This window comes from Indicator indicator, chromosome 22 (assembly GCF_027791375.1).
Source record: "Indicator indicator isolate 239-I01 chromosome 22, UM_Iind_1.1, whole genome shotgun sequence".
NCBI classification, from domain to species: Eukaryota; Metazoa; Chordata; class Aves; order Piciformes; family Indicatoridae; genus Indicator; species Indicator indicator.
This window is the reverse complement of record NC_072031.1, coordinates 11,151,186-11,291,379: the sequence shown is the minus strand read 5'-3', so window position 1 is coordinate 11,291,379 and position 140,194 is coordinate 11,151,186. Positions and strand designations below refer to the sequence as shown.

Below are 140,194 nucleotides of genomic sequence, written 5' to 3'. Positions count from 1 at the left end.
TCTGTGTGGTATCTTGGTTGGTTGAGGATCTTGCCTCTGGCTCTGGGATGGGTGCAAAAATGGTGGTGGTGGAGCAAGAGCTGTTTGGGCAGGGTGGAGGGTGGTGTAGAGGGAGCAGGGGCTGTTTTGGGAAGATGAAGCAGGGAGATGATGGGGGAGCAGAAGCTGCTTTGGGAAGGTGAAGGTGGGGGGAGCAGGAGCTTCTTTGGGACAATAGGGAACTATAGCTATTATAATTAACTAAAGTAAATAATAAATTATAGCATAACATAAATATGATGTAATAGAATAGTATTAATATAGTGCAATACATAGTAGTTTTGCTATTACAGTTTCATAGATACATATACTTAACTATATAAAACTCTACTATATGCTGTACCCAAAGCTTTCCTACGGAAGACTGAAGACCGTTTATAAGGACCCACATGGATGAGAAGTGGATGGATCTGGAAACGTACTTAACCTCCAGTTTCTGCTACAAATGCTCTCTGATACAGACTCTCTCAAAGTCTAGATGCCTCATTTGATAGTACCCTCTCAATGTCCATTTTGTTGATTCTAATTAAGGCAGTCAACAAATAATTAGAAGATTCTATATCCATGCAGATGAATGCAGGTACTTACCAAAAGCTTTGTTTTGCTGAGAATCCAAGTCCCAGGATCCTTCACAACAGGTCTTTTAGCTCACATGAACGAAGACAGCAGCACATCTGTTCGTCACAGGAAGGGCAGGGCTAAAGCCTGCTTATCTAAAGGGTCTGAAAGGGTCTGAAAGTTCAAGATAAGCATTTTGTCCAAAAAAATTGCCCTTGCTCAAAAGTTACATAATGAATATGATCCTAGTAACATTATGCAATGAGCACTAATAAAACTTAGCTGATCTACACTTGTGTTCTGACACATTAAAAGGTTGAAGCTGAGAAAGCTGAGTCTCAAAGAAAGTAACTGTAAACTCCAGACTCTTCATACAGGGATTTGAGAAATTTGGGTTGAAGTATGGTAAACTACAAGGAGGGTCAGCATATTGCTGAAGTCCTATGTCCAGAAGAGTTTCTAATGAAGGACAAAGCAGTGGACATCTAGCTTGTCACACATGGATACACAAGGTTGGGTTGCTGTTAAATGTCTCTAGAAGGACTATTAGGATATTAAATTTCAAAAGCTTTCCTGGCTCTGAAGAAAAAAGCTGGTTTGTTGGGTGATACGGAGATTTTTTTTTTTTTAGGGGGGGCATCCCACAATAGACTGCTCTGAAAGATAACAAAGTGTTCAACATACGCATTAAAAAAAAAAAAAAAAAACCCAAACATGCCAGCCTGCTGAAGATAGGAAGCTTAATGAATACCTCACTCTTACTATTTGTGTACCAGCTTTAGAATGTTTTGAAAACCTCTGACCAGATTTCACTTCACCTAAGATGGTTGTCTTCTCTAATCACACATTTGAAGCTGGGTTTTCAGCTATGTCTTCTTTAGATCACAAAAGCACCTGTACAATATTTGTACTGCAGCTATTGTAAGGCCCCAGCCAGTGTTAAAGAATCTGAATTTTGCCAGCATAGGAAGCTAAAAAAATGGTGCCAGTAGTAACACCATTAAGTAGGACTTATTTGACATACTTTTAAGAGAACTTTACAATAAGAACTGGGTTCTTGTTGCTGGAGGGAAACTTTACATTGCATTGGAAGAACATGCTGTTTTGCAGTGCTTTGAAGCATTTTTTTATTTTGAGAACAGAGTATGGAATTAAAACTTTAAGAGCTCTGGTAGAATAATTATGTAGTCTGTTTCCAGTCTAATTAAATTCCCTTTTAAATCACTGATTACACTAAGGAAGCAATATCACTGAATCACGTTATAGTTGAGGCTGGCAAAAAGGCCTCTGGAGGTCACGTAGTCCAAAATCCCTGCCCAAGAAGAATCAGGTAGAACAGGTTTCCCAGGACTGTTTGAATATCTTCAAGACTGGAGATTCCACAACCTCTTTACTCCATTTAATGTCTTCTAGAGATTTTTTTTTTCTTAATCTGACTCACATGGAGCCTTCCAAGATTTTCAGCTGACCCTTCAGTTAAATAGTTAATAGTATTTTGTGAACTCAAATACTACTTTATAGAGAAATAGTTATATTTTGGCTTTTCATAAAAAATCAAGTTCAAAGACAGTAGGTATGATCTAAAATGAGTATCCTGTTCTACAGGGATGCAAAGCAGCCTTTGGATATTTAAGAAATTACTCAGTTATTCTGTTATTGCTAATAGGACTATTCTCTTTTGGTAAAATTTTCAAAACAACCTGGTATTTTGTGGAGGAGTGGCCATGAGTTTGCATGAGTTTTTAAGCTAAGAATAAGGCTTGTCTTGCAGGTCTCATCTCTCTCAAATGGCTCTTTGAGAATGCAAGTAGATATTGCCATAAACAGATCACGATTTGGTGAACAATTGTGTCACAAGTCTGAAAAGAGCAAAGTTATCTCAGAAAGATAAACAGGAGGACTTCCTACAACATAAGGAGTATTACCAAATCTGTCTTTAGACTTAATACAAAGCCAAGACTTGGGAGGTAAAAGCCAAAGAAAGCCAAAAAAACTTTTTGTCTGCAATACAATTAATTTAAAAAAACAAAACAAAACACCAAGATCCTGATTTTTCCATGATTCCTGTGTGCAATAAGCAGCCCACTACCCACAATGATGTAGATAAGAATCTAGGAGCCCACTTACTTTATTACATAGCTGAGAATTTAGGACAACACTAAAACACTGCAAAGGTCTTTTAGAAAAATAAATCAAGTTTTAAACTAATGTTGCAGGATTTCACTTGAACGTACTACACAAACAAACACAGCTTGCTTGCCAAGGCACAGTGGTGTAAACACAAACTCCACGTGTGTTATATTTCATACAAAAATATCAATGCTGTTAATCTAAATGACAAAACAGCACATATCCTCCTGTATATAATAAACCTTAATTTTAAAAAAGCTTTATTCTCACTCATGAAATGTGATACAATGACAATAAGAACTGTTCCCTAGTGACACCTACTCAGAATGTGTCCCTATTATTGCAGCGTAATAATTCTAGGTACTCAAAACATTATAAAACTTTTGCTGCATTATGCAAGACAAGTTTGGCTGATTTTTTTTTGTCTAGTAACTGACTCTGCAAAGTGTGAATATTATCCAGAGTTTGAAATGCTCCTTGAAAGACCAAGTTCTTAGTGAATTACATTAATAACTCTGACATTAGACTATTACTTTGTTAAATAAGTTACCTTTATCGACGATAAACGTTGTCCAATTCCTAAAAAAACATTCCTCCTTTAAACCCTGTATTGGAAAAACCTCCAAAGCAAAGGGAATTAAAACATTGTTTTATTGCTAGCAAATACAAAGAACTGTTCAAACAGCAAAGAACACAGAATTGTACAAATTTGACTTTTAAATGAACTAACAGTCAACAGACAAAGGAAAAAAAAAGTCTATTTATTGCTCAGTATTTCTTAAGCAAATGAAAATACGAAAGTAAACCTTATCTTACAGATTTCCCTTACAGTTCACTACGAAGAACTTCAGTATTGATTCATAAAGCTGATTCTCTGGCTGACTGAATGTGATGTAGCAGCTGATTACAATAGGCTGGCGTTCGATGCTTATGTACAACCCCTTCAATTTCTCTCACAAGCAGTTCTGGATACAAACCACTTCCTTCTTTCAAAACTTCTGTAAAAAAAAACATGGTTTATAAATCATTAGCTCTTCTGCATTTCTCTATGTATGTTTCCTCAAAGTAGACCAAATCTAACCTGTTGCTCAGTCATGACAACCTGATTCCCCTCTTGTTTGCTGAGATCCACTACACTAATAATTTCCAAAGAGTCCATCAAGCAATCTAAGATACAGTCACATCCTGCAACTGTTTGTGTCTGTGCTCCATCTATGAAGTCTTCTGCTCCACCAGGTACACTGACATTCCTCCTCTGGTGAACGCTAGATAAAATATTTCATTCTGCATACAGAAGGTCTGACCTCATACTCACTGAAACCCAAAGGAAAGCTTCTGGCCTGACTGAAAGCCTTACCTAGGACTGCATTTTGGGTATTTTGATCTGGGTCATCAAGATGTATCAACAGTTCTTGGTACAGAAACTCAACATGATTTTCCATTGCAGACTTCACATCGCTGTCCTTTAAGGATTTAAACCAATTAGTTAATGTGTGAGCAGCTGCCAGTCGCACATCACACGAAGCATCATCCAGACGCTTTAGAACTTCTGCAAAGGAGCATACACATAACCATAGAGCAGGGTTATCTTTTGCATTTGAAAATACAAAATGTATTTTGTCATCTCTGAAATTATTGTTGTATGTATGACACGCTTCTGTCTTCTGAACATTGTGAATACATGTAGAACATTTTTCCTAAAAGCATACAGTGCATTGTAACTGGGTTGTTACATTGTCAAAGACATTAACAGAAATGTATGAAATTGTTTACACAGGATCATAGGATGTTAGGGGTTGGAAGAGACCTCTGGAGATCTTCAGGTCCAACCCCCCTGCCAGAGCAGGACCATAGAATCTAGTGGAGGTTGCACAGTAATGCATCCAGACAGATCTTGAAAGTCTCCAGAGAAGGAGACTCCACAACAGGGGAGCCTGTTCCAGTGCTCTGTGACCCTTACAGTAAAGAAGTTCCTCCTCATGTTGAGGAGGAACTTAGATTGGTTGAACATTCTCTATCACTCTAACATGGTACTATGAATGTCTATTAATTAGACTAGGAACTTATTGTTAATATTTTATTATTAATTAAATTAGGAACTTAGATGAGTTGATCATTCTCTATCACTCTAACAAGGTACTTTGAATGTCTATTAAAGCGTTGCAGAATTACAAAGTTTAGCTATTTCTGTGCTCTATAAAGCACAGCATTTCTACCAAACATTATTGCAGTGCAGACTGTGAATATGCAAGATGCAAAAATATACTTTGACAATTGTCTGATCATGTACTTCTCTAAAATAAAATGTTTGTTGCTAGATTTCTACTGTGCTATGTAAGAAAAACTATCAGTCATTAAGATGCTGAGTGAGGGCAAGTCTGATTTATTTATCTCCCTGAGAACACAAATCCTGCTACAAAGCATAGACTGTACTTGTCCAGATTCATTATTCAGCATTTAAACGCCACCCTAAGAAGCACTACAGCACTCTTAGGCTAGGGTTTTCTTCTTCCCCCTTCATTTTTTTTAACTGAAAACCAAATCCTCTACCTATTCAGGTCTATTTATGGTACAATGAAATGGTTTGCTCTTGGCACTCTGAAACACAGCAAGGAGAACAATGTGACTTCCATTTATATAACGCATTACTGTTCTGCTTTCACTATAGTTAGAACAGTATTTCACATGGTCTAAACTAGGAAAGCAGTGCAGATGAAATACTGGCAAGCCTTGCCCAGACTCGTAGTATTGAGTAAAGTTCCATCTAGTGGTCTAAGGCGTAACAACGTTGGGAATACTGCTCAGTTCTGCTGGGACACTTCCAAAGGTCATTGACTTGCCTGAAATACGACACTCCAATGACATGAAATAACGCAGTTAAAAGGCTACTACAGAAAGGCCCGGCAAGAAGCAAAGTGCTGTTGGAATCACACTCAACAACACCTACTCAAGTGTTTAACATCTTGATTTTCTAAAATGTGTATGTGTACTTTATACACTTTAAGCACTCTCACCCATTTAAGACCATGTTTTAGTTTTCGCTGGATGAAGGCATTACATTGCCTCTTACACACAAAAATGCTGCTAATGGCATGACTTTGTGCAGCACTTTACTTTCTCCAATTGCTCTGGGAGAGAACTACCCACATAGTTAAAATATCAGATAAGAGAACACAGAAGTAGCATTACGAGTATGGGAGTGAAATAAGAATGGCCAAGAAATTGAGTCTACATAAAATCTGCCCCTATTTGCACCTCAGACTTCTTAAAGGCTTTTTGCTCCTTACATGGGATTAAAGCCAGATGCCATAGTGACATACAGCAGTTTCTGTCATTAACTAGTCCATATTAGTGCTTCCACTGCTACCAACTGCAGTCAAATTGCAGGTGAAGTGGACAACCTCCAGAGAGAATCCTAAAGCTACAGAGTGAATCTGACTACTGCTCCAGCACGATGCTTTGCATGCTTAAAAGCTAAACCAACTACGATACTTCAGGCAAAACCAGCAACTGCAATTCTTCAACATGGAGATCTTGATTTAACAAACAAAACCAAACAAACAAAAAGAGGAGAAAGCACAAACAAACAAATTAAACTTTTACAGTTACCTGTGTAAGTGTTGGTAAATTTATCTTCATCAAACTGCCTCCCACAGACTTTAAAAACCACACCAACAATCCGACAAGCCATCAGGCGAGTAAGTTTAGAGTCTTCATCTAAGGCAGCAATAATTTGGGGCATTAGCCCATCTTTGATTTTTAAGATCTACAATTAAGAGGAAAAACATAGAAGAACAAAAGTTTTTTCAGTCAGTCTAAACCAATATGCTCATTGGTTACATCAGTTACCATTTGGTCTGATCAATGCTGGTTTGCTTAATTTAAAAAGTCAACTATACAAGTTAACCTGAAAATCTAGGGAAGTTACAAAGCTCTATTTCTGCCTCTAAGCAAGCCTGGGAAATGAAAACCCAGCTCAGTGTATATGCAGATGAGTTTTATGTAACTTGTAAAAGCTTTAAACTTAGTTACCTTGTTATTTTTAAAAAACTGTTGGCAAGTCTTTTAAGTAAATGGAGATGAGAATTGTTTGTAGGTACCAGTAGATGGTGCTCTTATTCTAAAAGGAAGCTTTTAAGTAAACACTGTTGTAATACAGTTCCATAATTTGACTTTCCTATGTACATTTTGAATACATTAAAGCAAAAAAAAAAAAAAAAGGCATTAAGGCACTGATTCAGCAGAACTGTTTAACTAGAACAATAGTCACTGATAGAAGTGTTTTCGTATATGTGAATTCAACCAGTTCCATGTGTTGAAGCACTTTGCTCAATTAAGGTCTGTTATAAAGACTATGAACATTTAATAGCAATTTAATTACTTTAATTTTTAAAACATGCCTCTACATTTAACGTATTTCCAGTGCATCATTTCCAAAAGCTATTTTTGATAGTAAAGAAGCTTCAAAGAACTCCTGAGATTCAATTAATCCTTACTCATTTCTTGGGTAGCATTTCTTGAAGTGTACTATTTGTTAGCTCTCTTCAAGTAGATCTACTTCAAGTAGATACCCTTGAAGTTCCATCTCAAGTCTTCCTGCCCTTTCCAGGAATCATTTAGACTTTTTTTCTTTTCCTAAATGGACCCATGGGCTGCAAGGCAACCAGATAACTTTGCACACCCTGGTGAGTTCCAGGGCTGCTGCACAGGCACTGGCTAGGGATCTAATCATGCCCAGCACCCAAGTTGTTGTGCTAATGGTGGTTAGCATTTTGTGCTACAGAAGTGACCTTATGCTAGAACGAAGTTCTACAAGATCCAGTGATGGTGAGTATCCCAGCTCACCATACTGCTGGCTTTAAGTCTATCAGGATATCATTGTCTACTGATTGCTTCAAACATTAATACTCAGTTACAATTAATGAATTTTATTATGAAAATTGTATGTCCATCTGAAAGTACTACTTAGCATAAGGACTGATTCTTTTTTCCCCCTTGCATTTATTTTGTCTTTCTGCCTACGATTTCAAAGTACATTTGACAAGAAAGAGAATTTACCTCTTCTGGTGAAAGCATTTCACAGTGAATAAGAGCCCAAAGGCATGATACAGCTGTAGTGCGGATGGCAGCTGCTGTTCTTCCAGCATGCCACTGCAGATTAGGAGCCAGAATGTCTTTTATCACAGTCTCAAGGTAGCTAGGGAACAGCCTGAAGCCAAAAATAAGAAAGCAAAATAAAGGTTCATGAGAAAGTGATAAAGAGATTGACAGGACATAAAGGAGAATTTTACGTTATAGAAATATAGGCAGAAAAGGGGGAAAAAAAGACTCTGTAAGAAAATAAATAAAATCTTACAAGCCAATCTGATTATAATGTATGTGATAAGCTTTTCATAACTTAATTTTTCTAGATAATCTTTAAACAAATACCTAGCATTCATGGAAAGGGGAGGCTAGACTTTCTCCCACTTCAGACGATGCCCATGACTCACTGTGTTATCTTGGTAAACTACTTACCTTCTCTCTGTCTCATGTTCTCCGTCTGTGAAGTGGAGATAACACCCCAAATGAATGCTGTGAGGATTCATTAATATTTGTAAAGCCCTTTGAGACTGTCCAGTGAAAAGTATTTATAATGCGAAAAGTATGAACGCTATTGATGAGACCTGAGCTCCTGATACTGCCGCAGTCTACACAGGATACTTCAGGTTTCCCTTGGCTCATAAACTCACCTCCCTCAGAGATGAGAGGTCTGTAGGATTTTCTGATGGTGCCAGTCCCAGTACTAATGTGTTTTCATTACAAATACACAAATCTGTGATATTTTTGCTGATGCTTCCTCCTCCTTCTCTACTGAACAGGATACAATAATGCTTAAAGTAGGCACTATTCCCTCACGCCCATTTAATTCCAGCTCAAACAATTTTCAGTGAAGAGAAAAAGACACAGGTTAAGACTTTGCTGCAAAGAGACCTGGGTGCCTAGCTGTGACTAGATAATTAAGGCTCAGTTATTCTCTGTGCCTCTTAAAGAGCAGCTGGCAGCATGCAAAACAGACTGACAAATAACAGGCTCAGTCTACCTTGACTTGTGATCCACTCTATTTAAACTTCCCACAGACCTGGACTCTGGCCACCTGAGTGCAAAACAGCACATCACCACCCTGGTGCTTGCCAGAAAGGAAAGAAGCTGTTGCTGACTCTTCCAAGAGTCCCACATTTCCCAGATGAATAAATTGCTGCTACAGAGATTGTGCCAAGCCACAGGAGGAATGGGTAGATGTTAAAAACAAACAACCATCACTAAGTACTTTCTAAAAATCCCCACAACAGCAAAACAGAATCATCCAGCAATAAAAAATTCCATAATAATATTGTATCAGTGTAATCAGAAATGTGACTGTGTCTACTTCTTTCCTGTAACTACCCACTGCAGTTAGATCCTTCTATCAAGGTGTAATTTGACTGCAGTACAACCAGCCAGCCTGCCTGGCCTTAATTATCTACTGCACACAGAGAGAACTGAAAATCTCTATCCCCAACATGATGAAAAAGATACACCTGGCTGCTGCTGCTTAGCTAACTCTTAGCTAAGGGAGCACTCAAGTGTCTGAGAAAGTCAGAGATCCATCCTTGCTGCATGTCCAGCAGATGGCACTTAAGATTCAATAACAACGAGAAAGCTGACTTCCCATTAGACACATCTACATTTTTCCAAACCCTTTAGACTTATTATTTCAAACACATTTTTGAGAATTAATAGTTTTCTATTCAAAAGGTTGTCAGAAAAAAAATATAACTAATGATCACCATCATTCAAAATTTCCTTTCAGCTCCAAAGCTAAAAAAAGCTTTGTGCTGCTATCTGTGCTACTGTGCTGTCTGATCAGTAGCTGCTTGGTTTTAATAAAGCCTTCTGTTAAACCACAAAGAAAAAACAATCTGTCAAAGCATGAAGGTAAATTCCATCAGCATTATGTTAACCATAATGCTATGCTATTTGTGAGAATATTTGTTCTAGTGCCTTGAAATAGAATCAGTAAAGCAGTATCTGGCAATTATCTGACTCAATCATGTCAGACTCAATATTAGATGACCACAGACTCCATTTAGCATAATAACTGAAAAGCCTTCCTATCTAAACTGTTAGAATGTGTTTAAAGAGCTAAACAAATTACTGTCAGCAGTGAAAGCAATGGTGTAACCAGAACTTATGACTACTTCACTATACTATCTCTCATTACAATTAAGATGTATTTTTTCCTTGTACTGATGCAATTAAATTCTCCCTCTTTCCATTTGCAGACTTTACTGTCGTAAATCTTTGTAACTTTATTCTAAAACTAATTTCCATGAAATAACACACCCTGTGTGTGCTAGTTTTATTTACAGAGGTGAAACTTTATGCTAAAATGGGATCTGTGCATGCAATAATACCCAGATCTTATCAAAATATAAAAAGCAGAGCTTGGCTTTACACCAAAATTGCTTACCCCTGCTTTATGGACTTACATTCTTGAACTTTCATTCCATGTTAATTACTTTTTATACATTTTTGTTCTGGATTGGCTTCTTTTCTGCTTTTATGGAACTGCTGCACTTGGCTTTATGTTTGTGAATTGTTGTGGTTTGTGTTATGTTTCTATTTTTGTTGGGTTTTTTGTTGGGTTTTGTTTTCCAAACGTAACTTCCTAATTCCAGGTAATTTGAAAGCAAATGGGATCTGCTTTTACAAATCAAAACCTCCAAAAATGTTTTGTAAACAACTCTTGAAACACAAAACCCTCATGTGTTACTTCCTACATTAAAACATTTGCTGTGATGGTGATAAGTAGGATCAAGACTTCAAAGGGTCATTTAGCCTCCTCTACTGCTTTTTACTTTTTGAAGATGGACCTGCTGGTAAAATTCATTGCATTGCTCTTGTTCTCAGGCCAGACAGCCTCACTATGAGTTAGTCTGGGCCACCCTTACCCAGGAGTCATTCTTCATGCAAACAGGTCTGTTAAGCTCATTGGATGTGTATCTAAGCATCCACTCATATTGCCTTGAACGAAACAACTTCCATCACTGATGTCTGTGGAGTCCTGGTGTGTGTGGCTATTGCCACTGAGGGTATTACTTTGAAACATTCTCTTTTTTTTGTTTTTTTTCCATACTGATAATTCATCGAAAGTACTTTCAATTTGATGCAAAAGTACTTTTAGGAAGAATGCTTCCTATGACTTTGTTTCTTTTTTTCCGAAGAGCCAAAAAGGAAAAAATATGGCTCAGAATATGTTTACATACTAAATGCAGCAGACACTGGCAAAAGCAGAGCAGGTATGGTTTATGTATTCAGGACAACTTTGCAGAAGTGTTTGCACTATTAGGAAAGCTAAATTAATGACAAAAAAAAAAAATCCTCACTGTTTGCATTGTTATAAATGGAGGAGTTTTATAAGCACTGTAAGTTATAGTCAGGTTGTACTTGCAATGCATAAATAGTGCCAAGCAACAGGAGAACTCTATCTTCAGTCACTGAGAGTAATAATTCCTTATCAAACATTTATTTTAATGCTTTCTAAACACCATGCAATTTTAAATGCCCATTTTTTGAGGTGTTTTATTGTTTTCTTACAATGACTACAGGCAGCGTTTCAGGATTTAGGAGCTGTGTGGGACAAAAAGAAAAACAAACAAAGAAACCAACAAACCCCAACTAGCCTTCCCATCATATTTCTTTCCTAAGAATCCCCGTTTCAGCTTTCAAACATGCATCTTCTTTATATTTTGCAAAGAGACCAGGTCTGCATGACATCCATTTTAATTCTCCACAGTGGCAGAGATAGGAAGGCTACAGTGGAGGAAGAACGGACTTCAGTTTATTTGTATTTTTTTTAATTACTGCACTCCACCCTTCTAAGCACTGTTAGAAAAAAAAATACAGCAAGAAAAACACACTGCAGAGGATGGTGGGAAAGTCTCTCTTCTTCCAGGCATGCTAACATGGACACAATTATAGGGGTTAAATAACTATCATGGTCATTACTTTTTAATGCCACTGTAGTGCTCAAACAGCTGTGTGAAATTAGAACTCTACTTACCCCTGAGAATTGACAGTTTCACTTGCTTTCTGGAGCAACTGGGATAAAACAGTAAAAAGTTTTAACCGCAGCTGGGGATCTTTGTTGGGTTGAAGACACGTCTTAAGAACGAGAATGAAGCTATTCAGAGCTTCACCTATGACAGGACCTAGGAAATAAACATGCAAGACAGTACTAAGAGTTCTATTTAGATGTTTAATGGGAGTCCAATAAAATTTGTAATATGCCTGGTATTAAAATAGTACTGAACTTTCCACTCTTGCATGGCAGCTGTTGGTGTATCCATGCTACATCGTATTAGGCGGTACACGAATACCCAAGCTAAACCTCCAAGGGCTGAAGCTCCCACAGCCCTAGCCATGGCAGCATGGTGCTCCCTGAAGATGGTTTACCCCACATCTCCTTTAACCAGCTTGATATTGCTGTACTACACTGCATTATACAGTGTGGACCTATCAATGACATCTGCTAGTGCTGGGACTGTACACTGGTGGGTGGACTAATGCATTTGAGGGGGGGGGATTAATGATGTTGACTTTACATAGCTCTGAAAGCTGGAAGCCATGAACAAAGTTCTGGTTTTACTGAACTTAATGAAAAATCCTACTGAATCTGGTGTGACCCTGACACCACTCCAAACAGCAGCTTTAACTGTGCTTTTTGTTTCTTTCAAGTTTTTCCACATGCAGCATTCAAGGAAAGATGTTTATGACTCCCAGAGGCATGCTTGAAAGGGTCAGCCTCAAAATGTGGATAATATAATTACTGCAGCAATATTCTTTCTCTATGTTTAAATAATGCTTATTTGGATTTTACAAGACAATTGAAAATATTAATTTTAGAAGCTATTTGAAATACAAATATTTTGCAAATTCATTCTCTAATATAACATTTTCACATACTGTGATGAATTCCGTTTTTACCACTCATACTGTGATGAATTTAGTTTTTACAACTAAACAATTAAAAAAAAACAAAATAAAAAGCCCTTGCAGCTGTTATCCCAACATCTGAAGAAATTATTTTCCCACTCCAAAAGGAAGTTTATGCCTTTTTCCTTGATAATGATTATCATCTTCGTGGTTTTAGAGAAAAAGAATACACACAGATTATAAACATGTTTTATACTGCAAGCTTCTTGCTGTAACTGCTCTTTCTGCTTGCAATAAACTACTTCTCTCCAGCATCTTCTTCAGTTTTGCATCCTTGTGATGCACATTCTATTCAACTCCAGTCACTCAGAAAATCCTCCCAGGAGGAGACACAACAATGACATTTCTGGTGACAAGAATATGCTTCATCCATGGAATAGACAGATTGTAGTACTCCAATATTTGGAAATTGAATGTTTAAAATAACAATAAACCCCCTCCAAACCTTCACTGTCTAGACTGAAGCAACAGAGGGTGTTGAACTGCAGTTTGTTACATTTCTGTGCCAACAAATAGGTCTTTATTTTCACAGCATTTCAGCATTTATTCAAAACACACTGCACCACGTGAGTTCTGAGACATTTAAAAGATACTACTGTTGTATCAAACTGATAACAGCAAATTCAACAGATAGAAAATAAACAATTTAAACTGATAACAGCAAATTCAACAGACAGAAAAAAACCCAACCTATTCCATCTTAAGCACGCATTCCTGAAAAACAGTAAGAACTGAGAACTTTGAAATGAGTAAACCCAATTATGTTGATTAAAAACAACATTATGTGTGGGAATGAAAAGAAAGAAAGAGAAAAAAAAAAAAAAGGAAAAAATAGCTCTAGGAGCTGCTGTGTCAGACAGAAAACACAGACAATAGCATATTACCAGTGTTGGGTGCAAGCCAAAAAGTTTGCCCAGACATTTGATGATTTATTTAGCATTAAGGAAAACAGAGACAACTGTCTAGAAGTCCCTCAGTCATGGAAATGGGAGCACAAATATACAGAAAAGTTGGCCTCTCAGATCTTGCACTGAAAAAACTTTTTGTTTCTTTCCACAGATGAAAATTAGAAAGTAAAAAAAAGTACATATCCTGGTTGCTGCACAACCCAGCAAGTGGTTGCTTCACCAAGGTTTGCTGAGGCTTTTTTGTGAGATTTGATATTAACTGTGGAAGATACAATCCCTTAAAACACACCTGTCCACATTTAACTAGCTGCTGTTGCAATAATAATAATACCTCACCTGAAGTAGTTGTCTATGCCCCCTTTTTAATTAACAGAAAGTAAAAACTAAATCACAGAATGTTAAGGGTTGAAAGGGACCTTGAAAGATCTAACCCCCTTACCAGAGCAGGATCACCTAGAGCAGGTCACACAGGAACGCACCCAGGCAGGTTTTGAATATCTCCAGAGAAGGAGACTCCACAACCTCTCTGGGCAGCCTGTTCCAGGGCTCTCTTGCCCTCACAATGAAAAAGTTTTTCCTTATGTTTATGCTGAACCTCCTCTGCACCAGCTTGCACAGATTGCCCCTTGTCTTGTCACCGGACATCACTAAGAGCCTGGCTCCAGTAATTTCCATTTTAATCATCTTAAAATGGGTGTTTAGGTGAACTATCTGGCCATTACTACACCCCTTGCCTGTAGATACAATCTGGAGAGCTGTGTCAGAGGAACATTCGCCATGCAGATCCAAAGCTAAGTGAAATGTTATGTCAAAGCATTTCATGAATCTGTATGCAGCATGTGTAGAAGAGAGGAAACATTTGCACAAAACTATAGTGTATTTTACAAGACCAGTGAATAGATGGAAAAAATAGATCTATTTTTGGACACAGAAGTTCTATCATTTTATTTCTCCATGATCCTGGTATGTTTCACTCACCTGAAAGCATACTTTTAGGCAAGTGCTTTTAGAATGCCAGTGAATCTTTTGGAATTGAAGATGCTTCAACGTTTTTGGTTTTGGTTTCTATCATTATCTTGTGAAGTTTCTACATATTACACTATTCATTGTAAAATTGGGGGTTGGACTAGATGACCTTTGGAGGTCCCTTCCAACCTAGACCATCCTCTGTGATTCTGTGTGAAACACAATGCATCTGCAACCTATGGAGAGAATAATTTTATTTCTTTTAGAACTACTAAATAAGTTGTACCTGAATGGGTTGCAATGACATCAAACTGTAATACTTCTGGAGAGTAGCATGTCCACCCATCACATGACACTGAAACCCACTCCATTAGCTGAACCATATGCTGCTTGTAGAGATAAAGAAAACTATCCAATTGCTGCACTTCAGCTAATGAAGACATTGTTTCCTCTACCTGTTAAAGAAGAGAAAGGATGCTTTATCTTAATTGAAACAATGTTAAAAGAAAAAAGGAAAAAAAAAACTTTCAAAACTCATCATTGTAACAGAAGGGACAGAAGATTTCCATAATTTCTACCTGGACAATCAAGGTTGGTATTTAACACCTGCCTATACTACAGCCATTACCTTTTATTTAAAGAGAAACACTTGCCCTGATTTTAAAATGAAATTGTAAGGAACATGGCAACATAACAGCAAAATGAAAGAATCTTTACTCCATGTGAAAATCTATGTGACTTTTCTCCTCAATTTCAGAAGGCTTTGAAACTTTAATGTAGAGAGAATTTCTCACAATCCCATTTGGCAGGTTATGGCATCTTCTAAAAGCTATTGCTGTTGCAGCTCAGAGAGAAAACATGGTGTTTTCCTTCTCCCTCTTAATTTTTTTTCTTTCCCCTCCAATTTTAATTATGCAAGGTGCTCTCTCTTTACAGTAGCTGGGCAGGTTCATTTAAAATTCTCAACTCCTCTTGCTTAGAAGCACCAAAATTCACTGTTATATTTGAGATGCAGTCTTCATAGTTACATTTAGACTATTCCATGAGACAGGCAAATAAAACATGTACAAATAAAACATGTAAAAAGAACTACTAAATGAATTCCAGACATGATCATGTTTGGCAATGGAGCACATGAATTTTCTTCATCACTTGTAGCAGATGTATTTCAGAGCAAAGGAAAATTTGCTTTTACAGTTCCTGAAGACTCCTACCAGAGGCATAAAACTTCTACAAGGAAGAGATTAAAGGCATGCTGGAAGCAGTATCTACAGTCTTGATCATTTCAGTGGACAGTGAATCAAAAATAGGGAGCAAGACACTGCTAGAAACCCCACTGAGAAATAACATGTGTCGACAGCATGGCCAGTTCTTGACTGGAAAGATGCAGTGCAGCCCTATGAGTGACATCATTTGACTCTAAGTGGTTCAGTAGAACTACAAATTGTAGTCATATTTTTAAGCTGAACTCAACCACACAAGTTAGCTGAAACATGTCTAGGACCTTTAGAATTTTATAGACTAATCACTTGCCAGACAAAGATGTTATTATGGAAGTACCAGATGTGGAGAAAATAAATGAGAATTCTAGGAAAAAAAAAAAAGAAATAAATCAGGATTTGCTAAGGACAAAGGTTACTCTTAAAGCAGGTTTGCTTGCCTCAAGCAGAAGAGATTTCTCTTTTCTTGAAGCATTCTGCCAGCCAGCCAAAACAACTCAGAATAACTTATATGTAAAATATTCATTTGTCTGTAGATTAATTGGAACATTTTACATGACAGAATGTTAAAGACAGAAACTACTTTTCATTATTAATCCCATCACAGTCTGCAAGATGTTTTTTTTTCCACTGAACAAACGAAATACAAAATAATACATCATTCACAGGTGACTTTAAATGATCTGTTTAAGTAGTTTCAAGAGTGTAATTAAAAAACAAAGAGAAAATAACAAATATGCCAACAGACTGATGCATATCTTCTCATCAGGAAGTGCCTCACAGTCGAAAAAAGTCAGAAAATAGCAAGGGTGATTTTCTTCCCTATATTTGAAAGTTAAGAAGTTTAATGATACATTATTTTCATGCTAATAGTCAAGGTGTGCTAAAAAAGAGCTAAGATATCACAGGCCACTGGTACTGAAATAAAATCTTATCTTCAGGTCACCAGTTAAATCACTGACAAGCTCAATACGTGCTTAACAGGCTCTAACAACTGATATGGCTTCAGTCTATTTGGAGCTGTAAACTACACTCCTCATCATGATACTGAAGTGCTCAGCTGGTGGTCTGGATCTTTTTTTCTTAGCCCTAAGCAACCAGAAACACTGATGAACACAAAGAAAAGGGGCTAAAAATCTAGGATGACTGTGAGTGTCCACAATCAGATCTTGTCAGTTGTGCTCTCCACTAACTTTGAGCTCTTCTGTCCCCTTTAGAGTAAAGCCTGAGCTGAAGTTCTACAATGCAAATTTGTGAATATTTTATGTTTGTACTCACAATCTTCTGATCCTGAATACAGATTTCTTTTCAAACAACAAAGTTTAACTTGTAAAGTGAGATGCAGTACATTTGTTCTGTATGGTCTGAAGCTATTTTAACAGGGACTTTTGCCTTCTGCAAGCTATACAGCTCACTTTGAAGTCTGAGAATAGTCAGTGGGGAAAAAAATTAAGAAATTCAATCCATATTTCTATTTGTGACAAACATTGCAATTATGTAATCTCATTGCCAGATTTTCTGTCTAGCTGAAAGAAAGGCTAATGAGAAAAAGGATTCTCATCCAAAGTACTGTCAACTTTACAAATAATCTGTAACTGCAGGAACATCATAAACCTTTAATAATCTTGGGAGAATAACTTTTCCGTGTATGAAGATCAGGATTTCTCTCCATAAAACTTTTTTCTTATGTAGGAGTATGAATACTCCTTTTTAATGGACATTGCTGACTTTATAGACCACTGCAGGGCTAAACAGAGAAGATACTGCAAAACATACCAGATCCATCTGTTCAAGGTTCACTTGGACAGATTGTTTGTTTTTCAAAAAACCCACAAAACCAAAACAAACTTCCCCAAAATCCCACCCTCGTGCTGGCTCCCCAAGAGACAGAGCTTCGTGCTCTACCTCTTCAACCTGCAGATTCTTTTCAATACTTGTTTCAAGCTTTGTTCTATTTTACTTCTTTCAGAAAAGTTCTCTAAGCCTATGCCTTCTTGCAGGCAAGCCTGTCAGCTGTGGGGCCATAAATACTGATGCTATGCAGGCCTTTGGAATACCATGCCTGGAAGCAAGAGAAAAGGGAGTAAAATAGCCATCGCGTTTAAGGTGCACGTTTGAAAAGAGACAACTTGGATAGGTCACAATTGTACTCCATGAGGATGGCTTCTTGATTTATTTGATGCTTTAGCTTGGGGAAGAAAGAGAGAAATAAGGGGGTGAGACAATGTTTAGCAAAAAAGGCTCATCTATTATCAGGGCATCTACAGATGTCTTTGATTTTAAAGCATTCCTGCAAGATTTAAACTTTTGGTTCTGGTGGGAAGGTAAAAAGGTCAACTACTGTAAAATCAGGCTGATCTTTGTCTAAAGATTAAATAACTGATTTTGAAACTATGATCCTATCACTTTTTCAAGGCTCGTAGTGCTCTCAATCCATAGGTGAATTGTTCTTCAACAGAAAATTTTAGAGTAATTTTCTGGCCACTTGTGTATAGCCTAACATTAACAATAACTCAGTGACTTACGTCCAGCTAAAAAGTAAGCACCAACAGTTCAACCAGCACCAGCAGCATGCCCAGATCTTTGCAGAATCTAGCAACAAGGATAAGCTCTTGAACACTTCCTGTCCCCAAACTTTACCAAACCCATGTTCCAGTGACTATTATCCACTCACGTAAAGTGGCTCAATGGCAGTCCTCATCCCATTATGAGCTTCCCATGCTCCAGTAATGTACTTCAAGCCATCTATTCTGAAACCTAATCTAAACACACTTCAAAAATAAATAAATCTAGTTTTAACTATAGCTTACAGTCCTATACTGGGTGTTATTTGCTACAAAATAAAACTGAATTCTAGGACTAGAACCTTCACATACTCTAAACTCAATGAGACTTCAACCAAAGTTATGAAACAATGTAATTTTCCAGGCTCTGCTGTCTCAAATTGTAAACCCAATTTCAAACTTAATTCTGGTATTAATCATGTATGGACAGTGAGATGCACAACCTTGGACTAGCCATGAGACATTACTCCCTGCTGGTACACCCCACAGCCAGTGAACAAGCCTTACCAGATGGAGCAATAAGGCCAACTCGTAAGTTTCTCTAAAATAAAAACAAAACAAGGAGGCTGTTACTGCTGCAGACTGTAGATTGTGATGGGTTAAGTGTCAGGAGGACAGAGCCAGACTCTTCTCAGTGATTTCCAATGACAGGACCAAGTGGAAATGGAAACAAGCTGGAATGCAGGAGGTTCCATGTAAACACAAGGAATACAATCTTAATTTTGAGGGTGGCAGAGCCCTGGAACAGGCTGCCCAGAGAGGTTGTGGAGTCTCCATCACTGGAGGCATTCAAAACCTGCCTGAATGTGTTCCTGGGTGATTTACTCTGGGTGATCCTACTCTAGTACGGTGGTTGGACTAGATGATCTTCAGAGGTTCTTTCCAACCCCTACCATTCTGTAGGGTTCAAAATATTAACTAACCACCAGAACAGTGCCATAAGGATCTTTGCAGAACAGTTTTATGACTAGAAACAGAATCCAAGAATTTCATCATGCTTCTTTCATACTAACAGAGTGAATCTGATGATACTGAAGTTAAATGACTATCTAAATGTTTAACAGTTCTGTTTCTATACAATTTTGAAATATTGCTATACACACACACATACAGATGAAAAATAAGCAACACTCCCCCCCAAAAAAGTGGTATTATACAAGTTCTCATTTTAATGATTTTTTTTTCTTCTGGAGAAGTTGCCTGTATGTGTTTTAAACAGATTAAACCCAAAGTAATTTCAGCTATGGGAAAAGATGAGGAGACAGAGGGTACAGTCAAGGTCATGCAACACTAACTCATTTCAAACTCTACCAATCTTTGTGGATGAGCTCTTAGTTAAGGATTTCTGTGGCTTAAATGTAATGTCAAGAGAAAAAATTGTAGCTCTGTTTAGACAACATATCTTAACAATGGTAAAAATCAGAAACAGACTGAAATATTAAACCAGCTCACAGCTTACCTTTTCTTTGAGGTGTTGAGAATTTGGTGTTGCCATTATTGTCACCAAAACTTTCATTAGCTGAAAACTAATTTCTTTGCAGTATTCCTGGCACACTTCTATCAATGCTCGTACACAGTAAAGCAACTGTTCCATATAAAACACCTATTTTTTAAGAAAAGAAGAAATGTATTAGGTTATGGTAGAAGATATAACATTATTTTTAAGGGACAGAGATGGGAAATGGCAATAATAAACTCTGAGCACTGTCTAATTCCCTAAGTGGTAACATGTCAATAATCTCATACTAGTTCTTTTGATTACCTACATTTTATAGAACACAACATAATCCTCCTCCCACACTGTTTGCTCATATTTACCTTGTCCTGTTAACAAAATAAATGACTCTGCTTTTAAACACACAATTGCTTCCCTGTGAATGGAAGCATCAAAGCATTTTGGAATGCTTACTGATGGTATTTTCTCACTCAGAAGCACAATTTGTTAATTAATAACGTATTTGTTACAACTCTTTCCAATACTATTTCATGCTTGGCTATTTTGAATGGAACAATACTGGTTAAATACATAATCCAAGGAAACCTGAGCATCTGCTTTTATCTCAGCCAATTTACCTCATTTGATGCAATATAATGCACTTTATCTTGGTTCAGCTGATACTAATTGAAGTCAATATCATTGTCAGTTAGCTTGCAATAACTGCTATGATAAAATGCATCAGATATTCCCTGAAGCTGTCAAACTACATTCAACAAACAGAAAGGGCCATTGTTACAGATTTACCTCAAAAAATAAATCAAGTCTAGGAATAGTTTAGCTATAAATGTTATTAATCTCATGGACACGGTCAATCCTTAGCTAAACAGTGTCATGCAGCATTTGCTGTTAAAATAAAGACTGTTTGCCAAGACCAAAGGCTAGAACAATTCCACCAAACTCTTCAGCTGCAGATGAATGTGTCTACAGTATCTAATGCCAATTGGAAGTGGAAAGCTTAAGACCTCACAGCAATTTTGCAGGTGTACCTCAGGGAATTGTTATTTGAACAAACAGGTTATAGACCTTCCAGTTATAGCAGTTCCTAATCATCACAGGCTTCATGGAGATTAAGGTTAATTCCTGCATCACAGGTACATATTCCAGTAGGGAAGAAGCATAATGAGGGAAAAACTTCAAACATGTATCTTACACTGGATGAAAAAACAATTACACTAGATTTGGTTGACACACATGAGTAAGTGTCGTAAAGGGAAGCCTGCATCTGACATGAAGTCAGACTTTTCTGAAGGCACAGCAGAGGCCATTTTTTTGGTCATCTTAAGAGAAGAGGCCTTACAAACTTTTGGTGGATTGAAAGCTGGGATTTCCTTTGTTGGGAAAATTGTAGGGATTCTTCCTGTGCATGTTTGACATATTGTGAACACAGGTCACTTCAAAACATGGGTTAAATTCTGTCTCTGGGTCAGCCAAGATAGTCCTCTGTTACTGCAGTACATACTAAACAGCTTCTTTCCCTTTCATGCCTTTTCACTTTCCTCCTGCTATCTGAAAGCAGTTCTCAAATTTGAATCCACATCTGCTGAGAGGATGGACTTCTAGCAAGGTTTGGGGAATAGCAGATTTGAACAGGAGACCACACTATGGCCCAGGGAAGACAGGGAAGCTCCTGTTTTGTCTGGGACACACAACCACAACTATATTCTGATATAGGGTGGGGCAGATGTGCAAGGGAGGAACAGGAATGGGAGCATTTAGGGAGAAGGAGGAAAGAAACAAGTTGAGGGAACTACCCAGCTAAAACTTTGGTCTGTTGTGTGTTTTCCACAAAGTCTTACCTCTTCAGATCGTTGACAAACCTCAGCTTGTGACAGTGTGTTGCCAAGATCAGTCAAATGAGGCTGTAAGATTTCTTTTGGGCTACCTCGAATCACTGCAGTTAGAACCATGATACAAGATGGCTTAGGTGTCTTCTCAAGGGCTGCTGTGATTAATTTCAGCCACACCTTAGGGCTTACAAAAGTTCCAATCAATTCTGCTGCTTTCACACACTGAAAAAAGAACAGGAATAACTTCAGGATTTTCCTGAAAACACAAAGATCTAAGCAGCATATGATGGGCTTTCTCTTTTTGTGATTCCAGCTTTTAAAATGCTTCAGCAGTTGCCTTGTAGGCCTTTTTCACTCACACAGTAATGATTACATGCATGAAGAAGGTTTCTTGATGTGTTCAGTAAGCACATAATAAGGCATGCAGCACTTCTCAGCAGCAGATAAACTTCTATGAGAAAGAAATGCAAAGAAATGCAGCATGTAACTTTCAGCATAATGAAGTCTCTAGTTCAATAACCAGATGTTGCAGATTTAGTGGAAGGGATGGAATAGCAAGAAGGAGACAACAGAGTAAGAACTGGAAGAATAGGAAGAACGGTTCAGGAAAAATTGTCTCTCTCTCAGACAAGTACTAAGAAAGACTAAAGACAAGAAGAAATTGCAGAAAAAATTAAAAAAGGTAATTTCAGTAATGGATTTCACAGTCTATACAGCTTAACTCATAGCAGGAACCTAAAGAAAGACCTGATTTAGAAAACTAGCTTTTCTGACATTTGTTGGACTACTTGCACACACAAAGACACGAATCTATTTATTTTAATATAGTAAGCATATTGTTCACATTTTTTAACTTCCATAAAAGCCTGAGCCTGATCCCTCAGTGATGGGCAACTTCCAGTAACCTAAAGTAAGGCTTACCCTCAGCAGTAGACTCAGAACTATAAAGAACAGGGTCTTTATTCAGTGTACAACAGATGCTTTAACAGATAAAACTCACGTTTTTAACCACTTCTCTTTCTTCATCCAAGCATGCTTGGTACAAAGTTCTAAGCAGTAGCTCCATGTGTTGTGTTATGTGATCCTCTGCATGTAGCAGCAGCGTATGCAGAAGCTGGGATGCTTTTACTCTTGTGCTTTCAACCCAGTCTGTTATATCATGACTGAGACCTGGAAGAATTTTGGAGAGGTTTCTTGACACAAGTTCCCGACAACCTAGTCCTGGTCGAGTCACTAGAAGAAAATGAACAAATACAAAAGAAAAAGAAACATCAAAGGAAAAGGCAAAGCATACTAATCATTAGAAAGGTTTAAAGCCTCCAAAGTAAGAGCTATGGGAGTCTGCTTCAGCTTGTAACAAAACATTCCAAATACTGCTGAGGAATTTATCAGCACAAGCTGCCTTTCTTTAATATACCTTACAAAATTGAAACTCCACACACCTCTCTAAAAATGTTGGTATGTATTACTGAAAGATGATTTAGATTATGTGTTTTAAAATGTTTACAGGAATGGAAAAGATAATTTAAATTTTATGGGGCATTATCCACTTTGGAAAACAACAAGCTTGATCATTCCTTTTATAATTTTAATTGCATTGTCATTAAAAAAAAAAACTGAAACACAAAGAGACAAAACAGAACACTTCTGCACTGAACATGCCTGTACAAACAAAATTTGAGTTGTTGTTGTCTGAGAACAGCCATTTCATAATTGCCACTCACAATGTTCACATGCTGTTTTAAGAAAGAAATGTTATTCATTATGAGGTGTCAAAAAAGAACTGAATGTGAGAGTGCATTTCTTATTTCTGGTACAGAGTTCTCAATGACTGACTTGTCTCAGGGTATTTTCTTACTTTGCCCTTTTTAACTACAAAAGCTAAAATGAAAATAGACTAAAATAAGTCGTCTAAAGAACACAAAAGGCTTATAGAAATGCCTATAAAACAGGAATAAAATTCAAGCATCAAGCTGCTTTTTTTTTTTTGTCAATGGAGGATAACATTTTGGATTATGAAAATTGACAATGAATAGCAAAAGGTCAAACAAAAAAATCAGCTTGAGACAGCAAATACAGGCTGGCATCCTATTCGACCTGAGGCAGAATTTTGTTTCAAGAATTTGGACAATTCTTTATCAGCAGTTCCTTCATTTCAGATGTTCAAATGCAGGCATTTATCCCTGTAGCTATTCCTGTCAAAGACTTCCCTGCTATAAACTGTCTGCACCTGTATCCTAAGGCAATGACTGCTTTTGCTCAACGGAAAGCTGGTTGGATGACACCAGGTATGAGGGCTAACTCTATTCTTCCTCTGACCTGCAATATCTGTCATCATGAGATCAAAGCACAGTGGGGGCTCATATGTCAGGTCCATTAGCTTGAAAGTTTGATAAAGACAGTTAAATAAAACTCACTATAAAGTCACAGTTGTAAAAAGATATTCCAGTACATGAAATATGTCAGAAGAAATGGCAACAAAGTGTTAAAATACACCATTATATTAAACAAAAACTAAGAAATGTTGGTGGAGGGGAGACAGAGGGGAAGGACACATAATAAGAACTCATCCATATGTAGTCTGTGGTAGGACACCACAAACTATTACTTGAAAATAAGGTATACAAGTATCTCTGATACAAAGTTCCATATCTGTAAGATTATGTAGCAAATAATTCTTTCATTTTCCTTCTCTTTTGTCACATAAACCTTGATTGTTAACAAGACATATAATCTGGAAGTAAAGATAAGCAGCAGGAAATTCTATTGTAAAGTCATCATTAACTCAGGATTCAAGCCTAAAACTAGTTAGTGTGTATGCATGTGTTTGTACATATGTCATATTTAAGCCTTAACTGCATCATTCTACCAAGCCAGATGCATGAAAAGAAAATAAACGCAGGGCTGGAACGCTGCCCAAATTCCTCAGGCATGCAATTTAATTGTGAAGTAACTGATATATGTCCCTTTCTAACAGTGAGAAAACAAACACTGGACACCCACACACAATTCCCAACACAAACCTAGAGTTAAATGAACAAGGTAACCCTATTAGCAACATAAATGGTAAAAATTATTTCAAAGATTGGCATATGAAGCCTTTTATGACCTTCACTGTATCATGGCCACAGCAAAGTAAGTGACTGGAGCTTAGACTCTCAGCTTCAATCAGTTTATATACGTTAAAAAATTCTCTGACTGCCAAGAAAAAGAAATATGCTTCTGCCATCACCAGTGGGAGTAAAAGCATTCTTTACCATTTACAAAGCCCTGAGGCAACATATATAAAATAAGGAAGGGAAAAAAAAAAAAAAAGGAAAGGATAACAGATCAACTTGCCTGTCTTCAAAGCTAAACAGTTCTGTCAAACCAGTCACCATTATGAAGTGTTTCCCCTTTCATTCAAGCATTATTGAGTAAAACAACTTTGAAGGGGGGAAAAAAAAAAGTGTAATTTCAAAGAAGAAAGGACTCCGGAACCCACTGTCAGGGAAAGGATTTTGCTGCTGGGTATTCTATGATATGATTGTCATGTAGGCACAAGCCAAGCATGAACCTGTTCTTTCACACCAAAAAAGTTTTTGTTCAGTTAAATATGAGTATAGAAATCAATAAATGACCCATTTAAACCCTCTCTCTCATCAACATCCATAGACATATTTTTAAACATTAACTTTATGAACCTGAGACAGGAAACAAGCTTCAAGCTACTACAAACATAGCGTTTTAAAGCTATCTATAAATCATGTGGTGTTAAGAAGTAATCTACCCATGCTGCATTTTTTTTTTGAGTGTGTAAAACAAAGGAATTTATTGTTTGTTCCCATGTTCTTCATGCACGCTGGCAAGTTTTAGTTACCATCCCAGTGTCTCACAAAGGAGTCGGAAATCATTTCTCTGCAAATTTTTCTTCCATGCCAATTCAGTGGATCATTAACGCTGTGCTTGTTCTCATTATTTGAGGACTCAGCTCACACATTTCTCCATTCTGCCTTCCCTTCTGGCCACCTCTATATCCATTCCCCACCTGGGTGTTGGCTAACATATAACTTTCTGCTGCTCTGCATCACTGCTTTACCTCTTTTTCAGCACAGGTATTTTCATTTAGTCTTTCTAAAAATGCATTTCGGGATTAGTGGAAAAATTTAATGTAGCTACTGAACAAATATTTATTACATTTTAAATTTAACATAATTAATTTTATACACATATGTGAGATATCTATCTATCTATCTACCTACTTATCTATATCTGTACTAGCCCTGTATGTTAAGTAATATTACATTTGGTAATGAATATTATACATCCTGCTCTGCTGTCATTACTGTAATGCAGTTCTTGGTGATTATTCAGGAAGTTAAACTCAATTTCATTGCAACTTACCTCCTTTGGGATAATGCAAAGGTGACACACTAAAATCCATTTTATCTTTCAGATCTTCTTCATTCTCTTTCTCCCACTGCAAGCCTATCTTTTCCCAATAAGTCCAAGCCAGTTTTCTAGGCATAAAATAAGAATTTTATACCATTATGCCCCCAAAAGAAAAAAAGTCAGTCATTTCAAACTAAGACTTCTGGAATCTTTGACTTCTAAAATTCAGCTAGAAGCAAGGGAAGCATTCCTGCCATTTAACTTAGGCATATTAACATGAGAGTTGATTCTTCTTTTGCACTCAGTGGACAGATGTCACTTCTTCCAAAGACAGTTTTATCTATTTCTACTTCTGTCTTCATCTCTCTCATACTTACTTGAACATAGCATAAAAGAACAATATCATAAAAGCTACTGAAGACAGTGCTGTCATTTTGGGCTTAAAAACCCAAACCAAACCCAACAACAACAAAACCCCAACCCAACCCAAAATTTTTGCTACAAGCAATAATCTGTGAACAAGGAAACATTTTCATGTAAAACAGCTACACAGGGGGAAAGAAAAGAAAGAAGAAGAAAAAGCATTCTGCTTACACATTTTCAGGAATTTCATCAGAAAAGCTGCCAAGTAACAAAGCGATCAGCTTGTGAAAATATGAGTATCTATCTCGTAGGTGCAACAACCATTCTCCAATGACAGTTGTTACAGCGTGCCGAACCTACATGGATATGAAAAGACTACTTTAAGTATGTCAGGTAAACAAAAGAAAAAAATAAAAGAATAATATTTGCTTTCCCTACATCAGATTTGGTCAAGGGCATCGATAGTCTCAAAAGAAATGACAAGAACCCAAGATCTCCTCACTCGCACCAAGCATCTTAAGGAACATGCAAGGTGTGGTGATGCTCCCTCTTGTGTTCTTGCTGTGGCTTAGTTAGTCTTGACTGGAGCACAAAAGCATGCTTTTGAGGGGAAAGACAAGAGACAGACCTAACTCAGAAAACTCATGGTTAAAGCCTCTCTGAGAATGGAAGAAATGTACATTTCTCTGAAATATGAAGCTTTTCAGGTGCATCTCCAGAAGACAATTTTCTTTGTTTGTTATAAAGGAAGCCCAAGCTAAATAATGTCACTACACTCACTCAAAAATTAAAATGTTTTAGCTAAGATTAAGTTGCACAAACTGCTGCCTCAAATGCATCACGTGAACAGACTCTAAGTGTTTGTCTTGCATCTGAAAAGACCACAGAAGTCCTGGAGAGATCTGACAGAAGAATTTAAGACAGAATTGAAGCCACCCATTAACAGAAAAAGGTGCTTACAAACTTCAACAGCCTGCAGAATCAGACAGCAGCTGAACAGGTCAACAACCTTTGTTTTAAATATCTTAGAACTGACAAACATGTATGTGACATATCAGTGTATCTGAAATGAATGAATGAAAACTGAAGATTGAGAGGTAGCAAGTAGCAAGAGAGGAACAACAAAAAACCCCACCTGAAACAGACCTGAAATATGGCTAGGTTAAAAAAAAAAAAAAAAAAAAAAGAGGAAGAAAGGAGGAAAGGCACACCTTGGGAATCTCATCAAATAATCTCTGGGCCAGATGGGACAGAACATCATCCACAGACTTTCCATTTCCAAACTGTATCACTGTTCCAGTAGCTTGGATTACATCAACACGAACTCTGTAGTGCTGGTGTGAAATTGTTTGCATCAGGGGTTTTATCAGAGATTCTGACTGCATATGGAAGTGCTCTGTTAGGGCAGAAAGAGAGAAATGTCAAACACGCCTTTCTGTATGTGGGTGACAGATCTCGAGCAACATGATTTCTGCAACACTACCAAAAGCAGCCTGATTAACCTCACTGCATTTAAGTAGCATGCAGATTTGATTTCATATTAGATCTGAACACTAGCTCACATGCACTCCCCTAAACTTCTCCTCCCTACATGCAATGGCTCAGCATCCATCTCTGTTATAGTTCTTCTCCAACAGATTCTGAGGATCTGACATGCAAAGTGAACCTCTGAAGGTGTGTGCAGCTTTTTAACTCTTTCTCTCTTCTGGCTGCATCCCTGTAACCTTCTATCAGTCCCTACCTCAACCCCTGTCCCCTCAAGGAGAGCAAGCTCACATCAGTCCAATGCTTCCATCCTTTGCCCATCCCTGGGCCCCACCTGGCATGGCCTGGGCGCAGGCCATGGCGCACCGGCAACTTTCGCGCCTGACCTCGGCATAGTGGTCAAGGAGGGTGGCCTGGAGGATGTGGATAATCTCGGTGAGATAGGGGACCATGGCGACCCCGCAGCGCTGCAGCAGGAGGCTCAGGAGCTGGACGAGGCCGAGGCGCAGCTCCTCGCTGGGTTCAAAACCCTGCGGTGGACAGAGGCGCTGGACCAGAGCCGGCAGAACGACGGGCAGAGCCTCGCCGGGCCGGTCTCCGTGGCTAAGCCCATGGCAGAGGAGCTGAAGAGAGAGCTCCCGGCACCGCTCTGCCGTGTCTCCCACCAGGCAGCGTGCCAGCGGCCGCACCAGCTGCGTCCCAAAAACCTCCTGCACCACGGCGTCCGAGAACGGCCTCTCCTGCACCTCGGCCCGGATGGCCTCCAGCGCTCGCAGCCGTGCCGTCCGGCTGCAATCGGACTCCTGCAGGCAGCTCAGGGGCCGGTTCAAGGCCTGCGCCAGCTCGGCCGCACCGGGCGCCGCCATACTCCGCTGTCGCCACGGAAGTGCGGCAGCGTTGCTAAGGACGCGCGTGGCGTTTACGATGGCGGCCGGGCGCTTTACGGCGGCAGCGGAGCACTTTACGTGATGTGGAGGCATGCTGTGTGCGGGGGGCGCTGACAGCGCGGGAGGCGGCAGCTTCGCTTTCGCTGTGTCCTCCGCACTGAAGGCAAACCCCGAGCTTCACAGCAGAGCACCGAGGAGGCAGGGTGGTAGTTTCAGCAGGTACAATAGCGACCAGCAGGAGAGGGACCCGTTTTTCCTATCAGGCGGGAAAGAAGAGATTGAAACCTGAGAGAAACCCGCGGGTGATGGAAGGGCTAAGGGGATAGGCGAAGCGCCGCAGCCGGAGCCGCCGAACTGGACCACTTGAGCACAGCTCACCTGTTGCGAACTTTCACATGTAACGTTGTTTGCATCACTTTTCCCTTGTGTTTTTTTTCTAAAAGGATCAATACAGCAGTGGCAGTCAGTTGCTGGTTTCAGTAGCAGCATTGTGTAGTTTTTATGTTTCATTCATTTTAGTTAATGTGTACTTACATTATGTTCATATTGTACTTACATGTGCTCTACACAGTAAAACATTTTGTGTGCTATTCTGGTGACTGCAATCAACAAATCAAACTAAAAGGGTTGTCAGCATCTTTTTCTGGACTAATATGTAATTTAAAGAGCAGTAAGATACAGAGCTAATTCAAGTTATCCTTTTAAAATACCCTTGTATTTATCAGCAAGGAGTTTATTCCTGGCTTGCTCCTGGCTTGACTCTGAACCTTTGAGATCCTTATTCATCCTTTATTCTGTAAGAACCCTGAGTGTGAATTCCCTGGGAATAGAACTATTAACGTATGTTGGAGTATTCCTCACAGTGCTTGCTGGTGCCTGGCCAGTAATCTGGCCAAGGTCCAGCTGTGACCACTCCTCAGGGGCCTTGCATAGAGCTGTCTCTGGATGCAATGGCTTTGAGTACTTAAGCAACTGAGCTGGTGAGCTGCTGTTCCCAGTCCTGTCAGAGATCTGGGGTATAACAGGCCTGGTGGCTCATGTGTCAAAGAGGGTGCTGGGTTTGGCCATGCTCTTGCCACAACTCAGCAACCCATCTTTTGTGTCCAGCCTGCCCTTCATGGCCAGGCCATCATCCTTCATGGTCAGGCCATGTTTCATGACCAGATTGTCCTTCATGGCCAGGCTATTGTCCTTCATGGCCAGCCCATCCTTCATGGCCAGCCCATCCTTCATGCCCATGCCTATTCCCAGCCTTCACAGGCCACCTTCCATGGCCAGCACATCCTTTGGGACCAGGCTATTGTATGTCATGGCCAAGCCACCTTTCATAGCCGTGCCCATCCTTCATGGTCATACAATCGTCCTTCGTGGCCAGCCCATCCTTTGTGACCAGGCCTGTCCTTCGTGGACAACCGGTCCCCAGCGTGGCGGCGTGGAGCAACCTGGCCGTGCTGTGCTGTGCCGTGCGGTGCGGGTCGCGCCCGTGCTGCCTCTCCCGCGGAGGCGGCGGTAAGGCCGCGCCCGCCGGTGACTGACGGCGCCGGGACTTCCTGCGGGCGAGCGGCGGCGGGGCCGGAGCCTTTGTGCGGGAGCGGCGGGGTGCGGGGAGGGGGGTCCCCGCGGCGCCCCCCGGCCCTGGGCAGGCGGCAGCGAGGGGAGGAAGCGGCGGCGGCTGTACTGCGGCTTCCGGCAGGGGAGCCCCTTCCTCTGCTTCCACCGCTGGGGAAAGAGAGAGGAGCTGCTGCTATTCATCCGGCTGCAGCCACCCAGGTATTTACCGGCCCTCCCCGGCAGCCCCGCGCTCCCTCCTGCGCTGCCCAGCAGCGCTGGCCGAGCCCAGCCGGGAGCGGGGCGGGGGGGGACAGGAAAGGGCCTATCCGCCAGCCGGGGCACGGGGGATGCGCTGCCTCGGTCGCCGGGGGACGCCCGGCCGGGCCAGGGGCCATGTCTTCGGTACTCCGCCTCCCCGGGCCTGTCCCGGGACCCGCTCGCCGCCGCCCCGCTCGGCTTCGACCAGCCCCGGGGTTCCAGCGCCTCCCGGGCAGGGAGGCCGGCGTGAAAGCTGCCCTCCCGGTTTTCCGTGTGTGCAGGATCGGCCAGATGCTCGCTGGGGGAAATAAAGCGGCGTTCGGGGTTGGTTTTCCCCCACTTGCCAAACTTCCTTTTGGGTAGCTCTGCCCCCTCCTCTTGGTCTCCCCCGAGACCGGGAAGGGTCGCTGGCTGTGAAAGGGGGTGATGTGAAAATTCAGCAAAAATCCTTCTGTTGCGGGAAGCTGGGTTTCTGGTGAGTCCCCGGGGGAATAGAAAAGAGAGGCTTTACGCCGTCATTTAATAGCTGTCTTTGAAACTTGCATGATTAATTGCACCGTTACTCCCGAAGGTTGACTACCGTCCTGGAGTTAAAATGCTGGTTTTGTATTTACTGGTGGGTTGATTGTACAAAGATGACACAGTTCAGCATTTCCATGTACAACCCTAGAACGTTAAAATATTCAGAATGTATGACTCTTGAATAGACAGCAGGCAATGTTAAAATATCTTAGCGCCTTGCTCCTTCAGATCTCTCTGACAATGGATTTGGGAACTGTCTGTTCTCTCTGTCTTGCACCATTTTCTTACCTAGGTCTGTTTTCTGTTTACAAGCCTGAAGATGGCTGCTGCTTCTTCCTGCAATGTGGAAGAAGACGAGAGCCTGAAGGGATGTGAACTCTATGTTCAGAAGCATAACATCCAACAGATATTGAAAGAATGCATTGTGAACCTTTGCATAGCAAAGCCAGACCGACCCATGAAATTCCTCAGAGAACACTTTGAAAAATTAGAAAAGGTCAGTGATTTTTAGGTGGCTTACAATTTTCCATTTTTAAGCTGAAAAAGATTGCTTGAAAAGTTTCATATGTTTTGATACATTTGTCTTTTAATGTATTAAATGATCAGGCTATTGTTAAAATCCAGGCTGTTAGAAGAAAAAACCCCAATCCTTTATTCACTGATATCTGCTATAATAATGGCTACTGTGTAGAATTTTTTGTGCATAACACCAAGATGATGATTTCTCATCAAACTGGACTTGTTAAAAATGACCCAAAGAATTAGGAGCATACTTTATGTTATGATACATGGTGTCTTCAACTTTCATCTATGGGAAGAACCTGCACATGAGAGCCAAAAATGATGTTCCCTGTTTGTTGCAGCATCAGGTGATGTGATTCTCCCTTCCCCTACAACTGAACAAAATTAGGAAACCAGCAAGTTCTGAAAATCAGTGAAGAATTTTCCATTTAATGGTACTACTCTCAGGTCTCTCTGTTGCTTATCCCAGAATCCTCCAACAAGCGATGCATTTAAAGAGACCCCATATACTGGGACTGCCTTCAAAAGCAACACAGAGGGGGAAACTTTAAAACATTCCCAGACAAATTCTTAGTAAAGCCTCTGGGTGTGTTTTGCAGGAAGAGCATGTTGTGTGAGCACAGCTTTTCTCTGGGGATGGGATTCCTCCAGAAATAAACAGGAGCAGAGGGCTGAAAGATGTTGGTTATACAAGCCCTTGTCTCCCGGGTATTTTATTCATATGCTTAAAGAAGATTATTTTTTATGAAGGAAATTTCCAGAGTTTGTAGGCTTAAGATCTGAGTTTTATGTAGCTTTTTCCTTCTAGAGGCAGAATTTTGTAAGGACAGAGGAAGAACAATAATAACTAGTGAATAATACATAGAGCTGATATATACCAGGTGATATAAACATTTTATACATCTCATTGTCTGCTTTTCAGGTACATTTTTGATAAGCCCAGTAAGAATACCTGGAACATCAAGTACAAGATGAATTTTAATGCTGATTTTATATGTATATATTTTATATATATATAAAAAAATCTCTTGGTTCTTCTACATATTCTCCTGAGAGCCAAGACCCATTTCAGGAGAGTCAACTCTGCTGTATTTACTTTATTGTGTTGTGAATTGTTGTCTACCTTAATGTGTGCAATTCTGGACTTTCTGGAAAGAAGAATAAACACCATTTTTGAAGGAAAAAGTAAAAAAGGCTGAGTCTAAAGGCTTTAGGGTGCTTCTTGAGCTTTCCAGCACTGCAGTTCTTGTTCCTACAGCAGTTTAACTTGCTTGCCCAACTGTTTTTCAGGACTTTCTTGAAATCCCAGAATCACAGAATTAACCAGGTTGGAAAAGACCTTTGAAATCATCAGTCCACCCTATCACCCAACACCATCTTATCAACTAAATCGTGGCACTGAGTGCCTCATGCAGGCTTGCACTATGGAGGATTTTCTGCTGTAGGATAGCATTTTGACTGGGTGTCTTGCATAATAAGAGTTGAAGGAAGGCATATAAAGATAGAGAAATACTTTAAGAAGTTTCATCCTGTTTTTAGAGGACATTTGTCATATGTAGGTACTTTGAAGAATCCTAATGGAATTGTGAATTTAGCAATTACCTCTTAGATTTTTGTACATGAATGGGCAATACACCGATGCGGCGCATTTGCTCTTAGCTCCTTTAATCTTGGTGCTGTGCAGAGGAGTGAAAATCGTTGGGTTTAAGCACGATTTTCTAAACAAAGTCATGCAGTTTTCCACCTAGGTGTGGTATTTTGGGGTTATTTTCCAAACTCATTAAAACAGACAACACGTTCCACTGAAGAGAGCAGCAGAATAACAGTTTATCTGTCAAAAAGTCATGTGGGCAGTTTGGAGATGAAGTGTGGAATATTTTTCAAGTGGTTAAAAAAAGCAACTTGTGGAAGACATTTAGAGTTGTATCCACATCAACGTACTGGAGCTGTCTTAGGGGTGAATACCAAAAAAACTCCACCTTATTTAATTTTTTTCCTAATTCTTAAATAAATCTCATAAAATCAGCTTGGAAAACCAAGCTTTATTATCATATGCAAGATCAAACCATATCATAGAATCACAGAATGGCTCAAGTTGGAAAGGATCTCAGAGATGATCTACTCCAACCTCCCCACCACGGGCAGGGATGCCCCTCAACTAGACTCAGCCAACCTGGCCTTAAACACCCTCAGGGGGGAGGGATCCACAACCTCCCTGGTCAACCTTTTCCAGACTCCTACCACCCTTGTACAGAAGAACTTCTTCCCAAGATCCAGTCTAACCCTAATCTCTCTCATAAATGCTTTTCAGCTTAACCTCTGATGACATCAGAGTTAGCTGCATGGTCTTCAGCCTACATGTATACTGCTAAATGAAAAAGGTTCAGGGACTAACCCTTGACCCCTTGACATTAACTGGCCCCGTGTATAATTCTTAGGTCTAACATGTCTAGGAGCAAGTTTGTTTTGGCAGGAATCAGTACAAGCAGCTCAGAACAGAGCCAGAGAATGAGCTAATGGTTGAGGGATGTGGACTGTCTTGGGCTAGTGTTCAGGTCCCTGGTTGGGCCATTTTTTATTTTGCAGTATAGACATAGTCTGAGAGGGCTGTAAAGTGAGAACATGAAAAAATACTTAGGAATAAAGTGCTAGAGATTGAGGTTTGATGTTTAATTCTGCAGTCCAGTGTTTTCAGATGGAGAAGTCTCAAGGTTAGGAAGAAATGCCTGATGCCTTAAGTTTCAAGCTTATTTGTATCAAGTACAATATTAAAAAAACATAACTCTGAAAATAGAAGAACTTTAATAAGTATTTTTCTGTGTACTGGCAGGACTTGCTTGTCTTAAGATGCCAGTAATTGCTAAGAATCAGCCCAAATTTCTGTATTGTGAAGTTCACAAGTCAATTTTGGTATGATGTGACCTACAAACTTTAAGATGACATCTACTCTGGTCACCTTAACTGTTACTTTGTGAAAATCTGTAACATTCCACCGAGCACAAAAGAGTTGAAAACAGTTCAGGTACCTGAGATTGAAGAAAGGAGAAAAAAATATGTATGTTTTTGTTTGAATAATTAGTTTTGCATTTCCCTGTGACTCTATAGAACTTCTTGTTGGTGGATGAGGTGAGGAAAACCTGTCCCTTAGGGGTGTTAATTAGCTTTTTTAGAGTGGGGGAATAGATTTAGGTAAGAAACTGGCATTATTTCAGCAGCCGTGATTAGATATTGTTTACCTGAGGACTAAAAAAAGCATAGCAGAAAAAAAGAGGGAACCTATCTTTTGTCTCAGTTTCTTACATAATATAAACATGTTACTTACTAAGATGTTACAGGCAGAGCCTTGTATCTTCAGCTATACTGAGGCTGCAAAGCTTTCATTAGTGTCAGGTTGTTTAGGGCCATGATTGCATGATCAAAGGTGGAGTTGTCTTGCCAGGCTAAGCTAGACTGTTCAGCAGAAAAAAACCCAAACCCATAAAGAGTAGAACAAACGAAGAAAATGACACAAGAGAAGGAGGAGCAGCAGGAAGCTGTAGGGTGCGTTTAGGCATCGCCAAGTGCTTCACTGAAACCATTTTGCACGCAGTGTATGGCAGAGCAGCAGCTTTGCAGGCTGAGCCAGGTGGTCTTTGCTGTTATCTTCTGACCTGATCTCTCTCCTGGACCCTTCTGTTGCCCTTGCACATGCTGAACTTACTGTCTTGTATTGCTGCCGATTGCCACTGTTTTTATGAATTCAAGGTAATGCTGCATGTCTTTAGGTACCATCTGAAAACAGAATTTTAGATAAACCTGGACTCTAGCAAAGCAAAATGCGATTACCTGCGTAGCTCCACCTGGTGGTATTAGACAGTACTGCACACAGACTTGCTCAGAAAAATAAAGGCATTTGCATGACAGGTTTGCTGTTACTAGCACTGCACAGGAACTCTGTAGTAAACTACAAATTAATTCGGTAGGAGTCAAATCCATTTTGTTTATTTATCGTAAAGAGTTTCAGAATCAAAGTTATTTGAGTGTCAGGCTTTTCTTCCACAACAGTCTCTCCCCAGTGTTTGCATTTTGTCACAACAAGAAATCTTTCAATCAATAATTTCTACCTGACCCTGGCCAAAGCATTGAAATTCGTTCTTATAAGCACAGTTAGAACTTCGGTAAGATGGGAAGAGTTTATAGATTGGAAGGAAAATCCTGCAGTGGAAAAATATCCAAAAAATGCCATAACTAAGCAGTTTGATAAAGACTAATACAAATATTTCTGTATCTTTCAAAGCTTTCAAAACAGTTGCGTGGTGTTTGCTCTGTGGGCAGAAATGTTGCTAAAGCATGTGGGAACATACCTGAGCTACCTGAGATGCTGATAGCAACACAGTGGTGGGTGCCCTTGATGTGTGACTGTGGTTCTGAGTAGGCTTGGGCAGCCTCTGCTCTTGCCACTCCTCTGATATCAGTACCAGAGGGACCTGGATGAAAATCAGCTCTAGTCAGACCTCTGTGATTGCTGTAGTCAGCCACAGGAAGTGGCTGAACAGGTAAAGGAAAGACTGTGTGAATTTTTAAGACTCCTCAGGTGAGTTTTCCTAAATACAGGAGGTTTAGGGAAAAGAGGAGGATGAAGGGGATAAGAGTGGAAAAAAGAAAAGGCTTTACCTAAGAAAAGAAGATGCCTATAAGTGAAGCAGCCACGCTCTTACAAATTTGTTCAGAACATGTTAGAGCATCACTAAGCTCTCTGTTTACTCTGTGTGTCTACAAGTGTGAGTAGCCTTCTTGGTCTCAAAGTCAAAAGTTAACAAAAATGGAGCACAGTGATGGAATGAGAAGGGAAGTCTGTCTGGATGTCATCTTTGTTTCACATCTCAACCTATCATGTTTTAAATTCATCAGGATACTTAATCCATGTTAATCTTTAAGCATCTTAGTGGCTTTTAAGAAACAGGTTCATAGTGGGCTTTAAGCACATGAATGAAATACCATGCCACATTCTTGTGAAGTTAAAAATGGTGCAGGGCCAGGCACTGTCTGGTGGCAGATTTCACTTGACCACAACAGACTGTGGGAACACTCTTGAGGCTAATGGGCCTTTGCAGATAGGAGCAGGTACATATCCATGTTTGCTCCCAGTTGACTGCAGCCTTTCATAAGCTCCCTAACAGATGTAGGGGTCCTCAAGCTTTATTTTACTGATTAATGTTTGACAAAAGTGCTGGCCCAAGCTAAATCCTGCCTGTGTTGGAGCCTGTGGCTGCAGAGCTGGCTGAGTACCTACTCCCCTGCTTGTCTGAGTCCAGCAAATCATAGAATCGTAGAATCAAGAAGGCTGGAAGAGACCTCAAGGATCATCGAGTCCAACCTGTCACCCTACACCTCATGCCTATCTAAACCATGGCACCAAGTGCCACGTCCAATCCCCTCTTGAACACCTCCAGGGATGGTGACTCCACCACCTCCCTGGGCAGCACATTCCAATGGCCAACCACTCTCTCTGTGAAGAACTTTCTCCTCACCTCCAGCCTAAACCTCCCCTGGCACAGCTTGAGACTGTGTCCTCTTGTTCTGGTGCTGGTTGCCTGGGAGAAGAGACCAACCCCCTCCTGGCTACAACCTCCCTTCAGGTAGTTGTAGACAGCAATGAGGTCTCCCCTGAGCCTCCTCTTCTCCAGGCTAAACAGTCCCAGCTCCCTCAGCCTCTCCTCATAGGGCTTGTGCTCAAGGCCTCTCCCCAGCCTCGTTGCCCTTCTCTGGACATGCTCCAGCAATTCAACATCTTTCCTAAACTGAGGGGCCCAGAACTGGACACAGTACTCAAGGTGTGGCCTAACCAGTGCTGTGTACAGGGGTACAATGACCTCCCTGCTCCTGCTGGCCACACTATTCCTGATGCAGGCCAGGATGCCATTGGCTCTCTTGGCCACCTGGGCACACTGCTGGCTCATGTTCAGGCGCCTGTCAACCAGTACCCCCAGGTCCCTTTCCACCTGGCTGCTCTCCAGCCACTCTGACCCCAGCCTGTAGCTCTGCATGGGGTCCTTCACTAATCTTTTGAGAGGCTGGTCAGACTATAGAGCAACTCACCTCCACCAAGGTAAAACTCCATGCTCAGGAACGTTAGCACTTTGAGGCTGTACTTCTGCAATTCCTCCTCATCCTCTGTGTTTTGCAATCATCAGAGCACTGGGCAAGGTGCTCTGGAAGCTACCAACCATTTCCATTACAAATGATTGCTTAGCCAAAGCAAGGCAGTAGCTTTTTGAAAGGCATTAAATTATCTTCAAAATTATTTCCTTTCATTCTGTTTCAGTTGTTGGAGGTGACTTGAGGAGTAGAGATAGCTAAGTTTTGTCTGTAAAAACAATACAAAGCAAACCAGATTGCCAGTATGAGGATGAATTTTTGGGTTGTTCTTCTTCAGTTGCTTTTCAAGTAGTTTCTTGTTAGCGTTAGCCTAAATGCAGAAGAAGATGACTCCTTATTTTAAAGCATCTTTTTAATGCTCTGTGAATTGACTTTAATTAGGCTTGAGACTTTCTGACTGCACATCAGTAAGACTGAGTGCAGAACTGCAGTTTTCACAGCAGGTGAAAGTTAAGTTTAAGGTTAGTTGAGATTTGTCTTTGTTTCAATTAAGAAAAGGACTTTAGATTTTGAAATGCCATAGGCAGGAGAATGAATTGCTTTTTGCTGTGCTCTGCTGAGGTCTCTGCCTCTGTGGTTGCCTGCTTGGCAGCCAGGATTGGAGCTGTACCCTGACAGCTTTGTAAGCTCAAGCTGTTGAGGTTCTGCAGCTCCTGGAAGCTCAGCCTGCCAGCTCCATCATCCCTGGGCAAGATGTTAGGGAACTGAGAAAGTGAGCTGTGGGAAACTGGAAATAAAAAAAGCATCTATAATTACTTTAGCTTGGGTTTATTGGCAAATTGTGAAGAAAAAATACTTAATGAGTTGTGAGCACTAAGGGGTTAAGGGAGGCACATGGATTCTTGCCCAAGCATGCAATACAAATTGCTGTCTGGCCTTCATACCCTTGTGCCAGTGAAGGCATTCTTAGCACATGGAAGTTTGAAAAATGAATTGCATGTGGGAAGTAGGAGGATAAAAGAGAGAGAAGAAAACTTGAGTGTGCATTTAAGGTGGGCAGCACAAATATTTTGATATTTATATTAACACCAGATAGCTTCTTAGAAGAGAAAATAAATCGAGTAGCATTTCACTGAGGAGCAGAAAATGTAGAAATGTTTCAGACAATTTCTGAAAGGACTGAGGGAACAGAAGATTTTTAATAATCACCCTTGCTGTCAGCAGCACATTTGATCTAAGCACATCAGTATGCTTCTAAATGTTAAGTGGACCTACACAAAAGGTTAATACTCAAAAAGGTAGTATTTTATGGAGCAAAATGACATACCAGCATTTATGATTCCCTCTCTGTTGATAACTTCAATTAACAACTATCTCTGATGGTCCAGTTCTGCCTCTTGTATCTAAGCTGCACTGAGGTTGGGTGGCATTTCTCTTGGATTAAGGGTTTGCTGTGTTAGAAGGCTGAAATAAATAAGTCAGCAGCTTTGGCGTTGCATATCCAGTGATTTAAAACTTCAGAGTGACTTAGGTGTTCTGGTTGTTGCTGAAAAATGTGGCGTGATATAAGCATTTTAGTTTGGATTGCATTTATGTGGAAGAAATGGAGCTTTTCTGTGGGCTTGTTTCTTCTTATATAGGGTACCCATGCATACATTGTTATGTGGCTGGGTTTTAAAAATCAGAAGTGTTGGCTGCTATGGTTCTCTCTGATTATATAAGATTTAAAGCATCAAGAATTTGGTCTCTGTTTTGTAACAAATCCTCTCTTACTTTACTGGGAGATGTATGTAGGGAAGAGGTGGTGATGGATTGAGATATTGCAAGACACAGGAGGGGAAGACAAGAAGTGTTAACATGTTGCAGGAGGTAGAAGGATGCCAGTAAAGGGACTCAAGAAGGCGAGGCATGCAGTCAGAGCAGCAGAAGAGTGGGTGGATTTTTGGCAGGAGGATTTTGCCTAGACTGGAAATTGGGAATGAACTGAGAAGCAGGGAGGCCACCGAGGATGCAGTAGTAGTAATCAAAGTGGTTGTCAACTATGCAGTGGATAAATATATTAGCAGAAGAGATGGATGTTAAAGATATTTCTTATTGATGCTGTGAAGAAAAGGTGGCATTTCACTTTGGGAAGGCAGTGGAACAATGACTGGGATTGTCTGAAAAGTCTCCAGTTACAAGACTGAAAGATCATAAAGATTAGTAGAGTTGTCCATTGTGGCAAAGACAAGACTGGAAAGAACATTAAGACCTCCCAGATTTCTCCTGCTTTCAGTGAGGGCATCAGTCAGTCTTGTGCTGCCAACAAAGCAGAGTGCTTTGCCTTTGGCCTTTATTAGTTGCTATAAATCATCATGTCAGACTCCAGGAGTGATGGGGCGGTGTAAGAAACCTTCCTGTATTGAGAGCATCTCCTTTGGGTCAATTCCAGTGCAAAAAGAGATTAGTTACATGCGCATGAACTATCCTGCTCATTTTCTGCGGATGAATAGAGAGCAGATTCCGGGTCTGTCAGTCAGAAAACTTCATGAGTGCACTTGAGGAAAAAAAAGAGAAAAAGTGCTTTAGTGTATTCTTTGTGTTGTTGCTTTTGAATGCAGTGAATGAATTGTAGGAGGCAGAGCAGAGATAGTGAGCAGTGATAGTGAATGGCTGACTTGCTTTTAAAAGTCTGCTTGGGATGTTGTTGGAAAGCATCACAGAGAGTTGGAGCCTCCTTAGGGGCAGTCCTTCCTTCAACTGAAACAGCTGAATTTCCAGGTGATTGACAAAGTCTGAAAGGAGAGACCAGGAGAGGAACTACTGGAAGGGAAATTCTGTTTAGAAATGCTCTGGCTGATAGAGAAGAAAGCTTCTGGGTCAAGAAGCATGTGTGCTCTTCAGCAGCTGTCTGAAAGAAAGGGACAGCCTAAAACTTGTCTTAGCACTGTGGCTGCTTCACTTGCAGTGTTTAAACTCATTAAAGACTCATGGAAACATTAATGGGGAAAGGTGATGACCCCATACAGCTGCTAAATTCCTGTGTTTTGTACTTCAGTCTCTTGTTGTACAGATTTCTTAGCTGAAGATGGACATTAAAAAAGCAGATGGGTCACTGAAGTTGTATTTATTCATTCTGGTTTTCTTTTAATTTGAGGCAACAATGGTACATTTTCTTTCCTTTCCAGTTTATTGTCATTGAAATCAGTAATGGTATTCCAGTTTCACCACCCAGCTGCTCCAGAAATCCCAGTTGTTCACAACTTTAGCTGGGTTTTTGGTCACATAATTGGAATAGAAGTAGGGTTAGATTATGTCTACATGAAATAGAATGTTATTGTCACACAGCAATGTTGGTTTGTAGATTTGGAGTGTGTTAATGTGTAGTCATATTATGGCAGTGGCAGTAGAGGCTTCAGTCAGTGGTGCATGTGATCTACTCTGCTGTTTAAGACTCCCCATGTTATGTGTGATGGGACTGGTAGAATCATAGAACATTAGAGGTTGGAAGGGACCTCCAGAGATCATCCAGTCCAGCACCCCTGCCAAAGCAGGATCACTTAGGGTGGTCCACACAGAAATGCATCCAGATGGGTTTTGAAAGCCTCCAGAGAAAGAGACTCCACAACCCCCCTGGGTAGCCTGTTCCAGTGCTCTGTCACCCTCACTGTAAAGAAGTTTCTGCTCATGTTGTGGTGAAGTTTGTATACATTGTTCCTTGTCTTATTATTGTGCACCACCGAAAAGAGCTTGGCCCTCTCTGCTTGACACCCACCCCTCAGATATTTATAGACATTGATCAGATCTCCTCTCAGCCTTCTTTTCTCAAGACTAAACAGCCCCAGGTAGCTGTGACACAGGACAGTGTTCTCTTCAGCTAGCAGGTGAAAACCAAGCAAGGTCACTCAAAATCACACTGGACTATGGATAACCAGATCAGACCCTCCATGTCATAGAATCATAGAATCAACAAGGTTGGAAAAGATCTCAGAGATCATCAAGTCCAACCTCTCACCCAGCACCTCATGACTAACTAAACCATGGCTTCAAGTGCCACGTCCAATCCTTTTTTGAACACCTCCAGGGACAGTGACTCCACCACCTCCTTGGGCAGCACATTCCAGTGGCAGATCACTCTTTCTGTGAAGAACTTTCTCCTCACCTTGAGCCTAAATTTCCCCTGGTGCAGCTTCAGACTGTGTCCTCTGGTGCTGGTTGCCTGCAAAAAGAGATCAACCCCCACATGTCTACAACTTCCTTTCAGGTAGTTGTAGAGAGCAGTAAGGTCACCCCTGAGCCTCCTCTTCTCCAGGCTAAACAATCCCAGCTCCCTCAGCCTCTCCTCATAGGGCTTGTGCTCGAGACCTTTCACCAGCCTCATTGCCCTTCTCTGGACACGTTCAAGTGTCTCAATATCCTTCTTAAATTGAGGAGCCCAGAACTGGACACAAATCAGGAGCATCTCCACCGGAGCCAGTGCAGATACTGGTGTGAAGGGAAGAAGAAGATACTGGCTGGAGCTTTCTGGATGTGCAGTTGTGTCTTCCATGTGTTTTCTCATTTTAAGGTGGACGTAATCGGGCAATATGATTGTGAATTATCTGTGCCATCCAAACAGAATCAGACCGCTTGTTGTCATGACAACAAAAGATGGTGAGGTGTTTATTGGAAAGTGAGTTCTCCACAAGCGTTCACATCAAGCTGTGTCTGAAGACCAGTGTTTGAAGAAGTATTCTTCAGAGAATCCATTCCTCCTTTAAAAATATTTGCTGTGTTCGTGCAGTTTTACCCCAGGATACATGGAATATGGCTTTTTGAAAGCTTAACCCAGGACACAGCATATGCTTTTATTTTCAAAAGGCACTCTCTAGCTCAGTAATGGAAATCCTACCTAGACTACAAATAGCAGCATATGGAAGAGCCAGCCAGGCAACTCTCTGCTGTTTATATAAAAGGAGTTTGTAGCGAAGAGACTTCCTTTTAAAATGAATCATATGGTAACTCACTTTTTATAATCCTTTAATATCTTTTTGGCTTTAAAAGGTGTTTGGGTTTAAGAGCATGCTTTATGATATTAATTTTATCTCACTGAGCTTTCTTTCATGTGTGAATCAGTGCTGGGGCAGAGGAGATATTATTTAATAATTCCTGGGAAGTGCCTTTTAGATAATGGGGACTGAAGAAGTGTGTACTTGATATTCAAATGGGGCAAACTACAACTCTTCTCTAGGAGTGAATATGCTATGTGTAAAAAAAGAGCTATGTAAGTGCTGCACCCCATTAAATAGTTACCTTCTTGTTGTAGTTACCTTTTAGTATACTTTCACCTACTTAACTGTCCAGGAAGATCTTTGTTACCTTTCAGCTAAGCATCTGAAGAAGTTGTGTTCATTTAATACAAACAGAGAATGTTAACACTGTCAAAGAGATGCACAAAGCTGCAATAGGCAGTGATATTATTTGAAATTCTTCAGTCATGGGTATGGTTTTGATGGTTAGATATTAAATATAATGGTGATATGTAGCACACAGATGTGTATTTTAAATATTTGTGTTTCTACAAGTGAATAATTGCAGGTAAAGAAGCTAGAGAGAGTCAGAGAGGGGTGGGGAAGAAGCTGATGAGAATGGTTAACTAGGACTTGCAGTATATATGATGGGAAAATCTAGCTGATTTTTTTTTTTTTTACATAACCATGCCGTTTGAAATTTGAATTGGAAATGAAAAAGTTTCAGGAAGGATTTAATATATCTGAAATAATTTTTTCTCCTGGCTTTTTTTGTATTTTGTTACAGCACCTAGCTCTACTGTGTTATAACCCAGGAGCTGCTATGTTGTAATTGCAATTTAAAAGAAATAGTGATCTCAGAAAGAACTTGGCACTTTCTCAGGCAATTCAGGACCTTGAAAAGTCAGATCTTTAGCCAGCCCTCTACATTTTATCTCTGTGCTTGTCTCTTAAATATTTCAATAGTCCCTTAATCAGAACAAGAGTGTGTGACTTGTTACCTTGAATTATGCAGCATGGGAAATACAATTTAGTCATTTATTTCAAGTAGCAATAATACATCAACAATTAGTGTTGAAGGCTCCTTAGCTTAATGAGAGGGACAGTGTCAGTGATGGTGAGGAAAGAAACTGGAATAAGACCAGAAGAGACAAGTGGCATGACTGGATTTGTCAGACATTTGTAAACATCAGTGGCAAAACATATATTAATCATCTGTTTTTCTTGCAAGCTTAGAAATGGTGAACTCATGCCAGTTTTCTGTACTGCTTTTTTCTGGTGTCATACCTGATGACTTATAGTTAAGTCATTTCCTCTGTCAGTGGGACCAACTGGCTATGTTGGTAATCCACCACATGTCTACCACTGGTGCTCCTGAGTCCTCCCTCCTCCACCAACTAGCTCAGGCTGGAAAGTCTCATTGGGAATTACCTGTAAGACAGAGGCCAGGTTCTGGCATCCCTATCAAAGGAATGTTGGTTTGATGGGGTGTGCAAGGACCTCAGTATCACTGCATTTTCTTTTGGGTAGCTTGCATCACTTCTATCCAAGGAACACTGGTTTGATGGGGTGTGCAAGGACCTCAGCATCACTGCATTTTCTTTTGGGTAGCCTGCAACATGTCTAACCTGAATTGTTTCCAAAATATTGGAGTTGTTCAGGGATGATGGCTGGCTATGTGTGCATCAACCAACAATATTCTGAGACTTTCCAGGTGTGGTTCATGCCTATGGCAATATGATAGATGTCAGCACATAAAATCACTGCATTACAGCTGCACAAGATGACTTGCTCATGTTTCTCCTACATGTGCCCCTTAGTTTTCTGTATCAGACAAGTTGAGGACAGGATATGTGCTCCATCCCATCTCCAGTTCTCCTAGGCCTTAGAATCAGTGAAGAGTGGGAGGAACCAGCTAAGAAAGCACTGAAGAAGTAACTAAGGCAGTGTGGTGTCTTGTGAGCAGGATGACAGGCTGAGATGGTACCAAGGGGTGAGGAGCTGGGCTAGGAATGAGCAGATAGGTCCCCACTCCTCTGGCTGATAGACATGGGTGAGGCAATGGGAATTTCACTCCTGTGTTCCTTCCTCTGAATCCCAAAAAGCTAAAGAATAGGAGATGGGGCTTTGGGAAAATATAATTATGGGTAATCTTGTTTGCCATGATTTTTCAGAAGTCAGGTAATTCAGTCTATAAATTTACAATGTCTTGCAACTCTTGAACTCCTTTCTTGAAGGTTTTTTTATACTGATTCCTGCACTTGACACTGTCTCTCTAGGGATTCCCCTTCATATTTTATTCTCTGCTCCAAGAGGGTAAAATTTGGAGAATAACCTACCTATTGGCCAGCTGATGGTCAGCCAGCCATCATTTTTCATAGTCCTCTGGAGCCTAGCTTGGGTCTCATTTGCTTGGCAATAGTCCCATTGATTGCAAATCTACTCTATGGCAGAAATTCTGGAGTAGGGAGCATCTTTGCCCTTCCTGCTGGTAGTAAGCCAGCAAAGCAGAGCAAGATGAAGAAACCTTCTAATATATTGATGTGTGAATTCTGATTTGCTTTCTGCAGAAGAGACAAAGGTTTGTACAAGCCAACTGAGAAAGTAACATCAGTGATGTTGCAGATGAAGTAAAAGAGGCTTGTTCTTTTGCTTTCTCAGCCAGGAGTAGCTGCAAGGATGTATCTGCAGTTTGTAATACATTGGTTTCCCTTACACATAAGGAGCTGAACAGGTCAAGTACTGGAGTGATGATACCTGTATACACATTGTAATTAGTGTCAGCCCTTTGTGCTGCTCACATTAAACTCTTACTTTCCTTTCAGCAATGCAGGCGTGGATTGGCATTCAGCCAGGTGTAGAAAGGAAGGGGTTGCTGAGAGTTGCAAAAGAAGCGTGAAACCAGTTAGCTGCATGGGTAAGAGATGTTTCACTGTCGCTTTTTGCCTTGCAGGAAGAATGCAAACAAATCCTGGCTCGACAGAAATCCAGTTCCCAGTCTGATTCTCACGACGATGAGATCTCCCCTCCTCCTCCCAACCCCGTGGTAAAAGCCCGACGCAGGAGGGGGGGGGTGAGTGCAGAAGTGTACACGGAGGAAGATGCTGTTTCTTACGTCAGGAAGGTAATGGTTTGCCATCTCTCTGATTCTGAAATGGGCAGCACAACGGAGTGACTCATACTTTGCTCGTCATGGGTCAGTCTGTGGGATGGTGTCCTCATGCTGGCATGTGCATGGCTTGACCATCTTCGTCACACTCAAGTGTTTTTCCTGCCGCCTTGGCAGTACTTTCCCTATTGGTGTTGCTTCAGCGTTGTCTATTCTTCCCGTCCTAATCTACTTCCCCCTTTAACAGGGTGGGTAATTGTCAGATGTTTTGTGGATATTTACATACTCTGGCAGCTTTGGAGTTTTGTCAGAACCTCAGATTTGGGGAGCAGCCTTTTCTATTGCTGCATTTCCTGCCTTTCACCACCCCCCCAACCCAAGTCACTTTTAAGTCGTTTTCTTCCAACCTAAGTCATTTAGGTTCCCTAGACCATTCAGGCACATGGTTCCCATGTTGATTTGGTATCACCCAACCCCATGGGTTTTTGGAATTCTGTTGACCGTGCTTGAGTGATGTTGTGTGACTGTTGTCTTTGAAGAAATGCCAGTCTCAGATTAGATAACTTCTTCAGTAAGAACACTAATTTGGGCTTCTCTTTTTTTTGTAAACTGCCTTAGCTATGTTATATCTTTGATATCTCTTAATAACTCTGCACATTTTTTGGGAAACTGGCCAAAGCTTTCAAAGGTTGTTAAAAGGCAGACACTGAAGTAGCGTGTGTCATGTTTGTTTAGGGAGCTGGGATAAAAATGCATTTCATAAGGTTGACAGATGCTACTAATGTGCTTTTGTACATGCCTGGAGTAGCTGTAACCCAAAGAATTTTTTCTTTATGGGAATACATTTTGTCAGCCACTGATTTTGGCAGAATTTTTTTGCTTTTGCAGTCAGATGTGCTTTTGTCACCCACTTACGATACAGGTTCACTGGCTGCTCTGGGGATTTCTGTCCCAATAAATGAAGAATTAAGGGAGCTTTCCATCCTAAAAACAAGTATGGAGGAATATTCTTGTGGCAATCAAATGCTTGCAAGTATACAGTAAATTATAACATCTTGAATACAGTGCTGTTAATGTACTGCAGCATTAAAAACTTGTGTGGTGCTTAAAAAGCCACTTTCAAGCCCTTTTCTTTCCGTGCAGTTTGCAATATCCTACTTTAAAACTTCCATGAAGAGATCACATTTGTCTCTGTTTAATGTGGGCTCCATCTGACTCTTCTGAAAATCAAAGGCAATACTCCTTCCCACACCCCTGAGTAATTCTTTCATGTTTATAGTGGAACCTGAAGTGAACTTTGTTTTCCTTTTTCAACAGTGATGCCAATAAGCCTTGACAGTGGCATGGGTAGACAAGAGTCAGAAGAAGCAATATAGATCATATACTCTGTGTTCTGTGACTAAGGCTGTTGTGATTTTAACTTCCTAGGAACTGACTGAGCTTATATAATAATAATTTACGGGATGGTTTCTTGTCAGGCTACAGATGCTACAAGGAATATAGAACTAGCACTGGGAGGGTTTGTGTCATTGCTTTGTCTTCTGTCAGCAGCAAACAAATCCCATGGATGCATGTTTGTGACAGATTTCTAGAATACAGAAATAAAGGAAGCACTGAAATTATGAAACTGATCTAAAAGTATAAAAAGCAAGGCAAGGGTTTTGTTAGAGAATTGCAAACAGATGGGTTTTTAGATAGTAGCCAGGAAGAAGCACTGGCTTGAATTCAGGAGTTGGGTAGAAACACATCTGGGTCATAAGCCAATTTAGGGGATCCCCTGAAGGAGTGAGTTACAGGATGAGTAGTGCTAAAGGTGATGCAATGAGTTAATGTCACTGGAGAGAAAAATCAAAGGAGATTTAGTTTTGTGATTTGAGCAAGCAGCTGACATTGCTCCATTCTGAGGAGCACAGAGGAAGATCTCTGCAGAGGGTTATTTCATTGCTTCATGATCCTGACACTAGAGAAAGCAATATTTGTCCACACATCTGGCACAACGTGTAGTGACCAACTGACAGCAAGATTCTTGCTGTAAAGAGAGTTACTGACTTGAAGATAACATTCAGTGATTGCTTGGAAGTGTGATATGAGAGATGGACACTTGATTTCAGTTGAAATACACCTAAAGAATCCCTCCTGTGTTTTCTATGTCCCTGCTCCAAGAGACCCACTTTGGTCTCTGCCTTGTGGCTTTTGTTGCTGCAGATTGAAACGAAGGAAGTCTAGTCTGTGCTGTTCCATAGACAGCCAGAGAGGTTGGAGTTGAATTTCTTTGTGGTTTGTTTCTCTGCCTTTCTGGCTTATCATCAGTAAGCTGAAGAGCTAGGGTATTCTTAGTAGAGCAAAGGTTCAGGACTGCAATTCAATGCAAGATTTGTTTGATAGGGTAAAAACCAGTAGACTGCCTGAATGCTCAGTTTTACTTAACACTAAGGAATTTAAACTTCTGGTTAAATTAGATAATGTTTCATTCTGATGTAAATATGCAGTTTATACATACACACTTCTCTAGACTTAATTTGAGTAGTCTAATCACTACAGCAGTCAATAAGTGATGTCTGAAGCCAGGGCTTAACTTGAGATCTTCCCAGTGAAGTATTTTCCCTTGAAACAAATGTAGGTCGATTCTTTGTGAGAACTGATTCTGCATCAGTTTTCCCATTTGAGACATCCTTCTTCTGGTTGGCTGGGTATTATCCTGTCTTTCCAGGATGAGGAAACTACCTACACATCAGCACATGTAGTAAAATAACTAAGACAGATGTACTATTTCTGTCACAAGAAAGTATGAAAGATAAATGTCCACTCTCAGACCTTTTTTGTACAGTAATAAAAACAGGCAAAAGGATGTTGATTTTCAGATTGGAACCAGGGTTTATTTAACCCTTAAAACTTTTGCTAAGTTTGATTCTGTCCTGTTATAATGAAACTATAAAGCAAAGTCATATCACTGAAGTCAAAGAATACCTGTTACAAGTCTTAATCTTGTGACAAATTTCTTGTGTCTCTCCTAAGTCTCTCACTGGAAGAAGAAGATGCTTGGCAAGAACAGATACAGTGTCTTTACTAACATCTTACCAAAATGCCTACCAAAATGAAAAGCCTAACTTGCAAAAGCCTTATAAAAACACTTCACCCAATATGAAAACATTCTCCTGACTTTCAGCATCTTTTTTGAGCAAATTAATGCACAGCAAGACTTTCGCCATCCCTTCAATTAACAAATAAAAGTGTCTCTTCATTCTCAAATGCAAGTCCTTCTCTTCTGCCATGAAACAGAGGCTCAGGATTCTGGCCCAGGCTGGTCCCCAAGAGCTTGGTTCCTTACACCACAACCAGTACTGAAAAGCATGGTGTAATCAACACATTTTTAACTTTTGCCTAAAGAAATGTTACTCATTCCCTGCTTTTAAAAGTAGGTTGCTTCTGATACTGTTTGTGAGGGAAGAAGAATATGAAGCATTTTTTCCTCAGTCCAAGAGATTTAAAAGGAGACTACACAGCTGCCAGTACCTGCTAATTATGGTATTTTATGTATACTGTTCTCCCCACTCATCCTGGATCTTATATTTCTTTTCTGGTTGTCATATTGAGTACATAAATTCTTATCTTGATGTTATCAAAACTGTAATTTATTACTTTCTTAGTGGCTTTATTATTATAGCCTAAACCTGTCTCAGAGTTTGAAATCAAATCGAATCCATTATCTTCAATAGTGGAATTTTCTATGGATTTCAAGATCTATGAAGAAATACAAGCAGGTATGTAATTACTCTTTATTCTTTTCTCTACAGGTTATTCCAAAGGACTATAAAACTATGACTGCTCTGGCAAAGGCCATCTCCAAGAATGTGCTCTTTGCTCATCTTGATGACAATGAACGAAGGTATGAGGTGCTTTATGATTGAAAGGGATCTATAGCTTGACCTGAGGACAAGAAATTGTATTAAATTTTAACTCAGGGATCAGAACTACTCTCAGTGATGCACTTGAGTCATACTAGATGCACCCCCCCACACACACTTATGGTATTCTGACACAGGGTAAAATCACAAGCCAAAAAGGGCAGAACAAGTTAGAATGTATTCAGGCATATTTGATATATATGAATCAGCTGTGCCTGATAAACTTTATTCTAGATTACCAAAAGAATTGGCTAAAGTAATCTCAGAAGCATTTGTAGTTACTTCTGAGAACTCAGGGAAGACAGGTCAAGCACTGGAAGAGTGGGAAAGAAAAAGCATAATGTCTATAAAGAGGTAAAGGAGAATTACAGGTAAATTATTTTGTTCTTTGAAAAAATTGGAACAAATGAATTATCTGTAAGCACCTGCAGGAGACCAAGGAGTTCAGTAACAGCCAGCACCACTTAAAAACTCAAAAACATCTTTCTACAACTCAGTAGCAAGAATTGTAGCTAGGAAAGGCACAACAGAGGCCAAGCAGGTTGTATTCTAATAGCAGTTTTGACATGAATGTGCGTGACAGTTTGGTAAAGAGTCAATGGAAACATGTCTTCAGTGAAGCCACTCTGGTGTCCTTGCAAAACTGATTGAATTGTCATACCACACAGCAGTCATCAATGGCCAATCATTTGAATAGTAAAGATGTATTGAAGTGTGGGAAGAGTTGGTGTGGTTTTCATCACTATTGTCATTAATGACCTCAGTGGTGGAGTAGAGCCATGAGTGTTGAATTTTTAGATGACATAAAGAGGTGAAGGGCTGCTAAAACATTGGGAGATAAGGCCAGAATTCAGAATTCTGCTGACTTGATTGAAGAAATGTCCTAGTAAAGGCAGAATGGATTGGCACTGAGCCAAGTGCAGAGAAGTATGGTTAGGCAGGAGGGACACCTTTGAAACTATAAGACAGTTTTGTTCTTTTGGTAATTCCTTGAAAAGCTGTGTGGTGCTTATTGTGAATCTTAGTCACTAATGCCAAGCTGGTTTGAAAACACTCATGTTTTACTGGGACACCTAAACAGGAGAACATTCAAGATACGTCCTGGTGCTGGAAAAATCTCAGCTGGAAGAGTGTCCAGTTTGGGCACTGCACTTCAAAAATAAACAGTTGGAGGAAGTTCAGGAAAGAGCTTTGGGAGCAATCATAGATCTAGATAACATTACTTCTGGAGAAGGAATGGGATTGGTTGGCCTGCAGAAGAGAAGTCAGGGGCAGATGGACACGATAATGGGTTATAATTGTGTATGAGCAGTGGTGTATGAGGAATAAACTGCTGTGTGTGCCAAAGGGTAAAGAATAATGGATTTAAAGTGCAGTGGGAAGGAGTCAAGAAGAGGTCTCTGACTGCTTGGGTAGGTTCAGTCTTCACCACTTGAGGCCATTATAAACACATTAGACTATGGTCTGCCAGGAATGACATGGTATCAGTGCTGCCTTGCAGCAGATGGGCTAAGTGATGTCATGAGGTCCTTGCCAACCCAACTTTTCTATCCTTCTGTGGTTAGAAAGGGCAAAGACTTTGTCTACACTGGTGTTTTTAGTACTGGCAGCACATCAGCAGTCCAGTCCTTCAGTGGGACTACTCAAACGCTGTCAGTCAAACCACGTTTTGAGTGTGTAGATTTTGCTCCCTCTTGCAGGCATTTACACAGTTTAATTACTTTGCAATCCCAATTATTATGATACCATGTTAGCATGCAGATTTCTAGAGTAATTAGAGGATTAACATGGCACATTTTTCACCCACAGCAGAGAATACTATAAATCCTAATTATATAAACTGCTATAAATCCTAATTATACCATCAGCATGCTAACATGACAGGCAATGGAAGGATAGATCTTAGGGCTGGAAAATGCACATTTCAATAATATGTGATCAAAGTAGGGTGAGAGAAAACCTGAAGGAGAAGAGCTTTTTCATGCACTATGCTGATTGTATGTCGTGGTCACGGTCTCTCCTATCTATTTCCCATGTCTCGTTTACCCCTGACAGCCAGGCTGTGCTGTTAGGGTATGTGTTAGGAGTGAAGGGATGTGCACAGTTTCCCATGTGTGTGCTGCAGATGGCTGTAGACTGTCTGCTTTTGCAGTCCTCAGGCCATGGCTTGACCAGGTGTATACTTCCTGGGCTGTCAGCCAAGCTCCTGGGTTTGTGGGTTGTGCACTGGAGCATAATCACCTCTATACCATCTCCACTGCTCAGAGGTGTGTCCAAGTGCCTCATTCAAGCCTCATGACAAGCACAGCAAGCTATTGCTGACATTGGGGACAAAAAATGGGACTCACAGATGGAGCATGCATTCTGCTTTTGCAGACAGGATTGCAGTGAATGAATAAATTGTTCTCTCTGCATTTTACTGAGCTCACTCTTGACATCAGGCCATTGCCCTTGTCTGGTTTTGTTTGTCAAGCTCAGAGAACTCAGCAAGTTGGAGCAATCCATTACCATCACCTCCAGCTTGCATCTTGCAGATGCATAGTTCAGTGAAGTAAATGGTGTACGACTTCATTTGGGTTCTGCCCTCTTGGAATGGTGGTAAGCTAGGTGAGGTTGTTTCATTTTCTGTGTGCAGTGGTGGTGTTAGTCCTTGTTTTCTTCAGTGCTCTCTAGACTAAACGCAGTATAATTGCTTGATTTAATTCTGGGGTTGACCACTTGCCAAGCTACAGGAGGTGTTCAGATGGGACAAGGATAGACTATCAGGGCTTAATTTCTTATTCATAATGGATGTCTCTTAACATTTTTCCTTCTTTGAAAAAATATTTATGTTAATGTGCTCTGTGGCTGTGCAGTCCATGTGACTTGTGTTGCACTTGTTGCTTGGCAGCTGTGAAGGTCCTTATGTCTGACATAAACCCTTATTTATAAAGGCAGTGTGTAGCACATTAACCCTGTATCAGATATTCCATATGAATGATTAATTGCAGGAGAAGCCATGCCTAAGTTAAAGTACACAAGTATCTTTTTGCACTGGTGTCTGAAGTAGTTTTGTTCAAGCCTTATTTTAGATAGCATCTTTTCATGTGCCATGCTTAAAAAAGGATTGTCATCCATCTCATGCACACAGGCACACATACCCAGTCCTGGTGTCAAATTATACTGAAAAGCACCATTAAAAGGAAACTGCAACTGCATCAGCAGTAAAAACAGCAGAAGTAGTTAGCAGCAGCTTTTGCCAGAATGTTAATTTCCAAGAGCTGCTAATACTAAAAAGAACAGTGCAGCTCTGCACAGGGACATGGCACTCCACTGTTTTCTCTTGAGACTTTTCCACTGACTTTAATAAGATCTCAATGAAACTCTGGAGTAGGGTCTTGGTTCTCCCAAAGCCAGTGGCAAACTGCCCGTTACCTGAAGTGGGAATGTGCTTTTAACTGTAAGGGAGCTGCTGTTCTCATTTGAAAAATCAGGAATGAGTGGCTTTTTAACTGTATTTCTGCACATGTGGACCTGATGTGTATTTTATATGTGTCCTCCTTTGCCTAGAGCTGATCTGTTGCATGCTCACTGACAACAAAACCTCAGATTTACATGGCTGAATGACATACTCATTGCTCAATTCCAAAACTTTTTGGAATTGATGAGGAGGTAGCTGTAAAGAGTTGAAACGTGGCATCATGGCTTTACAAAATCAATTTCTTACTGTGTTTTAATAGGTAGAGTTACATTTTGATTGTTTATTAAAATACTGCACGTCTAAGAAAAATTCTGGACTAGGCTAAAAATCTTTGTGAAATGCTTACAGGCAGGATAAATATTTGTGAACTGTGGGAAAAAGATGTTAAGGGGGTGGTGGGCTTGATTGTGAACTAACCAGCTTAGTGAGATGTGGAGAGTACATGGATGTGTATCAATGTGCTTACCTTTGGGCTCATCCTTCTTTCTTGTCTATTTATCAGCCCATACTCAGTGGCAGCCTTCTCAGAGTAGCCTTATGCCATATGTGCTTTGATGGGGTTTGCTACCCTGGTTGGGATGTGTGGCAAAGTCCCTTCACTTTGTTTAAGGCTTCAATGTAGTTATTCTTCAGTTAGGATGTATTCAATGCCTGGGTAGGTAAGCTTGGGTGCTCAAAGGCTTTTACTAGCTGGGCAGTGGAGCATGTTAGTTAAGCTCAAATGTGACCACATCAAGGTTTTTTTTGGGAAAGCATAGTTCTTAGAGGTGTGCAAACATGATGCAGGAGCTATGGAGGTGGCCACCAAGAGGACAGCTTTCCTAAGCAGAAGGCACTTTAAAGACCTGCTAGTCGTGATCACTGCAAGATCAACAGCTCTGGTCCTGCCTTGGCACTCACCAAAGCCTTACATATATATGCACAGTCTTGCAAAACAGCTTCTCCTGTAATAGTTCTGAAGGAGCTCCTTGCAGCATAGAAGAACTTCCGATACAGAAGACAGTGCTGCGTGAGCTCTGCGCTCAGAAGAACTAGTAACTGCTCTGCAGTCTGTTCAAGGATGAACAGCCTTGAGAGAAAACCTGGGGGAGATGGACCTTCAGCCAGGTAAGAGACATTCACCCTCTCCTCCTTTCTACTGGCAAAGAGTAAAATGGCAACATTAACTGTGAGGGATTTTTGCATTATAAACATAATTTGTTTTTATAGGTGATGTTCTTGCAACAGTTTGATGTCAGGTGAGGGCAGAAGCCATCTTGCTTCTCTGCTCTTCATTGCACCTGTGACCCAAGAGGAAGTCTCAGCAAAAAATAAAATAATTAATAAAATCCTTGATTGTGGCATCTGTACCTAATAAAAAGAATAAAAGATGAAATCACAGACTACTTCAGAAAGTGCACCTAATCTTTTAATGTCCCTCTAGAATGCTGGTGGGAAGTTACACTTAAAAACGTTCAGTCAACGTCTTCAGTGGCCTGTGCTATAGATTCTCATGACTGAATAAAGGGAAGAACTTCCTTGCTGATTCAGGTCCCTTTGAAAGGCCATTAAACTTGCATAAACTTTCCCCCCTTGGTCTGCTCTTTGCTGCTAAGAGTTTTGCATGTGGGAGAAATCATGAAGGCAGATGCCCTCTCTGCTGCTTCAGTTTTGTTCAGTCAGCAAGCAGTGAATGATTTCTATCCATGCAAAGACAGAATTACATCCAAAACTTGGCAGCACTTGATTTCCTCTCTCTCTCTTGGATATCCAGCAGATTAATGTCCTCTAAGCCTTCATAGTTGTGAAATTGTGTATAAAGTCAAAAATGGTGACAAGGGGCCAGTCACATTGGCCTAATCTCTTCTAACCTGCAGTGTAGCTACTAAGAATTTTTATTGATTCAGCATGTAAAGCTGGAATAGAAAGACACCCACTTGGCTTTGCCATGATCTTGGATAGTAAAGAGGGAAAAATAGAATGAGATTGCTCATTTTCCTTCTGTGAATAAAAATAAGAGATATTTTTTCATCATTTAATTGACAGGATGTTCTGTCTCTACTGGATTAGACAGCCACTGAGAAGGTTCAGAGGTGACCTGCTGTGGGAATGGAATTTGGAGCCAAAGCTGATGATTGTCAAGGAGGAGTAGGAAATATAACTGAAACATAACCAGTGGGTGAGAGAGCAGGACTGAGAGAAGCAGGAATGTCAATCCTGGTTCCAGGATGTCACCAGTGCCTGCCTGCTCTGCTGTGAGTCATGAGCCACATCTGTCAGTCCCTGTTCAGAAGCACAGTGACCACATAAAAGAAGTGGAACGCTCCAATGCTCACCATATCTGTATGTAAATGCTGTGCACAAATTGTGTGCATAAGCTATGTAAAGTTTGTTCATCAAAGAGTAGAGAGTAGATAAATATTTAACATGCACTTGCAGACTCCACTTCTGGCATTTTAGCTAATACCATGATTTTTCCAAGCATTTGTTCTTTATGGCTGATGTACAGGCAGCTGTAATGCCTGCAACAGCTTTCAGAATGCACTTGTGTATCTTATTATTTGGAGCAATAATAAATTGGTTTGTTTGAACAGTGTACTGGTGTGAAACTGCTTTGGAAACAAGGAGTCAGGAGATTGCATTTAGTGTTTTTACTAAAGTATTGAGCTTTTATAAAGGCAGAAAGAAAGCAACAGCAAATGAACTGAACAGTAGACAAAGCTGCTGTGTGTATTACAGCAACATACTGTGTGGCATTTTCCTCTTGTGTGCTGCCTGCATGGCAAAGATGGGAGAATGAAGGGCATTTTTTATTTCCTATGCTTGTCAGGGCCAAGGTGTAAAGGTGAGAACTGGGCATGCAAGCCAGCCAAGAGTTTTCTGCAAGCAAAAATTCTTAGCCTTTTCCCAACATCCTCCAAAACATTGTGGAGGGCACATGCTGCTGTGATACTATGGATAAAACTAGAGGCAAGTTGTTGAAGGTGCCATCATCTTTTGAAGATTCATACTGTCAACATTTTGAAGATGCCATCATTAAGGAAGAAGTTCTTCACCATAAGGGTGGTGAGACATTGGAACAGGTTGCCCAGGGAGGTGGTGGAAGCCTCATCTCTGGATGTTTTTCAGCCTGGGCTGGATGTGGCTCTGGGCAACCTGATCTAGTGTGAGGTGTCCCTGCCCCTGGCAGGGAGGTTAGAACTAGATGATCTCTGAGATCCCTTCCAACCCTGACAATTCTGTGATTCTGTGATCTTGCTGTTAGTGTTGCAGAAAAATGTTCTACTACCTTCTTATAAATGTGTTTTAAGTAACTCACATTCTACAATTTAAGCAGTTTTGTCAGCCATGATTGGTGGCAAAGTGGGGTCCCATAGGGAGTTACTGGGCATCAACATGGATGATTGTCCAGATTAAGACTTCCTCACCACAGAGACGCAATAAGGTTCTTAAAATGTATTAAGGGATAAATGACGAATCGTGTGTCTGTGTCCCCTGAAGACAAAACATCAGAATTAGGCTTAAAGTGTGCAAGGTGGATGTAAACTAGACATGTGGTAACATGCATACATAGATTATTGAATCTGTAATTGCAGGTCAGGGAAATCTTTTTGAACATAATTTAGTTTGCCCTCTGTTTGGATGACAGATGTTTCTTAGCCCTGTTTTTTAGGTTCTTGAATCCTCAGTTGTGGAAAACTAGGGTATTCTTTCTCTATACATTATTCTATTCTATTTGAAGACTTCCTGTTTAGCACATCTTCAATTTTCTCAGCTACATGAATCTATTTCTCCTCACCAGCCTTAGCAGTTCAGGTTCCTCCACTGAGCATTTTTGTTGCTCTCTTCAGCTTTCTCCAATTGTTCCACCACTTTCTTCTTGATTCCTGCTTAGCATGTGGTCACTGGGATGTCTGGATCCTTTCCTGCAGAAATCTTACCTTGGCAGTGAATCTTCACTATATGTTTATGCAGTTGATTTTCCTACTCAAATTTACTTAGCTGTCATGTCTTTAGTGAAAGTGTATCTATTTTCTCAGATCATTTCTTGAATTTATAATAATTTTACATCTTAATGCTGTGTTTTGAAGTGCTTGCAGCTCCTTTAATGCTAGGTATTGATTTCAAAATCAGAAAAAAACACTCTTTATCCAAGTCAGTAATGACTTGGGTACTCTCTTTTTTCAGCGCAGGCAGAATCAAGCATGAGAAAAGTGGTTTTCCATAGCTAATAAATGCATTGTAGTTACTGTCTTGTTGATTTTATATTAAAATATTCTTGCAATTTCTGGTGATTAGTGAATTTGAAGGGCACTATTATTACTGTGAGGTTTATTCACTTCTGCATAATACCATGTTTTATAAAGCACTGGCTGAAGGCCAGCTGGAAGGCCTCATTTATGTGGAAGAAACTTAAGACGGCACCATTCAGGAGCAAGATATTTTAGAAACAGGATGCCACAGCTATGACATATTCATTACACATCCTGTATTTTCCTTGCATTTGTAACTTAACTCTTTTGTTAAAAAACAAACACAGATCTATCTTCTGCCTGTGCTTTGTATATGCCTACAACGTGAAGAATAGTGCAAGAAAAACTTCCTTTCCATGGTACTGTATCCATAATTCTGTATCGCCAAGAGTTCACCTCATGCTAAACTCACATAGATTTGTTAAGGGGGATATTTATTCTGCCTGCTATTGGTGTCTTACGATAGTTGATGCTCAAAACACTTGTTAGGAGCTTCAGGATATGGTTTCACCATTGATTTAAGCCAAATGGCTGAACTGGTACCGAGGGAGGAAGTAACACGGTGAGTGCCAAACATTGGCTGCATGTTCCTATTGCTCTCGTGGCAGTGGTTAGCCAGATCAGCTCTCTGGAAAATGATCCTCCACTGGAGGCTTTGTTTTCAGTCAGATCAGGTCATTCCTCCCACTCTCTACCTGGCTGCAGAAATCCTTTGGCTAGCCAAAGGGAGGTGGTGGAAACATGCAGCTGGGAGAAGAGGACAGAGCAGGATCTCCCCTTCAGGCAGCAGCAGGGGGAGAATTCAAATTAAGTGATGGTGGAGCTGTACGTCTATTTCCCTTACTAGTCAGTGGAGAAAGTTAGAGGATGGAAATAGGTGGCATGAATATCTCTGTAAAGTTCTTCCTTGCCAAGCATGCTCAAAATTAGAGCTAAGTCCCTCGGAAGATGAGAGATGAAGAGGAAGAATAATAGATGAGAGAAAAAATGCACAGCTCGGCATGGCAGACTGGGGGGGGCTGAGGGCTTTGTTGAGTGAGTTACACAACTTCTGTGAGTTATATTAGGACTTCTTGTGACCACAGAGTTGGACAGGTTTCTTCCCCCTCCTTTTTGGGAGAGGAGGATGATAGCATCATCCCAACGCGCTTTGTGTGAGGTGCGCAGCAGGGCAGGGCAGGCTGCATCCTGTGAAGGTTTGCAGAGGCATCAATGTCCCACCTGTGCTGGAACTGCAGGAAACGGTCAGCAGACCATGGTAACATGAGGCCAGAGGAGATATCTATAGAGTTATATGTACATGGAACAGATTTGGTACCAAAGAGACTTGGTGCCAAACCTCTCTGTGGGAGATTTTTTTTTTCTGCTCATCAGTCCTATTAGATGATTAGCCTGGCTCTTTGAATTCTCCTTGTCAGCAACCAAGAAGAAGAATCTCATCTCTCAAATCAACCAAAGGATTCGAAACAAAGCTGTCATTCTTTGGGTAACACCAAGGTATTTTCCGGGTAAACTGCCTGGCAATCCAGCTTTTCTTTGTGCCTTTTATGCCTTGTTTATGGCCTTGATTCAGCATGGTATTTAAAAGAGCATGTGAGTTGTTCCATTGACTTGCTGCCGATGTCAAAGGAACTATTCATGTGTTTAAATGGAAGCACATTCAGTCTTGCTGAACTGCAGCTTGCCAGTGAGGAATACTACTTAAACTAGACAAAGTTATGGATTTTGGAGACAACAGTCATCTGGCAGCACAGATGGAAATGAAACCAGGTAGAGTTGCCCAAACGCTCGGAAAATAAGCACTCCAATTCTCCATTCAAGGATTAGCTCTCGATTTACCACCGACTTCATTTTCCAGTACATCCATCTCATTTATCCAAGAGTTATTGTCTTTAATTACCATTGTGTTGCTTGCAGGCAGCAGCTTTTAAATGAGTTATGCAAAGTTCTGCTCTCAGCAGTCAGCAGGAGATTGTATCTGCTCTAGTATCAATCTCTTTACAACAGCCTGACAGCATACAGAGCTTGTGCTGGGGATGTACTTTTGGTGATGTCAGTTTTTGGCCTGGTAGATAGGTGATTCTCTTAAGCACAGCTAAAAGCAAACTCCATTGGTATTTATGGTTATTTTTATCTCCAGAAACAAATGCTGTCAGTTTCTAGCATTTAGAGGCTGTGATTCACCCTCAGTGTTTTGTTAGACAATTTATATTCCTCATCACAACTAATAACGGCGCCGTTCCTAATGGCAGTTATTTTTAATTCTGCATAAAGCAGTGGTTTACGTATGGGCAGTGTGTCACCCATTCTGAAAAACAGAGTTAAAGCAGAGAAGTAATTTACATAAATCCTTTTTAGATCTAGGGGGGTGAGGGGGGGATAAAAAAAAAAAAAGCCTGAGACAAATAGTACTCATGCATGCTCATGAAAAAAAAATCTTGAGTCTAAACTTATCTCTTTATGTATAAAAGGGAAAAATTAAGACTGCTGCTGAATTTATCAGGCCTTGTAAAATCTTTCTACCACTGCAGTATACATGACTGTGCCTTGTGTGCTTCTTTACACAACAATTAGCTGGCAGTGGTTCTGAAAATGCCTTACTCAATGCTAAGGCTTTCCAGAATTAAACACAAAGGTTGAATAAAAGAACATCCACTCTTCTCAGCAAGTCCTTTGTCTTCTGCATCAGAGCAGCTGGAAACTTGTTTGGAACAGTAATTTGTCTTTGTGCATGGAGGAACAAGGGTTTATTTCAACTAAAGCTCTTTAAAATGATGTCTCCTTTTTTTTAGTCTCCCAGAAGGGTTGTAGCTAACCTGTCAACAGTTACTCCTACTCTAATAAATGTTCATTAGGTGACTGATTCTCCAACCTTGCAGGGCTTTGAAAGCCTACGTGCCTTCAAGTGGGAATACTACCGGTACCGGTACTGGAGGATCAACTGTATGATTAAGTTGCTTAGTTATGCATTTAGAAGAGGATGTTCAAAGAGCTTAAAGGAACTAGATATTCATGTTGATTGATATGTAGTGGGAAGTGAACATTTAACTCCTCTGAGGTTCCCTTGAAAATCCCCATTTTATGTTCTGAATGGTTAGGCCTGTGTCTTTCCATTCTGAGATGTCATCTGCTTGATAACACCACCTTTGGAAAGACAGAAAGAAACCAACCCAAACAAATAATAATCTACTGCTCTGTGAGCCTTACTGGTGGGATTTTTTTTCTTTTCCTTATAGAAAGAGAGGATTTAGCTCAACAACCACATGAAATTTCTCTGTCATTCCGGTGCACTTAATGGAAAAGCCAAGTGTTAAGTTATTTGACTGTCAGGCTGCTAGCTATGTTTTAATGAAAAAACAAAACAAACCAACCAACCAAACAAACAAAAAACCCACCAAACAACCTAACAAACCCAAACAATGATTTAGTTCTTGTTTTACAAGTTCCTTACCAAGGACTTTGACCTGAAGTACATCACATCTTGTGAGGTAACAGCTGGTCTATCATTGTCTTTGGAAAAAAGTAACAGTTGCTAAGATTTCAAGAAACAAAGATAGTCTTTGAATCAACTGGAACAGCTGTAAGAGACTGACACACCACGCACTGTCAGCTGCTGAGTTCAGATATTCAGACTGCCTGAAATGGAATACTTTAACCCTTTGGCACCACCAGATTCCTTTTCTCTCTCTTTTTCTTAAAAAAAAAAAAATAGTTTGGGTTTTCCATTTGAATTTGCTTTCAGACTTTAACCTCTTCCCCCACCACCACCCCAAAACTGTGACTTTCTTTGGAAGGATTTTATTTCTCCTATTTATTCAACCTCTGATTTATAAACAATAGGAAAGCTTGTGTGCTTGTTGACATGAAATTTGCATTAGAAAAGTATAGCATGCTCCTATGTGTGGTGCATTAAGTAAAAAATACAGGCATGTGTATCCAGAAAACAACATCAGATGCCAGTTTAAGGTACTCAGCATCTTCCAGGTTTTGTATGTGGAGAGTCTTTCATTTAACAGAACAGAAGGAAGGTGAATCGATCGTCTCTAGAAGAGAAAGGTGGGTGATAGCAACTGTTTCTTTAATAAGCAGAGGCTGGTGGCTGAAGCTGGGCACATTAACACTGGAAAAGTTTGTTTTTTTTCTTTTAGAATAATCAGGGAACTGCTCCATATTTTAAATGAGCTCGGGATGGGGCAGATTTTCCATTGCACGAAGCCTTTCAGATCAAGCTTGGCTCTCCGTTGTTGCTAGTTCTTTCAGCGCGCTCTGAAGTGCTCCAGAATATTGTGGGTTTGTTTTTGAAAGATGCCAAAATGTGATGACATGAAAATTTATTTCTCTGAATGAAGAGGCAGCAACCATCTCGTGAACAAAATGCTTGTATGACTTTTGTATGCCTGAACGCCAGACTGTTACAACTTGGAGCCTGACCGATTTCTGAACGCCTGAAATAGGCACATATTTTGGTCTCTCATTTTAGTTCAGTTACAAAGGATGGGACATTGTTATTCAGGAGCCTCTGAGGTTTGTAGTCTGTGTTAGATGGGATTAGGAAAGCTGTAGTTGCCTTAGCATCTATTAATCAGTTAATTCTCAGTGCTGCACAGCATGGTTGAGCTTACTCCTGATGGAGAAGGTAAAGCACCCAGCAAGTGTTATCTTGAGCCTTCTTTACTTTGTGCAGAGTGCTCCTTGAGCAGATGATGAGGTTGGTGTCTCAGTACTGAATGCTTTGTTTTCTTGCCCAAAGAGCCATGCTGGTTCAAGCTTGCCCCTAAGTGATATATTTCAGTATTTCCAAGCAATTTTTCCAATTTTTATTTCTCGTAAACCTACATCTAACCTACGTTCTTGTGCCCTGTGTTCCTAGGTCCTGATCCTGCCCCATATGAGTAACTGAACATTTGGCAGTTATTCTCACTCTTTGCAGAAGTGTAGTTAATCTTCTGTTTGTGGATATGACAGCATGAAAAAGTAGATTTGTATCACAATCCCAGAGGATCTGAAAGTTCTTTGCTAATGTGAATGGGTGTCCTAAAGGCTGAGATAGACAGAATGATTTTCCAGATGTGAGAATTCAGGTAAGCAGAAGAAGCTGTGCAATCTAGAGCTTTAATTCTCATTAATGGGAAAGCACTTTATTGTCCTGAAAGACTGTTTTATATTTACAATTACTACAGGGTCCACATTAAGGACCTCCTGACAGCCCTCTATCCATTTGGCTGTCATTCAGCCAAGTTCCAGCTCAGGTTTGTATTTTTCATGTCTGACAGCCTGTGAGATCTATTTGTCATGAAAACTCAAGGAGGAGCAAGAGAAACCAACCAATATATTTACCTATTTTCTGAATTTAATATTTAGGGCTTTTTAAACTATATTTAAAAGATTTGTAAGACGACTTTAAAAGCTCACTATCTTCTGAGATTCTAATTGACATTCTAATAATTCCCAGAACAGCCAGCTGAACCTTGACCATGATAGACTGGATTTGCTATGTTAAAATATTGTAGTGGTGCCCTGATCCCATGTCAGTTTCATCACTGCAGTTGACCTGTGTTCCTCATTCAGCTGCTTTCTGCAATGTGGTTACAACATCCATGCAGATTTTCCTTTGCTTTTAGAAACTGGGTTTAAAATAGTGCTGAGTTGTGTTTTGTCCCAGGTTTACTTGCTGTTCTTTAATGTCATGTTTCCTCTAGTATTTATTAAAGTCCATAATTTGGCTAGGACTTCTCTCCAAAAATATGAAGTTATTTTTCTATTATTAGAGCACAGGGCAAACCCTTGGGCAAACTCAGATTCCTTGACAGGTTGAAAAGGGCTTTGCAGCACTTTGTGGGAACAGCCCTTCCTAGTTAAAACTGTCCTCAGCAACATCAGTCAGTTTATCCCTGTACTAAAATATTGTTGAAATAATTGCTGAATTGCTTGGGTCAAATCTTGTGGCACCTGGGACTTGATGTTCTTCTTTTCACCCTCACCCCACCCTCTGATGCTGGCAGTCATCTTCAGAGCAGGAGCTAGCAATACACACCTTTTAAATGTCATAATTGAGTTCATCATAGATTCCAACATCTATCAAGTTTTCTTGGCCATCATATGCCATATTAATACAGGTTCATGGTCATCTGACTCCTGCCTTTTCTTAGTAATTGCATTTAGACTAGAAAGACAATAAACTTACTAATTTTGTGTACCATGGGATCTTCTTTATGTCGCAGGATTTTCTTCCACTGGCTTCTGAGTGGTTTTCATTTACTGTGCTCTTTGGCTTTGGGACTTCCTTCCTCTTCTGGCTTAGGATTTTAGCCAAATTCAGCACTTGAGATTGGATCTTTATTGTAACATGCTTAGTGTAGGCCCTTTTTAATTACCTGGGGTGTATATCATTATGCCAGAAAATTTAGATTTCTTTTGCAGCAACTTCCTATTAGAACAATTGCTTGACCAATACAGTTACTGTGAACGTGAGCAATGTGTATTTTGAATAGCTTCATTTTCAAAGGATGCTCTCATGGAAAACAAGGTTAAATTGTGTGGGAACAATGGAGATTCTGCAAACAGCTCTAATAGGTAGTTCCTTTCTTCCTCCCTAAACTTAGTGTTAGAAATCAGATCAGAGCACAAGAGATACAGAGAGGAAAAGAAAAAGAATTATGTTCTTACACTCCAAAATTATTTTCTTAAAGCCCCTGGGTGACATGGTGAACAATTCATGTGAGGGTTACACAGAGCTTGTTTCTGCTAAACTTCTCCACATTTCTTGTTGATGTGTTTGTTTTGTTGCTTTGTTCTAGTGCCGTAGTGACACCCTCTGGCAATGGCAGGACAGTTTATTTGCTGCTGGGGAGCTCTTCAGCAGTTGGTGAGCAATCTCACTGGAAAGGCATAGGCATGTACCCTGTGCTTCTTTCTCTCTCTGAGCTAGTTTGGCTCAAGTCTGAAAATCACACACATGAAATTAGTTGATGTACGTGAACCTGATGGCTAATTGATACAAATTAGAGTACCGTGTAATAAAGAGTGTTGGGCAGCTTTTGTTTTTTAAAGTGAGCAGCTTGAAAAGGCTTCCTTTGTACTTTCATTTGTTTGTTTATGTCAACTCTACAGCACACTTTTCTCTTCTGGAGTGTAGCCTCTGAGCAAAGCCTTACAGATGGCTCTGCCTACTGTGGTAAGAGCACCAGAACAGAGATGACTCTCCCTTTGAAATAAAGCAGGTTTTTAAGGATGGACAAGATTCTCTGAGTAGCCTGCCTACTGCTAACTTTGTATTTTGCATTGGTAATGGTTTCGTTTGTACTCTTTTACACTATGGATCACAAAATGCAAACTTCTTGCAGCTGTAATTTTTTTTCCAGGCAGTATAATGAGAAAAAACAGTAAGCTGTTGAGGCAGTTTGAACAGCCAAATGAGGCAGCTAAGGCTTGGAGAAAGGCACTAAGATGCTAAAGTCCTATTAAAGTGGAGAACACAATGTATTTTGTCAGATCTAGATCTATGTCTCATTTTAATAAGCAGCTTTGTGTACTTCTACAGGGTAAGCTGGTGGAGCAGAACTACCTAAATGGTTGAATCAGGGCAGAGCAATTCCCTGGCTGCAGCAGTGTGAGGATCTGTGTTGGGTACCTCATCCAGCCTGAATTAGCTCAGATACAGAGGTTTATGCTGCTGGATGCTTTGCAGTGCTCATGCAGACTTGAAGGCTGTGTTGTTAGAGAAACCTCCATGCATAAAAGGAGAACGGTGGCTCTGAGATAAAAACCTTAACAGAACCTATTGCTCTGTCCTGTTAGGACTTTTGTTGGCCTGCCTGGAACAAGCCCACCCAGTCCCATAGCAAGGACCAAGCTATCCTGGACTGACACTGGGAACTCTGAATTAGGACACAGAGACTTCTCAGCTTCATGATGAAATATGAAGGTTTGGCTCAGCTTCTGAAAGCAGCCATCGTTGTATCTGCCACCTGGGGTCACTGTGTTCAAGGTTATTAAAAAAGGAGATGTATAAAGTAACAAAGAAAATATAAGCAGTAAAAAAGTACTTCCAAACCCTAACCCCTGGAGGCTACAATTAAGGTTGCCATAAGTATACAAATTACTTCCAATTTTTATTGTGTGTGAAAAAACCCAAAGCCCTCTATTTCCATGTGTAAACAGAAGTCTGCTTTAACAGGTCAGAGGTTCGTATAAAGCAAGAGCTGAAGTAACACAGGAAAAGCTTCTCTCCTATAGAGCTTTCCTTACTGCATTTGATCTTAGCTCTTCTACCTGTTGGTTCATACAGTGAATTACAAACGACTTTAAAGGTCTCTGTAGCAGTGTAAATTCTTCAGTGCTCTTGACACTGATCTTGTTTTACACTGGAATCACTGCATGTACATCCATGGCTTCTTGTATTATTTACACATGTGAGATTATAGGTGAGTCTAATATATTTATATTTTGAACCTACACCCATCTTACAGAGTTTCTTAACTGTGCTGGTATTTAATCCTTTGTCTCAGCTAACCCCACAGGATATGTTATGTACCTTCAGTGCTTCTTAAAAGCACTTGAGCTGATTGTCGAGCTGGCTAGGCTTAAAGTTGCCCAAATATGTATTTGTGTTCAAACTCCTCAGAATGCTGTGTGGAATTAAAGCTTTCTGTGGAAGTGCTGCATCATGAGAGAGCAGAAGCTGGCTGTGCACTGGGAAAAGAGCAGCTCCAGACCACGCAGATGCTACGTTGATTGTCATGGCAGCAATCAGAAGCTGGACATCCTCAGAGCTCTTTGAGAGCTGTCCCTAACAGCAGCTGCAAAATTGCAGTCTGAAAGAGAAAGTCAAAGCTTAAGCAGTAAGGCACAGAAATGTTTTTTCCCCTCTCTTCTGTTCATAAATCCTTTCACACAGACCTAGAGGTACCCAGAGGCCATATTTCTGCTGCTGTACCTGGCCACTGGGTGGCCTCCATTAGAGCTGAAGAAGATAACCTGTGTCAGTGGAGTGCATCTTGGGTTTTTTTCTCAGCTACATATTGCTGAAACTTCTAGGTAGTGAGGCTACACAAGACATTGCATGAAATTCAGGGTGTTCTTTAGTATGAAAAATTGGTAGATCAAGATTTTGATCTGTTTTTGTCATTCTTAATTGGAAATGATGAGTATAATTTACATACTGTTTTTGCTGACATATCTGTGCATTCAATTAGATAAGAAGTACTTCAGTTAGCTGGAGTTGAAGGAGACTAGGATGGTGAAAACAGTATTACACAAAGTAGTGTTTCTTCTATTGCTCTTTGCAGATGGAAATCATCCACTCTTTGCAATCCTGAAGGTTTATATAGAATTGTTTGACTTGTGCCTCTTCAGATGACCTTTGCATCACTGGCACTACCTCCAAATAAAATGATTTAGCATCTTTCATAATTAGATGATCTTTAAAGCATCCTGAAGGACCATATTTTAGTCCTGTTATAATCAATATTCTTTGGAGTAATTAATTACTTCCTTCATCATGAGGTCAGAATCAGAACATTATGTTTTCATCCCCTTTATTGAGATAGCTCCTCATTCAGGGTATCATGCTGCTTTACATATAATTAGTGCTATATGAAGAATATAAATTAACATGTTAGTTTTGATGGGAATGTTGATGAGGTTGGAAAGGCATCATTAATATGCTCAATAGTGCAAAATAATACTTCTGATTTTAGCTTCCTTTGCTTTTTTTCTCCTTTTAACCAGTTAAGCTAAAAATATGGCACAGCTGCTTTCCCTTTACACATGTGAAAATGTGTGGAATGTGAAGAGAGAGAACTGCAAACCTTTGGGTGAGAAAACATGATGTTCAGTGATGAGACACCAATCTCATCATGAGAAAGGGGCAAAAGGGAGAGCTTGGTGGCACCACTTATTGCTGTAGGGCCTGGAAAGATTGGTCTTCCTGGCCCTGCAAAGCAGCATGAGTGCAGCAGTATGCAGCAGGATGGGTTTTGTGACTGGTTGATTATGTTCCAGGGAAAATGCTAACTCCACTTGGAGTTGCTAACTGCACTTTCTCCTTCTCTGTGGCCTAAGTTGTTTTAAGCACTGTTGAGTTGGAGCAGTCCCTGGAAAGCACATGGTCAAGTCTTCAGTTCACTACTGCTAATGGATCAGATAGAAGATTAAGGCAGAAGTAGATCTTTGTGGCTGTAAATCAATACTTACTAATGACATCTAACTGTGTTAAGTCTGAGGAGAGAGTCCAGCTGTAGGATCTGATCTGTAGCTTGATAGAAAATCTGTGCAGGAGGCCAGTAGAAAGGGTGAATGGCAGTGAAAAGCAAGTGATGGAAACCATTGTGAAGTGTATTTATGTTCATGATAGCTGACTCTTAAAAGTCGCTCTTTGCCTGTTGTGCTTTGGGCTTTTTATTAAGAAGGATAAGTAACCATTATGTGTTGAACGCTTTTTGGATATCCTCTGCTTTTGTGGTGGATGAATAAAATTACACAGTGAGTATCTGATCCTGAGAGTGGATCCATGCAGACAAGCTCATAGAATCTGGAGGAGCTCCGTGGATGTCAGGAGGAGTGGGAGGGTTGATCAATATTAAATGGATGGCCAAAGTAAAGGAACTGTGGGCTGGGAGCAAACCAACAGAAAATATTGGTAGGAGAGAATGAAATTGCACTCATAGATAGCTTTTTTTTTTTTTTTTTTTTGGTAAAAGTTACTCAGAAAGTTAATCAGAAAGTCACTGATTAGTTTTTGCAAATTCTGGAAGCAGTTTAAACTTGGCTGCCTTTCGTAGTTACTGGAAGTCTCACACAAAATATATTTCTAATGTGACTGAATTAATGTTTTCTTGTTAGAGGAGTTGTCTTTCTCCTTTCCTTATTTTTGTTGGTTTAATATGCAGGAGTAGAATCAGTGCAGTATTGTATAGATTGCAAGTTTGTCACTTTAAACCCAGTCTGTCATATCGGACAGTTTATGATTTTTCTTTTAGCTTTCTTCGTACTTTTTTTTCAATTCTTTTCCCTTTGTAGTGACCCAGATTTCCAATCACAAAGGTATGAAAAATCAGCACAATTAAAAATCAGATGTTTAAACAACTTTATAACAGTTTGCTTTTCCAAAATGCAAATGAGAAATGAGGGAAGTCTCACCTCTGCTATGTATGTGGCTTGGCACAGTCCATCTATTGCAGTTGGAGATGTGGTGATTGGTAGGATATTGCAGTAGTTTTTATTGAAAACTCAGGGCTTAATTCACAGGACACTTTAGTTCCTTACATGCAGTATTGGTTATAGTTTCTGGTCAACTTGGACTCTCTTTTTACCTCTATTCCCCTGGTATTCCGAGTGATGCCATTCTGCCTTTCTCTCTTAAATCCATCAGTTTTACATTCTGGTAATTTTCCACTTTTCTTCTCCTTCCGGCCCTCGGCGCACTGCCTTGCATCTCTCTTCCACTTTGCAATTTCTGATTTATTTCTGGCAACTGTTCAATTTCAGGAAAAAAATAAAAAAAAAAAAAATCTAGCCCATGAGTCTTGAAAGGCCATATCAGTTCCATTTTTATCAGCATTCATCAATTAAAATCTGATGTTACCAAGCCTGTTTATAAATAACTTGACTAATCCAAATTTGTGCTGATAAAATCTTATACCACTCCTTCCATATATATAAAAAACACTTTCATATGGCAGATGAGGAGAGATGTTTCTGTGAGGCTATTACAAGTGAGGCTACATTTACAAGTACAGAAATAAACCCCATTGACTAGACCCCAGTGTCACACTCACTGTGTGTACACTCACACCCATGCACATCTGCATGGAAGTTGCTTTGAAAGATGTATGACTTGTAGCTGAGTATCTGATAAGGTATAAAACAAGCCTGAAATCTGGGCTGATCTCTTTGAGTTTTGGTTCAAGGCCAGAATCTGGGAAACGATTTGAGTTCCGATTCAGGCAAAAAAAATCCCTTAAATATGTTTTTCTGGCAATATTGTTGAGAACAGCTGATCTTTTCACATTTTTTCCATTTGGGTTAGAAATCTTAAGAGAGTAACCAGGATGCCACTGAAATCCTGCTGTTTGCTGCTCTGCTCTTTGAAAGGAAAATACAACCCATGTACACCGTGCCATAATTCTGGCATTTTCCTCTGATGTATTTCAAAGCTCTAGATGATAGATAATGACATTAAGGAGAGTGAGTTGAAGTTAATTGCAAAGCATTGCTTATTAGGTTTGATAGAGATATAATCACAGGGCATTCTAATTTCTTAAGACACTGATTAATGTAACAGCTACAGAGAAAAAAACTGGCAATGAATATGTTTCTAGGGAGTTTGCAGGATTGCTGGTTTATGCATTTTCTTTTACAGCCTACACAGTTGGAGATAATTCAGAATCTTACTGTTTAAGAGTAAGCCAAGTATCTAAAATCTTGTGACCATATTTAGGGATGGATGAAATGTTTTGGTTAAAATAGCTCAGGCTCCTCTACATATGCCCATATTTCTGTCTGGTCTTCAGACCGGTGAAAGGAAGAAGCAGGGAGACCTTGAAGATTTCCTTTGCCTTTCTTTTAATCCATCATCTGGGTGTTCATCATCTCACACTGCTTTTTCCAGTACCCAGATGCCTGCCTTCCCTCTTGACCTGGTGGAATCACCCAGTGCCTTTGCAAGTTACTGTATCCATCCACAACTATGTTTTGGTTTAATCATTCCATCAGTTGAAGTTGGAGAGACATGTGGCATGTGGCACTGGTTTGTCCTGCATCTCATCCAGCATGATGCTAGACTATGTTGGGTAGGGATGACTCCTGGAAAGGGTGAAAGAGTAAGGGGAGAATTCAGCAGATAAGGGAATGATGGCATTGTTTGGGCCTTACACCATTTTTGTTGCTGCCCCACTGGTACTGACCTTTCCCACTGACTGTAATTCCCTGTCCATCCAGCATGTTTGCCTGGATAAAAAGGCCATCTGCATCTCTGGTGGGAAGGTGCAAAATATGGAGAGGGCTAGCAGAGTTTAAAAATAACATTTATTAGCAGCTAGATTAAAGACTAGAGGAGGATGTTGATGGAACAGCAAGAAATGCAGTCCCAAGCTACATCTATAATAATGAAATTCTTACAGTAGTCTCAGACAATCTGTTCTCAGTATGTACCAGGACATACAGCATTTCCCATGGCTGTGCCAAGAGACTGAACCCCACACATCTCCTGGTAGTAATTCAGCACAACACAAGCATTTAGACGGATTCTCTGGCTCTAGTTGAAATCTAGAGGATGCTCCAAAAACTCCTAAAGCAGGCAAAATTAAACAGGCTTCAGCTGAATAGGAGGTGGATTCTGAAAGCTACCAGTGGCAAAATGGAAGATTGTTTTTGAAGAACAAGATGTCTCATTCCTGACCCCTTCACCTTCCGTGTGAGCCAGGGGGAGAGCACTGATGCCAATGCAATAGGCATGCTCAGCAGATGTCCAAGTCTCTGGTTTATATCCAGTGATACTAAAGGTTGTTTATAAAGGCAAGACGTTATTGTTTTGAGTGTTTGGCACTGCCTCTCATCTTTTAAAAAGTTGAGAGGAACAAATCTGATGAGGTTTCCAGCTATTTCATCTCAGTTACAAGAGGAGGCTGTCAGAAGGCAGTGTGCCTTCTCTGACAGCGATCCTGCACTTGTTTTACTCTTCGTTGCCCTGCTAGGAAACATCTTTTTGCTTGTCCTTGGGAACACAGCCTGAAAGGGTTCTATTGAATCATTGAGTTCAGCCATCTGATACTGTAGAAAACCAAGTCATATGATCTCTTAGATAACTTAAATGAAGATATTTTCATTTTCTTCAGTTGTTGGAAAGCTGCTCCATAACAGTGCTGTTCCCATGGCAAAAGAGCATCCCATTTCCAGACTAAATGTTTATATGTGTTGATTTTTCATGCCCTCATCATCCATTAGTTAAAATAACTTCTTCAACTCTGATGTTCACCCTTACCTCTTGTCTCTGTGTATTTATAAACTAAAATGGTGTCTGTTCATTACTTATTTTACTGCTGTAAAGGATTAAAACTGTTTTCTTCTTTAATAAAAGAGGGTTTTTTTCCATTATGCTTAACCCCAGAGTACTTTTTCCTCCATCTTTTTGAACCTCGTTTCTTCTGCGTATGGGAGGTTAGAATTGTGCACAATATTGAAATGAGATCATTTAGAGAAGTGCTTTTTATAACGGCATGAACACTTCCTTGCTCACTTGGAATTGACCCAGTTTGTACTGATATATGGTGGGTTTACATTTTTTTGCCAGCCAAGGGTAAAAAGGGCAGCTTACAGTTTTCCAGTTTTTTAATAAATTCAGATTAAAGTAGAATTTGTTGCTTTAACTTCAACATGCATGGCCTTTCATGTTAGATTACTGAATTTCATTCCAGCTTTATTACTTCAGTCATCAAAGCATCCATTTTTTCCCTGTGATACTCTGCAATTCCTCTGGACACAGCATCTCTACTTCTTAAGACTGGGCCTTGAAATGGTCGTAATGAAATTACCTCTGGGCTTGTTCTTCCACTCCCAATATCAACTGTTGTTAATCCACCTTAAATTATTGCCTTAAACACATTCTGCTGCTTCTTCCTGATCAGCTCTCCCATTTTAACCAGCAGTTTAACTCATAGCACTGAACCTGCTTCCCTGAGCAATGGATTGATTTATTTTGCCTAGAATATCAGTTACCAAATAAAGGGAGAAAGCAGATATTGCAGTCTGTCTCATTTTCCAATTACCTCCATGACTTTCATCATTCTTGCCTTCAAAATTTGTTTTTAAGCCTTGCATTACTGAGGTTGGCAAATCTATTGCCTCACAGGTTATCTTGGGATGACATCAATCTATAGCCATCAAAGATGATGAACAAAGTGCCTGTTAGTTCAGTCTTTTTTGAGTTGATTAATAAAAGGTTGGCCACTCATGCTACAATCCTGATTTCACATCAGGAAAAATCTGCCTTCCTGAGCTTTTTGGAATAGGTGTTTATGTTAGGTGTCTCATAGATTTAAGTTTTCAACTACATAAAAACAAACTACTAGGCTATCTCCCCCTCAAAATGCAAGTGAAGTGTTTTTAGAAATCTCTGTTTCTAAATAAAAATAAAATTAAAATAAAAATAATACTTTAAAAAAAAAAAAAAAGAACAAAACAAACCCAAAAAGATCCAACAAACTGGAAGAGGTTTATGCTTCTCCATTTTTTTTCTCCCAGCCGGTCACTGAGTCAATACATCCCTTAAAATCTCATCCAAAACTTTCCTCATTATTTCTTCATCATCTTGCATGCTGTGAAATAATTACCGTGTAAAATGTTGCACAATATAAACGAGTTCACCATATAAAATCTATAAAGTATTGCATTAAGAATCCGTAGTGGGGTCTTCACAGTAGCCCAAAGAGCTTTAGTTTTAAGGGAAAAGGTTTGGCACTCATTCAAGGTGAAAGTGGTGTTAAGTATTCTGGATATTGTAATTGTTATTGCTATTCACTGATACTCCTCTTTACAGGCAATCCTCATAGGGGTAAATAGGTTGCAAGAAACAAAGTCAGCCTCTTCTGCACACAGTTTCTACTCAAAGGAGACAGCAGTACTTAAAAGTTCTGCTTGTTAATTAAATCTTTTTTTTTTGGCAATATATTTTCCTAAACAGGACTTTCCTGGAATTATCAGTTCTGAAAACTCAGAAATGTGGATTTTTGGCTTCTAAGTTTGAAAATCTTGGCTATTCATTTTATATAGTCATTCTGTCTGTCAAGAGAACACTTAGCCTGAGATCTCATCTGGATTTAGAAGACTGAGTACAAAGACATTTTGTCTTTTGCTTGTCAGTTTATTATCTTCCTTCTATGTTCCAATTTCTATGTAGTTGAAAATCACTTTTCCTTTCTTTGCAAGCTAAGAAATAAATCCTACTTAGGGGTAGAAGCCATTCTGCCATTCCTTGAATTACCAAGAATGTTAATAAAATGTAATGAAATACAAAGCGTTCATGTGAATGAGACTTCAGAGGCTTCTAAAATATTTGGAGCAATAATATTTCATGGATTGTTTTGGAGTACTCTCTGTAGAGGTCAACTGAGATATGATCGCTGAAACCTGTGGCTCTACTGTAGCCTTAAGGAAACTTGTGTAAAAATAAACCACATCACTTTGATAGAGCAAAACAGCCAGCAGGAAATCAGGGCAGAACTATACACCACCAAACACCAATGGCATGAGAGAGGCCATTAGAACAAATAATATAAATGAGCCTGGGGTGGCTATAAGACTGCAAGGTGATTAATGCCTGTGGTGACAAGTTGGAGGCATAGGAGGAGATTAAAGATTAAGTTAAAGGTAAGAGTGCTAACAGGCCTTTTCCTGCCCAGCTCTTCTAATTGCTCTTTCTTCCTGCAAATCCAGTGGCCAGCACTGCCTGTGCAGTGCTGCATTCCTCCCTCAGACTTGTCAGACTGGTAGATAAATTATAATTTTTTCTGAGCACTTTGTTCTGTCTTTTCTTCCCTTTTTTTTTTTTTTTAATTTATTATCTCCTCCCCCCCCCCTTTTTTTTCCCCCTTCTTTTTTTTCTTTATTTTTCTTTTTTGCCTATTCTGTTAGCCCTTGAGTGCATAGGAAAAAAACTTCAGAAGCCATATGGAAGCTGTTTCTGTTAGCGTTAGGCAGTGTTCTGCATTGGGATGGTTAAGTGTATGTTGGACTAAAAGAGCCTCCAACTGCCCAAGCTGGTGCAATCTGCAAAGGGGAGGCCCTCAGGAGGCAGAGGTAAGGGTTGCACATTTCTCTCACCTGGCTTTCCAAAGCAATTGTTCAAATAATGAGAACAGAACATAGAGTATCAAAAAAGCTCAATCTCCTGAGCCATTAAGGCTTAGCTGTAGCCTATCTACTGCCTTATTTGCAGAAGGTTTTAACACTTGACCTGAAAAGTCAACAAAAGAATCACCATCTCCCATCTTAATAAATTAAGTTCTATCTTCTCTAATCACTTCCTACAAACACACAAAGTCATCTGTTTCCTTTTGGCTTAGATCTTGTATACTGTTTGGAGGAAGAAGGTCTACTTTTGTCAGCACTCCTGTTAAATTTATTTGCTTTTCTAGTTCAAGGAAAAAGCCTATAACTCTGAAAGTCATCCAATGCTTTTATTTATTTATTTAGCTCAGTTTGATTGATAGGTCTTTGTTCTGAGCTCAGACAAAATTGACCACAACTACAGTAAAAGTGCCTCTTGTTAAAACACTTCCAGAATGTCCACGTGTTCCCCTCCTTCGCTTGCTTTGTGTGGGAAGAAACTTGACCTTAGATGAAGGTGCATTGAATTCAGAAGTGCTCCATCAGAAATCTTTCTGGCTGATAAGTCCAGAGCTTCGTAATTATCAGGCTACTTTGCTGTATGTAACTCTGCTTCTTAAGATACAAGCATGGGTTCTCAAGATGAGATAGAAATAGGGCAGCTAATTTGCACTTAGGGTCCTGACTTCCCTTTGTGTGTTAGAAACCTTTCACCCAGCTCAGTGGGTAAAGAGAGTCACTTGGAGAAGCAGAAATGTCACCTTTAGATATCATCAGTGCTGACATATGCAAATAGATGTGTCTAGCATGGGTTCATAATGGTTCATTGGTTCTTTCTAGCATAATTAAGAAAACATGCAGTAAGCTATGATGCTGTGATCTTTCTTCCAAATATTTTGCATAAATATGTAGATATTCTTGTGTCTATGGATGTATGTATACATAGATATCTAGTTATGAATGTATATATACACATATATTTATTTATTTAATGTTTCGTAGGCCACCAAGATTTATTGTCCTTGGTAGTAAATATTGACCTTGGATTTATCTCAGTCAATGTTTACCTCTTAGGCTAATAAATCTTGAGGTTCACCTTAACAGAAGTCAATATCTGCTTAGTGTTCAGCTCCATCATTAATATAAATATTTTAGTGACCTTTGCATGTATTAGTCTATTTTTTAAAGTCTACTTACTGTTACAAATCCTGTGGCACGTCAGTGGTTTATTTTTCAGATCTGTTTATTCCTTTAAGGTTTTTTTAATAGCCTCTGATGTTACAGTTGAGGTGTTGCAGAAAGTGTGTGGTACATTTTTTTTTTCCTTTGAGGAGAATCTCAGGAATGTGAGTGCAAGTTGTTGTTCCAAATGAGCAGGGAGGTTGCCAGCAGTACCAGTGTATATTTGTGTGGTTCATCATGTATTCACTTACTAGCAGGGTATAAGAGTTGCTTTGCTAGCTGGCTTCTTCTGGTCTTCTTTCAAGCCTTTCTTTGTATGACCAAATCTTTCTGAGATCAAGTGTTTGCTTTTCTGTATCTGTCACAGAGTTTAGGGTTAGCAGGGACCTTTAGACCACCTAGTCTGACCTTTTTATCTCCTGCCATCTTTATCTCCTCTATTTAAGAAACACTTTTCACCGAGTTCCTCCTCCCTTCTCTTTTGACCTTCACCAAGATGAAATTTCTCTGCAGTGTTCTTACTCAAGTTTTCTTTTTAATTTGCATTTGATTTGATGTGATAGCATCTTGGTCTCGATTCAAACTGAAGTGCCCTGATGTCTGGAGCATTACTTTGTGAGACTCTCCAAGCTGTTACTCCTAAAGACATGCAAACATTGCCCTTTCCTGTTTGTATGCTTAGACATGAGCATTGTATCTAAATGTTATCTTGAGCCATTCAGTCATGGATGGGGTCCCTCCTGACTTCTTCCCTTAAAATGTGAGATGCAAAGTGGGGTTTAAACACCTATGACCTTCTTTCCCATTCTCTGGTCACAGGAAAGTGTAAAAGAAGTGTATGATGTGGGTCCACAGGTTGTGAAACCTCTCTGACATAAAGCAGCCTGAAGGATCCAGGACAGTTACCTAATTCAGGTACTGAGTTCAAAATGTTCCTTGTTACTATTACTGCATTACAAAGCACATTTATAATGCTTGTGATTACAAACCACTCCACCAGGTAAGAGAGATGTTCCTCATCCCAGGATGTTCTCACCCCAGATCCCTGATTCTGCCACCCCCTTTTCATTAAACTACTCCTTTTATTTCAAGTGTGAGTGCAGACTGTTCACAGGGATAAAAGCTTGCAGGGTTAAACCCTCTGTGAGCCTGCAGAAAATGTTCTGTGACTGTGGAGAGGTTTCTATTATTCCTTATAAAGGTGCTGCTGGGGTAAATGGCTTTGAAATGTGGTGCTATGGAGAATTCTGATCCCTGTCACATGAAACAGCATAAATGTCAGACCAAGGATTTATATGAATATTCCTTGAAGAGAAGCAAAGACAAGGAATTAGTTGTTCTCTTGTCCTGTTTATTCCCTTTAATTGGATTTATTTTTAAGTGGGCTTTAGTATAGAAATTTCTGCTTCATTTCATTTTTGTATTTTGGAATTTCGTATCAACACAGATAAAGCCTGCTTGCCCTACATTCAAAATACATTTCTACCAGTGGAGATAATGTTTTTTAAACAGGGAAAAAATCTTCTGTTTTTTTTAAACTGTTTTTCAAACTTAACCGAAATCGCTTCTCAGCTTACAGAGTATTTTAAGGTGTTGGTATTGGAGCAGTTCACAGCAGCGTAGCCAGCCAGGATTCAAGTCTCACAGCAATTCTACCTGCTGATACATCAAGCCTTCAAGAGAAGGAGCCATGAAGTTTTTCTTTTTCTTTCTTTTTTTCCTTTTTTTTTTCCAGAGGGATATGTGTGCTACAGGCCATATCGTAGCTGGTTTATGTGAGAGACCTGATAGAGCAAGTACAGCACTTGGCTTGATTTTGGTGCATGCCTCTAAGTCAGACTGAAGAGCAGCTTACTGTTGTCAGTGTTTGATTCATAGAGTTGTGTAAATGGGCAAAAAAATTCCTTTCTGTCATGCCAGAGGCCAAATTAAACAGAAATCTGTGAACCGGGAGGGTTATTGAGTTGGGAGGAAGCAACATGAGTTGTGTGATAATGTACTTCTGCAAGGGTTTTATTTTTGCAATTTGTTTCAGGGCTGAGTTTGTCCTGGTTTATTTAATGCTACAAAATAAAATTCTTCCTGCTGAGAGATTGCTTAAAAATAATACTGGCTTGAAGGCAAACACAGAGCTAGGCAGAGCCAAGCAAAAGGTGTTTGAAGGTTTGGAACTAAGAGCGACTGCAAACGTCTGCGTTACTACTGATCCACCAGCCTGCCGGACGAATTCTTCATGTTCCCTTTCAACCAGGCATTTAAAAAATGTACTGCAGATATGCAGGAAGGCATATACAACACTGCTTTCCCCCCCCTCCTCCCATCCCAGCAATGCTAATGAAAGCCTAGCATAGCTGAGATTTCCAGATTCGCTATCACCATGGAAAGATAAAAGCAGACCTGTGCACGTTACACTGCAGAAATGAACGTTGAGCACTCTTGATTTTCTTCATGTATGCAGCAGAATGCACAAGAAAGAGATTAGTGCCATGGGTTTTTGGTTGCTCTTTTTTTTTCTCCTGAAACACAGCAGACTGCTGGGGAATTAGTGCCTGTGAGGTTTGAAGTAGCAGGTGTTGCTGCTGCTAATACTGCTGGGTGTCTTCAGGATGCCTTTGAGGTACACTTTAGTGGTTGGTGAAGACTTGGAAAGAAAATTACTAAGAAAGACGGAACAAAGTAATGCAACAGCGTCAAAGTTTATTTGAAGAAAGGTTCGAAGAAAGTGCACCCTTAGGTCTCTGTGCACCTATAGATTTAAACAGCAATTTGTGCTTAAAAGCTCCCTCTCCTTCAGACCCTGCAAGTACAGATCACTTAAGAAAAAAAAGTATGTATCATCTGATCTGATCTATCTTGGTTTTCTCCTTCTTTGAGCTAGAGCGGAGCTGTAAGGCAATGAAGCAGCTTCATTGCGATAGTTCACTAAAAAGCTCCTGCAAAAGAAGTATTTATTGTCTCAGGAAATTTTCTCTCTGGCTCGTTTTATTGTAAAAGATTCTATCTCAGAAGTGCTGTGAATCAGAGATGAAGGGGAGTAATGATAAACTTAGGGAAAACAGAAGGAAAACGTGTGGGCGTATGAGTTTGCACATGTCTGTGAGCTATAATAGATATGCAAATAGGAAAGCAAGTGCTTGTGGACATGTGGTTTTGTGTCAGCTCTCAATTTTATTCATCAGCTATTTAACACTAGATTTACACACCTGAAAAGAAAAAAAGGTAATTCTGACTCATTCTAGGGAACTGTTATCAGCTATTTTATGACGATTTCATTTACCGATCTAATTATAAACTCAATTGAATCCTATCCACTAACACAGGTTAAAACGTTTTTATTGTACGCAGCTGTTTGATATCTCCAGGTGTGGGAGCACACAACAAGGGTAGAAATTAATTAAGCAAGATGTGGGAGATGGTTGCAGCCGTGTGTTATGTGCTTGTCAGCCAGAGGAGACGCATGTCAAACACTACTTGATGAGTTGCAGCGTGCATTCCCCCCGACTCGCAGCAGGGACGCCGCTGAGTGACTCGGGAACTACAGCTCTGCAGAGACTTGGTTTCAGCCTCTAATTACTTCCGAGCTGTTCCAGTGGCTCTACGTAGTGATACATGCCACAGTTACCCTAGCACTTTCCTGATGTACAAAACTCTTTTGTATGAATGTGATAAATAACCCCTCTGACTGCATTTCCATCGAGTGCCTTGGCGCCCTTCAGCGTCGTGTCATTCTTCAGCATTAGCATCTTCAGCATTCTTGCAGCATCCTGATTTATTTTTGTCAATGGCAAAGGCCACCAGGCACAGAAAGGAAAGGATAATTCTTAACTTTTATCTATTTTTTCTTATCTTTTATCACAGTCTCACAGTATAGCAGAGGTTGGAAGGGACCTCAAGAGATCATCAGGTCCAACCCCCCTGCCAGAGCAGGATCACTTAGGGTAGTCTGCACAGGAATGCATTCAGGTGGGTTTGGAAAGTCTCCAGAGAAGAAGACTCCACAACCCCCCTGGGTAGCCTGTTCCAGGGCTCTGTCACCCTCACTGTAAAGAAGTTTCTCCTCATGTCGAGGTGAAATTTTCTATCTTCTAGTTTGAACCCATTGTTGCTTATCACTGTGAACCACCAAAAAGAGCCTGGCCCCCCCCCACTCAACACCCACCCCTCACATATTTATAGACATTGATTAGATCCCCTCTCAGTCTTCTCAAGACTAAACAGCCCCAGGGATCTCAGTCTCTCTTCATAGGGGAGATGCTTAAGTCCCCTAATCATACCCCTGGCTCTCCCTTGGACTCTCTCCAGCAGGTCTCTGTCTCTTTTGAACTGGGGAGCCCAAAACTGGACACAGGATTGCAGGTGTGGTCTCAGCAGGGCAGAGTAGAGAGGTAGAAGAACTTCCCTAGCCCTGCTGCACACACCATTCAGGATGCATCCCAGGATCCCATTGGCTCTCTTGGCCACAAGAGCACATTGTTGTTCCATGGAGAACTTGCTGTCCACCAGCACTCCAAGGTCTTTCCCTGAGGAGCTGCTTTCCAGCAGGGCAGCCTCTAACCTGTCCTGGTGCCTGTTATTCCTCCCCAGATGCAGGACCCTGCACTTGTCCTTATTAAACATCATGAGGTTTGCCTGCACCCAGCTCTCAGCCTGTCCAGGTCACGTTGGATGCTGCACAGCCTGAGGGGTGTCAGCCAACCCCCCCAGTTTTGTATTATCAGGAACTTACTGAGGGTACTCTCAATCCCCTCAGCCAGGTCGTTGATAAAGATATTGAACAAAACTGGACCCAGTACTGATCCCTGGGGGACACCACGTTGACTCTGTGCCATTGATGATCATCTATTTTTTCTGCTGATATAGTTGCCAGGCATAGGTGCTGGCCTTGTGGCACTTGAGCCTTTCTTCTAGGGCCTTGAGGCTGCAGTCATAAAAACAGTGCATAGGAGCAGTAAGTGTATGATTTGAAGGAACAATCAGAATTATCAGATACATTTAATTTTCCCATATTTCTAGAAAACTGGTAGAATTGCAAATAAGAAAAAAGAGAAATAAAAAAGTAAAACAAAGGAAAATAATGAAAACAGATGAATATTGTCTTCACGCCCAAGTTTCTACAACCACAACACTTTGTTTTGTAGGCATGCTGTGAATAGGAAAATTGGATGAAGTATTGGAATGAATTATTTTCTGTCAACAGTTTGCTTGTATCATAGGGATACAAGAAAACAGAAATATGTATCATTTCTTTTTCATTAAAAAAAAAAATGTCCTCCATCTCAATCTCAAAGGCAAAACAAAACCTGCTATTACTGTAGTGGGGGAGGTATTTTCTCTTGATCATAAAATGTGGAGCAAAAGGTAATGCACTTAGTATGTTTCTCTTCATACTGATTTATGTACATGTGAAACACAATTTATCAGAGTTCATTATTTAATATAATGTCCTATATCCCTATATAGTGATACCCCTAGGGACATAATGTGCTGTGTCCCTATGCTGAGGGACATCTCCATCATCTACTCCAAGAGGTCACATAATAGTGCATTTATAACTGCAAACCTCTGGGAGCTCTTTAAATCTCAGCATATACTAATGTATTTTCAAAGAAGTTCAGCTGTAGTAACCATGAAATTGGGCCATGCTGATGAGTGATCTTTAGCTGTCTTACCTGAATACTAAAGTAAGGATGAGGAGCAGTGCATAGTGACTCTCTAGCTTCATTGGGATAGCCCAGAAGAGGGAGCTTGGAATTAAAGAGTGGAGAGATTTAAAAGTACCAGAAGGAATAAATTGTTCAAATATGGGAACTTTGTTATGGTCACCCTTTATCATTGCTGGAATTTGCTTCATATTAATAACAATAGAGATTTATTTGGGGGTTGGTATTTATTCTGATGGTGCTGCATTTCTGTCCCACTAGAAGCAATTTTTTTTTTCAGCTATGAATTTATTATTTTGCAGCATGGTATCTGTTGTTGCTTTTCTAGAATGCTCAAGAAAGACAAGTTATTAATTATGCAGCAAATGTAAATCATATATACCCATCAGTGACTTCAAGGGTCATCCTTTAGTCAGCTCAAATACACCAATCTCATTTCAGTGCCACCAGGGGTGAACTTGGCCCTCTTTGTCAGAGGTGCATGGTTTGTCACGGTGCTAAGTTTTCCCCCAGCTCACTTCTACAGTGCCAACACATACAAATAATGCCTTTGACTTTATTACAGTGCCCTCCTGTGCTTCTAATAATGATATATTTGAAGCTTTCTCAAAGTAAAAGCTTCAGAAGAATATTTTTGCTGTGCTGTGTTCTTATAGTGTAGAACCTCCCTAAATATCTCTGTCTTTACATTTAGTATCCAGTATCTGCTGGCTAAGGAAAGAGTTCCTAATCACTGTGTTGTACCTACTAAACCAGAAAGAAGGCTGTACATTGTGGTCTGTCTGTTTCTTTATATGTGCATATATGTCTATTTGTACATCACAACCAAGTAGGAAGTGTGTTTTATTGACCCCAGTTTCTCTGGGTTTTGGGGTTTTTATTTGGTTGGTTGTTTTTTCTTTTGGCATTTAATATTTCCTCCCCCTCACGATGAAAATTTTGAGAGTGCTCACACACAGAAAACAAGCAAACAAATAAGATGGAGTTTGGCTGAAATACCTTTTCCAACACTGCTTTAATTTGCTTTTAACCTTTTACTACAGAAACTCAATTTTGATGTAATTTCATAGTGAAAAGTGGATGCTCTGAAGATAACCACGGCAGGACATTTTAGACAGTTTGGAAACTTAGAAAACATTTTAAATGGGAAATGACATCAGCTGTTTTCCACAGGAATATTCAGTTTCAGCAAACTGGCTTTAATTCCCCAAAATCATGCTACCCAGTTTCTAATCAAGACCTCCAGATATGTACAGACTTTGCTGATGAGGGCTGGTATTAGTGATGTGAAGTCAGGATGCAGGCTTATTGCAGTTATTCCTGCTGGGACATGCAGCTATTCCTACATCAGGACAGAGAAAGCAAATTTTCCATGCATTATGCATGGGATTTCCTCCAGCTGGCCTCCTGACTCATGCTCCCCTGCCTCCCCCGTGTCTGCGGCTGAGGGCAGGACCACCTCATCTCTTCCCCTGGGAGAAGCTCAGTGCCAAATCCAGGGCTCCCAGCAGGTGGAAGGGGTTTCCAGACATCCCTACTCCAACCTCCTGCTCAAAGTAGGTCGGGTCAGAGTTGATTGCTCTATCCAGGAGCTGTGCCCAGTTGAGATTGGAAACTATCCCCTTCCCTGGTACCCTCTTCTGGTGTTTGATCACCCTCATAGTGAACTTCTTTTTTTATATCATGTGGTAATTTCCACTCTTCCTTCTTGTTTCTGTTGCCTTCACATCCCTCTGCTGCATGCCTCTAGGTTGGGCTCTGTCTTCTCTAGGCTCTCCCGTTAAGCACTTATAGACAGCAACAAGATCTCCTTGATGGTCTTTTCATAGGAGAATACACACAGTTCTCAAACCTTCTCTTCATCTGCTGTGTGCTCCAGGCTCTGGACTGTTTTGGTGAACACTGTGGACTCACTCTAGTTTATCAGTGTCATTTATGTGTGGGGGAGACCAAAACTGGACATGGTAATCCAGGCTGTCTTACAAGGGTTGAAGAGAGTGATGCAATAAATTCCTTCAACCCACTGGCTACACCCTTGTTGACACAGCCCAGTCTGCAGTTGTCCTTGAACTCCAAACTATGAAAACCTATGAAATTGGTCTGCTGTAAAAGACCATGGAGAGCTGCTCTGTGTTCAGCTGGGCCTGCCTAGAAGGGATGCTGTGTGGCTGCAGCCTGGCATGGCAGACATTGTGATATGTGGGTTAATATACACATTGTGTAATGACCTCCTCTACCTTCCAGCATCATTGTGTGCCTTGTCACAGGACTTATGCAAACGGGCTGATGGCTCTGGATTGCAGGGTTAGGTGAAGGAAATGTGGGTCTTCTCCCTCATCCCTGTGAAAGGTTAGGAAGAGATGAAAGAAAGAATTGGATCTGAGCTACATTTCCACCAAGCCGTGCCTCTTGGACAAGTGAGGTACAACCAAGGCCTTACAGCATCAATGAAATGATGCTTCTGAGCGGTGGATGAGAGGAAAAGAGGCCAATGGGGTTGGGTGTGGGTTTGGACATCTTCACAGTTGAGCCATAAGCCTTGGCCTCTTTTTTGCCTCTTATTGGAACAGGCTGTAGCAGATGGTTTTCCGGCTGAAGATCCCTGCAGGAACTTTCTCTTGAAAGCTGTTGTTAACATGTGGAAGATGATGTGAACCATTGACATGCAGATATATAGAGTCTGTGAAATGAACTGATGCTCTGCTCATGAAGTTGCATTCAGTTCATTTGTTGTAATGATTCATGAACCTGTAAAAGGACTTCATAAACCAGTAAAAATGGAAATACTTCACAAAAATACTAGATAGCAATTTTTCATTTCTTTCTGTTTCTGGTCTGTTCAGTAAGTGGATTTGTGACTTACTAAACATTGTGGAATTAGACATGGACACTAATGTTAGCCTGCCATTGAGAATGTCTTCTCATGTCCCATTTCAAAGACTTACAGGGTCATGACAATAAAATTAATGCTTCTCTTAACTAAACATTGGCCATTAAAGTGAAGTAATTAAATATTCTCAGTTGTTAATAGGTTTGTATGTTGCTGCTGTCATTAATTTCTTGCTGTCCTAACAGGAAAAGAAATTGGCAGAAGTAGATGGATAATGTTTTTGTTAAGGCTTCAGTACTGACTGTCTGCCTTAGGTACATGCCTGTGGTTCCACGTGGTTGATGAGGCAATTGTAAGCTTGTGGCTGTTAATTTGGAATACCTCCAAAACCAAATCTTTTCTTTTACCTGGGTGCTTTACTTTTACTCTCAGTAGTCAGTAAATAATAATAGTTTCTCAGTGGTTTTAGTATTGTCCATCAGCAAGGACTTGCAGCATTCCTAGGAACAAGCAGTATGGATCAAAGGCTTAAACTTTCACATAGCATAAATCCTTGCATTTTATTCAGTGGTAAAATAGCAAAGTACTGCTTTTATTCTTTCACTCCACAGAGAGGAACTGAAGCCAGCTTGGTTGAAATTCTGTGCTCTTCATCCTTACAGGGCAGGAGAAAGTTCTTATCTTCTCAGGAAATGAATCATAAGAAAATCTTAGACATTCATGGGAAGTGACCCCCCGCCCCAGACTTTAGAAATCTTAAAATAGTGCCCAGATATAAGAGCTGCAGCTGAAGAAAGGTGGAGTTACTATCAACTCTGTTTACTAAACTTTAAAGGTATGTAAGTAGGAAAGGTTTAAAACGCTGGAATCCTCCAGCTAGGGCAGCCTCACTCTGAGAAAATGTTGTGTGTCTTTTGTTGAATTGTTCCAGAGCAGCTACATATCTTTTAAAGCTATTCTCAACAATACAGGGCTTGCTTTGTTTTACTACAGAGATAGCAAAAGAAGGAAAAAACCCTGCAGAGTGCACACGTTGAAGGCTTTCTGACTCTGCCTGCACAATGAAATTGTTCTTATTGAACTCTTGACAAATTATAACCTGCAGGTATAACTAGGATTTTCCATTTTTGCCTAGCACGTATACATTTTGTCTCTTCCATTTTTCCTTTCCTGCAATGCATTCAGCACAGCAAGGGCTGGAAAGAAATCTGATTGTGAAACTGATAAATTGTCTTACATAGTTTCCCTATTTTGGCCATTGCCATGGTCTGGTTCTGAAAGTGCTTGGAATCCTCCTTCTGGCTTTGTTTTAACAAGCTTCTTCTCAGTTGCCCATTGCCAGTGCTGTGTTACTTACACTGCACATTAATTTATTTTTTTTTCTATCTCATATTCTACATCAACTCCAAGCAGCCTTGGTGTAAAAGCAGATGAGGTGATTTATTTTTATCACTCCCTTTTTCTCATGAGAAAGCGAAAACCTTGGCCCTGCCCTCTCTGCTGCCTTCTTCACAGCACAGCCATTTGCATCTTGGCAAACAGGGTCTATAAAACGCTACTGAGCTAAATCAGCAAAGCATTTAATCACATTTATTTTGCAATCACTGTGACAGACTCATTTCTGGTCTAAATAGCTACAGTCTCATTGATTCCAAGTGGAAGTTCTCCTTCTTTGCATGATGAGGGAATTGTCTCAACCTGGACAGGTGGCCAGAAGCCATTAGAGATGACAGACAGCAAGGGATCAGCCTCTGTGATTCCAGGTCTGATTGTGGTTGTTTGCAATTCTTCTGTACACTCATGGAAGACACTTTATGTGTTAAAACTTGCCGGAAGCCTTTGATATCTTTGACCTTTTGAAAAAAGCTTTTTAGATTTTGATATTCCCTAAGAAGACAGATGGTATTTTTTGATTGAATAGATAGAGATTTCATGTCTAAACACATTTCTTGGTTTCACTTTGTTGGACTGGTTGACTGCTCTCTGAATGCTCCGTGCTGCTCCCAATCTTTTGTTGTAATTTGTTGTCAAAAAGTTATGAACAATTAAACATGCAGAAATTCCCCAGGAAAACATTAGTAATGTCCTGCTAACTTCTCCCTTTAGATCCAAATTTTTTCACCAGCAACTACAGTTCCAAGCCAAAAACTGCCCTTGATACCTTCTGATTGGTGCAATTTGGAACTGACTGGAAGGTGTTTGACTCCTAGGTGCCTGGGTAACCAGATACAGATCCTATGGAAGTAGGCAGGGAAGCTGTGAAAAAATTGGAAAGCCTGTCAGAAGTTTTATCTGTGGAGAGTGTGGGAGAGAGCCCTCCAACTACTGATGCTAAGCCCTGGACACACTGGGTGGAGTGCATCTCTCTTGGTCGCAGTCTCATGAAACAACAGCTGAAATATCACAACTGGTGCCCTGTTTTCTTCTTCCATCACCTGAATTAAGTCATCTGGAAACAGGGCAAACAATACATTTTCAGCAAAGTAAGGAAATCCCTCCAAGCAGTTCTCATTTACAACACAATCATAAAAATCCTGGCAGAAAATCAAACCTTTCCCATATCAGCTCAGCACACGGCATTGCTAGCATGGTCGGTGTCAACAGTTAAGTAGCTGGGGTGGGGGCAGAAGACAGAGGCTGCTGTGTTCTTGGTGCGGTAGCTCAGAGAGAGGATGAAAACATGGTAGTTCAGCATTTGGAGAAGACTTAACTATTGATTTTCTGGCTTTTTCTTTATGTGTTTGACCCCCATTATGTAACAAAACCTTCAGACCCAAGAAGTACAAGGACCTGGTCTTGCAGAGCTGTAGGAGAAGGTAGCTCCACCCTTTGCTTGGTAGAGAGAGGGTTGCAGCACTGTATTTGTAAGGGTTTGCTTTTTTTTTTTCACTGTAATGGTCAGAGAGTGATTTTGGATGTCTTCTAAACAGGCACATGGTACACAAAAACAAGAGGCTGTATTTCTGACTTTGGCCATGTTGTTTATGCCTTTAGCAAGTTCTGCTTCTTATTCAGCATTTAAAAGTTGTTTTCTCTGCATATTACAGACCCAGGCCACATGGCTGAAACTGAATATGAAGCATCAGATGTTTCTTGGGGGAGGTGGAAAATAAGTCTCTTTATTGTAGTTTGGGATTTTGTCTTGGGTCAGGACCAAATTTTTCAAATTATCAAAGTGTTTTGGTATTTTGATCCTTGTGGAATTTCTGAGTTTATTTCAGACGCTGAGGATGAAGGCAGTAACAGAAAATTCCAAACAGATTCACACTTGATCTGAATTAAATCATTGAATCTGAATTAAATCACAAAATTGAATTTAAAAAAAAAGAGCCAGATTTCATACGGGAACTTTAAGCATTTGATACTTTAGGAGATGTTAATTTCCAGAAGGGTGGATTTTGGTGGTTTTCTGAATGACCCAGTTCTTGGCTGCCAGACCTGTAGGTTGAGAAGCATTGAGGCTGCCTGCTGATCCATATCATCTGAGATCTGACTCTGTTTAATGAATCTCAAATTGAGCATCCAAAAGCAGAAACATGCTCATGAACCACTGTGAGAGGTCTTGGCCTAGCCATATCAATTAAGAACAATAGTTCCCTAGTAGAAAAGAAACATGATGATGTGTTTCCAGTGACAGTCATCATATTATTGGTCACTTTTATTTATCTATCAAAGACAGGTCCTTGTTTCACTTTGGAGATGTAAATCAGCATCACTATGACTTTGGGAACCTTATGTGTCTGTATATTCAGAGGTATTTTAGACTAATGGTTGATGACATGTCCTTCAAAGGCCTCTTTAAAAATCCAAGTCTTGGTCTCATAAGATTAGCACTTCGCTGAAACACATCATATATGAGGTGCTAGAATATTTACACTAATATTCTGCTACACAGCAGAGTGTTAGTGTAAAATGCTATTGCTGCTAATAGACTTTGGGTTCATTGCACCATCAGCTGAAAGTTTTATTCCATGACTTTTTAAAGAGGATTTTTTGGATAAAACCAAAAAGATGTTGTAGAAACGAAATGTGGAAGATTTTGGAGGGTGCAGTGCTATGCATAATTTATTTGGCACTGTTTGTACAGCCAATTGTTAAGTTATAAATAAAATACAGCCTTAAAAGAAAGACCAAAGGTTGAAACTGTGGGTAGCTATTTCCTCTGTATTTCTATTTTAAAAAAAAGTTTCCAGGTTGGTCCAAACAATCACATTTTGGTTTGGTTATTGATATTCACAGTGCTGTGCCTATTTTTGGATGTATCACATTGGAGACTTTCTCTTCTGCCATGCAGAGTGCCTTTTCCTCCACTAAATCTTCTGCAGGCTGCAGGACTGTCCTTTGAGCTCAGTGAGGTGCCCAGGCGCAGCCAAGGGGAAACCACAGGGAGGCAAATGAGCCTCTGTCATACTGAATTTCCAGGTCTCAGAGCTACTGAAGAACAGCTTGACTTGCCTCATCAACATAAGGTCCCTCAGTGGCTGTTCCAATTTGGCACCTACTACCACAGTAGTTTCCCCCATCCCATCTGAACCTCACCTCCCATTTCTTTTAGGCGGAGGCCACCGAGAGTTGGCACAGGGAGCAGCTCCACAGCCTGCAGCAGATGGATGCTTTCTGCCAACAGAGAAGTCCCTTGAACTGGAGAAATGCTGAACCAATTTAAGATCATTAAAATGAATTTAGTGGGTTTAAGAATACAGTCTGTGGACTTTTCAGAATAATTTATTATAGGTCCTTGTGTTGGTGCCTAGAATGAGATGAGAAAGGTTTCTCCTTAGAGCTTCTGAGCAGGCTTTTTATCCATGGTGGAAATATTTCCTGACTGTGAGTAGGAATAGCACAGGGTGGGCCTCATGAAACAACGGTAAAGGGTAAAATATATAATTCTATTATAGGGCTAAACATCCCTTGCAGGTACTGTGGAGCAGTGGGAGGTGCCTAGTTCAAAATCTCCCAGTTCTCCTGTAAGTGGTGCTGACACAGAGCTGTGATACTGAACAAAACCATTCTGGCTGCTGAAGAGGAAAGACATGACCAATTTGATCTGAGGAGTGAAACATTTCCTAGAACTCAGCCTGAATAAATTCTGGAACAGTTGAACAGGAAATAAGCTAATAATGGGATTTTACAGTATGCATTTCCCATATAAGGCATTGAAATGTAGCATGGGTTTGTGTGCAGATCTTCTGGGCATTTTGATGAAAATTTTAGGTTTCTTCCCTCTTCACACTCCATTATTATTGTGAGGGCTTTGCTCTGTTCCAGGCTGACATGTTTCATCTCCCCACTTGTTGCAAGTGGTTCCTGGATCATTTCTAGACCAGACCAGAGAAGAGACTAGTTAACAATTCCTCCTTGCTGCCTTTTGTTTGTGTTGGGGAGCTGTTTCCTTTAGCCCTTGAGTCTGATGCATAGGAAGGGGAAGAGAGGTGGGGAGCGCCCAACTCAGTGCGATTCATGGTTCTCAAAATAAGTTCCCCAAAATCTGATGTGGGGAAAGGAAGCCCTGGCTCCACAGAGCCTGCTGTCTCCCTCAATAAACAAAGGACTGGATTTGGGCAAGTTGCCCAAAGTTTTGGTGCAGGGTGCATTCCCCTCCTTACTGCTCTGCCTGGCCTTTTAAGGATATGTGACAGTATGCTGGAGACCACAGTAAGGTGTGTAGCAGAGCGGTGATTAATGAGCACGAGGCTCTTCTGCAGCTTCAGTGTTTCCCTAGCATTGGTCAAATTCCCTTCTCACAAGTAACTCACCAAGACTTTCCGAGTTTGGTCTCTTCTGCCCTGTGAGTGCAATCTCTTGCCAGTTCTTGTGCTATATTCACTTAGAGACACCTACCTCTCTAAATGTGCTCCGTATTGTGGAACAGATTTTGCTTGTAAATGTGAGGCCAGATGTTCAGAAGAGGAGAGCTCCCGTTTAGGCATCTAGCAATTACTGCTGCGACACATACTGATCACAGCTGGCAATGTGAAGTCTGTCTGCTTAGACAATAAAATGCTCAGGCTGGCTGGTTTGTGCAGTGCTATAAGAAGTGGCCTATATGCATATAATTCAGGAGCTCTTTCAAAATAGTATGCACCAAATCATGGTCTCACTTAGTTTGAAACCACGGCTTGTGCCTGACTGGATATTTTGATTTCCTTCCAAGCAGAGGCTCATTTTCCACTTATAACTAACATTCTCCTTTAGGTTTTTTTTTTTTTCCTGCCAAATCTGTTAATGAGGGCTAAATGAAAATTATAAAGGTAGGTCTTCTGGCTGGACAAGAAACAGGTCTGATCCATTAATAAATGTTTCCTTTGTTTGTTTTTTTCAAGTGACATATTCGATGCCATGTTCCCCGTCACACACATCGCAGGAGAGACAGTCATACAACAGGGTAAATCTTCCTCTCCTTTTTCCCTTTGTATGTTTGCTAAGATGGTACAATTCACATCTCTCCCTTTGAGACTTCACTCTCTATGCGTAACAGGAAGAGTAACCATATTCCAAAAGCATCTGAGTGTGCAGCTGTATCATAAGTTCATGGATGCAGAGCTGTTGCTATGTGTGCAGAGGTCTCCTACCAAACCATGCCGGTAGATCTCCAGGGTTTCAAAGTACTACCTAGATAAAGTTAAATGTAGTTAAATGTAGATGCATTGCACTTCAAATTAAAATGTTCATTCCTCAACTGAAGACAGTCAGGAAGTAAACCACAGCTCAGAATGCATAAGGGTGGTACAGGCTAGCTGAGAGTAATTAGAGATGGAAAATATTTTTATGGTTGTTGGGAATATTCAACACCTCATTGTGCTGTATCGTAGTTATCACACTTGGCAGCTTACCTGCGTGCCTGCAGCCTGTGGTGGAGGACTTCATTAGCCTCAGGCTGTATTAAAGCCTCTTGTGTGTTTACACTGAATGAAGTGTTGAATCAATCAAATGAGATAAATTAAGGCAATTGAAAGATATTAATAGGAAGAAATCATGGCTATATTTTGATTTATGAAGGCAAAAGATGTTGCAGAAAATGAATCTCTCTGTAAGTAATCTGGTGTACAAACCTGTGCAAATATGTACAGGATTAAATGTGGAGACAGGAAACTATTGAGTGGTTTATCAGACCTTCAGGAAACAATCACCTTTTGTCTTTTGCTTCCAGGTGATGAAGGAGACAACTTCTATGTGATTGACCAAGGCGAGGTGGATGTAAGTGCACTCTTACAGTAGAATATTTATTTGGAAGCTACATAATAAAATTGTATGCTCTGGCAACACAGCTTGAGCCAGCCACGTGCTGTGGTTCTGCCTCCTTTCTTCCTGAAGCAGATTTCACAGGATTGGTCTCATTACTTTGCTTTTGTTGTGTTAAGTCATTTGTGTGTAATTTAAAAATTGGCATGTTTTACATCCTAGCTTATTTGTCCTCTGCAAGCAGGGAAGTATGGTATCAAAACCAAGTAAATGACATTATCTTCAGAACCCTAACCACACCTGGAGGTGTTCAGTCTTTGGCAGAGCAGGCCACCATGCTGGAATGCACCTGAGGGTTCAGATCAACCATAAGGAAAATATTTTCTTTAATCAGTTAGCTTAGCTCATGTGTTGGGGTTTGTTGTTTTTTTTTTTCCTGTTTTTTTTTTTTTTCAAATTGAGATACAGCCCCAGGCAGTGAGTTTCATCTTAGAAACCTTAATTTGCTTTTAAAATTAGGTCCAAATATACAAACAATGCAGCATATTAAAAAAGCAAGGATTAATATAAGTGCAAAGTGATCTGTTAGACCACAGAATGTGTATAGGAGTATGCAGTGGTTTAATCAGCAAGTCTTTGAAAAGAAGCTTCTTTCTGAACCTCCCTTCCAAATCCTAGTCCAGTCACCTCCTATCAGTTTTGTCCTGTATGAAATGCACCTTTTTTGCAGTTTCACTATGAGTTCCTCATGTGACAGGTCTTATCTATCCAGCTTGCCTATTAGCAGTGTTGCTCTTCAGATGCCCTGATGAGTTTCATTTGGCGTATTTAAAGAAGTGATTCATTTTAAATCCAGGCAGGAGGCATGCAGTTATTTTAGTGAAAGTTTTTGGTTGTTTTGGTTTGGTTGGGTTTTTTTGTTTGTTTTATTTTTTTAGCAGTTTGTTTGTGTCAGGAGACCATCTAATTGGTATTGTTGGGAATTGAGAAACCTCACACGCTGCCTCTGCCTCTGGAAGTTGCTCCTCAGGAAATCCGTCTGACTCACTGTTCCTATCAGGCATACCTCTCAATAGCAAACATTGCCACATCCACAGGGCCAGAAAATAAAAGAGTAGTATTTATAGAACAGTGCTAAAATTTAGCTTTAAAGTAATTGGTTAGGGCCCGATATGGAGCTTAATGAGTTCGCTGGCTTTGAATCAGACCCACAAACATAGGCAAATGCACCTATCGAAGTTATAGATTAATCCACTTTAAAAATAATTTGTCCTCGCTCAAAACCTTTAGGAAAGCTTTCTTCAGAGATTGTGGGGGACTGAATGACATCAGAAAATAGTCTGCAAAAGCCTTGCAATTCGTTGCAGAAAGATAATCTTCCATATGCACACACCGCTCTTTCGAAGCAGTGACAGAATGGGGAAAATAAATGTCCAGGGCCTAGGCAGCTTTGTGCCTGCTTGTAAAACCATTGCACAAGGTGCATTTTCTCTAACTGGTGGTTGCACTAATGGCCAGTATGGCCACAGCTCTGCAAATGTTGAGAAGGACTAGTTTAGAATACCAGTTGCTGTATTCTGTTGGATAAGATTGCATCATGGTTCTCTTCCCAGGTATATCCTGGCATCTACTTTAGAAACATCTTTACTACATCATGTTAGGCTTATATCAGAGCTGCACCTTACCACTGCTCTCTCCATCTCTTCAGCTTAGTGCTCCCTCTTTCCTAAACTTTTCCTATAACAAACACATATTGAATTCCTTTGCAAGATGCTGTAGAAGGCATAAGAAACATTATCTCATCCATGAGTAAGTTGCAACTACACCCCAGTAGCTACAGAAGGTACCTACATTAACTGCCTTTGCTGGGAAGCTGCAGGGAAGTGAGCTCATTTTCCTCACACAGTAAAGTCTGTACTGGTGCAGTTAGTGCAGGGTGACTTACTCTGGTGTAAGGCAGCAGCTCCCAGACCCCATGTGTGTGCATTATCACACTGTATATAGTGTTCCCCACAAACGTTCTTCCACTTTCTGGGCAGCGGTGCTAAAATCTTTATTGTCTGAAGAAAATCCAGACTGCTAGTAAGCAAGCTGCAGTTCATTTAAGCCTTGCCAGATACTTTTTTGGCATGCTTCCATCTTTCTTCAAGAAAAAAAAAAAACAACAAAAAAAGAAAGACTTGGAGAGTAGACAATTGACCCCGAGACTTAAAGCCTCAAGCCATTTTCTGCCTAGTTCAGCTGGTGTTGGCATATGCATGAAGGCTTTTAACCCCTGACCAGGCTATCTGCCTTCATTGCCTCCCTGATTGCACAGAAGTGGCAGGTATGCCAGGACTGGTGGATTCAAGGAGCAGTTTACTCTGAGAACACCATGACTGATAAGTCCCATACACATGCAAAGACGAAGGAGGTTACAATTGCCATCATGAAGTTCCCATCCCCTGGAATAAAGTCATGGCAAAACTGAAAAAACAATGAAAAAAAAATCTATCAACTAAGCAACCAAATCAAATAGAAACCACCACCAAAGCCAGAAAAACAGTGTGTGGTGTTTGGAGTTTAGAAAATGTCACTATTTAACACTAATTTACTGTTAGAATTTTGTTACAGGCATCCCAAAGGGCAAAGCAAAGGCTTTTAAAAAGAACTGAGTCAAATGAGAAGTACAATAAATTATTTTAAAATGTGGTAACACTTTATCCACAACTCTTATACTTTCTTTGGATATAAACGAGCCTTGTTAGCACAGAGTAAAATATCTGTACAATTTGCTTCTTGGTATTACTATGGACAAACAAAGAAGACTCGATGAATTTTCCTTTGGCAACCATCTTCAACATGGACTGTAGGCCAAGGGAGAAGGGCACAAATTTTCCCATGTAGGAAGAAGCTTTTTGAAAATCAGGAAGAGGTAGGTTTTGGAGAACCTGGAGCTTTTCTCTCATGTACTGTATACTACAAACCAGGTATTCGACCTAAGCTAGTTTTGGATGGGAAGCGACATTGTAGTTATCAATCACAGTCTTCCTCCTTAGCACTTCAGGGCTGAGGAGAATTGTTAACTCATGACCCAGCCCTGCAGATGGATAAAGTTTATTCTAGGTAGATGATGGCATGAGATTTGAAGTCTTAGAGGTCAGCTGGCTACTGGAAGCTTTTCTGCGCAGACAAATGGGAACGCTTGCCAGAAACTAGCTGGCAGAGCTTAAATTATAGTTTCCAGTAAAGATGTTGAAAGTACCTGCTAAAGTATGTGTCTTGCAAAAATCTCTAATCCATATTTTCCAAATATAAAAATGACTTCCTGTTTATTATTTTAATCTTATAACCTCACATTTTTTACTTTAAAAAGCACCGCCAACTGCCCTTTTGAAACAGATGTATTTCTTTTTTAGACTGAAGAACTTCCTATTCTATTTAATGTCACAGCAACTTTCTCTACAGTCATTCTCAAGTTCTCTTCTTGTAAGACAACAGCAGCCACACAGTGAAATAAAAATGAAAACTTTTCAGTATTTTTTTCTTGATGAGGTTCTGTACTTACAGTACAAATCTATACATGGAACTATAGACGAAAATTGTGGGCAGTAGGTAAGATTGTCTTTTGTAGGTCAAATCTTCTTGAAGCCCTTACTCATTTATCCAAACTGATTTGCATATGCAAAGATGGAAATGGTGTGGTAGTTTATGTGAGATTTTAAAGTTGGATTTTAAAGTTGATTTTATTTTATGGTTAGATTCCATAGGTTGCTTTTGGTTTGAATTCTTCCATCAGTAAGGATCTTTCTGTCTTGAGAAGGATGCTCTCTGAAATCTGAAACAGAACATTTTAAAGTTGAGTTTTTTCAGCTTGAAGTTTTAAAGATGCTCAAGGTTGTCTCCAAGTTTATATGTTTATATTTATACTCAAAGCAAATTCATACTACAGATAAGCACTGGCTTTACTTGACAAAACTACCCACATATAAATACCCTTTGTGTCTAGGCTGTGCTTATTCTTTCCAAGATTAAATAAACCTCGTTGTTGTTTTAGCATACCCAATATTAAGGCTTGATAAGACACAAAGCACACATTATTGCAGACACATCCAAGGATTGGGATTTAAGATCTAGAAGTTGCAGAGCCTAGAACAAATGAGGTTGTCCACATAGATCTCAAAGTGGCAGCAAGACAGATGGTAAAAGTTAACTTTGAATCAGCGATACAAAATTAAAGTGAAGGTACATTCACTGCAATGAAGCTCAGAGGAAAGTGTTCATATCCTGCCTTCAAAGTAAAATGTCTGCATTACTGCTCATGGTAAGGTCACTTCCTGCTTCTCTGGGCAACATGAAGATGAGTGAGGCCAAGATGCATTCCTATTGCACTGAGCATTGTGTGACTCATTGCATTTTCTCTTGCAAGTTAGTGCCGATGTGAATTGCAGCCATGAAGAAAGAGACTGCTGTTGTTCAGAGGAGATTTTTCCCATTTGCCTCCTAAAAATTAATGAAAAGAGCCAAGCTGAGTGACTTGCAAGCCCACAAAGATGGCAGTGCTCATACTGTGTGTGATGGAAAGTGGTAGAAATCTAAAGGACTTTTTGATCTGTGAAAAGTGGATGGTCCTGGTGGCTTGGTTGTATTTGGGCACTCGCAGTTCTACATTCCTCTTCACCTGCACAAAAGAAGGTTGCAGCTATTATGGAGCTGGGATCAGCAGGTCAAGTAACAATTAGGAATCATTCACTTATGTACTCACCACTTTGATGAGAGTTCACAAATGCCTAAAACTGTCTGAGCCAAAACCTCAGCCCAGCATTTTTTAGGATAAAGAAGATCATCTGAGCTGCTGCCATATAACACTGGCTTTCATAAGCTGTTCTGAGCCTAAAATAGCTTTACTTCCCACACCTTACAAACAGAGCTACTTTCCTTTCTACTTCTTTTTCAAAATCTATTTTAAAGGGATTCATAACAGAGCTGAACTCTCTGTTAAAGGGCACAAAGGCTTTGTAATGTTCCATCAGTGCACTTTGACTTCATCGTGAAGACAAAAGTTGATTGTTGACTTTGGCCTTTGTAGATAATGAAGTGCAATGGTTTTACTCCTGGAAAACAATAATTATTCTCAAGCTGTTTTATCTTTTGGAGATTGATATTGGAAATGACATTTTTATTGGGGGAGTGAATGCAGGGTCCAAAGACTGTCAGATCAGTGATTTGGTTTCACCTCACAGTGCTTTAAACCTGACACCCTTAGGGTGAAAGAATTGCCATTTCCATGAACTGTTTACAGGCAAGATGTCAAACATGTTTTGGGGAGTCTTGTCAAGTAGGACAGAGAAATTAAAGAAGTCTTGGAGCAGTTTAGCAGTACTCTCTCTTTAGAACAGCTGTGCAACAGTAAATGCCCATCCTTCGCTTGCTCTGCCTCGAATTCTACCAGCAGAATTCCCCTCTCTGGGCTGCAGTCATATCATGCATGCTGCTTTAACATGAAATGGCACTAAATTGCTTTTAAAACTATGTGCTGGAATTAATTTATTACCCTTCTGCTGCAACAAAACCTGTGCTTTTCAACAAAAGAGCAGATAGAAATATGTATTTTTGGTGGGGTGAGACAGAGTCAAGGGTGCAGTGTCAGCTGACAATCAGAATGTGGTCTAAAACTCTTTGGAATTAATAAGATTTTTCCATTGTCCCTGAGACTTTTTACTGAGGACATGAATTACTGTACTGCAGCAAGCCCTGGGTCTTGCCAGTGAAATTCCCACAGAAAGGAGATATCCCTACATGCAGATATGCATCTTGACAATTTTGCAATGGATTAACTGGCTAACAATTTTCATACATTCTCATTTTGTTACAAGCCTTCCGGAGTCCTCATTTTATCCATCCATTTCTCCTGCTTGTCTCACAAAGAAAGATCCAGGAGACAATATATCCTGCTTGTTTCATTAGGAAAGTGCTTGGGTTCACCTGGCTTTTTTAAAACTCTTTTCATCATGAGGAGAATCAAAAGTAGATTCAGTGTTCAGTGAGGTTTTCTTTCTGTTGTGAGTGTAAAGGTTTGACAGGAAGCAGTTGTTCTCTTGTGCGATATTCTCCTATGTGACATTCATTCTGTCCCAGCAAAGAAATGAAGCAGGAGCTTTTGTGGCTTGAGCTCTTTCTTGGCCATCTGTTACCACCTGCCTACTTGGGCTTATTTTACCCTTTATTTCCACCCCTTGATCCTCAGATGCTCCAGGAACACCACGAGCCACAACACTGCCTGGAGTTCAGCAGTGGTGTTAATGCTGCTCCCTTTTAGCTGATACTCTTCATGAGCTGAACTGCTCTGTGGCTTCATCCAGCATTTCACTGACCTCAGTAGGAGCTGGATCAGATCTTAATTGAATATTGGGAAGATAAATTGGGATTGATTCCAGCTGTAGTTTGTAAAACGCCTTTTCATCATAAAACGAAGTTAGAAGTAAAATTAATCCTGACAGTTTGTTGAATTTTGACCCTAGTTCATTTATTTTGATCACTATCTTTTCTCATGCTCAGCTTGAACACAGCTCTAATTCATATATACTTTTTTTAACACTGCTAGTGTGTTACTCAGTAATTGGTAATAGGTTATGGTCTTGTCCTATACCTGCATATTTTCTTCATACTCTTTTTCTTCACAGAGCTTCCAAACAAATCTAATCCATTCTGATTGATTTCTGCTGTTACCAGTCTGTAACAAATTGGGATATTTTCTGCAGTAGGTAAATACACACAGCCTTTCCTTCCCCTCTAAACTCAGAGAAACCAACAGAATGAAAAGGATTGGTGCTGTAGGTTTATAACAGCAAGCCTACAAGCAAACTGCAGAACACAATCCATAGCAGTCCTCAAATGCACTGTTTTGTCTCATGAGATGTATTGCCCTGGAGCAGTGAGGAATATGCAGCCCAGCAGAAAGCACCTGCATGAGTCCCCCCTTTTCTGCAGTGAGGGTTTTACAGAGCACTCAAGTGCAGGAATTCTTTTCACATTCAGCATCATCCAGGAAAAATGCTGTTGGCAGTGGTACTGGTCCACACTGTTTCAAGAGGAGATGGTGTCTAAATAGGCTGTGGGTCAAATACTGATTCACAAGTTCTGTAGAGCTGATGTTCAAGATGAAGGCTAACTCTGCATATAGCTTCCCAAGCCCAAAGCACTTGCTAGTCTTCACTGAGGGAGAAAAAGGTCTCAGCAGTTATTTTTAAATGGCTGTTGGAGGCAGTAGGCTTCAGGAAGAAAAAAATTGTTCCTTTTCAAAAGAGATTTCCCTGTTTTGACTGGTTTTCATTTCATGGCACAGTGGTTTTCAGCAAACGTCATTACACTTATCAACAAATCTCCTTCCTTGCAAGTCTGACAGTGTTAATAAAAAGCCAAAGTTGTGACAGTTCTGCTTGTTGACTGTCTGAGCCTTGAATACAAGAGGGAAAACACAATGCCGGTTAACCATGGAAGCTGAAAACTCATGAGTGTAAATGCAGTCATTGTACTGAAGCAAGATGACTTGAAATTCTGTCCACAAAGTGGGTTGTTGCCCTCTTTGGGGACCAACTGTGGAAACTGTTATGTTCTTGTTTTCTTTCTGTGTCCCCAGCATTGATGATTAGAAAGGAAATGACTAACAGCTTTTTAGGTAACTGGCAGTAGGAAGAAAACTTCAACTCAGTCCCCAGACTGGTTTTGCTTCTTGTTTTGTCTTGTGCTGTCGTAGGTTTATGTCAACGGGGAGTGGGTCACCAGCATTGGAGAAGGAGGCAGCTTCGGGGAGTTGGCATTGATCTATGGCACACCCAGGGCTGCCACTGTCAAGGCCAAAACAGATCTGAAGCTCTGGGGCATCGACAGAGACAGCTACAGGCGCATTTTGATGGTAAGTTTGTGGAGAAGGGCTTGGGGATGGGGTTGGTGTTTTTCACTCTCTTTTGCAGTGCCAGGCACGTCTGTGTTCAGCTAGAAGGCTGCATCCTCTGCGTTTCTGCACAAAAGAGAGAGGACATGACAGTAACACTGAGGAAACTAAAGTCAGTGAACTGAAGGAAGAGGGGACCAGATTCAGCAGGAAGACTCTGAGTCAGGAATGCAATTGAACTATTACACATGAATGAAAACCTCAGGAGGCCTCCCTTGCCCACTGAAGCTATGCAAATCCTCTTCTCAAAATGTCTTTCAGCACTACCCCTTGTCTTTGCCTGAACTTGTATTGTACACCTTCTATTATACTCTTCAAGGCAGGCAGTACAAGGTAAATCCAGCTCTGCTGAGAAAATGGTCTCAGTTGGACTATGCCCTCCATCTTCATTAGCCAGCACACAGCCACATGTATCATAGGATGGCATCTGCAGACTCTCTGCTCATGATTCACTACTCTGCTCCTTTCAAACTCCCTCATCTCTGCAGCAATGCTCTGTAGACCTTCTGGGCACCTGGGGTACGTGCTAGCTTCTGGATTTGCTGTTGGTGTTTTAAGTGGTGAGTTTATAATGGAAACTTTGAGAGATGATTAACTTTAGTCATGTCATAACTTTTCTTTCATGAGTTTGTTTCCAATGTCCATATCTTCCTTCTCCATAAAGTATCCCTTTCTTTTTGATAATTAACAGATGTAAGCTTTGATAGCAATAAGACTTGGCTCTAAAAGCTGCATTGTTTAATCCTGATCTGAAGGAAATTGCACTATGCTCTCAGAATAATAAAGGAGTGTGCATTTTGAGATCATCTGTGTTTCCGGTGATGTCATGGATAACAGAAAAATTAGCAGAAGAACTGAGTGGATTTAACACTTAAATGATTACTTCTTAAGCTACAGCATGTAAGAGTGATCTTTGTTTATGCTGTGTAATGACTGTAGGATGTCTCTGAAGCATTGCTGGTTTTCACTCTCTATTTCCTGGGCTGAATTTGTCACATAAATGAACATCACACTAGGAGAGTACATCTGATGGAAATTTACTCTACCCCAAAATATTTGGCATGATCAGCCCAAGACAAAAGAGAGGAATGATGATGAGAAGTGTACTGTCTTCTGGATGAGCAGGATGGATGATTTTTGAATGCTTTGCTGTGTGGGGAAGCAGGCAGTAGTAACTGAGACCTTACTGCATGGAACTTCTGAAACATAGAGCAAGAGAATTTCCTAACAGATTTAAAAGGCACCACTCAACTAATTTGTACCATGCCTTACATGGGTGCAGGGGAGAGGTGTCTGGGATAACTGGTGTGAGGAATCTGCATGCTGCAAGGAAGAATGCAAGGTATAAAAGAGAAAGAATGTAAGAGGGAAATAAATGTCAGGCCAATCTGCATATTCCTTGGTATTTTAAGCACAGCTTTTTACAGCGGCCTGTAAAAGAATTGAAGGGATAGATTCACAGGCCTCATAGCCTAAAGGTAATTTCAGTTTTAACTTTGATGAAAGTAGTGGTACTTAATATCACCCAACTCTGTGAGCTTTCAGTTTTGGCCATGTGTCCATTACCATCTGATAGCAGCTTTCAGGAGATGAATATTTGATGCAGTGAGAGGATTCTACTGAAAGGGTTTAAAGTCCCAAGTGGAAGAAACTGTGGGTTTAATGCTAGCTTTAGCCATGCCTACAGCTTTAATATTACAGATATATTTGACTTTAGTGCAGTGCTAAGTGGTTTTCAAATTAATTTACATATTCTCTGAACCAATGACCACTGTACCTTAACCTGGCAAGCTGAGGTTCTGCAGTTGATGAGGTCTTTAACTTAACACAAAAAGGTTTTCTCCTCCTCTCTCTGTTTTTTTTTTAAATAGTTGGGACCCTTAAGAATTGGTGATTGTTGCATTACATTAGATACCCAGACATTGTAATTACAGTATTCCCAATACTTAGGTAGCAAATATTTCGGGTAGCACATTGAATTAATTGCTGCAGGTATAGAAAATACCCAATTTGAAGTGCTGTCCAAGGTGAATGCAATTTACCCTTCCAGACTACATGAATCCTGTCAGCTTTTCATTTATTCGTAGGTGCAGCGTGGATAATTTCTTTGCTGTAGGTGAAATGAGACACCTGTCTCTGTGTGTTCATGTGAGGGCAGGTTGCAGTGGCTCTCTGCACATTTCCTCAGGCCTAAGAATTAATTACACCATGTTTCAGTGGCCGCATTTCATACTTGAAGCTAACTCCCCCATTACACAGCCGGCTGTGCTGTACTCGGTTCAAGACGCAGTAGTAGCTGAGTTTTTTGGCCCAGCAGCATAGTTCCCTACCATTTAGCCTCTAACCTTCTGACTCCAGAAAGTTGCTGGACATTTTGGTTGTAGAAATGCTTCTGCCATCAAATAAGAGGCAGTAATGTTTAGGATATCTTTTGCAATGCGTCATCTAAGACGGTTTTAAAACTTGAGGACAAGCAGGTTTTTCTGTTTGGTTTTCTGTTTGCAAATACTTCTGTCCATGGGATCAGTGACCTTTTTCTCCCAAAGAGATGTGGTTTGTCTCTAGTCAGATAAAGCCTCTCCATAAGCCTAGATAGTTGTTGGTTTGTTTTTTTCTTTTTTTTCTCCATTTGTCTGCATTCCTTCCTGGCCATGATCAGTCTGGTGCTTTCTCAGTCTAGTGTTGAAATTTTGTTTGAGTTGTAAATATTTATTTGCAAATCATGCCTTTAGATCCACACTTGCCAAAAAGATTTTATCCTGTCATGAGACACTTGACTCTCTCCCTCCTTTCAGGCTCTATTTTGGTTCTTTGCTTTCGCATTTAGCAATTTCTAGTTTTTATTTCTGCTTCGTGCCATTTTCCCCACTTAAGTGTCTCATTGATCCTGACTGGTTTATGGTATGAATAAAATGCACCTCAGGAGGTTTGGGAGTTTGGGTTTTTCTTTTTTTTTGGATGGACAAAGCCTGGTGCAAAAAGTTCCTGCTGGTTTTTAGTTACACTTGTCACCCATTTATTATTTAGCCTGTCCCAAAGGCAGTTTGCTAAACCAGATCTGTTTCTTTCTCTTTCGTTGTCTCAGCTCAGATACCCTCCTGGCTTGAAGGTCACATTCAAGTTTGTTTTAGCAGCTGTGATGATTGTAAATGTTGGGATAGTTCTTTTTGTCAGGATTTGCAGTGAAATTGCTTGGCTTTCACTGCAGTCCTTGACAAAGTATTATAGCATGAAATTCATTGTACTAGATGGATTACAAAAAAACAACTCCAATGTGTTCCCCTTTCAGTACACTTACATTTTTTTTGTCCAGCTGTGTGTTCCCTTAATTTTTTTTTTTTACATATATGTTCTCTGTGAGTGCACACAAGCACAACCACACACATTTATGCATAGATTTGATATTTATTTACTTGCATTCTTCTGGGAGAGATGCAAAGGAATTTATTTTATTTTATTTTATTTTATTTTATTTTATTTTATTTTATTTTATTTTATTTTATTTTATTTTATTTTATTGTTTTGCCCTAGGATTCTCATGTAATTCATTGCTGAAATGCTGCTGCTGTCTTTGCAGTTGGGATTCAAGGGCATCAGGAACTGGGGGACATCCCAGGGTAGTACAATATTTGTATTCTAAATATAGCAAATACCACAAATACCAGAGAAGCAAATGTCTGTATCCCAACATCAGATTGATCCCCCAGACAATTCAGTTCCCAGACTGAGGAAATTTGAAGTATTAATTTCTTGTAATTTCTTCTTTATGAAGGCTTGATTCAGGATAATTTAACCATCCTCTAGTTCCCATAGTCCAAGATACCTGGTTCTGGGAGCAGAGCTGCATGGGATGCATTACTTTTTGCCCATTTGGCAAACATTGCTCACAGCAAGTGAGTGATAATATTGGGATAGAAGTCATGACAAAGCAAGCTTAGTCAGTAACCAGTGTTATGCCTCATTTTATTTATGCTATTTTGGCTTTGTTTTACCATCTTTTCACAGCTTTGAACCTGAGAACAAGTTCTTTCACAAGTGCCTTTTGCTGCTCAGATAAAATAAAGCCAGAAGGATTTTGTGTTGCCATGAAATGTAGGTTGCATAGTGGTGAAAACATAAAGCAAATCCAAGAGCTGCAATCCACCAGACATCTGTGCAATATAGCACTGGGATCTCGTGGGCTCTTTTGTTTTCATGGCTAGTCTGCATGGTGACTCTGCCTTTCATGGTCCTGTAAAAATGTACACCCAAAGCATCATTCAATATCAGGTTTATGCAGGGATTAACTGGGGCTGGAGCAGCCCAAAAAGCCATTCCAGTACCTCCTGCCAGGGTAACTCTTTTTGTTTGAAACTTGAGCCATGCTTTGCCTTTTGGTAGTCATTTGTTTGGCTTCTGACTGAAGGTGGGGATTTCTAGGGAGGATCTGATCAACCTGAAAAAAAAAATGAAGCTAGAAGGAAGACATGAAGAGAGCTGGAGGGACAAAGCAAGGAGGCGAGCAGAGGGGAAAAAAGACAGAGGCTGGACTTGGAGGAGTGGGAAAAATACTGGAAGAAAACAGGGCAAGTGAAGAAGTGGCAGTTGGAAAACAGATGCAGCAATCCTATTCCACAAAATCTGTTAGAATCTCTGGGGCATCTATTTTTCATAGCCTGTGTATTGCTTAAGCTAATCTGAAGACTTGCTATGTTTTGAAGTGGTCCTAAAACTGGCTTTGAGCTTTTTTCTAGGTGGCTTTAGGAAATGCAAGTGATCTTGTCTCTCCTTGGGAGGAGCACTGCAGCTTAGAATATTAACAAGCCTTCATAGCTAGTGGGAACCACTGTCTTCCAGGAGATGAGCTTGTGCATGACAGCTCAGAACCAGGGAGATAGTGAACAAAGGAAGGGGGGGAGAAGGAGAAACAGTGACTATTGAAGTAAGATATTAATAGGTTAGCAAAAGCAGAATTAATAAAGACTTTTTAAAACATGCCATCAAGAAACCTGCCAGTGCACAGTTATTCATGTACATTTACTATTGTTTTTATCTGGCTCACACAGGAAGGTTTCTGCTGCTTCCCTTGGGAAACATTTCTGCAAGAGAATAATTTCTACATTGGGAAAACTTTTTTTGCTATTGATCTTAAATTAGATTTTCTTAATTTTCTTCTGTTACTTTGAGTTATGTCAACTGATGCTGTACTAAATTGCCCTCTCTGTCATGTATCTGTAGATGATGATCATTGTCTACTTAAAACCCTTGCAACAATGCGTGCTGGCTGTGAGTATGACATATCTATGATCCCAGTGTTGAGCTAACATATACAAGTTGGATTTGATTTGCTCCTTCCTTACCACCCTTTCCCAGGGTTTTAGCATTTCTTCAGGCTCTGTTTGATTTGGGGGCACTTCTCTGAAGAAAAGATACCAAGACAGTGTAGCACACCAGATACCATCACATCCGAGCCAGGAAGATGGAGCCTTTAAACTTTATTCCTGGATGATGTCTTTGAGAAAACAGACCAAAATAGCCTTGGCTGTATTCTGGTTGAAGTCTGATGTTGCAAACTAGGTCTCACCTACTGTCTCTAAATCTTTTTCAGCTTTACAGCTTTCCAGTCTTTGTCCATTTGTCAAACATCTGTGCTTTGGAATATTTTTTCTTTACATTTATTAGCTGTATTTTCCAAACAGAAGCTCATTCTGTTCTTTTCTACTCCCATTTGTAATGTCTCCAGGTCTTTTCTTGTTGTTTTCCTGTTCTGGCAAGCTTTCACAGTATCTCCAAGTCTGCAGATATCATTACTGTCTGATTTATTGCTGCTACTAGAAGATCCATGAAAGTATTGCATAAGAGCAGGCTTAACACATGTCCCAAGGAGCACACTGCTTGACACTTCTGCAGAAATTACTTGAAGGGCAGGAGAAGAGGTTATGGTAGTGTTCATACCCATGGCCTCAACAGATTGGGTAAAGTGACTGGGCCAGATCAAACAAGTAATAAAAAGCACATCAGGAGATGGAGGTGACATTATGCCTATCTGTGGGAGGGGATGAGAGGAGAATATTAAGCTGATCAGGGAAGGTGGGAAGGAGGCATGTTCCCTCTCTGTTTCCTGGGTAGAAAAAGATGATTAATATCAGTGGAAATAAACACATGCTTTGGTTGGTTGTGAGATTTCTGCTGCTGGGTTGTTTTTTGCATATATTAGAGCGGTGTTCTCTCAAAATCTCACTCTGCTTGTCAAAACTTGAGCATGAAAACACACTAAGGTGAAAATAATCTGTGAGAGGGTGAGCCAAGCTTCTCCTTTCTGGAAGAGAAACTGTGATCTGGTTGTGCCAATTAGGACGCAGTCTTGCGTGCTCTGAAAATGCAGAGGAAGCTTCTGTGCCTATCTGGGCAGCCTCAGGTGAAGGTCTACTTTCAGGTGATTCATGCCACTCTAGAGGCTGTGGTTTGTCTCCTCCATGAGAGACAGAAGGTTGGATGGAGCCATCCTGCAGGTTGAGTCATGAGCCATCAGTGGGTACCTTGCGTTTCAGCGCATGTGCTGGGAAATAGGACTCCTAAGATTCAGCCACTAGTTCTTCCCTTCTTCTCCCTTACTTTTGTGTGGTCATTCTGAGATATGGCGTGTTTAAAGCACAGAATCACAGAATCAACCAGGTTGGAAAGGACCTCAGAGATCATCAAGTCCAGCCTATTACCTAATACCTAACACCTCCTGACAACTAAACTGTGGCTCCAAGTACCACATCAGTCTTTTTTTGAACACCTCCAGGGATGGTGACTCCACCACCTCCCTGGGCAGCACATTCCGATGGCCAATTCCTCTTTCTGGGAAGAACTTTCTCCTCACCTCAAGCCTAAACTTCCCCTGGTGCAGCTTGAGACTGTGTCCTCTTGTTCTGGTGCTGGTTGCCTGGGAGAAGAGACCAACCCCCACCTGTCTCCAACCTCCCTTCAGGTAGTTGTAGAGAGCAATAAGGTCACCCCTGAGCCTCCTCTTCTCCAGGCTACACAACCCCAGCTCCCTCAACCTGTCCTCATGGGGCTTGTACTCAAGACCTCTCACCAGCCTCATTGCCCTTCTCTGGATGCATTGAGTGGAGTCCCACTGAGGTCCTACGTACTGTGACAATGCAATAAATGACAGGAGCACATTTAATTAATTCTTTATACTTCAGTTTTGCTTTTGCACTTGTCTTCACAGTGGATTCTGTACCACTGCCCTGGCTTAGTTTAGCTAAGACCTAGCACACCCGTTTGCCTGGAGGAAGTGATGGGCTCCTGCTCTCAGGACCAGGCAGGATGCCTGCAGTCTTTGCCTTCCTGGGTCTTGTCTGCATCTCTAAATACTTGAAGCTGTGGTCAGGCATCGCTTATGGCTGCTAATTACTGCTTCTTAAAATTCATCTGTGCCCACAAGTCATTTAAAAAGCATTTTCCACATCTGTCTCTGGGTGCCCCAGCCCATCAAACTAAACCACCAATCTGGTTTTCCACAGCTGTCAATTTTGCTGGTCTTGTTTCCACTCGACTGCAGGGAGGAAAGCAACAACTGTGCAGTGTCCAGTTTTCCATTCTTTGTCTCCCAGCGAGCTGTCAGGATCTGGCGTGGTTTGTAGAGCCTCCTCCGTTTGAAGTTGGGGTTTTTTTGTTTTGTTTTGTTTTTTTCTTTTCTTCTTTTCTTTCTGGCACTTCAAATGCTCTTGGGGGCCCCAAGGTTGAGCTCCAGGTTTGTCAGACAGAGAGGTCAGACAAGGGTTACCGATGCTATCGCTGAGAGGCGAGCTGTCATCACCAGAGTCGGAAATTATGAACGGGGTGTGGAGGGGGAGACCTCAGTAGCTGGTGCTGGTGCTGAGCCAGAGATACCTGGGAAGAGTGGCAGCTCCTGACAGTGCTGCAGCTGTTTTGGAGCAGGAATGGGCCCAGGAGAAGGGGGCAATGGGAGCTGTTCCCAGAGGAGAGCACAGAATCACGGAATGTTTGGGCTTGGAAAGGACCTCCAGGGATCATCCAGTCCAACCCCTCTGCCAAAGCAGGATCACCTAGGACAGGTCCTAGCAACTTTTCTCTGGTGGTGAGGTCAGAAGCAGGAGCCAAAGCCTATTGATGTTGATGGAAGGATTCACACTGCCTTGTTGGTTATTGGTTCAAGCCCAGCCTGAGCAGTGCATGACAAAGGAGAGATGAAGTTTAGTTCTTAGTTACATCATTGCACTTGAGTGCACCAGTCCTTCCCTTTTCATACTCAAAACACTTCTGAATGCTTTCACAGTGGAGAGCAAAATGTTTCTTCTCCTTTTCCTTTCTCTGTCCCCACTTTCTGCCTCTGCTTCCAGCACATACCAATGCTTGCTTGGAGAAGGAGGGATGGAGAAGTGACTTTTTCTATGGCAAACACTGACATTTGCTTCTCTCTTCTCTGCCCAGCCTATGAGTAAATACCACCTTTATTTTTTCTTCAGAAGATGCATATACTATCTTTGTGCTGTAGTCCTGCCTTGTAGATCTGACTGGAAGACATCAGGCAGCCTTCATCATCCACAGAGCATCTCACAGTCAGAAACAATGCAGGCTGTCATATGACAGTGTGGGATAAACTGCAGAGTACCAAGGAAGACGCTGGAGCTCCTCTTTGGTACCTGGGAAGGTTTTCTTCTCAGGTCATTTGTGTCACTGCAGAAGGAGTTAAGGATGAATTAATTGGTTTTGTATTGGCAAAACTGCACTGTGCTTATTCATACCTTTGAAAATGTGTGCTGGAATGGCTACTTACAGTTTCTGCCTGTGGCCATCCAACACATCTCAGTAATTTATCACACAATAAAATCTGAGCATGAGTGGGAATGACTGTGCTGGTGGCTGCATATGCATTGATGGATTGTCTGCTCCAGAACACTCAAATCTTCTTAAAATAACAATATGAAAAGGTTCCTCAGCAGTAAGATTATATACAACACCACACAGAATATAAACCAGCCTTACAGATAAATGCTTTTGGCATTAAAGAGGTTTTAACCTACAAGGATGGGACCCATGAGGGGGACATTGTAACTTTCATCCTACTTTGTAATTGTAAATTCTCTCCTTGCAAGGCTTCATTGGTAACAAGATATACATTGAATTAGCTAGAGTTAATTGATGAAGCTCTGGCTTTAAAATGAGTGCCTGTACATAATGGATACAATTCATCCACAGTGTCCAGTCACACCAGTGGAGTCAGTGAAATTACACCAGGGTTGAATTTGATTCCTTCTGTCTTTGCTTATCAGCAATACAACTTGCCCAGACATTTTATGGGGAAAGATTTGCCTTAGGCTGTTTATACTGGCTATGCATAAGATTTGGAAAGGGAAGGGGAGGGGGGGGTGAAGAAAAAAGAGCAGCTGTAGGAAGAAATGACAAAAATACTTTGTGTAATGCTGTATCTCCTTTTTCTCTCTCCTTTAATAACAGGGCAGCACGCTGAGAAAGCGGAAGATGTATGAAGAATTCCTGAGCAAGGTCTCCATTTTGGGTCAGTTGCCCTTTGGACGTTCCCCTTTGGGCTTTCCTCTTAGTTCCCCTATTACAGTTGGTAGAATGAATTTTGGTCTTTCATGGCATGTTGAAAGCAATGGTAGTCAAACAGAAGGTCTCATGGTTGTGTTGTTTCTGAAGGAATGAAAGAGTAAAGGGCCCCTTTTAGGACTTGTTTTTCTCACTGTTTAATATGCACTGAATATGTGTGTTTGAAGGACAACTCATTCCTTACATATGGGAGCAGGTATGCACTGGTAACCTTTTGGTAGCTGCTGTTGCAGTAAAGATCATATGGAGGGAGGAGAAAGCAGTGCAGAGAGATGAATTTTTCATAAAGCCTGCTACATCCTTGCAGGTGACAGCTGGGCAGTTTTTTCCTGCAAGAATATTATATTTATGTGCACTAAACAAATTAACACTACAAATCAAAATGGACTGACTTTTTTCCCCCCTTCTGTGTATTTTACAGCCCCTGTCTCACATTCTTAAAACATCTGTTTAGCTTCTTGTCCTTGGATTTTGTTTCCCTTTGATTAATGTGATAGCCTCGAAATTTGGACATGTTCTTGATGGCCTTCAGTAGGAAAAACAACAAACCCATGATGCTTGACCAATCAATCACCATTAGGAGAACAAAAGCTTCTAATAAGGAGGACAGTGTTAGACGGTACAATGAAATGTTGATTCTGTAGCAGAAACATGATGGGACTATTGTGAGGGGGAAAATAACACTGCCACAAAACCCCAAACAAAACCAAACCAAAATGAAACAAAAAAACAGTTCAGGATTAATTTGCTGTATAATTAAAGTGTTTATATTCCTAGTTAAACAATTTCCAGTTCTTGTGGATGGTATTCATCTTCCATTCAAGCTTAGGTAGATGAAATATGAGAGTGTCTTAGTGAAAGTATGCTTGAACTTTTGAGAGGAATTTTCAATTATATCATCCCTGGAGATATTCAGGGTGAGGCTTGACAGGGTTTTGGGCAACCTGATCTAGTTGAGGATGCCCCTGCTGACTGCAGAGGGAATTGTACTAGACCTCTGGAGATCCCTTCCAACTCAAACCACTTTGTGATTCCTGCATGTTTAAAGTTAAGGCCAAGTCCATGAACTCACTTATTAATGAAGTTCTCATCATTTAAATGCTTCCTTTTATGCTTAATTTAAATCTTCCTAAATCAAGAGCGCAAATTATAGCAAATTACAATGAGTATTTAAAGAAAAAAAGAACCTGTGCACCTGCACTTAATGAGGAGCAATTACAACAATGAGACAGCTCAAAACAATTTCAGAGTGGAAAGGTTATTCAAAGATGTTGCTTCCTTAAACATGCGGTTAGCTGCGTAATTATATCCCAGGTTGCAGGATGGCTTTGAATCTCAGGGAAGCAAAACAAAAAAAAACAAAAAAAAAAAAAAAAGAGGAAGGATTTCAATATTTGAACTCCTTTAAGTCCAGAAAAGCAGTGGACAAAATAACACATCATTTCAGGAAGGTGGGGAGTGGAGGTGAAATGTGCAAGGATCTGTTTTGCATGTCTAAAAAGCAGGTGACGCCTGGGAACCAGAAAGCTATTTTAGAAATCTCAACACTGTCAGATTCACTTCATGTGGTCAGAACTTGGTGACTTCTTGATGGAAAAACCTCTACCTGCTTCTTCCTTAGGGGTTTTTTTTTTCCTAGTGTATGTAACTAGCCATGTAAATCTAGTCTAAATCTAGCCATATAAATCTATCTTTTATAAAGCTAAGGATTTTTCAGATCGTTAGTAGCTGCTTATAGTGTGTCAAATGAGCTGAGGGAACTAAATGTTTAAAGCTTACTTTTGGTGTTAAATATAATGTATCTAAGTTAAATATAAATGTAGAACTGTGTAAGTACATATTTATATAAAAATACAAATATATAAATTTTACATATAAATATATAAATATATTTCTATAAAAATATAAATAAAACAGATATAACTATATAACTATATAAATGTATTTAAATAAAAATGCAAATATAAAAATATAAATATACATAAATTACATGTAACTATATAACTATATAAATATATTTATATAAAAATACAAATATATAAATATAAATATATAAAACATAACTATATAAATGTATATTTATATAAAAATACAAATATATAAATATAAATATATAAAAATTACATATAACTATATAAATATATAGTTATATAAAAAGACAAATATAGAACTATAAACATATATGTTGCATATAACTATATAAATATATAAATGTATTTATATAAAAAGACAAATATAGAAATATATAAAAATTACATATAACTATATAAGTGTATAGTCATATAAAAAGACAACTATAGAAATATAAACATATATATTACATATAACTATATAACTATATACATATATATTTATATAAAAATACAAATATATAAAAATATAAAAATTGCATATAACTGTATAAATATATATTTATATAACAATACAAATATATAAATATAAAAATTACATATAAGTATATAACTATATTAATATATATTTATATAAATAGATATATATAAATTAAATAGAATACTTAAATATAAAGCCATTAATTGATATGCACACTGTATAGATTGCCCAAAATTGCCTGTGGTCTATTATATTTGATGCTTGATTATAATTCTGCAACTAAAACTTTGGGAGTTTTATCATGGACAATATTCTCCCCAGTACTCTGTTTGCAGGAAACATGAACCAATCTGTTTGGAGTGGTGCAATTTCCTCACACAAAAGAGAGACACTTCGTGACTAGAGCTAGAATTAGCTTTGAATTTTTCATCAAGCCAGCTTAAGAAGATATTTCAAGAGACTTTTTTCTTTTCATTGTTAAATACTGAGTTCTTTCATTAGAAAAGAAAAAAAATAAAAGAAAAAGCCTACTCTTGTGTATGAAGAAGTTGGATGCTTAGTTTGAGTCAAACAGAGCACTTTTTGAATGTTGCATTGGTCTTTGGTATTAGTGCTTCTACAGCAAAGGTCACAAATACACCAGGAAAGTGCTTTAGTGATTATCCATGGGAAAAATACTAGAAGTAACAATCACCCAAACAGCAGCAGAAAGTGGAATAGCAACATGAAGATGTGTATGTGTCAGGCAACTCAACACATACCTTTGGTGCATTGATCACTTTCATCTGGATTTGTCACCAGGCTCTCAGTGTGCACTTCTGAGCTCAGCCAAAAGGCTTTTTAACATTCAAAGTGCAACTCTTTCACCCTCATGCAATACTTCTAAGCAATATTTTTGAACAAAATGGGCGAAACAGAGTCTGAGACAACAGCCCAGATCTAACCCTGGTGTCAGAAGCCAATTTTTGATTCATATTAGTTTAAAAATTCATAATAAGTAAGAATCATCAGAGCTCTAGTTCATGAATTTTAGCCCAGCTTTTGAGGCAGTGAAGGTTATATCGTCCTATTGTCTGCTTCTATTAATAACTTCTAAAGCTGTCACCTCTTTCAGTTTGATCTGATAAAAGTACAGAAGTTCAAGTAGAATTCATTGTCTTGAATTCTCATGCAAATGCATAGAGGACAGTGACACAGGTTGGCAGCCCTCCTCTCCCCGAGGGCAGGACAGGTACAATTCATCCCCTAGCAAAGGCAGTGGGACAATGAGCAGCCCTGAAGGAGCTGCTCTGCAGGCTGTCTTCTGCCCTATAGGTATCACAAGGGATTTGTGGGAGCTGCAGGTGGGTGATAAGGATGGGGAGCCACAGGAGGCAGGCTGTGTTAGCTCCATTGCTCATCAGTCAGACTGGTAAGAAGATGAAGATGATTAGGGGAGCATCTCTCTTATGAGGAGAGGCTGAAAGACCTGGGACTCTTTAGACTGAGAGGGGATCTTATGAATGGATATAAATATCTAAACGTCATGAAGGTGGAGATGGGCTCTTTTCAGTGGTGGCCAGTGGTCAGACAAGGGAGGTACAAACTCGAACACAGGAGGTTTCACTTGAACTTAAGGAGAAATTTCTTTACTTTGAAGGTGTTGGAGCACTGGAAGAGGCTGCCCAGAAAGGTTGTGGAGTCTCCTTCTCTGGAGATTTTCAAAACATGTCTGCACACGTTCCTGTGCAACCTGATCTAGTTGAACCTGAGTTAGCAGGGGGGTTGGACTGGATGATCTCCAGAGGTCCCTTCCTACCCCTACCATTCTGTGATTCTGTGAAGTGGGGGGATGAAAATAAAACCACCTTGTAAACCAATCCTGGTTTACAAGCTGGCAAATGAAACAGAGGTGCCACTCTGAACATCCATACCGAGCCTCTGGTCACACTGCCACCCATTCTACCAGAGTCTTGCTGTTGGCTTCAGTGGTGTGTGGTCTCACCCCCCTCAGAAGAGTCGTCTTCTAGATTGGCACTTATCTAGCAGGCCATCAGTAACTGGCTGAGAGCAACTCTGAAGGAAAGACAGCAGGACTTGTTCTGACACCTGGTGTGGGATGTGGTAAGAGACCCTCACGCTCCCGTATCGCCGATCTCTCCAAACAGCTCCTAGGCTGCTGCAATCCGCTGTGGCATCAGGGCAGCACAGATCAGATCACAGGCGTGGGGGAACGGGAGCCAACTTCTCCTGTCCAACTTTCCAGATGATTATCTGAGCAATTACTAAAGCCTGAGACAGACTGAATAAATACATTCATGTTTCCCAACTGGAGGTTCGTGCAAAGTGCCTGGATGAAAGAAATGTTTCTTTTATAACAGAACCAGGCATCGGAGAGCTGTCAGTTTAGATATGAATCTTCAGCCAAATTTAGAGGGCTTTTTTTTTTTTTTATAATAAAGCTTTATGATCTTCAATGTTTTAGAGTCCCTGGACAAATGGGAGCGGCTGACAGTGGCTGATGCACTGGAACCTGTCCAGTTTGAAGATGGAGAAAAAATTGTTGTGCAAGGAGAGCCTGGTGATGACTTCTTCATTATTACAGAGGTGAGGTTAGCATCCTGATAAGCTCTGTCATTTCCTGGTAAAGATCAAGACTTTTATTAACAGGCATTTGGGTTTGGTTTAACCTCTTGCTTTGCCATAAGTCTCCACTCAAACCAGGAGAATTAGTCAAAATTTGAATATATTCAGAGACCGGTTCCATGGAAACGTCTGAAGTGGGACAATCCCCAATTTCCAGTAAATTGAATATGCAGTGGAATTTTGAGGAGTGTCTAATGTCTTTATTGCTTTAAGGTTTGTTTCCTACATAAGATTTTTCTTGTTCCAAATCTCCAGCACTTCCCCCAGGATGGCCAACCGCACAGTGCATTGATCATTGTTCCCACAGGAACTTACTGGGGAAATCACAAATCGAACATCTGTCAACTGGAGCAGGAGACCTGACCTGAAAATCATTTCTTCTTTTTTTTTTGCCTTAAACTTGGTCCAAATGGTTGGGCCGTTTTCTTGTTTACTCTCACACAGGCAGACAGATCTGTCAGGCAGCTGAAAATGCTGACATCTTTTGGGGAGATTATCTGACACTTCAGTTTCACCATCTCATTTCTGCGGACAGATGCTGACGGGTTTTTTTTTCCTCCCTCTCTGACATAAATATTTGGGTCCTTGGTATCTCATACAGATACCTAGGCACCGTGATAGAACAAGTTATAAAAAGTTATTAGAGAGACTCAGACTAAGAATAACAAGACAGCATTTAGGATATGATTGCATATCTATTGGAGCAGGAGCCTTTCAATACCAGCTGAGAGTGTTCATACACAAAGATATAGGCTGGGAATGACCAGCATATGGCTGGGTGGTGATGATTCAAGTGCACATGCCAGGACAGATGTTACATGACCAGCAATGAGGCAGTGGTGGCACAGGAAGTAGGAGCTAATCTGAATCCCTCACTGTGGGTCAGATGAATGTAAGGAAGCTGGTAGCATTGTGTTGCCTTGGGATCCAGTTGTATGTACACAGAATACACCTCTGGCTACATCAGCCTGCTGTGTTGTGATGTGATTTATAAGGAAAGAGGCTCTGCCCTACTCAGGTGATAAGGGGCTTTTATGTACCTATTCCAGATGATTCAGAGGCCCACAGGTGGGGGTTTTTATGCTTGTTCCTTATCTGTGGATTTTTGGACAGCTGCCTCTATCCAAAGCAGCCAGAATTTTGTTCAGGGGCAATATCTCACACTTAAAATTCCATCCTTCTTTTCTCTTGAGTGTTGGAAGTACATACTTGATCTATGAACATGGTTTCTCTTCTGATGCTTACAAAATAAGCAAATAACTGCCCCCATGTATCACACAGTTAGACACTTAAGGAACTTAAATATGTGATGAGCAGTGCCCCTTCAGAACAATAGTGCAGGAATAAAAGAGCCTAGGTATTAGATAGGGAATATTTTTTTGTTACCAAGATATTTAGTGTGGAAGAAAAATTTAGGAAACAACACTTTTTTTTCCAAAGATACAGATTTTTTTTGTTTCTACTGGTGTTACTCTGTGTGCTGTTCTTCCTTGCAAGAGACTAGGAAAACCTGATTTTCTTTGCCATCAAATCCCATATGGAAAATTGGCAGCTTGCTGAAGTATTACCAAGGGCTATTATTTTTGCCCTCTTGATGGAACAGCTGTTAAGACTTAAATGAGTAGAAAAGTATTAACACTGCATACTGTATGATCATAAAGTATCTGCTCACCTCACTCTTCCACTATAAATCTCACCTAGTTTCTCACTTTGGAAATTAGAGAATGAACAGCCAGTATCAACTGTTTCTTGTGCTGCAGTAGTATTTCCACCTGCTCACACATAGTTCAAGCTTTTCATTTTCACAGAATTTAACATCTTTGATGTTAAAACTTTTCCACAGGACAGCTGATGTGAGTTGCCAGGAACACCTTATGCTACAAACTGGTTGTGCTTAGCTTTGGCTGCTTTGTTGTCACAGTATGTTGAAAAGTCATTAGCTGCTTTCCTGTGTTGGTTTGATGTTTGTGGCCTTGTAATCCAAACAGTAGAAATGCAGCCAGTTTGTTTGGATGCTATATATGCAGAAACCATTTCATGTATCTCCAGAATGCAGTCTCCTTTAGGGCACAGTATGTCCAGTAGTACAAAACTAGACTTTGCCACACAATTTTGGGACATTTCAAGGATGTTCATGGCATGCCTTAGACAAATCACTTACCAAAGCTTTGGTGCACCAGCATGATAGATACTGATTCCAAGTGGGGTCTTATGACTTCTAATGCAAAAGCTTCTCTAAGATACCCAGGACTCACACATGGATTTTCAATGCTTAACACAGGTTTTTTTTTATGAACTCCATGAATTAATTGTTCATTTCTGATTAGCCTGCAGTGCTGCCTTCTTCTGTGACAACTCTTTTTAAAAAGTTTATGATTCCTGCAGAAGGACATAGCCTGTAAGTGAATTTGCAGACTGAAGAGCAGCCACTAAACCCTCTTGAACTGGAGACTTCCAGCCTTGGAAGGTGATGACCAGAATACCATTTCCTACTTTAAACCAGGAATATCATCCTGGTTAGTAAAGACAAGAATATTTAGTCCCCCACTTCTGTCAAGCAAGTACATTCAGCTTTTCTCTGTTTTCCTTAGCATAATCTTTTTTTGATGGCTTTCTGTCCACACCTCCAGTGTTGTACAGACTGTAGCAGGGTGCAGGTTATTGAGGTGCTGTATGCATGGAAAGTGAGGCTGCAGCAGGAGCTCAGCCAAATTATTGGAATAACACAAAATGTGTACAGGGAAGAGTCACAGGAAGCTTTTTAAGTTCACTGCTCACAAAGTGTTCATGGTTTATTTTTTGTTAAAAAGTCTAATGAGAGAAGTATTACCCTGAGATTCCAGTAAGATGTTTACTTGCAGTAGTAGGTTGGGTGCTTTTCCATTAAAATCTCAAGCAGCCTTCAGCAAGATTTAGTTTTAACATTTAAAGGCTGTGATTTTTTCCAGAGATAGTATTATTTTAATGTTTATGCCATATTCCTTAATTTGAAGATAGGATCAGGAGTGAATGTCTGCTTACAAAAGCAAAGCAACCACTTCTGTGAGATTGATTTACTGCACGTGCAACTAGTAATAATAAAAGAAAAATAATAAAAAAGAAACAGCCCTGCACTTTCTGTATTTTCAGCTATTTCCAGGTCTTATTTTCCCACTAGGATTTTCACACAACAAACCCAGGCTTTCCCAGACCAGACAGATGTGGAATGTATCTGCTGGATTCCAAGGTCATGGAATTATCCCATATGAGATTCCTGGCACAGAGGTGAAAAACTTTAAGCACCATGAAACAATTGTTGCCATAAAGAATTAGATTTTGGCAAGCGTAAATCATAGCAGATGTAGAGTCCCTAACAAATAAATTTGCAGTTGTATTGTACACTGCCACTCTGTGTACCCAGCAGTAGGGAGGATTTACTCCTCTGACTTCAGATAACGCAAATATTTTTAGCTAGCATTTTAAAGTGGTAGCTTGCACAGGCATGTGAGCTCTGCAGAGTTAAATAGCCCAGCCAGTGTTGAGTCCCTTTAACAGAAATGCCAGTTGAACTGGGGCTGGTTTCATTCCTGACTCGTGCTTTGCCACAGATTTCAGCTCAAACAGGAGCTCAGCCTAGTGTAGTAGTGCTCTGAAGCCAGAAAGAAGCGAGGGCTTTGCTGTTGTCTAGGTTACTGAGCAAGGTAGCGACAATAGCATTAAAAATAGCGGTGATGATCATGTCCTGCTCTCATGAGTTCTTGCTTTGAACTTGGCTGGGTGGCATAGTACCTCCAAGTCTCTAATGCAGCTGCCAAATACGTGGGGACACGCAGCCGTGAAGTGCCCTGCTGGGTCTTCCAACTCCCAGCCCTCCCCATGGCAGATCATTTGGATCTACTTGCCCATGACTGGGCACCGTATACGGCACAGGGATACTGTCACAGGACTCCACCGCCTGCGCTCAGGGAGTCTTTTAATCTCAGCTGCATACTGGGAGCTCGCTGAACTGCTGCCATATGGCCCTAATACTCCATAAAGTTTGACATGGCTCAAGAAAAATGCGTGCACAGGCACAAATGTACGCAGGTGTAGGAGGAGAGAGCAGCTAAAGGTCTATAATAATGCCACACTGCGCCTGAAGAGTGCGGCTCGTAGCTGTCCTTCAAACGTGCTGCTCTCCATAGCCTCTCATCTCCTTGGAGGATAGTTTGGTTTAAGTGGTGCAGAAAGCAAAGGAGTAAAACTGCATGAGAAGTAAAACATTTCCAATTAATAGCTGGTCGTGCTGCCCAGCAAGAGCATGCAGCAGCCTAAAAATAAAAGACCTAAAAATAGAAGATAATTCATAGGAGAAAATTCAAGGAGAAATGGACACAGTGTATCAAGTAGTTCCACATTAGGTTTTTGGGTTTAGCATGAAAAACTAGTATTTTAGCATTAAAAACTGGTATATTTAATTACAGATTGGCACTAAGTTACAGGGAGTGGTTGCACCCTCCTCTGCAACACCTTTGTGAAAAGCACTTCAAAAAACTGGGTATTTGTGCTCTTTGGTATTATCCTGCTGGTTGGAGAGGAGGCAGAGTCCAGGCATGTCTGATTTTCAGTCTCACCTGTATTATCAGTCCAGTCTGTGGGCAGAACGTTTCCCTCCCTGTTTCCCCATCAGTGGGAATAATCCAGAGGGTGGTGAGACACTGGAACAGGTTGTCCAGGGAGGTGATAGAAGAATCATCCCTAGAGGTTTTTAAAGCCAGGCTGGATGTGGCTCGGAGCAACCTGATGTAGTGTGAGGTGTCCCTGACCGTGTCAGGGGGGCTGGAACTATGTGATCCTTGAGGTCCCTTCCAACTCTAACAATGATTCTATGATTCATAAAGATGAGCAAAAGCTTAATGGGAAAAGGCATAAAGTACCTGTCAGTACCAAAACCAGGCAGTGGGAATTGCAAAACTGATAGATATAGGAAGAGAAAAAAATTCCATTGATAGCGCAGAAATCCTTCCAGAATTAATAGATAGAGCTGCCTTGTCGACAGAAATTAATCAAATTAATTGGTAATGGTTATTTGTCCAGCACTGTTCTTGGCTGATCACATTGAAAACAGTCTTGTAATCCTCAGGGGGGCTGCTGGCTTTCATGCTGCTGTTGACATTTCAAGTCAAGGCCACAAACTGGCTCAGGTCTGGGCAGGATCTGCTGCGAGTTGTTGCTGAGAGTGTACTTGAGATACTGTCCTGTAGGTGAAATCAGTGTTTCCAGCCCTGCTGACACTCTTGGCACGCTGTGGAGTGTCTCTGCACAGATGCAGTTCAAAGCCTTGTTAGGTGGAACAGTGTTTGTAAACTCTTCCTACCATGGTAACATGCCCCAACAGGGGCAGGTCCTCAATCTGTCTCAGAAGGGCGCTCCGTTCTTCACAGAATTGGACCTTTTTGTAGGAAAACTCGACTGGAGTCTTAAATTGCACAACAAGCGTCTGAAGATTTATGATTTAAAAGCTCCTTAAGAAGGAAAAGAAAAAAAAAGAAAAAAAAATAATAGCCCAATTGTTTCCTGCTCTAAATTGTTGCTCTTTGACTTTCTAACCTACGAGAGACCCCTTTGGCACCTACCCCTGCGACAGGCAAGAGAACTACAAAGTAAACTTCTTCCGTATGGTTAATGAAGTCACTGCCTTAGGCACACTCTGCTATCACACCTGATAATCTCTTTAAAAACACAGTGTGATTAATTATTAATTAGGAAGATGAATGTTGTCTAGAAAAGGACTTTCAAAGGCTACAATCCGGACTGCTTAGTGTTACCGGGATTTTGTTGATACCCAAAATGTTTGTCAAAGGCAGGCTACAGCAACTCCTAATCTACCTAGTAAACAAATTATAGTGAATAAAGAGAGCCAGCAGGCACTGAGGGCTCTGTACTTTGCTTATTTTTAACTGCAGAGACATTGCTTCCTGTAGACCTCTTAGAGGAAAGGTACATTTAATTGTCTTGATATCACCTAGCTGTGCTGGAACAGTGCTGTTTCCATTGGCACCGCTTCAAAATTCATCTGTGTTCATCTGTGGGATTTCAAGTGGCCAGCTGACAGCAAAGACTGAAAGTTAAGCTGTTAGGTCCCATCCTGAACAGGGATGGAGGTGCAGTGTTTTGCTGAGTCAGGTTAGTCTCTTGTTAAGCTCAGTTGAACTTTGACTTTCATGGGCAGTGGATCAGGCTGCATATACCTGCAATATCCACATATATGCAGTATCCATATGGATGCAGTATCCATCTACATGCAATATCCATACATATACATGCAGTCTGGAGTGTATCCTTATCTCTCCTCTGACAGCAAGGGTCAGTGTTTCATAGCAAGCAGCTGTCTGCTCCCCATCTTCTTCCCAACAGCCATGGAGGACCTGTCAGTGACTGCAGCTTTTGACCTTTCTTTCCAACTCTTTCTCCAGCCCCACTAATACCCACCATGATGCAGTCACCTACAGTGAATTCTACAAAATCTGGAACCTCAGAAGGGATGGAGCATTTCCTTAGCAATTCTGTGAAACTTCAGATTAACCAGTATTTCTAGTCTATTTTAGAATTTTGCAGATTTTGTTCCTCGTTTGTGACAGAAACCAGGACAACTGTATGTAAATTCTGTGAGTTGCTATGAACCCGGAGACTGGAGAACAATTTGTTTAAAAGTGTACAGTTAAAAATACTACCAAACCCAGCCATGACTCAGTCTTGAGTCCATAAGCAGAATTAAGCCCTCTTGTATCTTCCTTCTCCAAGAACATTAAGATCAGATGGCTTTTATATTATGGAAATTAAGGCTTTTTAAAGCAGAAGTCTGATGGGTGAGAAAACAGCCAATAGTACACAGCCAATAGTTTGTTATGGGAAAAAACTTCTACATCCATGTAGTATGACCAAATGCTTTTAAGAGTCATAACAATTGTGGTATACAATATATGTAACCTTTTCCCAACTCATTCCATCTTAGCCACTTCTCTGTCTTACATGGACATCTCATGAGCTTCCCATGAAACCAGAAGGTTTCTTCTCATTACATGTGTGTGATGAGGTGCATGAAGCAACCTCTGCATTGCATGGTGTGGTCTGAAGAAGAGTTAAAATAGTTCTTTCCTGCTTGAAGGTCTGATCCTTCATGATATTGCCCACAGAAGATCTAAGGCAGAGAAGCAGTGTAGCCCTATGGCCAGCAACTCAGGCTAACACATCAACTGATCATCTTTTTTTTCCTGTATGTGAAATTTTGCCACCCAAAAATAATGGCTCTTATTTCCTACTGCAGGTTATCTGGGAACTCACTTGCACTTTGTATTGCTGACTGAAATTTGTTTATTTCTTCCCTTGTTTTTTTGTATAAAAGTCTTTCATAAATCAAAGGTTGGCAAATCATAAAAATCCCAGATAATTTACTGGCTAAAGGAGTATTTGCAGTGTCTTTGGCTACATAGTTCAAAGGATTTGTCTTCACTTGGAAAGCAGCCCTAGAGCTGCTGATCCTGAGCTGTAACATAAAAGCTGTCCCAGGAATGATGCTATCGGCAGTCCCAAAGGGCTAAAATGGTACTGAGGAGTGATATGCTTGTGGTCTTCCAGGACATTGCAACTGAGAACATTGCTTATGCCAGCATCATGAGGTACATGCAGGACTTGCTGTGTTCCTCTGTGTCACTGGAATTCTGGTAAACTTCGTTCCTGAAGCAAAACCACCAAGAGGATGCAGCATAGCTGTGCTATTTTCAAAGTACTTAAAAGTAGTTTTCATAACTTCTCTTTTGCACACAAAACAAAATGTGTATGAATGTTTCCCCAGTTCAACTTTGACATGACAACTTGTGTAGGAGTCTTCATTCTCATTCAGCTGTAATTCAAAACATCTGATTTGTAAACCCATAAAATTTAAGTCTGTGCTTGAAATACAGACACACCTTGGCCTCTTACCACTATAGGGTAAGTGGAAAACTGGGAGATGATTTGGTGTAAAACCCAAAGTCAGGCATTGACAGTTTCATTCTCATTGTGCTCCATTTGAATTTTCATAAAAATCAGAGTTCTAGATGTTCTCCTTGTTCAAAACAGCCTGAGACTTTATGCTTAGCTAATGCTTTAAGGTATGGATGATGCTATGACTCTCCTCTAGTCTTTTCCTGTAGGGTCTTCCTACCATGGAAGTCTACAAAAGCAGCAGAGCTTCCCAGGCCATGAAACACTTCTCTGTGAGAGTAAGGAGAGCATCACACAGGCAGTTTATCCCTCAAGGTTTTCAGGAGGGTTTCAGGATCCTTATAAGCTCCTTTAGCATTGGAGACTGAGCTCACAAGCCCTGATTCCAAGCACTTAGTCAAGATCAAGAACTTGATGGCCTGAGGCATGTTAAATTTATGCTGAAATTAAAGGCATCAGCTGTCTCAGGAGCTAGGAGCTCAGTCCTGAGGAGTGCTTCTTGGTCTTTGAGCAAAAGTATTGCTATATAAACAAGACCTGAAATAGAGTGTTGTCCAACCTGGTGGAAGAAAAATGGAGAATTTCCTAACCCCTGCTGTAGTTAGCCCTTTCTCTGGATCATGTCCAGTCTGTCCCTTGGGGGGATGGCTTTCTCCCTCCTCTGCAAAGATACCTTAGAGATGACTACAGTGTTGCTGAAAGGACATAACTCTTAGCCGTGTAGTGTGGATTTTGTGGAGCATTCAAGGCTTTCCATACTTTGCTCCACGAAGAGGCAACTTTGAGGGCATGATTTTTTTTTTCTTCCAAATTTCAGAATTAGTTTTTTTTGAATACACAAGATTCACCAACTGAAAGGATTTAAAGCAAGTTTTCCATAGGGGATTTCCCTGATCTCTCTGATAAACTCTTTCTCTCCTTCCCCCAGTTTGCTCCAAGTTTTATTTCCTGCTCAGAAGCTGTTGCCCTGGCTGGCCACAGCTGCTCACCCAGCCCTGGTCACAGAATTAGTTATGAGACTTTAATGATGATGTCTGTCTCAGCCTTTTGCTTGGTCTGGTTACTTCAGCATCTACAGAATGTTTTCACAAAGAAGCAGATGGTGGTAGGAGTAATTGGGCCGTAAAACAACATTAGCAGCTAAAACCGATTTTCACCAGTGAGGATTTTGTGGGCAGGGTGAGGGAGGTTCAACACTGTTTGCTTGTTTTCTCTCCCCTACATTCAACCCTGCCCCTGCTGTAGGTGGTGGTGCCTGCACTGTCTGCTTCCAGGAGATGAGCCCTGTCAGGTCAGTCACAAATATGAACAGTTGATGAATAACCTATTATAGAGTCACTTTTCTGTTGACTCAGTGGACGTTTCCTGGCTTCAGAGAGAGTCAAGATAATGGCTGGCTTTGTAGAAAGAAAGAATCTCTAAAATGCAACATTTTTTTTTTCCCTTTGTGACTTTTATTGCTTTGTACGCTGACATGTCTGAGGGAGGAAAACAGAGCCTGGGTGCCAATAATCCACTGCGCTTGGCACAGACGGGCTTGAAAATCTGGCACCAGCGTGAATATTAATTCAGTTGTTTTCCCACAGAAGCTACTGATTAGTAAAGGCCAAGTATCACTGAGATGAGTCATTAAAACCCAGCCTCTGAGCCCACCTTTACAGAGTGGATCTGCTCTTTGGCACCCCCTGCGACAAGTGGACTGAATGTGTGCTAAAAGGGGAAACTAAAATCCTACTACAGAGCAAAGAGAGAAAGGCAGAGGGACCCCAAAGGCTGGGCTGTGGTGCAACTGCTTCCCCGCTTTCTGGGCATGGAGCCAGGACAACTAGCCAAGGAGGATCACACCCCAGGCAAGGGACTCCTCCCATGGCTCAGAGGTGGTATCCTTATATCCCTCTGTCACCATCCCATCCCTCCCAGGCTTCCCAGTCCCAGTTGGCAACTGGTGGTATGAAAGAGGAGCATGAGGCTATCATGTGCACTGACACTGGGGAACACAGAGGACACTGTGGTGTCCCTCCATCTGATGATGGAGGATGGTGATGGCTGTTGATGAAGTCTTGATTTCCTCAGCACGTGGATGTGCCTCTATTGAACACCTGAGTGATCTAGCCTGATGTTAGCTCTGCTGCTGTGGCTCAGGGCATCATTTTGAAGTCAAAAGACTGTAAAACTTAATGTTTTGATTCTGAAAAGCCTTTTAACAGAAAAGACTTTAAAAAAAAAATCCCAATTTTTTATTCTCTGTGCAAAACCCACAAGGTATTTCACCTAAACATTGCAGAGCTCTCCATGCATGAGGAAATTACAGAAATTTTTAAGTGCAGTGCACTCTGCTTCTTTTGGCCTTTCACTACATTCAGTGGTCTCTTTCTGCCTGAATCTTGTCTTCTTCCATCTCATAACAACATTTCCTTTACTTCAAGGGGAATAAATAGGGACAGCAGAGGTTTAATGTAGAGTATATCAAAGAAACACTGAAGGGGAAGATTGTCTGAGATACTGCAATAGGGTGAACAAAACGATTGAAAAGGTCTTCCCATGTCAAACATCTATGATTTTAAATACTGAATGATCAAGGCAAAGGTGTTTCCTGGTGATTAATGATGGGTTGGGTGTAGTCATGTCTGGACCTTAACCCTGGCCTCTTCTATATCCCTAGGAAATGCCCCGTTGGCTCCGTTGCTTCTGCTGTTTTAAGCTACACTTGGTTTATGATTGATTGCCATTTTTAAAAGTACCTTTATGTTTGTGGCTATTTTGGTGACTGCTCTAGACAGCCTTGTTCCTCTCTCTCAGGTCTGGATGTTATTGCTAAACCAATCTAAATGTGCCTAAGTAGCAGAAGTGGTGGAAGTTCAGACATATGTAGGTAGCCTTGGGCAGGTGTGACATAGCTGGTACATGGTGAACTGCAGATTGTTTGATACTGAGCATGGCTGGAGAGCTAATGTATAGGATCTGTGCCAGCTGGGTAGTGACATTTGCTTTCCATTTCTGCTAGATTGCAGCCTGCATTAGTGTTGTTCAGAATTATGGGCATTGATGTATGAATGTTCTAATGGCAAGGTTAACGATAATCATACACACTGAGCTGAGGTTGTTGCAGTGGAAAGGCTCTTTTTGCAGCACTGCTCTCTCTCAGGGAGATTGGGTGGGTATCAGGGTGCTCACTGCTGTTACTCTAATAGTGCCTTTTGAGCTCATTTGACCCTTCCATTGTTAATCCTAACGATACTCCCAAGGTGCTGGCTTTCTGAGAAACCACTGAAATAGTGGCACTCAAGATTTCCAAAGCTGCCAGCAAATTAAAATAGCTGAATGTGTAAAACGTTGCAGATTTGTCTTCAAAAGCTCTCAGTAGCCCATTAGCTTGGGCATTGTCTTGCACTGTAATCTGTAGTGAACCCTAATGGATGCAGAGAAAAACCTTGCCAGAGATAAGCAAACCAAACAACCACCACTTTGTTTTCCTCAGTGCAAACCTGGGGTCTGTTCTTGTAGCCCTACCTGCTCAGCAGTCAGTACAACAGGCACATCGTGACTGAGAGGCATGGAGGTAAACTTCACCCAACTGGACCAGAGCTGACCAGACAACTGAAGTGATCAAAAAATTACTAGCTTGCAAAGTGGAGAGTGAAGTGTTAGCTGAGAGATCTTAGCAGGGCTCACATGCAATCACTATTTCCATGAGTTTCATAGTATCAGGAGCTGTAGCTCTTGACATTCACTCATTGAAGGTAATGATTTGGAGATGCTCTGTGAATTCTTTAATTGCATGCACAAGCCAGTGTGCAGGCAGATGTGGTTAAATAGGGTGCAACTTATTTTGGTTGTAGCTATCATAGTGCAAGAACATTGGCCAGACAGTGCTTGTAGATGGGCAAATGGTATTTTATTAGCTATAGCTGGGGGAATAAGCAGCTTGAAGCAAGGCATGTGTACCCAAAAGCTCTTCTCCTTTTCCTAGCTATGCTTGTTGCTGTAATAGAAGATATGACTTCCACAAAGTTTGTCTTGCCAGAAATGAAATAAAATACTCCCAGAATCCTACAGTGTGAAAGATCTTCTAATTCATTTCAGATCTGCTGTAGCTTCCTTCCAGCCCTGTCTGCTCCACCGTGTGAACAGGAGCGTTTTATGCCACTTCACAGCCTCTTCCTTCAGCTTTTGTGGGAACTTCACAAAGATTAAATAGCAACATATAAAGAGGGTTTGTGGGACTGTGGAGTGAGGGGAAACTTATCTTTTGAATGTGTGAATTATGGAGTGTGCAGATTAACAAAGTGAGAAAGAGCAAAGGTATGTTCATAATAGCGATTGGTAGAGTTAATAGCAACAGCAGATGGATCAGCCTGACCTTTTCCAGCTCTAATTCTATGGACTGCACTGCTCTTTTCTAGTGGATGGTGAAGAGGAAAACAAAATAGGCTAGAAAAACTTTCTAAGCTCAAAACTAGGATAAAAGTGTAACATTTTGAGGGCATGGGAGAAAGAAAAAAAAAAGTTGGCTTCTGTGCTTTTCTTTAGAAAAGCAGCAAGTAAAAAAGTACAAAATAAAAATGGAAGGAGAAATAATAACTTCCTGCTTATTCAACTTAAAATTCTTTTCTTTGATACACTTTGATACACTTAGTGTATCAAAGGGACATAGACACTGATGTTGCATACACTTAGAGTAAATTCTTCAGTTTTAATAATGATGATTTAATGAGGATGTCTTTATTGCAGATGGAGCCTTGCTATAGTTTTTACTGATTGCTATATATCCTTAACATGGGAGGTTAGACCAGCAAAACCAAAACATCAACAAGACTGACTTTTCAGCCAAAAAAAATCTTTAAAATAATGCTGAGTTTCCCTTCCCACTCACTGGCCCTGGTGAAGGCCTATGCTTGCACAGCCTGTCCCTCCCAGATAAGGAGACATCACTGTCCATCACATTTTGACTTGTGCTTCCCAGAGCTGATCCCATCCCATCACCTGAGCTGGAATAGAGGAAAAAAAACCCACAGGATTTCAGTTTTTAGCATCATAAACACTTGCCTTTTGTAGCCAGGCTACTTAGACCAACTGCTGGCTGTTAGATTATACTTAAATATAAAAAGAGGGCTTCTGAAGCAATTAGTGTTTAATCCCAAAGGATGAGGCCTGGGAATCTCCCTGTTGATCCAGATGGGTCACTGTCTTTGTGCTGTAGGATGTTTCACTCATCTGATAATTTAGTCCCAACAGTTTAAAAGTGAAACATCTATCAAAATCTCATTACTTTGGAGATGATGGAAGCTCATGGATTATAAACCTCAGTTTACTTTTTATATCTTAAATTATAGTGCCGTAGCTGAGCCATAAATTTTTTTACAAAACAAACTGCTGATGCATTTGAAAGAGTTGAATAAAGACAGAGCAGTGCTCCAGGGAGTGAGCAGGTGGGGAGTGAGCGTGGGGTGAGGATGGCAGAGAGGTGGTGATGGCACATTGCTTTTGGAGCTGCTACTCTTGTTGGTTTTGCAACAAGATGCCAGTATTTGCTTGGAGGAGAGGAGAGAAGGTTAATGATATTGGTTCCTGGGAATACAGGCACTCCCCAGTGACTGGAAGGGAGTGTTCCTGGATCCACCAACGAGCATCATTTCACTCCCAAGTGTCTGCTAGCAGAAAGACACGCTTGTCTGCCCACAGCTTAGTATCATCACAAGTGCTGATTTATTAAATGGTGTCCAACTTGACAGTCTTTGAGCCTGTGCTCTGGAGGTTTTCCTTGCTTGTGTAGGAGGCTGAAATGGCTATCAGTGTACAAGACAGTATTTTAAATTGAGCAGCACTAAATAGCCTGATCCTGCAGTTTATTTCATAGAGACCAATCTTGCCAAGTTTTGTGTGCCACTGGAAGGAAAATCTTCCCCACCAAGACCAACTGCTTTGGGGAGTGAGAGCGATAAGCCCCTCGAATCCCTGCTAGATAATGCCCATACCTCCCAGGGCTGGGCCCAGGAGGTTTATTCAGTTGTATCATTTGTAGGAGGTGGGGTTTGCTAAAGCACAAAACTGTCAGAAAGAGTTCACAAATTAAATGAAATACAGCCCTGGAACCTGTGATGGGAGCAAGGATAGCAGTCAGCATTGACTTTATTTAGTGTAACAACTTCACTAAGTAAAGGAGTCACATAGGGCTGTTTCTGTAGCATTTTATTCTGTATTATTTTATTCCATATGATTTTATTTCTGCATTATTTGTGCCGTTGTTGCACTGTTCACCTACAACTGGGCTCTTCCTCTCATGCAGTCAGAATGGTGTTGATTCCAGAGATAAGACAGGCAAAATGAAGGTGATACAGACAGATAATTATAAATACATCTTCTTTGTTTCATGGTGTGGACAGTCTTCCCGTGAAGGTCACTCTGACAATGCTCCAGGATGTACTTTGTGGAGCTGGGAACTGGTGCAGCGAGAGGCCAAGCGGCGTAATCAGATCTTACATCTGGGTGCTCGCTGTCAGGGTTCAGGAAGCTTCTTTTGCTCTGTGATAGACCTGCTCTCACTGGGCAACGGGAAAAGCCTCTGTGACTGTTCAAACAAGAGTGGAAAAATATGTATCTGGAATATGCATTGCTTTATCCTGCCAAGCCAAGTGTTTATTGTGGAGGCCAGACACATCTGTCCTCCTGCAACAGATATCGTGGTGTTTCTTGGATTAAAAAGGCCGACTGTAGAGGAAGAGTGGAATAAATTGCTTCAGAAGGCTGACTTATTGCAGTCCTATATCATATGGACCCTGTCAAAAAAAAGATTAGTCACAATAAAAGCTGATGCTTGGGGAGATGAAAGTAATAGTGCTTGATATTTTGATTACCTTTAGGACAACGTGCTGGAGGTGGGCAGTGGGGAATTGAGTCCTTGCTTCGTCTGACCTGGGCGGTTGGTATGATTACTTTGGGGAGATTTGTGTTTGTTTTATGTAATAAAAAGAGGCTGGAGACATGGATTGCAGATAGCTATTTGGGTCAAGGGGTTAGCTTTTTGCCAGGCTCCAGATGGGGACAGAGAAGAGGACAGGGGCTGGCAGTGCTTCTGAAGCTGAACCCCATCTCCACTGCACAGACAATAAGAGCAGCATCAATTTAGTGAGCTGCACCTGACGTGAAGCTTGGCGAGAGGTCGAGAGCTGCATCGTTCCCCCTGTGGGGTATTTCTGAGAATGCTACTTAGGAATGTGTTTGTTCTGAAAACCTGCAGTAAGTGTGAATAACAAACCTCATTACACTCTCTTCACATTTTCAGGCCCTTGCTGATTTACTGGAAGATGTTGGAAAACAGCAGCTTTGGCGGAACAATTCAGTTATATCAAGGATAAGGAATTTTTACTGGAAACTTGACAGGCACCAAATCACTTTCTTAGATCTCATTCTTCTAGTTACTTGTGTGGATACCCTCACACTTGGTGTGGCCAGTTTTATGTGCATGGCATATTTAAATGGTAAATAAAAGCCCAAGCAAAGCCCACAGAATACCAAATCCAACCTTCTCCTGTACATTTGGCTTATTTTTGAACAACCTTGCCTGGTTCAGGTGTCCTTGCTCATGCACCTTGTGCTGAGCACACAGTTCTGTTCTGTCTGGCATCTTAAGAGTGACCAAACTGAAGCTGAGGAGAGTTTTGTGATTGTTTTCAGATGGACCTGGGTTTACAGTCCGGGGGAGTCTTCAGTATTTTTATAATACTGATGTGAGATACAGTTGATGAGGTGGAACAGCAAATTGTGGCCAATGTAACGTGTTGACAGCCTGATGTCGAGGGATTTATACTGAGCACAGGTTACTGTTAATGGGCCAAATGAGAAACTGTAACTTTTGATATTCCAGGTTAATTTGAGATACATCCAAATCTGTATAAAACCCATCAGCTGCTTAGCATGCATCAAACAATCCATTACTTGATTGTTGTTTCTGGTTCCTGGCATCAGCAGAAATAAGATTTATCTCTTCATTGAGATAGTACAAAAGTTAACCTAGAGAGTGTCTCAGCAATTTGTAAAGTATATGGGTTTAAAAATAGCCCTGCTATGAAATAGGACATGCTGCTGCAAAGGTATTACAGCAGCTTAGTTGTGCTTGTTCAGAAGAAAGCAAATTATGGTCCTTTGCTACATAATAGTGGATATTCTACTGCCCTTGGTTGTTCCAGGGGTCCTAGAAAAGCAAAAGTCAGTCCTGAGAGATTTGCAATTCAATGATGCTGTTTGGGGTGTGTTTAAAGACAGTGCAAAGGTGAAGGGCCCCTTCTACAGGGTGCTAAGTGCCTTTAACTGCATTGAAGCCACGCTGTTTTGGGACACTGTGTCTCCTCAAGCCCCTCACCATACCTGGAGGCACACTAGTTTCTTTTGGTGCAAAGAAGCTGCAGGATGTTTGCAGCTAGTGGAGCTGCCCTGAATACTCTGCACTGGAGGGAGGTATCTGCTCCAAGCTGGGGTGGTCCTGCAGCTGGTTACAGGCACTGACAGCACCAAGGAGCCAAGCAATGCAAGACTTGGGTGTTCAACTGCAGAGTGAGGGCTGTGATGTTTTCCAATAACTGGCATGTATTTGCTGAGCATTGTCCACATGGCTGTGTCTCCTCCCCTTCCCTGCCCTGGCTGGGGCAGGATCATCCCTCACTTATTGTTTTCCAAGCTGAGTATCTTGACCTCGATATATCAGTGTTTTCCAACTGCACTGTCAGAAACTGGCTCTCCAGTCTGTGTAAAAATCTTGGCTTTTAAAAATCTTTTAAATTGCAGTTAAAATCGAAATATGTTAGCATTTCACCTTCTTCTGTGCATTTGGTTTGGACTCAGAAGATACTTTCAGATTGTGACTGTAGGATTGTTTGTTTGTTTGTTTTTTCCAGGAAAGCAGACAACTTTTCTATTCCTCTGCAAAAGCTTTATGCCACAATAATTTAAGATTTCCTTCAGGTTAGAATATTTCTGCATGTAAACCCTCTTTGAAGGTTTAAATAGACTGTAACTGAGTTTTGACATGTATTAGCACGTGTCAAGTACAGCAGTTATTAAGGGTAGTGGAGACAAGACACATTCCATCCCTCCAGTGACTGACTCACAGGTGTCCAGATCACTACAGGCCACAAGCAGGCAAAGTCAGTGGAAAAAAAAAAAAATATCACCCTTTGTTGCAACAAGCATTAAGAACCACTTCAGCAGTAGATCCAGGGAGTAATCATCTGGGGAATAAACTCTACTTGCTCTCTTACAAAATCCTGTCCTAAGACTGTGCCTTCTTATTCCTTTTGATATAAATCTTTTCTGTGTCTCTTGTAAGGTTTTGCATCCACCCACAAAGTATTTTTAAATGATACTTATGCATGCATTTGCACAGCATGATGTGCATTAATTAAATTGGAGTTAATGAGTTCTGTCCTGTTCCTCTTCTCTTCTGTGCAAGCTGATCTGCCTGCGTCCAAGCAATCTGTGAAAGAGAATCACAGAATTAACCAAGTTGGAAAAGACCCTCGAGGTCATCAAGCCCAACCTATCACCCAACACCATCTAATCAACTAAACCATGGCACTAAGTGCCTCATCCAGGCTTTTTTTAAACACTTCCAGGGACAGTAACTCCACCACCTCCCCAGGCAGCCCATTCCAGTGGCCAATCACTCTTTCTCTGAAGAACTTTTTCCTACCATCCAGCCTAAACTTCCCCTGGCACAGTTTGAGACTGTGTCCTCTCCTTCTGTCACTGGTTGCCTGGGAGAAGAGATCAACCCCCACCTGCCTACAATCTCCCTTCAGATAGTTGTAGAGAGCAATAAGGTCTCCCCTGAGCCTCCCCTTCTCCAAGCTAAACAACCCCAGCTCCCTCAGCTGCTCCTCATAGGGCTTCACCATACTGATGGACTTTTTTAATCCTTTAATTCACATGTCATAGAATCATAGAATGGTCTAGGTTGGAAGGGACTTCCAAAGGTCATCCAGTCCAAACCCCCCTTGCAGTCAGCAGGGGCATGTTCAACTAGATCAGGTTGCCCAGAGCCCTGTGGAGCCTCACCTTGAATATCTCCAGGGATGGGGCCCCAACCACCTCCCTGGGCAACCTGTTCCAGTGTTCCACCACCCTCATGGTACAGAACTTGTTCCTAGTATCCAATCTAAATCTGCTCTTCTCTAGTTTGAAGCCATGGCTTCTCACCCTATCACTACAGACCTTTGTAAACAGTCTCTCTCCATCCTTCTTATAGGCCCCCTTCAGGTACTGGAAGGTTGCTATTAGGTCTCCCCAGAGCCTTCTCTTCAGGCTGAACAACCCCAAACTGCCTCCTCAGAAACATGTAAGAAACCAACTGCAATTGTCATCTCTTCCCTGGCAGAAGTAAAGGAGTGTGACATGCAGAAGGCAATATTCAGGACTGGAGTCTTTTTAAAGCATACCAGGTTTAAGCAAAGCCAACTGACTTTCTACACTTCTCTTCCCAGGGCACAGCTTCTGTTCTGCAGCGCAGGTCTGACAACGAGGAGTATGTGGAGGTTGGAAGGCTGGGTCCATCGGATTATTTTGGTAAGAAAATTCAGCTGAAATGTGGCTGAGAAAGACAGGCACGTGGAGTTGGATCAGGTGGTTATTGCCTTCATTAGTGTTCTACTCTTTGCAAGCAGGGGGTTATGTGTAGGTCAGCTGCTACTTTCAGTGATACTGAGAGACTGCAGTGAAGCTGAAACCATTCCTTGGTTTCCACCAGTGTAGCTGACAGGAGGCACATCCAGAATCAGCAAAACAGTCTGAAAGCATTTGTTTTCAAAGGCATTTTACACGCATGCATTATGCATGTGTAATGCATTTGTACTGTCAACAGAATTATGTAAAGTGTCTGTCAAGAGATAGATAAAGGGAGATGTTCTACAACCAAAGCAACTGGATGGTGGCTAGGGTATGCACCCTCTGAAAAAAGAGGCCCAGGGCATGAGACAGTGCATTTATCCCTGTTTCCAGGTGAGATAGCCTTACTGCTCAACCGGCCCCGGGCTGCTACGGTGGTGGCACGTGGACCCCTGAAGTGTGTGAAGCTGGACCGGCCCCGCTTCGAGCGAGTGCTGGGTCCCTGCTCTGAAATCCTCAAGAGAAACATCCAGAGATACAACAGTTTCATTTCACTCACTGTCTAAATGAGTCCTTCTGGAAAGCTGCCTTGGTGTGACCTTGTGCACTTACGTTTGCTCTGTGCGGCTCCGTAGCTTTATGAAGACACCACAAAAGTGTGCATTTGATGTGGGGTTTTTTTCTGTTCATGTCACGTACTGGATGTCAGTTCCAATCTCATGTATCCTATAAGTAGGAAGACAACTGTTTGGATAAGACTAGCTTTAAGGAAAAGCAGGCTTTTGGCTTGCAGGCAAGACTTCTACCCATTGTTGGCTCATATGGCTTAAAACTGTGGGTTTTAACTATTCAGAAGTCATACAAATGTCTGTTCACCTTCTTATCTTTGAAGATGGTCTTATTCACCTTTTGTCAAGCTTCTTTGATCAAGCAATGTCCCTCTGCCTGTCACTTTTCTACTGGTCTGAACCTCTAGTGGAGGTTTCTGAAAGCCTATGAGGTGAGCGGCAGTTGCGTGGTTGAAGAGGGAAGGTTGGAGGAAGGTTTTGATCATTCCAGCAAGCCAGGGTAAAGTAGAGCTTTTGATTCATTTTCTTTGTGGCTTCGATACAGGAGCCATACTCCTCTGTGGTACAAGCCCTTTCAGGTCTGCTTTGCAGAATATGCTAAACCAAACAGCCTTGCTCCAGTCTTCTGGGTGAAGAGGTCAAGGGACAATGTTTTGTAAGAGTTGAGATGGAGCCTTTAGGACCCAAGTTATTTGTCCTCAGCTTTTGTAAATGAGGGTTTGCATTAGATCCCTTAAAAGTCCAATGGGAACTTCTCCACCAAATTAAGTGGGCTTTGAAACATATTTTATCTGCAGTGGGCTGTCCTCAGCCACTTCTTGGAATATTATATGGAATGCTGAGGAGATGGTGCCAGGTGTACATCAGGGACAACAACAGCAGTTTGTTTTTAATGAAGTCCACTTAATTAAATTAAAATGCCTTTAGTCTTTTAGTCTTTTGCTATATGACTAAATTTTTAGGATTTTTAAAGATTTTTCTGAAAGCCAAACACATGCTTCAGAATGCTGCCTCTCCTCTAGAAGACACCTGCCTTGCCTAACAAAAAGCACCAGGGTCTCAAAAGAAGTTCCTAGAGCCCAGGGCCCTCCCAGGGCATGCAGCCTCACTGGCAGTTTTTGCTGCCCTGCCTAGACATGGATCTCCTCTTGAATGGAGCTTTTTGCAGACCCAGACCTTACTCTTCTGCTCTGGAGCCTTTAAGGATGGGCTCATTTAGATTATTCTTTGTGAAGCTTTTTTCTTCAAAGGAGGACTTGACTTTGCTAACAGCAGCAAAGGTCTACATCTCAGCTGCCCCAAACAGCACTGCCTGCTTTTTAGGTATCACAAAAACTTTCTTCTGAGCACACAGGAACTTTCTGTACCTTTTACATGCCAAAGGTTGTGCAATGAAATAAGGCAGTGATCTCCCTTTTGAAACTAGAGGTGTTAGTGAGCACTAAAATCACTCCTACTGACATGCAATGTGCTTTCTTCTTTGGAATTAACAAAAACTAACCTGGGACATTCCCATCAACCCCTACCAAGAAGGCCAAATATTCCAGTAGCTGCCCCCAGTGGTTGTTACAGAGCTAACTGCTTCTCAGCTTCAGGCTCTTCTCATCACTTCAAGGTGCTTATTTCAGCGTATTTTCAGTGGTCCTGCCAGGGTGTATCCACTATTTATTATCATTATGTTGTGCTTCTTGCATGTGTTACTGAATATGAGCATTCACATTTCCCAACCTCGCCATTTTTATCTCGTTGCATTTCTATAGGCAGACTCCCCATTATATAGAGAGGTAAATGTAAATGCATTTGAAAAGTTTTTATTTGCTTCACTGGTTTTTTGTATCCTCTTGTGCGATTTTTAAATGAAATCTTTTTTAAAGGTCCCCAGTCATGTATGTTCCCTTACCTATTGCATCTCTGTTGTGTTGGTAAAATAATTGTGAATTATTTGGCATAATATGCAAGGTGCACTGAGTATTAGCCTCATGGTTTTAGAAGTTACTGAGCATACACGCACACACACCCCACACACACAGATTCTTTGCTTTAAACCTTTACAGCTCATGGAAAATACATTGGAATTATGGTTCTGTTGTAAGCAATCTGAAGAGAAGTGCAACAATTTAACACCAGGATTCCTATGCTTTTTAAGTGGAACAAAATGGTGTTCGATGCCATTTCAAAGTGGATGATGGGACAGGATTGTGGTGTGAATAAAGTTCTTCTACATTATGGCTGTTGTGGGTTTATTCATAATGGAAGCCTGTACAAGTAAAAGTCCTGTTCTGGTTCAAATCTGCATATCATAAAAAGTTTGAACTCCACTGAAAATAATCAGATGCAAAGGAACAAAAAAATAGACCAAGCATCTCAGTGCTATATATAGTAATGGAAACCAAATTGGTTTTCTGGAGGATTAGCATGAAGAAAATATGTCTTCTGTTTAACTGTAACTGTATATGTCTGTATAAAGAAGTAGGGGTTCAAGGTATCTCTTGGCCATTCATGTTGCTGTTTAGATGCTGGTTTATTCAGGCATTTCAGCACATGTGGAACATGAGGTGTGTGAGCTGTCTCACTGGCTGTAGGGATCCTGTGTAGAGTCTGTTGTACAGCCAGTGGGAAGACATGGGGAAGAACAGGCTCCTTCTTTCTCATATACCAACACTGTTCCTTTTCTCCCCAGTATCACAGACAAAACCCATGGCCATGAACACACTGGGGCTCTGTCCCAATCATTCCTCTCAACTTCTGGCCATGTGTGGATTTTGAGAAGTGCAGCTGCCCTGGGACTGCAGCACAAAGGCATTTTTGGCACCAGAGGTGTACTCTGCTGCTGCCATGGCTTGTGTTCATGCAATGAGCTGGCCAAGAGCTACATTAAGGACAAACTTCTCAGAGGAGGCAGAGCCTCCAAAGGAACCACCTGTATCTCATGCATCAGGGTGAATGCAGGGGTTGAAGGATGGGAGGATATGACTTCTGGGTGAGGAAGAGGTGTTGAGATTGTTGTTAGTGCCACGCTACCAATGGCAACCACCAGAGCTCTGGGTGGCCACAGAAGTAGATGTATTGTAGTCCAAGCTTGGCTCCAGTGCTGGAGTGGTGAGTCCAGGTCAGCCTGCAGGGCTAGTGAACTCACTTCATGTAGCCTCTCTGCCGTGGCCCCTGCACAGGAATTTTGGGTGGCTCCCGGCATCCAAGGGCTGTCCGGCTTTCCATTTTTGGAGTGTGTTATTTTTCCCCCTTTGCTATGATTCAAGTGGGAAGGACTCGTCTTTCCAGAGAATTACTCACATTATGTAGTAATCAGAAGTGACCACTCTCTCTGAGGTTCTTCCAGAAGGACATTTCCAGCCCACGCTCCCCAGAAAAGAGCATCTCACCACTCCCCATTGTCAGTCTTTTTTGGGTTGGATTTAATTGTGTCGCAGCCATTTCAGGACTCCCCAGACAAAAGAAAAGACTTTTGATTTTAATACAAACTAATTGCACCTCCAGACTTTTTACCAGGCCCACGTGGCTGTCCAGGCTTTAGAACAGAATAGAATAGAATAGAATAGAATAGAATAGAATAGAATAGAATAGAATAGAATAGAATAGAATAGAATAGAATAGAATAGAATAGAATAGAATAGAATAGAATAGAATAGAATAGAATAGAATAGAATAGAATAGAATAGAATAGAATAGAATCAAGAAGGCTGGAAGAGACCTCAAGGATCATCAAGTCCAACCTGTCACCCTACACCTCATGCCTATCTAAACCATGGCACCAAGTGCCACGTCCAATCCCCTCTTGAACACCTCCAGGGATGGTGACTCCACCACCTCCCTGGGCAGCACATTCCAATGGCCAACCACTCTCTCTGTGAAGAACTTTCTCCTCACCTCCAGCCTAAACCTCCCCTGGCACAGCTTGAGACTGTGTCCTCTTGTTCTGGTGCTGGTTGCCTGGGAGAAGAGACCAAACCCCTCCTGGCTACAACCTCCCTTCAGGTAGTTGTAGACAGCAATGAGGTCTCCCCTGAGCCTTCTCTTCTCCAGGCTAAACAGTCCCAGCTCCCTCAGCCTCTCCTCATAGGGCTTGTGCTCAAGGCCTCTCCCCAGCCTCGTTGCCCTTCTCTGGACATGCTCCAGCAATTCAACATCTTTCCTAAACTGAAGGGCCCAGAACTGGACACAGTACTCAAGGTGTGGCCTAACCAGTGCTGTGTACAGGGGTACAATGACCTCCCTGCTCCTGCTGGCCACACTATTCCTGATGCAGGCCAGGATGCCATTGGCTCTCTTGGCCACCTGGGCACACTGCTGGCTCATGTTCAGGTGCCTGTCAACCAGTACCCCCAGGTCCCTTTCCACCTGGCTGCTCTCCAGCCACTCTGACCCCAGCCTGTAGCTCTGCATGGGGTTGTTGTGGCCGAAGTGCAGCACCCGGCACTTGGACTTGTTGAATGCCATCCTGTTGGACTCTGCCCATCTGTCCAGCCTGTCAAGGTCCCTCTGCAGAGCCCTTCTACCTTCTAACAGATCAACACCTGCTCCCAGCTTGGTGTCATCTGCAGATTTACTGATGATGGACTCAATCCCCTCATCCAGATCATCAATAAAGATATTGAACAGGAACTTTAGTGTATCAGGTTACTCTAAGCTCTCCTCAGCATTCCCACTGCTTTGTGGCACTGGGTGCAGAAAGCTGTGGAGTCACAGGAGCCCTGTGAGTCTCTGAGCCTCAAGCAAGGCCAGTCTGGCACCATGTTACCTGTTCAGGTGTTGGTGGAAAACAAGAGCTGTTGCAGAGAACCAAGTGAACCCAGTGCACACCAGTTTGGTTGGTGGCTGTTGGTTTGTTTTTAGGGTGGTAAGGGTCTTCAGAAGTGGAGTCACCACACAGAGAGCAACATTTCTTCTGTTGTGGAGGTCACTTAAGGTGTGTGCACTGCATGCAGTTTTGTCTTCAGTGGTGCATAAATCCTCTCCCTGACCGATGGAAGAGAACACATTGGTTCTTGGTGCACCTTTCTATGTGGTAGCTGAGAGAGAGCATTATCTTGTGCAAAGGGGCTTCTTAGTCTGGAGAAGAGAAGACTGAGAGGGGATTTAATCAATGTTGATAAATATCTGAGGGCTGGGTGTTAAGAGGGAGGGGATAGGCTCTGCTCAGTTGCACCCTGTGATGGGACAAGGAGTAATGGATATAAACTACAGCACAGGAGGTTCCATCTCAACATGAGGAGGAACTTCTTCACAGTGAGGGTCACAGAGTACTGGAACAAGCTCCCCAGAGGGGTTGTGACATCTCCTTCTCTGGAGGCTTTCAAGACCCATCCGGATGTGTTCCTGTGCGACCTGTGCTAGATTCTATGGTCCTGTTCTGGCAGAGGGGTTGGACTTGAAGATCTCCAGAGGTCCTTTCCAACCCCTAACATCCTGTGATCCTGTGAGAGGCAAAACCATGATGATCTCCTTCATGAGAGCCAGAAATCCCACTGCCTGCTGCTCACATGAAGACAGAATCACTACAACAGCAGGAGTGGCCCAAGAACTATCACAGCTGGATGGGAGTTAGAGTAAGAAGACAGAGTAGGCATCGTTGCACCACTGACCCAGCGGGCACTAACCAGTTTAAAAGCTCACACTTGCTGTTTCAAAGACCAGCTCACCAGTTAGAGACCAAATCATTTGCTCTTACATCCCCAGACATGTTTTTTAAATCTGTTTCTAATGATTTGGCAGCCCTAACTGCAGCTCATTTTCACCCTCTTCAAATGCACACGGCTGCGCAGAAAGGCGTGAGAGCATTTCCACTGCCAGAGTCACTTCTGTAGGTCCCATTTCCCTCTGGAGAAGGAGAACATATTTGGATGTGAGCATGCTTGCAGCCTTGAAAATCTGATGTTACGGGAATGCGTTGGCTTTGATGCTTCTCCTTCTCCAAGGGTTTCTCTAGGGCTCTTGGCTGCCCGGTGTAGTCTGAGCTGGGATGCAGCACTTGCACAACAAGCTGGCCTTTGCTCTGCAAGAGCTGCCTGGCCAAAGGAGCTGGCATCTGCAGCCAGCTGGTATTTCTGTGAAGGCTGAGGATGTTTTTTTGTGCTTGATCAGGCTCCAATAGCAGAGGGATTCTTCTGATCTCTAAAAATCTGGATTCAGCTTTTAGACAAGAGGCTGCACTGTGCCTGGGAAAGGAAAGCAAAGCCCGAGCACCTCAGGCACACTCTGACTCCTCTCTCAGAAGTGCCTGGGTAACTTTTCACTTCTGAGTGTTGCAGCCCCACCCCAGCTGTGTTTTAATCCTTGTTTTCAAGTCACTCTCCGTAAAAGTTATCGCAGAGAGAACCTCTGCTGCCCAGACAAGCTGCAACACATATCCCATCCTCTTGTGCTTAGGCAACTGTAAGTGTGCAGAGTTCTCTTTAAAAAAGTCATGAGCTCTCATGGAGGAAAAAAATAATCATTTTACCCAAGAAAACTGCTCCCATTCCAGTATAAACTGTCTCCAAACATGGAACAGTGGCGTGCCATGTTGCTGCATGGGCCAGCAGTGCTGAATGAATTGGCAGATGCTGCAGGGCTGTGTGATCTCTGGTAGCTGGGCTGCAAGAACGCTGCTCCTCCCTACTCATAGCTTTGCTCTGCAGCTGAAAGAGTTGATTTGCCAACACGGTGCCCTTCACCCAGGCCCTGACAGGATAAATCTAGCCTCATGCTTCCAGGGCTCACTGGGTGCATTCACCTTACCCTTGGTGGATGTAAACAGCAAGAACAGCAAGCTGGAGACTGGACGTATAGACTGGTGATGAGGCAGGGATTTTCTCCCCACTGCCTGCTGTTACTGGCGCTCTGGATGTTCATGGATGTTGGCTCTAGGGAAATCAAGCCTTTCTGGGAAGTGGCTACTCCCTATCCTCTTTATACAGAAAATGTATTGTTATTATTTGAAAGCACTTTTGTATTGCCCTTAGACTACAAGCATGGCGATTGTTCCATCAGAAGACATCATGGTGCATAGCAGTGAAATACGACGTACAGTACCATGCAGTATGTATTTTCCAGATAAACTGGGAAAGTAGTGAAATGGATCTGCAAAGTGGGGGTACAATAGCTGCTTTGCATTCCTCCACATGTGTGGAATTTACAGGCTCTACAGAGTGACTCTGTTCCGTTCCCATGTGTTTATGCTGGTCGGATGACGGGTCGCGCTTCTGGCCGCTTTCGTTTTCTCAGTCGTGTTTGTGGGCCAAGCACAAAGTCCCAGAGCCTTCAGATCCATCATGGCAATGAATTGGTGCTGGCTAAACCCTCCCACCATTTATTTCCACTACAGCAGGGAAGAGGGAACAGACTTAGCAGCTGAAAGATACAAGAGATTATTTCTCTTTCTCCTGCAGGGACAGCTCAAGCAATTTGCCAGACTGCAGGAGCTGGCTGCATTTTTAGACTCTGGGTTATTTGATTGAGACTTTCCAGCCCTGGAGGTGCATCTCCACTGCACTCCAACCTGCCTGGGGTGCTGAACTTGCCACAGAACTGCTGAGC

The 140,194-nt window shown here is 40.9% G+C and overlaps 2 protein-coding genes across 2 annotated transcripts; one reads left to right on the top strand and one right to left on the bottom strand.

Moving 5' to 3' along the window:
- Nucleotides 1-3,512: 3,512 nt before the first annotated feature.
- DNAAF5 (dynein axonemal assembly factor 5) lies at nt 3,513-28,772 on the bottom strand. Its single transcript, XM_054391162.1, has 13 exons — nt 28,241-28,772; nt 27,633-27,817; nt 26,653-26,777; nt 26,071-26,186; nt 22,688-22,920; nt 21,697-21,909; nt 19,862-20,005; nt 14,905-15,073; nt 11,813-11,960; nt 7,786-7,936; nt 6,337-6,493; nt 4,085-4,276; nt 3,513-3,725 (listed from the first exon to the last, which is right to left on the bottom strand). Exons 1-13 carry the CDS (start codon nt 28,770-28,772, stop codon nt 3,586-3,588), a joined length of 2,505 nt encoding a protein of 834 aa, XP_054247137.1. The 3' UTR covers nt 3,513-3,585.
- A 2,650-nt stretch (nt 28,773-31,422) lies between these two features.
- On the top strand, nt 31,423-132,658 carry PRKAR1B (protein kinase cAMP-dependent type I regulatory subunit beta). Its single transcript, XM_054391015.1, has 10 exons — nt 31,423-31,620; nt 45,666-45,836; nt 49,616-49,707; nt 90,238-90,299; nt 91,065-91,111; nt 98,832-98,990; nt 108,483-108,543; nt 113,392-113,513; nt 131,972-132,053; nt 132,486-132,658. The coding sequence occupies exons 1-10, from the start codon at nt 31,444-31,446 to the stop codon at nt 132,656-132,658; spliced, it is 1,146 nt and encodes a 381-aa protein (XP_054246990.1). The 5' UTR covers nt 31,423-31,443.
- Nucleotides 132,659-140,194: the final 7,536 nt, after the last annotated feature.

Bases quoted from the DNA above. Each gene is read 5' to 3' on its own strand.
- DNAAF5 (XM_054391162.1), bottom strand. From the start codon at position 28,772: ATGGCGGCGCCCGGTGCGGCCGAGCTGGCGCAGGCCTTGAACCGGCCC. The intron at 27,818-28,240 runs GTGGGGCCCAGG...CTGCCCTAACAG, and splicing joins CTGCGCCCAGGCCATGCCAG to AGCACTTCCATATGCAGTCA. The intron at 6,494-7,785 runs GTAAATTCTCTT...TCTTAATTGTAG, and splicing joins AAATGCTTTCACCAGAAGAG to ATCTTAAAAATCAAAGATGG.
- PRKAR1B (XM_054391015.1), top strand. From the start codon at position 31,444: ATGGCTGCTGCTTCTTCCTGCAATGTGGAAGAAGACGAGAGCCTGAAG. The intron at 98,991-108,482 runs GTAAGTTTGTGG...CTTTAATAACAG, and splicing joins GCTACAGGCGCATTTTGATG to GGCAGCACGCTGAGAAAGCG. The intron at 113,514-131,971 runs GTGAGGTTAGCA...TTCTCTTCCCAG, and splicing joins ACTTCTTCATTATTACAGAG to GGCACAGCTTCTGTTCTGCA.